Source organism: Aptenodytes patagonicus, chromosome 3, assembly GCF_965638725.1.
Source record: "Aptenodytes patagonicus chromosome 3, bAptPat1.pri.cur, whole genome shotgun sequence".
Lineage (NCBI taxonomy): Eukaryota > Metazoa > Chordata > Aves > Sphenisciformes > Spheniscidae > Aptenodytes > Aptenodytes patagonicus.
Genome location: NC_134951.1, coordinates 68,084,527 through 68,228,705, shown reverse-complemented (window position 1 = coordinate 68,228,705; position 144,179 = coordinate 68,084,527). Strand labels below are relative to the sequence as shown.

The window sequence follows — 144,179 nt, the reverse complement described above, 5'->3', positions numbered from 1 at the left end:
TTAATCTCCTGCAAAATATAGCACAAAAAGCCTCTGTCCCACAGCTTTTGAATTGTGCTGTAGTGTTAACAGGAGCTTTTTTAAAAAAAAAAAAAAAAAATTTGTACTCTTCTGTTGTATTAGCTTCACTTTTAAAATTTAATATAGCTCATTTCCAGTCCAACCCTATCTAGCTCTAGCTTCTAATAATTGGATTTCATTCAGAGTCTAGTCTAGAGAGGGGGAAAAACCCAAACACTAAAATGCCGTTTATTATCAGCTCATTCCCTTTGTAAGTACTCGAAGACTGTAGTCAGATGGCTTTTTCACATTTTTATGGTGAGACTAAACAGATCAATGGATCAGATTTCCTTTATTTTGAACGAAGGCAGCTTTTCAAGCTGGGAGAACTTGAGTGGTTCTTTCCTCAAAGCATTTGGAAGCAGGGGTGCAAACAGGCTGTTTGCAGTAATGGCTTTATGAAAAGGGACAGTAACTCCAGTGCCCCCTTCTTAGTCTACAAAAACTTTCTCTGCTTATTCTTCCAAGAATCATGGCCATTCTTTTAGCGGCAAAATCACACTGTAACCTACAGTCAACTGATTATCTACCAGGCATTTGTTACCTCTGCAATTCTTTGTCGTATTATGAAATTCTTAGTATGTGGTCATGCCTAAGAAAAAAAAAGTAAATAGGTTTTGACTTCTAACAAATAGCGTAGGGGAGACTTCTGCTTTTTTTCCTGAGGAAACGTGGGTCTGAGGCCAAAGCCATTAAAGTAATTTTAAAATACATTGAAACTATTGTGGATTAGGTATTAAACTTTTTTTTCACCAACTGTCTTTTACCACAAAAATGCATACTAAAGAACTCTCTCATATTTACTGATCATTTCTTATTAAAGAGTTTCTGGCAGTACAAGCTGTTGTCTTACCTGACCATTAAATGAGCTACATGAAACAGCAGAGCTGGAAGAAAATGTTCAGCTATTATTCTAATGCAGGCATTAAATCATCTTTAAAAAATGAAGGGATTTTCTTAAAAATGTTTGTTAATGCTTTATTATTGTGTCTTATGTCGTGCATAAAACACTTCACAGGAAAAATGAGAAAAAGCATTCTGTATTATGTTTGTGCACTATGTATACTGAGACTGACTGATACTGTTATAATAAATATTTAGAAGAGCTGAGCTTATACTGGGCAGCATTATTCATGATCAGTGAAGATCATGGATCATTTTTGCGATCCAAGTGTAAGTTTTGGGTTTAATTTGTAGGGAGCAGGCTTTCAGTCAGGTTGAAGCAGTGTTCTTTGCATCTGCGAGTTGTGCACTGTCGCGGTTGGTTGTGAGGATAGAGGGTGAGAATGCCAGTGTTTCCTACATGAGACTAGTAAAAGGTATATAAAGCCCTGATTCTCTTACCTTTGAGCTCAGTGCAACTTCCCTATGAATTTCACTGAAAGGAAGTTTGTGTTTTAAATAGTGGCCAAGGGTGGTGTATCCTTCGTGTGCTGGTGGGAGCACAGACTAGTGTTATGGTTGCCTGACACAGCCTCATACAAGGACTGGATTTCTGAGAGTCCACAGGGTGGTGAGGAGACAGAGGAGGGACTTGGTGGGTTGGATGTGGATTTGAAGCGCAGGATGAGAACCGATGTTCCTGAAGTGAAGAGCTGTGGATTCAGCAGGGGAGGGCAGAGTGGAGAAGAGAGCAGATCAGAATTGTGCACCAGTGTGGATGGAGAGCCTTGGCTTGTGAGGAGGATGCATGAGATGCAAAGCTGTAGGGAGGAAAGCCAAAAGGGAACCAGGAGTGAGGGCAGTAGGATTGGATAAGACCGATAAGTCTGAGGAACAGACAGGAGGTGGGGCTCCTTTCTCACTGCACCAGTCCCATTCCCTTTGCAGAAGAGAAAGGAAAGGGCTAGTGACAAACCAGGAGCCGGGGAAGGAAAAGATAAGCTTGACGGAAGGAATTAACAAATGGTCTTGGGTCTCAGGGAAATACTTTGCTCCAAAGCCTCAACTGGAACCCAGCAGTCTTGGGTCTTGCAAGGAAATATCTGTCAACAGAAATATGTAAAATGAATTATTGTTGGAGGGTCCAATTTGCATCTAATGGTAAGAAAATGGAAGAAGAGAAACTGTAGTATGAGCTAGCTTAGATGGCCACAGTCTGTGAAGTAGATATAAAAGGACAACCTAGATTCATTTGGGTGTCAGCGTGGTTACTGGGCTGAAAACTTTCTTTTTTTTAAAAGCTCTCCAAGAGTAACCTATAGCGTTGCTTCTAAAGTTGCAAATTCAAGCCCTCAAGACTGAATAAATGCCAGTGTTTTGGAAATCTGTGAATCCTTATTTTGATCCACAACGCACATCATTTTTAATTATGTTGTTGTGTACAAAGTGCCGACTCTAGGGTTGTGACAGATTGCTTAGGGAAGAAAACTGTAGTACCTCAGGGTAATGTGTTGCAGAATTTGTAGAGTGTAGTGACTGAGTCGGGAGACTCGGGGAAGAGAGAGGACTGTCTGATAGACAGGGATAGTGAATGTCTTTCTGGGGAGCTGTATTCCTGTCTCTGTTACTGAATGCTCTGGGGGGCCAAGACAGTTCAGCTGAGCTGTTTGTTGGGGGTTATTTGTTAGTTATATCTCACTTTGAGTGCCTGGGTTGAGATCCCTGGGTCTGGTCTGCAGAAATTCTGCATCTGCGTTGCTGTTTCTGAAGGTGGAAGAGTGGTGCCCTGAGCCTGCGAGTACTTTATTACACTAAGGGATCTGGGCAAAAATGACATAGGTAATTATGAAACAGTTCTTATCCTCTTGTACTCCCTGAAGTGGTCAGGCAGTTGGACTAGATGATTGTTGCAGGTCCCTTCCAACTCTCCTCTCCTCTCCCCTCCTCTCCTCTCCCCTCCTCTCCTCTCCCCTCCTCTCCCCTCCCCTCCCCTCCCCTCCCCTCCCCTCCCCTCCCCTCCCCTCCCCTCCTCTCCCCTCCTCTCCCCTCCTCTCCTCTCCTCTCCTCTCTTTTCTCCTCAAGATAACTACACAAGTGCCTGGTGACTATCTATTCAGTAATGTGTATAAAACAAGACATAAGAAATTTGTTGTTTGAAGAAGATGCAGTAAATAAGACCCTGGGCTGTATGCCGAGAAAGGTGGGGAGAGTAGCACATTGAATGGCTGGTAATGACGTGAATACCGCGTCCCGTGCAGCTGTGAAAGAACAGTAAGTGTGTCTTACTATGATCTGCAAAATAGTAGCATGTGAAGCGGGTAGATTAAGGATTGGGTAATATGTTTTTCTGTATGCTAACAGGTGACATTAAGGTACAGTTTTCTTCAGTCTGTGTTTCAAAGTGTCCATAGCTTTTTAAACACAGCTAACTTTAAGCCTTAGCTTTCCTATTTGGGTGAAATAATCTGTAGGCTACTTTGTGTGTTATTTGAGTTCAAATTGTTTGTAACAAGTTAATATTGCCTCACAGATGCCCAGAACCTGAAGCATAAATCACAGGCAGTTAAGTGTCCATTTTGATAGTGCCTCCTGCCAAACATTTTACATGGACTGATTTTACATTGAGATGTAGTTCAAAAAGCTGATTAACTTCTTGTAGGTATATCCAGATATATATCAAATTTATTGGGAGACAACTGAGCAGTATTAGTGTCGTGGTTTAACCCCAGCTGGCAACTGAGCACCACACAGCCACTCGCTCACCCTCTCCCCCTGCCCCAGTGGGATGGGGGAAAGAATCGGAAGAGCAAAAGTAAGAAAACTCGTGGGTTGAGATAAGAACAGTTTAATACTTGAAATAATAAAGTAAGAACACCACCACCACCACATTGTAATAGAAAGTAAAACAACGAGAGAGAGAGAGAGAGAAAGGAACAAAACCAGGAAGGGGGAAAAAAAACCCAAACCACCAAGAGGTGATGCAATTGCTCACCACCCGCCAACCGATGCCCAGTCAGTCCCTGAGCAGTGATTGCTGCCCCCCGGCCAACTCCCCCCAGCTTATATACTGAGCATGACACCATACGGTATAGAATACCCCTCTGGCCAGTTTGGGTCAGCTGTCCTGGCAGTGCCCCCTCCCAGCTTCTCGCTGGCAGGGCAGGAGAAGCTGAAAAGCTCTTGACTAGTGTAAGCACTGCTTAGCAACAACTAAAACATCGGTGGTTATCACGTTATTCTCATGCTAAATCCAAAACACAGCACTGTACCAGCTACTAGGAAGCAAATTAACTCTATCCCAGCCAAAACCAGGACAATTAGTCTCTGTTTTTCTGTTGTGATTTTGTGCTTATTTCTGGGATGAGTGGGTAAGGGGCTACTGAAGAATGTTGCAAAGATCTTGAATAAAGACTTGGAAAATCTTATAGCCATTAAAAAAAAGATTATACTACAGATAGAAATAATTTTAAGAAAATGAAACAAAGGTCACTTAGAAAAAAGTTAATACTTGCTCTGAAGTTCTAAACTAAAACTAAAGTTCTAAACTGAACTAAAACTAACTTCTAAAACCGAAGCTCTAAAACGAGAAAAGGAACCAGTGTGTACAGGTATCAGAAATAGCTGCCAGAACTGGAAAATAAAATTACCTGGAAATGAAACTGCATCTTCAGTAACTGAAATGAAAGCGTAAGCAAATAAACCAACTGCAGAACACATACAAAGTAAAATCCTCTACTGTTTAACATCTGGAAGTTTCCAAACCAAGCATATTAAGTGACTGAGGGAATTATTTGGTAGTGTTTTCTTGACTGGTTTGGTTTTGATGCTGCTGCTTCACTGGAGGTCAGCGTGCTCCGCCTGTGTCATCACAAGCAGCTATTGTGGGGTTTGTAATTGAGAAAAATAAGGCTCTGACTTCCAGCATGAAGTAAGTTACAGACACCTAAACACAGGGAAAATACCCTTTATAAAAAGAAAGGCAGAAAAGGACATGCGGGTAAAAGGGATTATGTTTCTAGAAAGTCCTCTGTTTTCCCAGAACTGATTTCTAGTAGGATGGTTTGGCCATTGCAGGCTCATGTTTATTCTCTTCCTTTCATTTATATCTTTGTAGGGACTGAAGCAGAGGGTCAGTTTTCCAAAACACTGAGCACAGACTAGAAGTAGTAGAGCCTTTCACTAGTAATCTGTCTGCCTACATTTTTTTTTTTAACATGCTGAGCATGTACAGGTGCCACCTTACAGACTACGTGACCCATATCAGTTTAGATGAGCTTTTATTCGTGCCTGCTGGTAAAGGAATGAAATGCAGAGTGCAGTCCAGTTGTGTGGCATTTCCATGATGAGTAATGGAATGGGTTTAGAATTGAACTCTTTGTATAGACAAAAGAAGCCTGGAACCTGGCTTTGAAGGGAATGACCTAATAAGGCCAAACATGAGTTTGAAGAAAGCTTTTGAGTAAGGACAGAAAAACGAAAGTTTATTTTGTTTACTGAAATTCCCATTGCAGTGATTGTTTGATTGGTGCTAGGATTTATTATGTTGTTAATGATTTGCTAGAGTACTTAGAACATTTTAAAAATAATTTTTATTAATATAGCCCATATTTATACTAATATCTTTGAAGTTGAATCAGGAAACCGATACTTCTGAAATGTTTTAAGTGAATTTGGAACAAAGTCTGCTTTGAAGTCATTAGGCTGTGGTCCACACAGAGGTGTTTTACCAGGCTCCATCCTGCTTCTTAACGCTGATTCATTATTGCTTGTAAAAAGCAAAACCATATAACTCTGGCAAATAGAAAAACATTTTGATGTGTTTTTGTATACGTTAATAATGATACATAATTTTAAAGTAAGCCTGATTTACACTGATTTTTCAAATACTTGTTAGAATGTGACTCTGGTGATGCTGTTTGTTTCTCACTGTCAGACAAAACCAGTCTCAAGGTGTGAAGACATTGCCGTTGCCATTCTAACTCTGGCAATGTTACTGGTGAGGTAGACTTTGTTAAAATTGTAGAGGCATTTAAAAACTACTTCTCCTGTTTTGACCCTCCACTCCTACCCCCTTTTATTTTACAACAGTACACTTGATATCTCAGCTAAGTAGCGTGGCCAGTTCATTTGCTAATGCTACTTGACTCAGGCATTTACTGGGGATATACATGCACCTTACATTATTATTTATGATCAGAGAAACCCTTTTGCTGTATCCCAGACAAAGCCAGAAAGGCAGGCTGTGTTTTGATCTCCAAGGGGTACTCCCCTTCCCCCATTTGCCTGCATGTGATCCTCTCTCACAGAAGTAATCAGCGCACAGCTTAGGGAACAAGAGTTCATTGCTGACTGCTACTGACTCTTAACATCTGCAGAAAGGCTTCATGGGACCAGATCCAAAGCGTAAACATGTATTTAAAAGAAAGGAAATCAAAGAATAGCAGAATGCATTATGCTTAAAAGAAATAATTAAACTTCTTTACCTGCCACTCCAGCAAGATTTTTCCATCTAATGTTTTTCTTTCCCCATAAATGTGTTTAAAACAACGGCAATAAATAAATGTTCTGACTCTATGTAATTGAGCATTACTGCTTTGATACGTCTCAGTACCCAGGTATTTACTCTGTGCTATACACCGAGGCATTACACAGACGTACACACACATGCAAAGTCAAAGGACATGCCACAGAGACGAGCAGGGGGGTACAGACCTGAAGCTCTGTTTCCAGAAGCGGCCCACCCGGTTCAGTGTTTAGCCAGTCGTAGTTTCCCCTGTCAGCGTGTCCAAATTTTCTCCAGCTGCTGCCTAAGAGCCACCTCATGCTTTCATTAACCTGGTCTTCTGTCTTCGTGCCTCCACCTTGCTTCACTGCTTGCAACTGCGTCCCCGCCTCCCAGCCTTGACCCAGCTGGGCTGGTCTCGGCTAATGATCCCTCTTAAATGATATCCCGTTTATAGTGGAAAAGAAAAAAAGAAGTTAGACACCCTCCGCCTTGTCAGGAAGCCAAGCAAATAGATCTCAGAGCCTCTCTCCCCCTCCAACTCAATCTCTCTGGATTTGCTTCGGTGGCCTACATTACCAGCAAAGCTGGCATCAGGTATCAGGGAGCCAGGGCTGATAGCGCTCTGATTGGTGCGCTCCCTGCATTAGGATTATTAAAAAGGGAATTTACATGTGAATCTGAGCCCACATGGTCATGACTCCATGTGGATAAATAACACTCTATATTTAGGTATCTAATAAACACTTTTTCCAGCAAAATAAGATAAATAAAACCCATGCTTCTATGTTGAGAGTGATGGTTCCCCCTCAGTTACGCAGCGCAAGGAGGCACAGCGATCCAGGCAGGTTTTTCGTCCCTGTTGCTGGAACATACAGTAAGTAGTGAGGGCGGTTTCTGGGTAGAGAGGCAAGGACACAAGGCTAAATGCTGTGCTGAATTATTTAGCAGGGTTAGGATGTAGATGTTAATGATAAATCCAGAGAGGGAGCTCTGCCAGGAAAGCTTTGGTCACTGAGAGTATATGATTGCTTTCAGTAATAACGAGTTGTGAGTTCAGTTAAATCAGGACTCGTTTACAGCTTTCTAGGATATGTGTTGTTAAATGGCAATTTGTTTTGAGTGAGAAGACTTTGTGCTGTTTATCCAGCAAAAAAATATGTCAGTGATGTATGTTAACCTCTGAAGGGAGGAATATTTAATCTAAGTTGAAAGCTGAATCAAGGTTTAACTCTTACTGAAACGTTGGAGGTGTCTTTTTCTGCCTTGCTGTGAGCAGAGGGAGAGGCTGGTGCTAGTATCTCATTCAACCGTGGTGTATTTTGCGTGGTTTCTCAAGGCTAACCTGTTCGAGCAAAAGTTGTGTTTGGGACTGATGATACAAAATTGGGGTCAGAATTGTGACCTCTTCTTTCTTGCTTGAACTTCCTTTCGTCAACTCTTCTTTTGAGGTCACAGCTCCCAGAAAACTGCAGGCCTAATTCGCAGCAGGCTGAACTCTTGCGGCTCTGACAACGGCGGTCAGAAGTGCCAGCACTTGATGTTTCTAACGAGAGGACTCTGGAATAGCCTGTTCCAAGGCTGGTTGTGATCCCTGCAACTGCAGCACGCAGGAAGGATTTACCCTGCAGGTAAACCTGGGCTGTGGGAAAAAAAGAGAAGATTTTACGATAAATCAATCCCATTTTGTTACCGAAGTTGCCAGCTGAGCAGTGGACGGGGAGCAGTACTATTCCATGAAGGGTTGGTCTTGGTGCTGAAGCAGCCACATCATTCATCGGAAACCGGACCTCGCTCTTGCTTCTGCTGAGATCCTACGTGAAGTAGAAAGGTCACCTCAGCAAAGTCTTTGCATGCTTATGAGAAGACTCTTCCTTTCCCTGGGCTTGTCATCTTGGAAAGCACGTTCAGAGGTGCTGCCACCAGAGTCCGGGGGAGTTACGCTGTGAATTACAAAGTCCCCTGAGAAGCTGGGTCCTAAATATGACTTAACAGGTCACACCAAGACCTCTGACTTGAGGTCTTAACACTTTGTATGGAAGCAGGAATGACAACCATCTTTCCCACACTGGTGTTAAGGAAATAAATTCCTTAAGGAGTCTTGTGACTGCGTAGCTTAAATCTGTCATCTCACGTGCAAGCAGGAAACACTCATATACTATCTTAATTAGGATCTTAATACAGCCCCTAGGATTATTAATGCTATTTTTAAAAGCTTGCTGTAAATTTGCTTTGGGACTGTGTCATGAATAATGAGGAGAAGTAAAAAATTATGTCTACTTACGGTATAAATACCCTGTTCAGCATCCTTGGGTTATAGTTAGATGAATTTTAGCCAAAATAAGGTGTGCACTTTTAAGACTCACTGACCTGATTTACCAAGCACTGCTCTGAATTCTTGACCTCTGGCAAATGTTTAAGAATGATTTAATTTTGTAGAGCTGAGGCCAAATGGGAATTTAGGGAAATGTGGTGGCCTTTGTAATGCAGGTAATTAGAATATAAAATAACAATTGTTGCTCTGGCTTTATAATTAGTGGACCCAGCAGGAAGATTATTGACAGCAGTGGAGATACCATTGTCCTGCTGCCAGTGGTCGGATGCTCATTTGACATACAGCCTTTGTAGAAAAGATCTGCTCTTGTGCAGAACTGAAACAGTACCACTCAAGACTGTATTTGTGATGACAAATCTGTTGCAGATTTCTAGCAGCTCTGTGGAGCACACATGACACTTATTTCTCCTTCTCACAAGGAGTTCATAAATACCACCATAGCTTGGGCATGCTGTAGTGTGGAAGCTGGGAGGAGGAACATCCTTGAATCCAAGCCCTGTGGCCAGATGTCAGGCTTGCCGCTTTGAAGTGTGGGGGAGGTAGACCTTCGGAGGTCTTCAGATCTTAACATGGACAAAACTTCCTCCCTCTCCCCCCACCGGCTTTGTTCTTTGAAATAGATTAATTTAACAGTTGCCCTCTCAAATAATCTGGAGAAAATAGCTGGCATGGAATGGTACCACCAAATTGATTAAAGTTTGGTAAAGGTTTGTAAAACAATGACAACATGATGTTTTTAATTATGTGGCAGCATTGCTAATATCACTTCCAATGTTCTAGCAGGGGAGCAGGGAGAGACTTTCTGGGGAAGGCACTGCAGAAAATAGGCACCTCCACTGTCCTCAGTACGAAGCTCAAACTGTCTGTCATAAATAATTCATCTTTCTGATTTGCTGAGATATTCAAGGCTAGCAGTGTAATTCTAGGCTGCATTGCCACAAATATTGGTAGGGAACAGAATATCCACACTGCCCTAGATGCCTTTCAAATTTCTTGCTGCTTTCTTCCCCCAGTTTCTTTGGCTGCTTTCCACAGGTGGTGGTGAACCTTCCCTGCTGGAATGACTGCGCTTTTGTGTGTGAACAATGTGAAACTATGAATTACAGTGGGTGAGGTGTTACCGCTGTAAATGGTACCGTGTTATCAGGTGTAGATTTATCGGATGAAGTGGAGGGAGATCCAGTCTCTTGCCCAGTACCAGCTGATAGGTGCTTCTGTGTCCTTCAGGCAGGAGTGGTGTTGGCTCCTGTCCATTCCTTTTCACTTGGGTAATTAAGCAATTCATAGTGATTTGCTCTTTTTTGGTAAATTTTTCACGATACTGAGGTTTTGGCTTCGCTTTTTTGTTAAATGTTAATTTATTTGTTTTTCAAAAAGAAAGCACCTTCTGAAGAGCAATCTCCTCCCCCATCAAACTAAAAACAGTGTCACTTCAAAGGGTAGGTACAAGTTGCCAGAGCCCCGCTGAGAACCAGTGTTCTGGAGAGCAGCGTTTGTGGACAAGCTGTGCATACTCATGGCCTGTAGAAACGGAGACAGGGAGACCCAGTTACAAAACGTGTGCACGCTGATGCTACGTACCTCGGTGTAGGAACAGCAGCGGCCATGGGAGCAGGAGGAGGTACTGCTGCGCTATTGATCCGATGCTGCAGACGAGCAGCTGAAAGCTAAAGGCTTTAGAGAGAGCGCCAGGGACAGACCTCAGGTCGCTGCCAGAGCAGGATCGCCTCCTGCAGAATATCCCTTAAAGTTTTGTGAGTATAACAACGCTTAGAAGGACTCCGGGGCCATGGCAGAGTGCTGGCGACGGACCAGCATCCATCTGACAATACTGTCTAGAGCTTTGGGGTTTTTATTATTTATTTTTTTTGTAATTTCTGTCAAGCCAGGTTTAGTCCGCTTCACTTACAGTTGGTCATCCTTACCCTGAATTCTTGTTTTCTCTTATTTAAGTCTGCCAGTGTGCACTGTATGGTATTTTGTTCCTATTTAGCCAAACTACAGAAATTCTTTCTTGTTTGTTTGTTTGTGGGGGGTTTCATGGTTGGGTTTCTTGGGTTATTTTTTTTGCTTCAGCCCAGGTTGCCTTGTGTAACCACTTAGGCATCTCGTCAATACTTTGTAAACCTTTCAGGGCGCTGGGACACCAAACAACCTGCTGTATAAGAGCACTGTCGAAAAGTGAGCTGTTTGACCTTTTGACTTGGACAGCAGCCAGCGCCTGGTAGGGAGGGTTAGGTGCTCAGTGGGATCGGCAGCTTTCCCTGAGCCATGCTGCAGGGCCTGGGGCGCCCGACGCCATGTGGTGAGGTCCCCTCGCACAGCCGGGTGCCCACAGCATCGGGGAGCCCAGCCTGTCCTGCAGCCGCTGCCCGGCTGACAGAGCCCGTCCCAGCAGCGCTGGCCAGCAAAATCCTCAGTGCCCCTTCGGGCCTGGATGTGCGGTCACCTCTGTCAGCGTGCCTCTGGAGAGCATTTCTCTCCCCAGGAGACAGGAGGGCAAAGGCTGGAAAACACAGACTTTTTTAGGGGAAGCTAACCTTGAAAAGCATGACACGTTCTTCCCTCAGTGTCCTAAACTCTGTGTGTGCGTGTGTGTGATTAAAGTGTTTGGCAACTGATTTCAGTGCTAGTTCATGTTTTGGGGAAAGGGCGTTTGGGTTGTGAGTTTTTTTTGAGGAAGTGGGAGTTAAGCGTTTGGGCATGTTTTCAGGCTGATACACACCTGTTTTATTTATTCTGTCTTCCTGATGTTGTCAGACACCCCTCCTCTTGGTGCTAACGTTGGTGGAAGTTGTGCTGCTGCCCTGGGCTCTGACTCTGCTGTCACAGTCGGTGGAAATTTCACCACTGACCCTGAGCAAAGTGGCAGATGTTAAGCTCTGTATATTGTCTTACCTCTCATAGCTAACTGGGCTGTGGGCCAGTTTCTCACTGCATTATATTACTGCTATTCAATGCAATTGAAATCAAATGAGGGGATTTTTGTTTGTTTGTTTTAGTAAAGCCTAACTCAGAAAGCGTTTACCTGGCGTAAGGAATACACTGTAAAGACAGTCACAGCGGTGCAGTTGCCCTGGTATCTGAACGCCAGTTGCTTGAACATTTATGCAGGCTAATTCATCCCAGCGCTGTAGCCTCCTGGTGACTGTGTGGCTTCCTGCCCTGGAGCCTGTGGCGTGGCTTATCGGGTGCTTTGCCTTTGGTCTTGACGAAAAAACATTCTTGACTGATTCTGCTCTCTGTGAGGGATTCTTCCTTTCAGGCTGTCACCCACAAATAAGCATCCTCTGCTTTTCCAATGTACGTAAAAGATTGTCTTTGCAACTTATGCTGACTCAAGGCTGTTACTTTCATCAAAAATTGAAACTGAACTTCGTAGCGCATCACCTAGCCAAAACAAAATCTGAATTTAAAAAAAATAGTTATATATATATGCACAAAGTATAGGAATAGAAAAGAGCCATTCAACTTATGTAATACTACTTCCACCATTTTACCATAACTTTCCTAAATGTGTTGCTGAGTTCAATTTACTTTTGAGCGATTCAGGATTACCACTGTTCTGCCTGGGAATCCTGAACTTGAACTGGAAACTGGGCAGGTTGTCCTGCGCCAGTAATAAGCAAGAGGAAGCAAAGGTTAGCTGGACATCAGGAAGGTGGATGGCCTCTTTTGATCTTTCTCAGAGTTGTAACCTCTTGGCTTCTGCATCTATTTAATTTAACCTGAGTTTCATAGGAGTGCAAGTGGCCCTCTCTCCCTCCTCTTTCCCAAAATGAGATTATGAGCAGTTTGCATCTTTTCTGAGATAATGTTACTAAAGGCTGAAATTGCACATGCATTTAAGCACCTCCGGGTGAAGCAAAGCATTTCTGAAGAGCCCAGCTGACCACGTATGCTTTTGGCAGCATATGCTTTTAGAAGCGTTGCCATAAGCTTAGTGAGAGATTAGGCGGTTTGCTGCTTTGTAAGGAGGATATTCCAAAAAGAAAAAAAATGGATTAGAAATGCTTCAGGCAAAGGGAGCGAGGAAATGGAAAGGTACTAACTAGGGATAAATATCCAATGCTGCTGGCATATCCAAGAAGGGGGCAAAAGTTCCATGGCAGCAGGTAGCTTGAAGATGGGGAGAGAGGGAAGAGGGCAGCTGTGAGGGGGTGTCTGCGTGTGTATGACTGTGAAGAAGAAGAGGCAGGTGTTGCTAGAAGGAGGAGAGCTCATTCCATATTGTGGAAAAGCTTACTTCTTGTGGTACATCAAAATAAATGAAGTCCTCTTAAGTAAAAAATAGTAATTCCTCAAATATACCTGAAAAAACACTCATTGAGATTTCCTATAGAAAATACTAATTTGTTAGCACTATAAAATCTCCTCTTTTCCATTTTTTTAATAAAGCTTTATACCATTCTAATACCAGCAATGCAACCTAATTTAAGTCAAACCATTAAAAATAAGGCTGAACTATTGCTTTCTTGCTAATAATAATAATAAAAAATAAGCTTCCATGTCTGGGAGATCTCTACTCAATAGATTGTCCAACAGCTGTAAAATTTGCCTGCGTTGAACTACCAACTATGGGCACCATTATAAATTGTAATATTTGTAGCATCTGCAATGATGGCTGTACGTCTCCTTTTACAAGGCTTCAGGAAGTAGAGCAGATGTGTGTGTTACCACTGACACCAAAGAATAGCACAGAGGTTTTTTGTATCCTTTATCCACACTTTATTTCTTTTGCTGGTTTCTTCCAGTAATGTGTGCCAATATATGGGAAAAGACTTTTAAGGAGAAAATATGAATGTCTGGCTAACCTTCAGCTGAGCTTTTAAAAGTAAACTTTTAAGATTTATCTGCATCTGACCAAACACTTTATTTTTACAGTACGGTATTGTTCATTGTATTCGATGTTGCTTACCCTGATTGTTGACCTTGTGTAATGCTGGGCAGGCCTTAGATACGGGCCTCGCAAGCAATCTGCAGAGTCTTGTGCTGCGTTTATTGACTAAGTTGGGAATTGGTGAAGTAATGTATAATAGAGGAAAAACCTAGAAAACTTAAAAGTTGCCCAAATTTCAACCTCTCTTGCAGCATGTGTGAAAGGTTAAAAAATCCCCAAACAAACAAAAACAAACAAAAAACCCCCAAAAAAACCCCTCCCCACAGCAATGCATAATCTCTGTTAGTATCATCATTGCAGAAAAAAGATTAGGAAAGGAAGGCTTCACTGATGGATTCTCTTCTCTCCCAAACATTCTTGTTTGGGGTGTGGATTAAAAGTTAATCGTCCTGTTTTGCATTGGTTTGGGGTTTTTTGTTATTTGTTTGTTTTTCCATAGTCCAGGAGCTCCAAATGTCTTTCATGAATACTAAGTTCTTGGTTTTTGCTCAGCAGCCTGTAACGACTGAGTTTCAATCCATTTAGCAATTCTTTGTCCAAAATGATACAATTTTCTGATGGAATATTGTGAATCCTTGTATCAAATCCCTTGAGACTGTATCTAAATACAGCAGTCTCAGTGTCGGTACTTGTTGCTAACAGAGTAAATTTTATACAAAAGCATGTTTATATCTTCATAGCCTGATTTGGTTAATGTCATTTGCTGCCAAAAATCTATCGACTCTAGATGCCAAAGGAATTAGTCTTTCTGATATTGTTGCTTAGAACCAGAGTGGCCAAGAGTGCTGCTGGGGAAGGAATAGCTCTTCTAGCTACTAAAACTAGCTCAGTTCTTCACCAGATTGGAAAAAAATAAATGCAAATTACTTATGTATCACACCTTTGTCATTCCTTTAAGGCCAGGTGCAGCTCCAGAGCAGAAGAACTGTAGGTATTAACATGCTCTTTTACAGGTTAATGTCTCTAATTACAGATTTAGAGAAGCCCTGATATCTTTCCTGTCATTAACAATGAATCTGTAAGTCTTTATTTGTCATTGTTAAAATGCTTGAAACATTTGAAAGCCTGAGGAAATACAGCTTTTGAAATCCATTCCTGCCCTGAAACCTATTTAGCAATAACAGTAGCAATGAGCGAGTTGAAAATTATCTGTATAAACTAAACCAACTGATGCAGTCCGTGAGCTTGTCGGCAACTGAGCTCCACGCAGCTGCTCGCTCACCCCCCCCACCCAGTGGGATGGGGGAGAGAACTGGAAGAGCACAAGTGAGAAAAACTCGTGGGTTGAGATAAAAACAGTTTAATACTTGAAATAAAATGATAATAATAAAAATATGACAATAATAATAATAATAATAATAATAATAATAATAATAATACAGAAAGCAAGTGATGCACAGCACAATTGCTCACCACCCGCCGACCGATGCCCAGCCAGTCCCCGAGCAGCGGCCCCCCCAGCCAGCTTTCCCCAGTTTATGTACTGAGCATGACGTCCCATGGTATGGAATATCCCTTTGGCCAGTTTGGCTGTGCCCCCTCCCAGCTTCTTGTGCACCTCCAGCCTTCTCAGTCGGTAGAGCATGGGAAGCTGAAAAGTCCTTGGCTAGTGTAAGCACTGCTCAGCAACAACTAAAACATCGGTGTGTTATCAACATCATTCTCATCCTAAATCCAAAACCCAGCACTGTACCAGCTACTAGGAAGGAAATTAACTCTATCCCTGCCGAAACCAGGACACCTGTATACCTGTGAGGACAAGCGGTATGACAAACTGGACACAGCAGTGGGGGGCCCTTCAGGCTCTCTAAAAGGAGGGTTAAAGGTTAGGCACTGCCGGCTCCTCAAGTGGCCTCTCGGAGAGCCGTGGGAGAAACCATAAGGAGAAAGCTGGAGTATGCTGAGGATAAGCTCAAGTAGCGGAGATTACCCAGCTCTCACTGGCTGGCCTCTAGCACGGATCAGGCAGGTTACTTGCTTCTCCTTTAACCCCAGCTCACCACTGGTTAGGTGGCTTCCCTGAAGCTGCAGACTGCATCTGCATGAGAACTGCGGCTGTAAATCGGGAGACGCCTGTTCAGTGTTGTGCTCAGTTGTCAAGGAAAGGCCAAGGAAGACCCTTGGCCTTTGTCCCTTCAGGACAAGGGAGAAAATTATTCCTGTCCGTGGACTTCTGAATCCGTATGAAACTCCCTGAATTGAAGTGTGCATTATTTAACAGAGCATCAGCTGAGAGGCTTTGGGCAATTTTGTGCTGTTTTAATTTAGGTGAACTGGAACATCCCTTTGCTTGAAATAACACACGTTTTGTGTACTGTTGCAATTCAGAGTTCATGTCCTGAAGCTGGATCTCCTGTTGTGAATCTAAAGATTTCTACTTCCAACTTATGGGGAAGATGCACAGCCTTCTGCAACCTGTAAAATAAAGTTCACTGTGGGAATGAAATACATGAAGAAAATCTTGTTTATAAAAAAGGCATCAAATCTACAGACATGGCAAGAGCTTTATTTTCTCAAGTGCACTTGTTAATGGTTCAACTTGTCAGCAAAATTGTGGTCAAGCCTAGATTCGAGGATTATGACCCTTGTTGCACAAGGACAGGTCATCTAGCCTTAAATGCACAAAGCTTTATTAGCAGAGCTGATGGCATACATTGATCGCAAAGTTACCTGAAGGGGCAGAGAAAAGGGAACACTTCTCCCCACCAGTCGGGTGGGAAGAGACGTGAGGAGTCCCAGGCAGGTGTCCTCCACCTTGGGGTGTCCTCTCGGTGCAGCAGGTGCCCCATAACACTTTGCTGAGCATGACTGCATTGTTTTCACTGGGAGCTGCTCAAATGCCCCATTGGTTGCTTTTGCTTATGATGCTGTTAGCGTCAATTGCATCACATGATGTGGTGCATGTGCTGCATGCTGATTGGTTGCTAGGCTTTGTGCATATGCGTTATTGGGTAGCGTCTGTTGGATAAATAAAGAGCCATTGCCCTAGCAGGTGCTGAAGATACCAACTAAAAACTCGAGGGGGAGGCTGAAGAGCTCTTACTATGGACCTATAGACTGGAAACTAAAATGTCAGGAGGCAGAGGAGAAAAAAGGGATGAGTTAAACACGGAAGGCAGACATTTTCCGACGTAAGGGATATAAAAATGTTTCATAATTGACCAGTGTGAGGCCATAAGGATAAGAGTGCTTGGGACAGCGGAGGTAAAGGCGCTGCCACAGTGTCCTCAGGCTGGGGAGATGAGAGCTTACAGAGGTGTGAGTGGAAAGTATGCTACGGGATTAGAAATGAAAGGCCCTTGGTATTAAAAAAGGTAAGGCACCATGCAACACCCTCAAGAGGAAACCACAGATACAAAGGCAAAAGCTTTAAGCGTGGCTTCTTAAAACGAGAGGCTTATCCAGGCAGCTGGGTGTGGCACTGAAAACAGGAGATCGTGAAAGAAACGTGTTGTCTGAGGGATGTGTGAATGATTGGAGGGGAATAATTACACGTTAGAAATACCTGGACAGTGGAGCTGCTGAGAACCATTTTTCAGTGTGGACAGCTTTATAACTAACAGGCTAGGTTTTCAGCTAGCAAATTTAAGCTGCAGCCCAAGAATGATGCTCTGATATTGAGGTGTATGGAGTTGTGCGATAGTGTCTCCTGCGGGAAGCTGACGTTGAGGTGGGGGCTTGTACAAGTAGAAGGGCCAAAACAGTAGCAAAATGTAAGGAAAATTCTGCTCTGGGGCTCGGGGAGGTTGAACGGATGATCTGAACATGTGCGCAGTCTGTCATGTCCTAAATCCAGGAGACTTTATTGTCATTTGAGAGAGTATTGAGAAAATACCCACTGCAGTGCCCCCCTCCTGGATAACAAGTGGGAAGGGGGTGCCCCGTGGTGCATTCTGGTTCAGCCTGCATGGCCTGCATTGACGCTGCTGTGCAAAATGTTGTTCCTGTGTGAAGCTCCAGCGCTGCTCTATGGGAATAGAGTTGTACAGTGGGGAAGGCTTGGGTCCAGGCTGATTATACATGGATTTTCTTTTTAAAGAACAACTAGATTTTGCTTGGGGCAGTGACGTACAAACACAATCAGCTGTGAACAGAACAGCTGAGGCAGTTATTCCATTTGATTTCTGCTGCAAGGTGGGGATCCTCTCATCCCATTCCCAGGTGTAGCCTCACACTCTCAAGGTCAAGTGACTCGGTGTGTTATGGCAGGAGGAACCAGGTGGCTGCTGTGGGGCAACGGGGCCTGCACGGGTGAGCAGTTATAATGGGCGCAGGTTGTAGGGGCAGCACTAGACCTGACTGGTTAGAGGCATTTTTGTTTTGATGTTGCTCTTCAGTTGGTTTTTTTTTCCTAACTTTATTTGACTCCAAACATTGCTTTTTGCCATGTGCAGGATGATGCCTCCGTGAAAGGGATGCTCGTCCAGGCAGCCTGGCTTGGTTTGATGGCTCAGGCTCTAGAAGAGACACTAAAAGTGACGTAGTTTGGCACTTGTGCCCTGCCCTGGGCTCTTCTTTCTCATCCTGTTTTAATTCAGCAATCACTGTGGATCTGTGCTGTTGTCTAGGATGGCATAGTTTACCCTATAGCCCCCACCACCCCTGAGGGACACTTAATGGTGGTCATGCTTCTTGTCCTACTCTCAGTACAGCTCTGCCTAAAAAAATCCATGGCAGGCTGTTACACAGCATCTCCATTCCATCCCTCTTACTGCTCTTGTTCCCCTGAAATGCTAAAGGACATTTGATTGAAAAATTGTAAGAAAAAAATATTAGCAAACTAGATTTAAACCTTCATTTTTTTCATGGTTGGCTTTGAAAACTAATAATCTTCGTTCTCTTGGGCTTGGGGCTTGTCACACGAGCCTGTGCCGAGATATTCAATTATTTAGCATCCTTTTAAAAGAAAAGGTAATGCATGCAAGAGAGATGTAAGATCTGCTCTGATGACCATCCCTGCAGCTGGGACTTTAAAAGAACATTTTTATCAGGGTGCTTGCTCTTGTGGTGCAACCATTGCAATTCTACCCAGGAGACAATTCCCATGTTTTCTCAAGGGACGATTAATTGCTTTTGCAGGTAAGCATTTCGAACCACCCAAGAGCCTTGCCACCTTCCTCTCCTTACGTGAGTTACTACAAAACCATTTTTCACTTTCTCACAATGGTTGACATTCTTGTTCCCCAAGCTTGACCTCCTGGGCATACTTACTTACAGGGATAGATTTCAATATACCATCTTACCCAGTTTTATTTTGATCTGTTCCTCTCCCCATAATCTCTGGCACAAAGGAGAACTTCATTTGAAGTACAAAGCAGTCTGCCAGGAATGTAATGTAGCATTCAAAACCATAGTAAATAATTGAGAAATGCCACACAGGAGAAGTATTTTAAATTATTTTGGTCTCAAGTAATTTTGTTTGACTGTGGTGTGGAATGAGGATGGTGAGAGAGACCTCCTTAGAAGTGGTGATGCTAACCACAGCAAACAAAAACTATTCAGCTTGGGCATATTTCCTCAGAGCTGGCAAACCAGAAGTATTGTCTCTACTTTATGGATACAGATCTCCCAGTAAATACAGTGTAGAAAAAGGTGCAATTCTCTTGTAAAAACAAAACAAAACAAAACAAACAAACCAGATTTACTACCATGGATTTCTGTCAGGAGTCAGAAAATTGCACATGCAGCCTAACTAATGTCTTGGGGTTTGGGGGTTTTTTCTTTTTTTTTTTTTTTCTTCAGTATAAGACTAGGACCTAATTGACCCATGCTTACATCTAACTTGTTTTGATTTATTTGGGATTCTGTTGGATTTTGAAATCTGGACGCTGAGTGCACTGTTCTAGGACATTGTGTCAGGCATTTGGATAAAGAGTTCAACTTGTGTTTGTTTACGGTGATATTAGATGTTAAGAGGTTTATCCTGATGCTGGCTTCTTTGCCAAAAGCTCAGAATTCGGAGATGACCCTGTGTTTCATGTGGCTCAGCGGACAGAACCCAAGCCTGGTTCTACCTGTTATTTCTACTTCCGTCACAGGCATACTCAGTGGATTAAAAAAAAGGTTTCTCTGTCTGTAAAACGTGGATCAAGAAACCTCTATCTTGGGGAGAGCATGCTTCCAGCAGGATTGCTGAAAATATTGTGCCATTGTTACCATGCTGGTACTTTCTGAGTGTTTGGGTGTACGGATGTGCCAGTGGTCTCCTATGCAACCCTATCGTGCATTAGCTGTTGCAATCAAAGCGCGTTTCCCTTCTCTTTAGTCTTGTACCTGAAGTATCTGCAGTCTTGTACCTGAAGTATCCCACAGGTCTACAGCCCTGGGATAAACAAGAGGCCGGAGCATGTGCTGTAGATACTTTGGGACCTTTTGAGGTCAAGGACAAATTTTTGACTTGCTCAATTTGTTTTCATCCCATCTGCAAAATGGTATTGGTGACACTAGGCACTCTCTTGGCACCCTGTCAAAAAATAATAATTAGGAAAGATGTCCGGCTTGGTACGAGGGGAGCTTTGTAACTTTTAGTTGACCACAGATGAATACAGTGTCGCCACATTGTGAAAAATCATCAGTTTTGAAATCCTATTTGTTATAAATAGATGTATATCATGGAGGGAGATTAGGGTAACTTGATGTCCATGCATCAATCTTTGGCGCTGCTTGTAATGGCAGAGGAAGGAAGAGCTTTCCCAAAGCTGTTGAGAGAATGTGCGGCTTCGCGTTGTTTGGTGCGTGTTGTTCCTCCTCTGAGCCTCCTAGGAGGGGGAATGTCTTTTGGTAGGCTCTAGAGGGACTCAAGAGAGCTGACCTGCCTGGATCTAAAAGTCAGCCTTTCAAAATTGAACCATGATCACTTTCTTCTTATAAATGTGTTTGGTAACAACTTCCATGGGAAGTTTTCATTACTGGTCAATTAGCAAAACTAAAAGCCATCTGTTCAATTTTGTCTACAAAGCAATGTGTTCAGTAGCTGCTGCCTTTCCTGCACCCTGTCTGGAATCTGGTGTATGAATTCAGTGACTCCACTAAAGGGGAGACGACGCTTGAGATTTAATGGTGTGGCTGTTTCTTCCTTTTTTTTTTTTTTTTTTTTTTTTAATATTTGTTGACAGCTGTTTTCTTTGGCAAGTGTTCTTAACACTTTGTTCCTCAACAAAGGAAGAAGCCCAAGTGTCTTCTATATAACTACAAAGAAAGTTCACCACTTCCACCATGTGTGGACCTCTTCCTCTCACACCGGTGGCAGCAGAAGGCGTGCTAGTCTGACCCCACCGTTAAGTGAGAAGGCGGCTGGGAATCTGTACATGTAAAGAGTTAGTGAAGCAGTGGAATAGTACTTGCTGTATTTACACAGTTGCTGTTTTACATTAATGAATGCTGTTCAGGAGGAAATGAAAATCTTTCTAATGGGATCTAAATGAGACGAGCAGCTGAAGGTAGTTTCCTGGAATGGAATTAGATCCGACTGTTGGGATTTAACACACTCCGTTTTGCCAGAAGTGCCGTAAGATTATTAAAGCGTCACAACCTCATTTAGTTGCTTTGTAATCTGCTCTAGTATGTTTCTCTTAACCTTCATGCTGATGAGATGGTTGTGTAACAGACACTGAAGGCCAGACCTTGTGTTGCTTCAGTGCATGGGAGCCCATGCCCAGAGATCCCAGCGAGCCCAGGTGGGAATGCTGGCTGCAGCATTTTCACTCTTGAGGTTATGTGGAAAGGTTGCCTTTGGGCTGCGGGTAGCATCCCTGAGCGCACAGAGATGTACCCTAAAGGTTACTGTATGCTGCTACATCTTGTCGCTGAAACACTCCTGCTTTCAGGGAGCCCCATGACAATTCTCTTGACAGGGGTACTGGTCAGCCCTTTCTTCTTCTGTACCTAAATTCTGGTTGCATATGAAAGTGTGTGTGGCTGCTGTGAAGGAGGCGTTTACTGTTTTCATTAAATGTTTCCATTAAGTTAAAGGGTTTTTTTCCTCAACAGGAGCGATCATTGATCCAACTTTGATCAAAAGAGGCATTTTGGTGACAGGGGAGAGCCCTTGCCTAGCTTTTTAGAGGGATGAAACATTGCATCATCCATGCTGCTTGCATGACCCTGTAGATGAGGAGCACTTTTTGGGTGCTAGCTAAACTGTGGCAGGGAAATATGGCTGAGGAATGTCTAGCTTAAAAACCCAACAAAAGTTTGGCCGTGACCTAGCGCTCCGAGGAGCCCTGCGATGGCTGCCTGCGTACTTGTCCCTGGTGGTGCCGACAAGCAGCGGCTGTCGTGCTGAGGGGCTGGGGGGAGAGGCTCTGTCTGGAGTTCAGTGGCGGGAAAGTGGTGCACTTCGGTGTGCGACTGGAATTTGTAGAGTTCAATCCCTAAGGTTACCTTTTAGGACAGTTTTCAAAGTTATCTATGTGATTGAAAGTAGGTGCCTTTTCTGCCATGTTTGTGTGGGGGTTTTTTTTGTTTGGTTTTGGGTTGGTTTTGGTTGGTTTTTTTTTAAATTCCATCTCCAATGAAATCAAAGCCAAAAGTATTTTTCTCATTTTAATGTTTTAATGGGGGGAGAAATGCTTCACCTGTTTAGATGCTTCAAAATTCTGCATAGTCTACTTGCACCTTTAGTTGTCTCAGTCAGTAGCTTCATCCTTGTTCTCCCCCCTCCCCCGCCCAAGCCCAAACTCCGCTTAGGCATGGTGTAGGGCTCATTTGTTAAGGTGTTTAGATCTCGGCTCCCACCGAAAAAACCCAGCAGTTCAAAGTGGCAAAATTCCCCAGGTCATCTGTGAAAACTGCAGTCCTTGCTAGCATGTACCAAGTATTTCAGGCCCCTTCTCAGTTCTGCTCCTTTGCTTCATCAGTAAGTGTAAAATAACTATCTTTAGACAAAACCAAAGCATGATTTATTTTGCATTTGCTTCTTTATTCTACAACACAAGCAACATAAATAGTTTATAATTTTTGTTTTAAAATAGTTCCATTTCAGAATTCAGTCAGAATAAAATATACACAAAATACAATTTGCAAGCCAGCTGACAGTGACTGCCCGACCACTGGACACCCAAGGACCAAACAACGCTAGCAGCACAACAGGACGCGGTGGACACGGGGAGGTGTTTTTCTAAAGAGCAGAGGGGTAGGGGGAGGAAAGATGGATGAGACCAGGGAATTGCAGCTAGGTATGAGCTCAGTAGAAGGTAAACCCAATGTAAGCACTCGCTTGGCAAGGCGATTTACAGTCTCTCTTAAAAAGTATTAGTGGCTCCTCCTGAATATACAGCTAGAGAGATGAAGTCCTGGGAATCATGTTTTGTGGTAAAATGCTTCCTATGGCAGCCATCATCATGGAAATAAAATTTGATTTTTTTTCATTTTTGAACAGGAAAGGATTAGATCTTTGGCAAAATGGAGCGTCCACTCCCTTTGGCTTGCTTTCAGTTTTCAGTTCTGGTTGAAGGGCCCATGGAAGTATGTTTGCCGTCTCACAAATAACGACAAAAAAGGGATGGGGGAGAGAAAGTGAGGGGAACTGAAAGAAGGTGCTTGCTGCTGTCATTGCATACTTTTCAATCTCTTGCTCCCATCTGCTCCAGCAAACAACGTGCAGTACAGGGCTCTGTCGCCACGGTGCTCTGCCCTTCCTGGCTGTTCTCCCTTTGGCATCAAATCCTGCTTTCCTCTGCGGAGCAGGGGACTCAGGAGCCACAGCCTGCTTGGGGAGGTGGTTATCTGTCCCTTGCTTCAACCTGTGTACCTGTGCCTCTCCGCTAGCTCAGCTCTCTCGTTTCAGCTTGCTTCTTGTTGGAAGCATAGCACTTCACTGCGGCCCAGATGAACCAAATGCATGGATAGGAAATGGGGCTTCGGTGCTCCATGGTATTTAGATGAAATGTATGGAATTACATAACTACCTTTTGAAAAGGGGGACGTTGGGGTAAAAGGATTGAACTAGATCCTGTTGCCATGTTTCTTAACAGAATTGCCCTCCATAAACTCAGTTCCCCCATTCAATGTGGCAGTGGAGACTATGCAAACCTCAACTCGCAAATTTGCCAAAAATAAAGAGGATTTGAGGGATCTGGTCCCACAGGCGAGCTCGTTATTGCATTAATCCAGGATCATACAGTGTAGCTCCACCAACAGCCACAGAATTAGGGCATTTCTTCTTCCCTCTGCTTTTAGTTCTTAGCTTGGAGACCTCTGAGCACTAAGTGGAAAGACTGATGCATACTTATGCCACATGCTTTTATATTTTTTTCTTTTTAAATAGCCAGCCCCCCATGTTTGGCCAAAGCTGTATGATATGATACAGTTAGTGTCACATATGAAGGATGTGTTCTGAGGGGGATTAGTGGAAACAACAGAAAGAGGAGCTATGACTTCTTCCTTGCAGCTGTACAACTTCCTGGAGTCCCAGATGCGTTGCTGGTGAGGGCTGCTAAGAGACCCTTACGTTGTATCCCTAGAGAAGCTCTACTCAAAAAGGGAAGTTCAGTGAAGAGGGATCTCTAGCTGCTGGATGCTGTTATCTACAGTGCATAAAATCCAACATTTGTGCTTCTGTGCTATGGTAACTTGGTCCTTTTATACTGAAAAAGAAGAGGAACTTTTTTTTTTTAATGGTATTGCATCATTTCTTCAAACAACTGTGGAATGATCAGAAAAGGAAAAAAACCTAACTGTATTTCGTGTCATATGCCATGATTAGCACTATACATAGATCTTCCCAGAAATGACTATAACCAGAGTAACAAGTAAATAGCTTGCTTAAACTTAAACTTATCACACCCCCACAAAAGCAAGGGTGAGGGAAGAAAGGACTTAACTTTTTTTTTTTGTGAATTAAAAACTATTTATCACTGAGTAATGGCATTTCTAGAATGGATTGCTAAAGGTGAAAATAGCCAAACCACATGCTCAATTTCTAAACAAGCTTCTACACAGAAGAGCTAGGTAGAAATAAATTACTTTGGCTTGCTATGGTCAGCCTCCTACATGTCAAAACTGGATCTGTGCAAAAGTGAAGGTTCTAGTTTTGGGGCGCTGGGATGTGTGGGAATACGTGCTGGTTCTTGTCGATTTTTTAAGCAGGAGGTGTATAGCGGCCAGCAGCAGAGAGGGTGACATCAGGAACTGTACAGGACTTTCCCTTTCCTGAGAACTTGTGAACCTGTATGCAGGGATTGAAGGATTCAAGGACTGAGTCCTGAGTATTAAAGATATCCAGGTCCGTAACTCACATTGATTTCAACAGCTCAGGCACTCTGAGTGTGGGCCTAAGCTGTGGAGAGAGGTACAAAGTGCAGGCAGCACACGGAGCTGGACCTCTCTACTTGCTAACTCGTTTGCCACTTGGTTTCATACTGGTGCTGCGCCAAGCTCTGCAGTGGAGATACCAACACTGAGATGCCACTGTATCAAGTGCAGATGGAGATTACATATGGTAACACAAGGTATTTAGAGGTGGGGGTTATATCTTCGGCAGGTGAGGATTTGTCAGTGAATTTTCCAGTAAGGTTTAGGTTTCAAACAAAACTTGAAGCTCAAATTGGAAGGCAAAGTACCTTACAAGTCATGGGTGTAGACTCTGCTTGGCCTTGACATGAGCCAGCTATAGTCCAGAGGACATGAATTTTTTTATCTGTGATGAGGCAAAAGCTGTGTTGCCTGTGCTTGGAGTTTTACAAGGAAAGTTTTGCCCAGGTCTATGTAAACCTTTCACTAATAAGTCTTTCTAGATGCTAAATTAAGTCAGTTATTCTCAAGTGAGTGTTTATCCCTAGGAGAGTATTAAATCTGTATCTTAATATCTTAAAGACATGAAAGCATGTTAACCAAGAGATAGGGGTGGTAATTCTATGGCTGCTGAGCGCTCAGAAGAGACTACTGTGGGGAAGTTACCGGAACAACTGTGTCCACCTTTGCTGATGTGACGCAAATATTCAGAGAGCATGATAAACATACTACTAATGTGGATATTGGTCTGTAAATATGCAGTATGCTCTGAGTATGACAGTGACTGGAGCTACAGGAATCTATACATAAACACATCAATCATCTCATATATCTGCATATATTCACCCTACAGAATAAAGTGCAAACATATGCAGTGGCCTGAAACCGTATCAATTGGGGTCAGACCCTGCTCCTGTTATACAAGAAAAGTAGCACTTCCCTGATGAGTATGTTGCTTTTTTTCAGCTTTAAATATTTGCATGGTGACGAGCTATTCCATGTGAGTAAAGGTAGTTGATGCTGGCCAACAGCAACTTTCTCTGTTAGTGGCTGCCTGCAAGATTTTAAAATGAGATGTCGTTGCCTCTGATTGCTGTGGTGGCCCTGAGGAGGGTGGTGTGAACTAGGCAAAGGCAACAGAGGTGCAGCTGTGGTACCTGAGAAGGATGCCAAACCGTCACACCCTTTTTTTTTTTTTTTTAAGCAGTTCAGTTAAATAAAAATAACTGGCCAGCAGTTCAACAAAAATCAAACCCAACTCCTACAGAATTTATGTGACAAAAAAAGTAAGTAAGTGCAAGAAAAGAGAAGAATGTGGTCATTAACCAGAGCAAAGAGAAAGAGCAAGCTCCAGCTACAATACACAGACTGGTTTTTCAAGGCTCAGATGTTCTGATTCAATAGTAAAGCTGGTAATGTGCTGCTGTTAGCTCATGCATTATGTTATGGGGCTATAAGTAAGCATTTGAATGGGTTGTGTGAGAAAGACTTACATGTGTGGATACAAGGGCTACTTTGTGCTACTGGCTGAGGTGCTTCCCCACTCACAAGTGGAAAGCAGAAAAGCTGCTGTAGCGTGGTACAGCTGGACATGATTGAGGTGTTCAGAGTTGGGGAGTCCCCTTCTGAAGCTTAGGACAGGCTGGTGGCAGTACCCGTCTCCTGGGACTGTTCTGGCAGACTCCTCCTTTGGGCTAAGAGCTTGCTTTGTGAGGCCTGAAGGTAGGACGCTGGCAGCCTTAAGCCCAAAGTATGCATGAAACAGACTGCACAGGTCTATGAAGTGGTGACTTCACATGTTTAGTGTCGTTACTTCTTTGGGGCTTGCTGATGTCTACGGCTAAACTAGCAAAAAAATAGCTGAGAATCTGATGAACCAACTCAACTTTTATTTATATATATTTTGGAGGTGCATCAGAAAGCTTCTGCATCTCAGATTAATGGTTCCTGAAGTGGCCATGGCCTGCTCTCCTCACGTGCTTACCATTTTACATACAAGGAAAAGGAAGAGCAGCATATGCTAAACTTTGCTTATGTAAAGCCTGCTGCTTCAAAGATTCCTTTACCCCCACCCCCATCCTTTTAAATTACATTTTTGGAATTACTTAAAGTTACTCATGACCTCTTATGGAGGGGTGTTAATGCACAGAGGCACTGAGGGTGACAATGGGCACTTAGTGCATAATTTGGAGGGCAAAGTTTAAAATAGGGCAACAGCAATACAGCAAATCTACTCCTAGTCATTTCCAGTACGGTATTTGTAGTGTAAAAAGTTGAAACGAAATGGTATTTTGGGTCAAGATGGTGGCTAATCAAATAACACTAGGCTATGCTGTGTTCATGGGCTTCAGGGGAGTGGTGCGGGTGGTGGTATTGTCAGTCCCAGAGCTTTTCCTTCTGTTTTACAGAAGGATTTTTCTATTGCAACCACAACACATAACCACAGTGTTTCCGAGATACTAGGCCCTCTTCTGGAGTCCTGAGTGATTCCGTTGGTACTGCTATCAATCTTACTTCTCCAGCATAATTTAGGGATTTGCTTTAGTTTTAGATTGGATCTGCATCCATTCAATGCATATATAATGAAAAACAGTAGAGTTGGGTGTTTTGCATACAGTTTATTATACTGATTTCCATTGTTGCCTAATTAATGTACTGCTTTAAAAGCAGTTCTGTATAAATGCCCAATAAAAACTTCAAAAAATATAACCATCCTTTTACTCTACCTAACGATGTGTAAGAAAGACATGGCAACAGAAATCAAACCATGCCACCACTATCCCATATACCAAGGACTAATCTCAGCTGTCCCCGAAGTATTAGAACTGTTGGGGGAAAATTGACAATTGATAAAATTGTTAAATTCCTCATTTATAAAGTCAATGTAGGTGGTAAGAAAGAGTTGTTTTTAAGGAATTTTTATGTCCTTGAAACGATTTAGCAAAGGGAAATTTTGAAAGAAAGGGAAAGGGAAACGGTGTGACTGACACTACAGAAAGTTATGGGACAAATACTCCCTGCACAAGTCTAGCAGGTGACAAATGGGAAGTGGGCAATGGAGGGAAAAGGCAGGAGGACAGTGGCAGACTCTTTGTAAACAAATCAGCTTGTGTGATGGCTGTTCAGTGGAGCCTCCTGGCTCCCTCTGTTTTCCTAGGTTTAAGATGCTAAAAGCTGTGCAAAACCCAGGCCTGATACAAAGAGATGCCATTTTGAGGATGCTTTGGAGCAGGGACTGAAGCTGTATATTTAGTTGGTGTGCACATTTTAAAAGCCTTGGGAGAACACCATTAAGGGGTCACCCAAGATTAAAATCAACTGATTTTCAAAAAATTATTTCAACTTCTAATCAACAAATTAGGTAGTATGGGAGTACGCGATGGAATGTCCCAGGGGCTGTGACATAATTTGTGCAGCAAGGTAACCCTTTGCTGTGTCTAGTGTGAATAGCATCACATATGTAGTTGACAATACAATAGTCAATCCTTCCCCTTCTCCCACCCCTTAATAATATCAGCAAATTGTAGTAGTCGCTATAGGAGTGCTGCACAGAGGGGGATGCACCTCCATGAGGATCTGCCCCCTTCTATTTACAGCAGCAGACAAGAAATGGGAGAGAAACAGGAAAGATACCTTCCTTTCAGACTGTTTTCCCTCTTGATTCAGCTCAATGTGGAGTGATAGGCTAAGTTTAACATAGGCGATAAGGGTGTTCCTGGCTACAGCAGCTCTATATAAGCGAACATGTAAGTTTCCAGTAGAAGCATAAGCTAACTTAGCTGCAGCGTTGCTTAAACTGGAACACTTTATCTCTACTCTTGTTTAGTTGAATGCTGGATATTGGCACATGCTGGTATTTGCTCTGTGGTCTGTCTTCCCCCCAGCTTCACTGGAAACAGCAAAACAAACTTCCCTGTTGCCCTTAGGGGGAATTAGACACGTGGAAAAATGATCAGCTGTAAGCATAGCTGAAGAGGCAGCCAGGGTAGTGGTGTAGAGAGGGCAGCTTGTCAGTGCCATTTCTCTTCAAGCAGTACTCCACAAAAGCAATGAAAGGATGAATAGTCTGTGCTTGGTTCACCAGTTTTAGACCTGGGATACCTTAATGGTCACTTATTAGCTACCCCAAATGTGACCAGACTTCAAAGGCTCTTCTCAGAGCAAAATAAATTTCCACTTTCTCTAGTGAGTGAGGCATATAGTTACTACAATAATCTTTATTTGCCTTTCCTCTCTCATGCTGATTTCAGAAGGGAAAAAAGTTACCCTAAACAACTGTCACCTTTTTTACTTGTCCTATAGCCCCACCTTTTTCCTGACTTTTATTTTGTTTTTTTTTTTTAAAGTTACGTAGGCTTACGGGCCTGGTTTGACATCCAGATGACAGCTGTGTTCACAGCTAATTGCAAGTGTGGAAGTTCAGCTGCAGTTTCATGCGGCTCCCACTGTTGCAAATTTGAATTAAAATGAAGGCTACTGAAATGTATCACCCCTTTAGGTACTAGCCTGATTTACTGGCAGTTTCTGGATTCTGGGGCCATTCCAGACCCCCCTGGACACACTCACGCTTTGCCTCCTTTGCTAGTGTGAGTGAGGGGGACACAGTCTCAAGCGGATAGAGGATATACATCGACAAGCTCAGTGTTTCTTAATTTATCACCAACAAACAGGCATTTAATGAACCCCAAATACTTCTCTGCTGTATACCTTGGATGTCTTCTCCCCTTTGCAACAGAGCACAGCTAGGTTTAAATGATGATATCGTAAACTCGGCCCACTCTTCCCAGCCATTCCCGTACTGCCTGGCGGACACGGATATCTGTCACGTGGCAAGTCAGCTGGCTGATACAGGGGAACACCGCTGGCTGCAGGGCTGTGAAAGTTTGGTCTGGCAGGGCCTGAATCTGGTTGAGAACTGTCAGCACCATGTTGGTCCATGCCTACAAACAAATTGGATACAAAAAAAGACTCTTTAGAAGACCTTTCTAAATAGATGAGCCCATCGATTGAGGCAGAAAATAAGATATCTGGTGGTTGCAGCCTCATGAAGAGGACTGAGTAATGCCAGCATATTCATTTAATGTTCACTGTGTCTTCCTAATTCACATTCAGTACTGTAAGTCATTGTTTGACTTTGTATTGCAGGTATCATGCTCACCTTTTATTTCATCCCACAGTGAACAAAGACTTTCAAGTTTGATGCTTTCACTGATTTGTTCACTTGGACATGCAAGCAGCATGTTTAGCAACAGAGCCCACTATTTCTGCTGTGGAACTAACAAAAAGAACCTTCTTAAGCACAAAAGCATACTGACAAGAAGCATCACATTTTCAAAAGCCCTTCAGTGGGCTAGAGGCCTTAGCAGTAACCAATGAGTTCATTGTAGGTTGTTAGTTCTTAGGACTAAGTGCAGCTTTGGCCCCAGTCACAGAAGCAGAAGCACTCTTGAAAGCTGTACTAGTATATGGCCTGATAACACTTCCACCGATTTTCTTTTGATAGGACAGAATCAGGTTTTTGTCAGTGCTAGCTGCTGAAATATTCAGTCTTCATCATGATGACTTCTTTATGTAACAAAGACATTTAATGAAGAGATTATAATCATTATAATAAAAGCCATAGAAAAAATATTTATAGGTATCTTTTAAATTATTGCTATTATTATTAGCATTCTACAAGTATGTCCTACCTGTATCTGGGCCTCAGCATCCCTAACAGATATATTCAGGGAACTGACTGTGGATCCTGAGCGTGGTCTCTTCTCTTGTCTCAGGATCTCTGGACCAGCACTGAATGAATGCCTCATTTGACCTTGATCTATAAGATGTTGTGGTCGCTGGAGTATGGGCGAGTCTGGCCCCCTTGAGCCCAGGAGCTCCCCTTTCTTTTCCACTTTGACCTCTTTGGTGAAGGATGTCATGGCCTGTTGCTGCTTTCTCTTCTTGTATTCTGTCATGAGCTTGGAGATAGTTTTGTCAGTGGCTATGGTGTAGATCTTGTTGCCAGCACTCTCCCACCATTCTTTTTTCCTGGTTTGCTCTTTTTTCTCTGGTTTAGGACTTAGAGGTGGAGGTAGCAGCAACATTTCTCCACTCCCTCCTCGCGATGTCAGGCTGTCTCCCAGTTGGTCCCTGATTTGACTCCGGTCATCTTCTGATGGTGTGTCCTTCCCAGATTGCCCTCCGGTCGATGGGGTGGAGGTTTCTGAGTGAAAGGATGGTAAAACGAAGAAAGGGTCGCCTTTGAACACTGGAGGCTCCTCTACATTATTCTCCAGGTCCAGATGCATCTGAATATAGTTGTTGCACAGTTCCATACAGAGCTTATGAAGCCGCTTGATTAGCCATCCCCAGTCCGCATTGCTGACAGGTTGTACACTCAGAGATGGTATTCGAGCCCTCCACTGTCTCTTCTCCTTCCCTCGTGGGGGACTGACCTGGGCGGTTTCTTCAAAAATGTCTTCATCTTCTGAAGAACACTGCTGTGACGAGTCTGTGCTTCTCTCATCATCTTCAAAGAGGATCTTCTTCACTTGCTCTGCAGTAATGTTCTCCTGGTTTGTCAGGATTGCACAAACCAAAGCATGGAAGTAGATGTTGAAGCTCATTGCTGACTGGCGATACAAGTTGGCAGCTCCACTAATGCCAGACACTTTTTTCAGCAAACACTTCAACCCAGGTCTGGTGTCAAACTCTCTGGCTGTTCTGTAGGAGTCCAGCAGTAAGTCAAAGATGACAGCCAGGTTTTGCATGGAGATGTACCTGAGAAAACCAGCCAACTTGTTTTCTGGTACTTGTATTGTCATTTTCTCCTCCAAGTTAGAAGGGCCTTTCACAAATTCTTCCAGTAAGATGTCATATAAATTCTGGAGCAGTACTTGGTGGGACAGCAAGCTCACCACTATCGTCCTGAAAGGAATACTTGGTAAACCAAGCATGGGAAGGAAAAAAATAAAATAAAATTAAAATGGTGCATTGTGCTTTTACTAGAAGTACAGGAATACTTCATATTTTAGAATCTAACATGAAAGATGCAAATGAAAGGCCAATTTTTCAGAGCCTGGTTACAAAAAAGTGGGGGAAGATAAAGTTGTCTAGAATGGTCTTTAACCTACTCTTTCAAATACTTTCCTAGAAGGGAAGACACTTACATTGGTTAAGAAAAATAACCGTCCACAGCAAGCACACTAACGGCACTTGTGCAGAGGTGGTATTAAAACAAAGCTCTATTATAATTTTTGTCCTTTTCTCCAGAGGTGTCTAACACTGAGGGATTAAATATTCTGAGTTTCAATTTCACGGCAGCTGCAAGTACTCTCAATATTTCAGCCTGCTATAACTGAGGAATTTGTTAACACACAAGTTATGCAGCACTTGTGCCACCGGTCCCTGACTATTTTCTATTTTTGTTGCTGAACTTTGGCTAAGTTGAAATATCCTTAAAATTCCTCCACTGGCATTTCAGCCAACCTTAACTTTGCCATGACAAATTGAGGCCAAAACTAGTTCACCACTCAGTTTCCATCTCCACTAATGCCAGGAGTACTTGTTAAAAATAAAACACAAAGAGCCAACCAACCAACCAACAAAAAAACTTCTACAGAAACATCAGCAGTGCAATGGAGCATGCAAAGAAGCTTAAGTCTTGCTGAAGGCACATTCCACTGTTTGCTCTTAAGACTTCAACTTGAACACTGAGAGCCTACCATGGAAATATCTATTCCTAACCCTGTTTCTCACATGTAATACTGGGTGATTCTTAGCTGTGCTCCTGTTAGAGAGATGCTGTGAGTTGATCTAGATCTCACTGATTTTTGATTTGCACAGGGAACCCAGGAATGGCAAATTCCCCCAGCCAAAGTTTTCAGGTCATTCACTAGTACATAAGATTGAGAGGCTCACAGGCAAGGGAGGCCTGTGGAAGAAGGGGTGGGACAGGATTGTTGTTTGGTATCTCATGGATTTAAAATTATAAACTGTGAAACCTTTCTTAAGGCATTTAAAAAAACGTCTTTGCATAAGATTACAGCGGCAATGTTTTAAATGGAGCTGGTGGTCTGGTACACATAGTAATACTTGTTTTGATTTAGGGAACTATGATGGGTCACATTTCAATTAGCACTGCTATCTAGTAAGGAAGAGATTTTTCAGTTTGCTTGCAATACTGAAGTTTTAGGTCTAAGTCAAAGTGAATCTTCATGTAACATGAGATGTTCAGTTGTAGACCTTTTATTTTTTTGTTGCAAAAATTATTCTACTTTCATTAAACAATTTTTAAAAGTGATTTCAAAATACCAAAACAAAAAGTCTGGGGTTTTTTTTGAGAAATCATATCAAAACTCAGTTTTGAGAATGCAACATTTAAAAAAAATCCAGAAAACCACGTATTTTAACTCTCAAAATCTTGCCTTATGTTAATTGACTTACTTACAAAAGCACAGAAATGGTCCTGATTAAAAAAAAAAAAAAAAAAAAAGTCCTGAGACTTTTGAGAGACTACCGTATGCTGGGCCATGTAGAAGCTATAGGTCAGACAAAACTGTGCTTCTAGGGTTAATTTACCTATGTCAGTTCACTTACCATGACACAGCTGCCAGTGCCAATACATCAGTAAAATTTAATAGTCTTCTTATCTGACAGTGCTAAAATCTTAATGATTAATACATACGTTGGAGCTCTTTATGGGGAAGTAGTTTTCCGCTGAAAAATCATTAGAGGCTCTGACTCAGAAAAGCTCTTAAGAGCATGTATAAAGTTAAATGAGTGCTTGCATTGATTTCAAGAGACTAATCCTGTTTCAAAAGCAGGATCAGAATGGAGACCTGCTTTTCCTTGTAATAGCCAAAAAGTCAATTTCCAAGGACAGTTTAAAGCACTACTCAATTCCAAAAGAAACTAGAACAGAGCTATAGGTGAAAACACACAATGCCAAAGCTGGTTAAGGATAGTATTTTCTTATTCTGCCCAAAGTTTCGAACTGAAATACATTATTACTTTTTAGGAAGAAGAAAAGCTCCCTTACCCCAGCTTCCTGTGAAACGATGCAGCATTAAGGAAACAAAAGCAAAAAGGGAGAAGAGAAACCCCACTAAGGTTAAAGTAAAACTTTTGAAAGGCCACAGTCACTAGCATGCAAGACTGGCATATTACTGCACTGCTGTAGCAAATAATATGAAAAACAGTGGCACAGTCAACTTTTGAGCCCTGTTTTGATGAAAAACGAGCATTGCTGGGGTAACAGTTGCCTATTGGCATATACGCTTTTTGCAGTTGTTTAGACAAAGCGCAGTGTGAGAGCATTCAGAGTTTGTATTAATTGCAAGCTTTATTTATTTATTTGTTTAAAGACAAGCAAGACCCACGCTACCTTTATGAACGCTGCCTGTTAGATTGCATGGCCTTATGTGCCATGAGAGGGGAGTACTCCAGTCTTTTGCTTTGCCTTCATTATAACAAGAAGAATGATCTGCAAACCTTTGGATAAAGCAGGTATTTTCCCACCACGAAGGAAGGGTTTAGACTGTGATCTCAACCTTTCTTGGTCTCTGTGCAGGGCCCTGTTCTCTGAAGGCGAGGCAACAGAGCGCCTGCTCTCGGGGGAAACTTCTGTACAGCTGTGTAAGAATAGAGACATCGTGCATGGTCTTTCCTCCTGTCCATCCAAAGAAGGACCATCATATTCTGGCTCCTTGTTGCAAGCAATAGTTTAGTTTTGAATGAGAATGCCTGAAGTGGTACAGAAGCAGGTTTGGTATCTAGTAAAAGACAATTTCATGTCATGTATTACATACCTTGCAATACAAACACAAACCCTGAATGCAGAATTCTGATTCTTGGCCCTATGGATGTTACAGCAGTTGTTTAAACAACCGAGTGCAAGCAAAAAGAAATATTCTTTGACAGGATCAGATTGTCATGCAAATGCATGAGTTTCTGAGGTGGTAACTTCCACAAAAATAAAGTCCCAAGCAAAACCAACATTCCCTAGATCAGTATGTTGACAGTTTCGCAGCTGTGGATGTGGTCTCTTCAATTTATACTGCTCCAGTTTATCCATTAACTTTTTCTACCTTCTTAATCCAGTAATACTGAATTTAAAAGACCATTAGTGAAGCAGACATTATTTAATTTGCAAATATATATCATTACAAACATAACAGTACTTCCAAAGCTTTCTTCAAACTGCTGTTTTTAACTCTACTTCTTAGAGAAAAAAATCTCAACATTGGAAAGATTTTCCTAGTATTTCCTATGAGAATTCTTTTCTTAATTTAATCTGCATTTCCTCTCCTTGAAGGTTTTGTGTAACCTTATGTATCCTTCAGGTATTTGTAACCTACCAATTTTTACTATCTATTAGAAGCATTTTCCTTATTTAGCTTTCTAAGGGCCACATTATAGACCCTGACACAGGCTTGTCTATAACTGTAACAGCTCTTGCACATGTCTGCTCAGCAGTGTATGATCATGGGAACATTTGGAGAGCAGACAGTAGTAAACTATTGTCTCCTGTGTCACAAAACCTAATTTTTATTTGATCGGTGTATTTAATTTTTTTGATGAGACCTACGGAGAGGCATGGTTTGCCAGGCTCTGTTGACATCTCTGCCAGCCTGACAATATTTTTATCTTGCTTTTAATGACACAGTATTTTCCTGAGAAGATATTTTACCTCCTCTGGGTATGCCCATTTGGTTTCTTATCTGGTGGCAGGTCAATGATGAGCACACACGACTGGGCATGTTCAAACCCTTCCTTGTTGCTAGGGGTCTTTGGGGAGCACTGAGTCTCCAGCATGAAGACCTACAAAACAACAGGTTACATAAAACAATCAGTTTAGCACTTGCACTGGGTCATTGGGGGGCCTGAGAATAGGATTTCCTGCATTGTGAAAGATCTGTTATGATGACATTTTACAGCGATGGAGAGAATGCAAGGTATTGCCCCCAGGCAGACCTTCCCTGGAGCATGCTGCTTTGGTAAAACAGCCTCAGAGCCATGGGCTACCTCCAGACACCCAGCAGAGCACAGGGCAAAGGACAGGCATCTTTTTTTTTGAACTTGTATAAGGCATAATATCAAATACTGAAACAAGCTTTCTGCTGTCTGTATACTACTGTCAGAAAATATCATGTATAGCGGAGACAAGGATCTGTTTGCATAGTTAGCCTGTTGTACCTAGAAAGGTTGGTTGTTGGAAGGGTTATTTTCAGCCATGAAGACACAACAGACACCTAACCTGCAATTCTTTGGGTGGGAAATGGGGAAATAACTCTCAGTTGCTGTAGCTTTGTTTTGTAGCTTAGTAGTTGTGTCAAATCCTCACTGAGGACTCAGGGAGTGCCACTGATAGTGTCTACAAGAAAAGTATAAATGCCACATTCTCTGTTTTCTTGAGTTCTGCGTCTTTAAAATTTAATTTAAAACATTTTTTCTATTCAAAGTCTGCCACTGCCACATTATTTGTGATCACAAATCCTGGTCTGTGCATCTCAGATTTTCAAGCAGCATCAGGGTATGATTAATCAAGTCAGAAACCGACACCAAACATCTGTTGGCTCTTTTAATCCAGCTGCTTTCCCATGCTGAAACTGTCATACAGTATTTACAGTGTTATGGTACCCTGCAGGTCATTAAGTTGTCTGCTGTATTTCAAAGAACTTGTTTCACATAACCACTTTCATAAAATGAATAACCTCCATTGTAGTCAAAAGGACCCCGAGAAGGTTGTCTCCAAGCTTGCTCTGCTGATCGAGTTAGTGGTGAGTTTTAAATCATTTGTTAAATGTCAGCATTATCCTCTAGTTCTCAGTAACTCTTTCTTCTCTGCAATCTATACCCAGGTATTTATAGAGAAAAAAATCTGCATTCCTCTTCAAACTCTGCTTTGATAGGTTGAACAAATCTTGTTTTGCTAGTTTCATATCACGGTCTCTGTTCTAGTGCATTTTTTTCCCTTTGAAATTATCATTCTTTAACAGAGTAATTAAAAATATATATGACATTCTAGATGAGAATTCATAGTGCCACTACTATTTCCTTTTCTCTATCAGAAATATTTCCACTGACGTATGCTAGGGTTGCCTTTTTTAAAGATACATTACACAATAGGCTCATCATCAGTCCTCCTCAGGTACCTATGCATCTTCCCCCACCCTAGGCATTCCTAATTCCTACTTACAGGTGCACAGTTTTAAGGTTTTTTTTCTAGTTTTTGTTATCTTTTCTCAATACTACTGTTAGACAAATAAATGCTAGCCTGGCGATGAGGAAGTCTTTGCCCGTAGGGTTTGTGAGGAAGGGGGTGGTAAAGATGTACTTTCATAAGGAAAAGCTCCAAGTTTAAAAGGTTCTCTGACTTCCCTTGAAATGTCAGTGAGTACCTGTTGTGCCATGGCTCTGATTCTCCAGTATTCAGCTTCAGCACTTGGCGAGAGGGAGGGGGCTGCCACCTTCACTTCACAGGCATCTCCACTAAAGCTTTCAGAACCACTGTGGAAATAGCCCAACAGGTTCTATAGAGAGACACAACATCAGACTTTCACTGTGTGTCAAATGAAGCCAGTGACTGTAGCGTTGTCCAGCCTGTTCATGTGTAATACAAGATTCAGAGTGATTTGTCCCATTAGCATCAGCCGGTCACCTGGCATTACAACTTCTTAGGTAGTCTGGCCTGTGATGAGGATTTTTTTGTTACAAGAAAGATAGTGAGTTGAGAAATAATCTATATGGAGCACGCGGCTACAGGATCAAGAAAGCAGCTTTGTCTTCTGTCTAGTTTTAGCCAACCCAGAGGAAGAAATAGATCAAAAGTTAAGTTTTCACCTACTAAACTCTCTGATTTCATACCGGCAAGGCAATTTAAAGTAAGTCTGGACTATTAGTGACTAGTGTTGTCTGCACATGTTTAGAAAAACTGATTTCAATCTCCATTGTTGATCCAACACCTTTCATTGTGAGTGAATTGACAAAATAACAAAAGCTACCACATAATCCTTATGCTTCTTTTCTTGGCTCTGTACCCAAAAACTTTTCAGAAAAAGGAAAAGCGACCTGTCAAAAGTTAGTGAGTCTATAACTAGTGTGATTACATTTTGACTGTCAGCAAAAAGGCAGTTTACCTTTACCGGCTCCAGCGTGGCAGAGAACGCATCCTGCAGGGCACAACACGCAAGCCTCCACATCTCTTCAGTAAAAACAGGCCCTGCGGTCACTAACACATACCTGCAAGGACACAGGAAAATGTTACCATGTTCAAGAAGGAACTAGACAATTCTTGCTTCTAATGGGAGAAGGTTGAAAACAGAACAAAAGGCCTACTCAGTAGCTAGCTAATGATATCGAATCTCCTCAGCTATTACCCTGACCTATTTTGTAATTACACTGTAGTTTTGACTTTTTTTTTCCTTTGCTTTTCCTCTTTAAGTAGTCATCGTGCCAGGATAAGAACCACACGTCTAAGTATATAATGTAGTGCTTATTTTGATTATTTGACTGTAATAACCTGAAGACTGTGAAAGGTATTAATTACCTCTGAAGACCTGTGAATTCCAACAGAAAGACCCTTGATTATTTTTCCTAAGGACTAATTATTGACTAACTGCATATAAGTAATGTACAAGTGCTTTTTATGGGAATGATACACATAGCAATGCCTAAAATCACAGGTTCTGAAGCAGACAGAAAACAGCAAGAAAAGGTTAGTAAGTCTAAAATTCATTATTCAAATAACAAGAGATAGATAGATTGTAGACTTCTTTTGAGATGTTAGCTAACTTAATCAGTCCACAAGTTCTTCAAAGATATAAAGACATCTTTTTTTAGAATATGCTAACAGAGTAAATAGACTGTGTTACCTGATACAAGAGCAGCCAACTCTGGAAATAATTTCTGTTGGTTCTGCTACACAGGCTACCAGCAACTTGAAAAGATCTTTCAGCATAGTATTGATCATATTTTCATAACCAATATCTATAAGAAAAAGACACAGACTTGTTTTAACATCATTGCCTTTTCATTCTAATTAGAGATAAACAGTCTTGCTACACTTACTGCTATTCAGAGACTTTGCAAAACCAAATCTTTTTATGCAGGTATCACCAGAGTTCAATTTTGAAACATGCATCATGTCAAACTGAAGTAAGAACAGTCCTTTTGATGTCAACAATATAAAATGTCTGGGCTTAAGTGGTACTGGAGAAATTCTATTAGATCCTGTTTCTGAATATTCTAGTTCTTTATGATTAAAGTCTTAGTATCTTCTTTTGGAAAGTATAATATAGACTGTGACGATTTAATTTTGAAGATAGCCCTGCTCTGAGCAGAGGCTGGACTAAATAACTTCCCTAGGTCCCTTACAAGTTAATTTTTTCCATAATTCTAAACCCTATAAAGAAAGAAAAACAAACCCAAACAAAGAGAAATTTTCAACCCTCTTCCTCTTATTTTATGCTTGAGTAACCAAAAAACAATGAAACCATCTCCCAAGTAGCTATTCGGTAACATGCCACTGATGACTGTCAGTAGATGTGACAGCGCAATGACATACCTGAGTGTATGAAATTTTGAATGTGCTCCACTACGAGTTCACAGGAAAGGCCAATGGCATGCTTGAAATTAGCAGATGCCACATCCCAGTAAGAATGGTCACCATGGCTGCGATGGAGCCAAAGAGACATCGTGGGAAGAAGAAGATGTACAACTGCATAAATGCCAAATCCTGGGCCTTAAAATAAACACAATGATGGTTGTATATTTTTGCTTACAAAGCCTACATGCACAGTAAATTTGCTAAGTTGTTCCAAGCTTGACGCCAGGGGCAGTGCTAAAGAAAGCAGGTTCTGAAACGTTTTTTGTTTTGTGGGATGAGAGGGGTAAGCAGTTTTGGATCTAGTTGTGAGGTAGTATACGAACATTTAGCCAACTGTTTACCTGCTGTTTTTCCCAGCAGGTCTACAGGACGATATAATTTTCTTTTTCCATTTCCTGGACACCAGGCAAACGTTTTCTGTGGCTAGGACGTGAATAGAGTACTGCACCTCTTTCTTTGTGCACTAAATGTAAAAGTGTAACATACTCTTACAAGATGCCTTTTGTCAACATAGAACAATGCACTAACTGGAACAACAGATCATGCTCTGAGAAAATCCCTTTCTACTTGAGAATGCCTCTGTGCAGCTCTAGCGTGAGTAACACACTTTACAGAAGTGGTTTAGGATTCTAAGAATTTCAGGTCAGGGCTCTACTAGCTCATGTTTTATCAAGCCCTTTCATTACCAGGTGTCTTGGCAACATCCCTCAGCAATTCAAAGAGCAGATCCAAAGTAGGAGGCTGGTGCTGACGGGGACAGTTGGATATGGCAGTTGTTAATTCTTCCAGCAGAATAATCCAGACATTGATAAGGCCTACAAGTAAGGAAACAAAGATTAAAAGCCATGAGTGAGATACTGCATTGACCACAGGTGGAACTTGCCCTCAGAAAGTGATGGAGGCTAAGAAATTAATTAACTTAAAGATCATGTGTTCTTGCACGTTCACTGTTGCTGTGTAATGGTTGTGGGCAGTATCAATTTTTGAAATGATGGTCTCCTTTTCTTTCCCTTTTTATTAAGTTTGTATTTTGTCCCATCCTTCCTCCTCCACGTACATTTTGTTCTGGTCTTCTTTCTTAGTTTACTACTCTCACTAGTCCAGTCTCTTTAACCTTGGGGGTTTTTAAATTTTTTTAATGGGACATTTTACATATCTCACTACCGTTGCAAATGCTGCCCAGAATGGTTTGTACCCATTTAGGTTATGCTTTTAGGTAAGGATCCTCAGGTGACTAGCCATAATTTAAGTGTCTTTATTTGGTACCCAGAACTGAACAGTAATAATGCCTCATGAAGTATCATCAGGCTGTCTCACATGTCATCTTCAGAAATTAGGAGGTCACAGATAGGAGAGTATTAAATGTGGATATGGCAGAGCTGGACAACTACCAGAACAGCAGTTAGGATACAGGTAGTACTGTGAGTTCATATCTACATTAGCAAACATGTATCCCTAAAAGATTATGGGATACAACTAGTTTTCAATACAATTTTGAAGATGGTTAGGAATTGCTGCCCTTTGATTTTTCACAGATCACTTAAGTACTTGCCCATGATATTATGAATGACTAGAAGGATCCTGCATATTACACTCACAATGCTCTTGCAATGTATAGCGTTATTCTTGAGTTAAGTCTCCTTAAAAGGCTATGGGTGTATTAGGCTAAAATGGATTTTACTTTGGTTCACTAATAAGCCCTTCTCTGCCACTGGTAGCCATGCTGATGTAGTCTGTGACTGCATGATGCTTGCTGGCTAATTATGTTCCAAAAGCAATAAAAAAAGCTGCAAGGGAACTTTGTTTAAGATGCACTGAGTTTGCTGACTGCAGAAGTCTTCCTGAGAATCAAGGAAAACACAGTGAAATCATTACTTATTAACTGGGTTGATTATTTATTCACACCACTTCCACAGGGCAGTACATATGGTAACACTGTTTGGAGTCATATAGACTTTAATGATGTTTCTAGATAAGGAAACAGCGCAAATCACTCAGCACGAAATCTGGGTATCTTCAAATCTGGAAGAACTGAGTATCTTTTAGAAACACCCTCTTGAAGAGTTTGGCATGAAATCAAATACGCTATGAAAATACACTGCACCACCATATGGCAAAGTAGGCTAAAACATTTTGCCCCATCTTGATACTGACTTTCAGCACTAAAGTGCCAGGTGAAGCACTGTCTTCTCTCTTTGTAAAGTCATTTGCCTAGCAATGTTCTAATACCGTTACCAGCTAAATAAAAATTGGGTGAAAGTTTCAGTGCTTAGCTCTGACAAGAACCAGATCAGAAGGTTTCTTTGCTGCAGGGTGGCATTTCTATTTACAGCAAGCAAGACATTGATAGGCAGAGCCACTTCAGAACAGTAGGCAAGTGGTGCTCACCTGAGGTGGGGAGACCCTAGGTCAAGTCCCAAGCCTGACTCAAAGCAGAGACTTCAGTGACTTGGGTCTCCCACATCTCAGGTGAACATCCTAAAGTTTCCAGAGAGAAAAAAAAAAACCAAACATAGAAAGAAGAAAGTAAAAGCTTTGGCTTTTTTTTTTTTTTTTTTTTTTTAAACCAGGACTTGTGGTTTGCTTTTTTCAGAGAGCAGCTTTTCTCTCCTTTATCCAGGGTAGCAGTGGAACAGGACAATACATGTGGTGGAAGAGCCTAAATAAAAGTAGGTACCAAGAGTCATTCTGGTAAGGCATATGAATGAAATGCATTGGAGTCAGCCTGCTTTCTGCCTGGTTGGAGCTGGCTCTTCACAGAGGCAGGCATGTTGCAACAGCTCAGTAGTTCAGATATTCAGAAGCGACTGTACTGCTTCAAAGGGCCATCATGAGTCCAGAAGCAGTAGGGCTGCATTCCTCTACCGCTTGGCTCCACACAGATCTAGTTCATCAAACACCTGATTAATCCACAACCCATATAAGCCACATAAATAATCAGGAGACAAATGCTGCTTGTTTTTCTGGAGGTCGTGGTGCTTTTTATGGACTTCAGAAATACACCATTTAGTTCAACACACCACAGTACATAAGTTTGGAAACATATTTAAACAAGTATTCTTTATCTTTCTAAACTCTAAACTTTCTAAACTCTAAACTCTAACTCAACACCAGTATTTTTTCTGTTAAAGGCAGGCCTGCCAATACCAACCTTACAAGGTTTTCACTCCTTTACTTCAGCTGTGGTCTAGAAAGTATTTTTGTGTTAGCTCTCAGAAATATATACTGGTATATATTTCTGGTATATTACTGGTATATATATATTCTGGTTATATATATAATATATATATAATATAATATTAATATATATAATATTAATATAATAATATCAATATATAATATAATATATATATATATTCTGGTTATATATATTACTGGTATATATATATTCTGGTATATTACTGGTATATATACTGGTATATATTTCTGCTTTCAATGCACTTACCAGTGTCGTCATCACAGTCAGAAAGGATGCACTCAATACCGTCCTCACTGCTGGCTGACTGTTCCTGCACTCTTCGAGGCAAGTTAACCAGCCGGCCACTGAGGAAGATGGGTTTCAAGGGCATTTTATAGATTTTGGCTAACAACTGGGCGGGGGGGAGGAGAGAGAGAGAGAAAGAAAAAGAGAAGAAAAGATAAATATATATGGGAAAGTTTGTAAAAGCTATCACATACAACACAGGTATGTAAAATAAAATAAAAGCTATGAAAGCAGCATAATGTCAGCATCTGTTCTGTTCATCCAGCAATAGTGTAAACGAAAAACACAACTAGAGGCCAGAAGTCTTCTGTTCATTGACAAGTAAGGGGTCGGGGGGAGAAAGACAGGGAGAAAAGCAATTTAAATAACACATTTTTGGGAAGGGAGCGTGCTCCCTCCTCATTTGTGAAAGACAAATGTTACTACTTACTGATTGCACCTATGACCTAAGAAGCTCCAATAGCTGTACACAGAGCATTTTGGAGCTCTGAAGGACTAAGTAAATACTGATAAAAGGACCTGTACAGGTTTACTTCAGGGCTTCATTGCCTGGGTTGTGCATTACACAACAAATACAAACTTTGCAGAATTGTGCTATAGCTGGGATGCTACCAGTATTTTACCAGGCCTTTCTAAAGTAAACCATGTATTTGCAATATACAGACAGGATTTCTTTTTAGTCATTCCTGTTTTTCTTCTACTGGGAAGTTAAAAGCTACAACAAGATAAAAATGGCTGCTTCTTTTGAAGAGGAGAAAATATTTCTGCCTCACTGTGGACTGGGGTTTGTAAGGATGAGGAAGAGTGATGTGATGCACATAGTGTATAGATAGAACATACAGTAGATATACACATAGATATTCACTAATTTTTTTTAGGTGAAGAAGATAGCAAGTACGATTTGATATGTCAGCTGTTTATTATTCTGAGCTGTCTTATTCCTTCCTTTTCCTCTCAGTCTGTGTACTGAATCCACCCGTTATCTCTGAATCTAGATATTAAGTCCTTTCAGCTATGGTAATATCCTTTGTTATGCATTTGTATTGTACCCAGAAAAAACATGGCCTGGGTCCAACAAAAAGACCTGCTGGTACTACAGAAATACAAACAACATTATAAAATCAGACAAAAACCATCCTAATAACCCTGGATAATAATCTGTGCTGTGTGCAAGGAGATTACAGGAAACATACCAACATTCTAATTTGTTAGAGATTTGCCCTGAGCTTCAGATACGTTTTCATGGTACAGATAAGCTGCTGCTGCATTCTAGAGGGTGTAACCTGTTGCTGCTCTTAAGATCTGAGAATTCTCAAGGGTTTTGGTTTTTTTTTTTCCTCTTTCATTCCCAACACTGTTTACAGTAACTGTTTAAATAAGAATGAATGTAGCTTTGAATATGTTACAACTAGGTTTTGAACATTCACATTTTCCCACATGCTCCTTGGGTCTGAGTGTTTTTATCTCCTTAGTTTTCCCACCATTAGTTGGCCTAGAAGGTATAAGAGTCCTTCAGATCACCACTCTCCATCTGGCAGTGCAGGTTATTACCATCAGGCTTACCACAGATTCTGTTGTGTTCATGCAAACCATCTAATCATTGATGCAAAGCCTGGAGGTTAGAACAGTTCCTAGGCCAGGTTAGTACCTGTATAAGATTGTTCATCGTACCTGAGAACATCTCCTGAGGTAATCAAGCGCGGGAAGGCACAAGTCTGTAGATGCAGATCCTGATCCTGGCACACAGTCACCCATCTCCTTGCAATCTATTTCCCCTGGGGACAGGAAAGGCAGCATTGGGAAGGACAGAAGAAGAGAAACAAATGTAGCATTAGTTTTCCTTTTTCATTCAGTTGTGCCCTAATGTCTAAATAGAATCCAGAAAACATCCTTTGTTTGATCTTACTATATGACAACCAAATGACTCTCATACAAACAATACAGTAATATTGGTCACAGTTTATACATGCCTATTTAATAACTCTTTAGTAGAGCCTTTGGGAGTTCTTATAATCATACCTTATAGTCATCTGTCATATTGACTCCATTTCACTTTTTTCCATGGGTATATGAATTACTTGTTCATATTCAACCTTTGCTCAATTAATATACTCATTTTTTTCTATTCATTTGCACCCCAGTGCCCTCGAAAATTCTTCTACCACAAGTTCTTCCTTTTAGTTTATTTACTCTTTAAATACACCATTTTATATTTTGTGCTACAATATTTCCTTCTGCTGTCTAATTCAGGTGTCAAGGTCTCACAGTTTGAACTGTATGATATCCTCAGGCTCTAGTGTCTCAATATCACAGGTATTACTAACTCTGTGGCATCAGCAGACTCCTACTTTTAGGTCACCTTCACTAAGTGTATTAAATAAGCAGATCAGTTCCAAGGCATCCTGTTGCAGAGCTCCTCTCTGCATAACTCCATTCACTCTAGCATTTTCCCTGTCTGCACAGTCTGTTTTCCTCTCCTCTCAGCCAATGTTCTGCCCACCCTAGAATACTTGGCTCATAACCATTTTTCCAGTTTAGCCAAATACTTCCCATTCAGTGCCAAATCTGAAGCTTTACTAAATGCCTATATATATTAACATTTTATTGCCTTAAACCTATTCCTCTCATAAAAACCACAATATAAGTATTAAATCCTTTTATTAAGTCCTACTGTATTCTCCTTTCACTACATTTATTTGCTTTTTCTATGACCTTAACTATTCCCTCCATAATGTATTTTAAGTCTTGTCTACTATTGAGATCAGCCAAGTCAGCCAGCGAAGTTTGAATCCTTTAGTTTTATGTTAAAACGCACATAAATGGTAGCATATTTGCTATTGCTCAGTACTGAAGTATCCCATAGTCCTACTACCTTTAATACAAAAAAAGATATTGCTTTTTGACATGTAACCATAAAGGGGACTTATCTCATGAAAGTAAGAAACCTAAAGAAATGTAAGACAGGCTTTTAAGTTCTCCAGAAGGAACACGAGTTCCCTCTACTGGTACTGGACGTGCAAGTTTGTTTCTCTTTTGTAGTAATAATTACAATTCCGGTCTGTCATCACAAGCTGAATTCTGTCCCCATTCAAATCGATGGTGAAATAGCTTAATAAGACAAGAGTAACATTAAAGACTAGATCTGCTGCAGTTAGGTGCTTCATTTAAAACAAAGGGAGGCACTTACAGACCTAGATACCTCTGTGAATTAATATACATATAAAAAAAAAAAAGCCCCATTTTACCACTCATTAGAATTTTTGCAATTTACATAAGGGGGGGGAGGGGGAATCATTGCAACAGTGTCATGGTTTAGCCCCAGCTGGCAACTAAGCACCACACAGCCGGTGGGATGGAGGAGAGAATCAGAAGAGTAAAAGTGAGAAAAATTGTGGGTTGAGATAAAGACACTTTAATAGGTAAAGCAAAAGCCGCGCACACAAGCAAAGCAAAACAAGGAATTCATTCACTGCTTCCCATCGGCAGGCAGGTGTTCAGCCATCTCCAGGAAAGCAGGGCTCCATCATGCCTAACGGTTACTTGGGAAGACAAACGCCATCACTCTGAACGTCCCCCCTTCCTTCTTTCCCCAGCTTTATATGCTGAGCATGACGTCATATCACCATATGACGAATATGGAATATCCCTTTGGTCAGTTGGGGTCAGCTGTCCCGGCTGCATCCCCTCCCAACTTCTTGTGCACCCCCAGCCTACTCGCTGGTGGGGTGGGGTGAGAAGCAGAAAAGGCCTTGACTCTGTGTAAGCACTGCTCAGCAATAATGAAAACATCCCTGTGTTATCAACACTGTTTCCAGCACAAATGCAAAACATAGCCCCATACTAGCTACTATGAAGAAAATTAACTCCATCCCAGCCAAAACCAGCACACACAGTTCAATGAAAAGTGTCAAATTCTAATGATCAAGGCAAGCCAGGGAACACGAACATGGGGGGAGAATGACCACCAAACTTCAGAACACAGGCAAATGGTGTTGGAAGCACCACAAGTAATCTACAGGGTCACCTTGACTTGACATGCCTGGTCTCCGCTGCCCTCAGTAACACAACAAAAAAAATAACCGTGGGGACAGAGTGTTGTTAGTTGCAATGCTCACGATCTCACTGAAGGTTCAGCAGGTTTTCAGCACTGCATATGCCAAACTACTGCTGCTGAGGTGGGCAGGGGTAGAAAGGAGCCATGTGGCTTTGACCACTGAACATAAAACATGCCCTGTTCTGTTGCAGAAAAATCCATGCTGTCACTGCACAATGCCAGGCCATTTCTGCAATACTCTGTTTTTTGTTTTGATGGGTTTTTTTTATTAAATGAATGTAAGCAAGTCCTGATGCAAATTAAGATCAAATGAAGCAGACATTTAATAGTGAGATGCATCTTTGCTGCTATAACAACATGAAGAATTGATAGCATTAAAAATGTTTCTGAAATAATCCCTTGGTCTTGATTTTATTTTATTTTTTTAAAGCATTCTGGACTCGATTTCTTCACTGCCTCTCTCTTCCCTACCATACTATGTATTACATAACTGAATTCTCCTCTTCTGCAGGATCAAGTTTGACATATCACGACTTAATAGGATAAAAGGAAAATAAAAATATTTACCCAGTCCTTTGACAAACTTCATAAGGCACATAATATAACTGGTGGCGGCATTGGCAAAGACCTGGATGCTGTCTGTGTTTAGAAATGCTTCAAAGACATCAAACACCGGAGCCTGGCGTTTCCCTGTGGAAATAACAAGATGAGAACTCTTCCCCATCCCCCATAAAGGTGATTTTCCAACAGTTTTTCAACAATTTAATTGAATCTGTAGAATCTCTTCTATTGTGGGCAGACAGAAATTATCTTAGAAGTAAAACCTTCTCTTGCTCCTGAGGCAACTCATGTAGCCCTTCACAGGAAGTAATACAGACTCCCTCCTTTGCCTTATCTATGAAAAATATCAGCTTATGCCTGCCCAAATGGTAAGAGCAGGTTTGAGCTCTTGAACTCAGCTCAGTAGCTAACACTTCTGTTTGGTGGATGTTTCTGGTTTAGTTCTTGATAACTGCCAAGATGACAGCAGTCACACGGAAAACTATTCAGACTATACAGTAAGAAAATAGCCTTGCTTTCCCAAGTAGATTATCAGCCTTCAAAAGCTGTATACGCTTCCATTTTGCCATCGATCATAACAGATCTGAAAGACAAAATTTAGGAGGAAAACCATATCCCTTACACATGACTTGTAACATTTAAAAATACCTTCTAATGGAGCAAAAGAACAGATTAAAGTGATTTTCCCATATTATCCAGTTTCCATACAAGCAAACATCTCTGGGAGGGATGCAGAATCATTCTTACAGCAAACATGGTTTGTAATAGCGCTAGCAATTTGAAGCCTTGTGATTAAGTGCCTGGACAAGCGCTTGCCTAGATTATCACACTAACTTACCCTGATGTATAAGAGCATTAGGTTTCACATAGTAAGAAAGACAGTCTACATGAGACGTGGTGGTTGTATACAGTATGCTTTCCTTTCTCTAGCAGGACAGTGACAAGGGCCCAGCCAAGCTCAGTACTCCTGCTCTACTCGTTTGCTAAAAAATATTCAAGTAGGTTTGAAACATTTGTTTTTCATTCTACTCATCTGCCAGAATCTAGAAGATAAAAAGTCAGAACAATACCTCTAATACCCCAACTAATAAACCAGATACTTCAGTACAGTCCTGGAGTATTGGAGTGCCACTGCTAAGTGCCACTGTTCAGGTAGGGCATTTAAATATATTGAGTTAGTTATTGTGTCCCCAAGGAATAAGACAGGGAAACAAAAGCACATATGAAACAGTCAGTGCAGTAAGTCCTTACCCACAGAGTATTCTCCTACAAGGTACTCTTTAACCTCTGACTTGCTGCTGCTGTGCACTGTTTCCAGGGCACTGAACAGGGGTCTCCATCCTGACTGGATCTGGGTAGAACACATTTCCACCAACTCTCCTATAGAGGTGACCACCTGCAGACAGTGTAGGCGAGGTTAAAAGAACAAAACCAAAAAACAGATCTGATACATAGATGGACCTTCAGAAGGAATGAGGATGGCTTTAAACACATTCCTAGATTTCACTGTGTCAGTCTAGACTCATTTATTATCTTTTTTTTTAGAAAAAGTTTAAATAAAATAGAAATTTATATAAATAAATTTTAGAAAAAGTTTAAATAAAATAGAAATTTATTAAATAAATAAAACAGAAAAGTTTTGTTTAATTGCTTTAAAGTCAGGTGTACTGTCTCTGTGCTCTACCACAATGCTGGCTTAGGTAGGCAGAGCCCTTCTGATTCCCTGAAGATGATTAAGGGGCACCATTCGAAGGGAATTTGGGAAACACTCAAGTGGATCAAATGCGCTCTGGAGACCATCCTTCTTATGGGCGTGGTAGGCCAGATACAGACACCCTGATCAGGGCTGACTTGCCTGGTCTTGGACATCCTCATCACACAGCTCTAGCTGCATAATACGCTCAAAGGGGCGGAAAAGTGCCTCATTAAAGTGAAAATGAGAAGGCTCATTCCAGTCTGTCAGCACTTCAGTGAGGATGTCATGGATGAAGGAGACAGCTTTCCGAGACACGTGTCTCTCCTTATGACAGGCAGCCTGCAGGGAAAGAAGGAGTATTAGAGTTTGTCCAAGCAAAAAATTTGCTTTTAGTGAGACACTTTTAAGGGAGGTAAGCACCTCATGCTGCTGAACCCTAAAAACAGCTTCACCACTAACGTGACTAGGAACCCCACTGCAATGAAAATGGGAGAGTACTGCCATGGAAACAGGTGACAGACTCTGAGCTGCTTGGTGTTCCACAGATGCATGAAGGTTTGCTGACAATTCAAAAAGCACAGAGCTAAAAATAAATAAATTAAATAATAAAACCCACAGAACAGAACTCATGTGAAATGCAGTCGTCTGTTTCTACTGTGTGACCATCTTTCCCTTCAAAAGGTAGTTTCTGCATATATTCACCATACCTATCTATGCATGATGAAATGTCACTTTTTATTTGGTTATTTATGAAACTTAAAGTAAGAAGGTTCTCATCACTTTTGGAAGAGCTATTAAAAAATTAAACACCAATGAATCTGGATATAAAGTTACTGTTTTGAGCAACTATGCAGGTTATACTAAATTCTGTCCTATCCCTGATGTTGCTCCTTCCCAGTAATGCCCTCATCTGCACTGAAATCAACCAAAAAGACTGACCAGCCCTGCATTCTAAAAACATGGAAGGTACCTGAGTTTAAACTGGCTTGGGATCTTAAAAGACTTAAAAGCGTTCAAAACATGAGAAGTATTTAAAGTGGTCTCAGGCTGGCATCCAAAGGCAAGTGAGACACTAGTTTTCAAGATAAAGGGCTGTTAAAGCATACAACAAAACTATTCTTTGCTATTTCCACTTCACTTAGAGGGATTCCACTGAGACTCCCCAATGTCTGAACTCTGCTGTAAGATAGTCCACACATTTTCTTGAGTCAATGAAATGAAGTGCTATGACAATTTACTAACAGCTCATCTTAAAACTTGAGAGGCATGCTCCCAATAGACCTGGGCTGATGATACCACATACCTCACCAACAGAAAGAAAGGAAGTATTGCACGTTTATTCATACCAACGATACAAATCAAAAACCTCTGAGAAGTCAAGACACCAGCATTTCACCAGGCAAGACTGAAAGTTTGGTTGAGGAAAGGTAGTTTGTTATTACTGAAATCCATTATGTGGCCACTACTGGCATACCACTGACCAGGGCTCACAAGGAAGGAGAAGGAAAGGGAAAAATATCACCATCTTCCCAGCTGAGCTGGCTTTACGTGGGAGAAGAAAGCCTGCATCCTTTTACGGGAAGACTTGCAAGGATGCAGACCTTGACTGGGAAAATAGGTAGACGGAGGAGTTACTTGTAACCTCTTAGGGTGGTTTCAGTTCTTTCACCACAGACACACAGGAAGTGTCATATTGCAAAAATCCAACACACTGTCCCTGGACCTGCCCATTTCAGTTATTTAAAAGTGCACTCCTCAGTGGCAGTATCACAATATATGTCACAGTATATACAATACCCCAACAGGAGTGTAACCAGATTTGGCAATGTTGAGGGTCTATCAAGCCTTCTCCAGCTTTTTCAGCTTTGCCACCTCTTGCACAGATTCCCATTTTCTCCCCCACTCCTACCTCTACAAGGTGAGGTGCCACCAGGCTCCAGCAGCGCATGAGGTGGAGCAACGGGCGAGATTTACTCCTTACAATTCTGAGCATGGCATCACCAAGCCGGAACAAGTGAAGTGCGCTTCTCCTGTCCTGGGTAGATTTTACTTCACCTACAAGAAAGTATAAGAAAATAAATGGAAGCTAAGCAGCTCCTCAATCTCTAGATGTCTAAATTGGAATTTAAATCAGGTTAGAAATTACTACTATTCAGTTTGGGGGGAGGGTGGTAGAGGCAAAAAAAGAAAAAAAGAAAAAAAAAATCAATGTAAAACAGCCTATGTAAGTAAAAGAACAGGAGATGGACCCAAGTTTTAAGAACAACTTATTAAAACACACTTTATTTTAAGTGATCTTTTTTTTTGGCAAATATTTTAAAGACAAAGGCTTGGAGAAGTAGTGCAGAAAAGTTAAGCAAGGAGTTAAATAATTGATATTAAGACCCAAAATAGTAGTTGCAAAAACCTTTGGTGACATCTACAGGAAAGAATATAAACTGCAAATTATTTAGTTTTGGTTTGTCCTTTTGTATTTCTTATCAAGCAAAGGATACGAAGCAGAGAATGTGAGAAAATACTTGTCTGTTCCCTAGCCAGTAATACTCGTTATTTCCTATTTGAAAGGGATTCATCTTCCGTTGTCCTTAAAACATTTGGAAAGACACTTCATTCTCTCATTTAAAATACGCTGGTGCTTTTATCTCTAACAAAAGACGTAATCAGGGGGCATACCACTTTTCACATGAAAAAATAAAAAAGGCAATTAATTGCTCTATCCTAATTTTAATTCATTATTACTAACTACTGTTGATTGACTACTACATACGTGATAAGAGGATCGCTATTTATTAAAAATAAAGTGATGAATGTTGAGGCCTGGAGACAAGCAAGAGCAAAAACCAAACAACCTGAAGTGTCACATTGACAAAATGACAAGTAGCACTTCAGGGAGAGGGGAAACCAATTAAATTGGAGACATATACCAGATAAAATCCACGTCTGCCACAGGACAGAACAAAGCCCATATGACTAATGTAACTTCTAAAGGCACAGTACAAATCTAAGTGAAATATCTTCCTTTGGGTCCAATCCTTCTGCCCTATTTGAGACAGTGATGGAAATGACAATTTACAGGCTTTATAGTGTAAGGTATATGCTCCACTCTGCTAGGGAAGAGCAAGCAGGAAAAATCCCACTGCTGTATTTAACATTATTCAGTTGTGTGCTTTGTTTGCTATCACCCATTTTCCAAACGCTTCTGAGGTTATCCCACTGTCAAATGTCTAACCTAAATCCACTGTCTTAGGTCTATGTTCACCTGTGTTTCCTTATTGGATCGGACTCCAAAATGGAGCTGTGATTAAATATCTGTGGATAATTAACACCCCCAAAGTCCAAGAACCAAATGAATGTCCTCTGAAGTGTTTCATAGCAGGTGTGGATGTGGTCCCTGTCCAAAAAAAGCGCTCAACCTTTTCTAAAGACTTTGAATTGCTCCTACAGAAAGATCTTATCAGACTAAACACTGTGTTTTATTTATACCTTGACATTTCAATTGGAAAAATTAAAACTGTAAGAATACAAAGCAAGTCCTGTAAGCAGTACAGTTGTATATGAAACACAGAACTCTGTAAGGGATCTTCAGGCTATTTACCTGGCATTGCTAGGGAGTAATCAACTGTATCTGTGACTGAATGGAAAAGCTGGGCCTGAGAAGCCTTCTTGAGCTGGTAAAGGAAGCCTGCTAATGCCATCAAGTTTAACTTGTCAGCAGCATCTTCAAAGAGCCTGTGAGTAAAAGAACAGAATCTAATTGAAAAATTCAGGAAATGCAGACTTGAATGTGTATGTAAGAGGAAAACCCTTATCTGTACATGGCTGCCATGTGCTGCCTTTGGTGACACATTGGGTTATCGAGGACTTTTTCACTTACACAGTGCTACAGAAAGACTTTGATCCAGAAGCTATATTAATTGGTGGGTGGAAAGTAGAGTGCTGTAGGACCAACCAGAGACCTTCCAAGATTCAACTGCAGTACTAAAACAAAAAGTCACTTTTTTAAGGAATCGACGCTTCCCCTTTACTGTACCTTAATGCTATAAGCAGTTCATGAACCAGTAATCAAAAAACCAGTGAGAATATGCCCAGTCCTCACGACACAGATCATGACAGCTTCACTGACTTTAGAGTTACACCAGTTTGCTTCATCTGAAGTTACAACCCCTTACATGAAAAACAAATTAATTCAAGTCTTAGACCTAAAGTTGCTGTACCTGATTTGCTATTTAGGAATATAAACAAGAGTTGTTATTTTCAGCTGCAATGAGCTCTTAAGATTTAAGAGTTAAAATTTGTACCCTTAAAGCAGTAAATTTATGCTTACATAGGAGGTGGGTTCCACAGAGATCATAGTGAAGCCACAAGTTGACACAAATATGATTTTCTGACATTGCTTTTCATAAGAAACTTTCTATAGTCCTGGGAAACTGGTGATTGAGTCCTAATAACGTCCGCACTGAAGTAACAGTGCAAAAATCAAACCTGCATCATTAAAATTACAGTACTTCTACTCTCTAATCCTCGGAACCACGCTGTATTGTGATCCCCCTGAATAAAAGGTACTTTCCATGCACAGAGTCAAACTCCTACAAGCAGTGTCAGTATGCATACTTCTTCCTCTGAATTTACAAATAATGCCCTCCTATGGGCAGAGATCAAGAATGCAAAATGTCAGCTGGAGAAAAAAAGGTATTAGAAGCATGCAAACCCAGGAAATTTTCAGCTCTAGCCTGGGCTGCCAAAAGAATAGCAGAAATAGCAAAAAAATCTGACGTATCAGCCTGCAGACTGTGTTGTAGGGACATGTAAGCTAGCCATTCTGTGACAATGCTTGGTGGCCCTTCCTCCTCCGGACATACTGGGGCAGGCTGACAAGCTGTCCACACAGTCCTGACAGAAGCAGCTGCTTTCTAACTGACACTGGTCTTGTCACTCAGTCCTTCCTGTCAGGACAAGACACCCACTTGTTTTGTCTGCTTTAATGAACATAACAGATTAACTTACATGCAAGCAATAAATCCACCACTCTCAGGATGCATTTGATTTACTTGGCATATTCACTATTGTGCACATACTCAGCCCAGTACCCGCAGGGCAGGTACTGCAGAGATGCAGAAAACCAGGTCTTTTAGGAACTGCTGGTTGTGACACACACGCAGCTCTTTTGTGAAACTCCACTGAAGCAAGTGGCTGCAACAGACAAAGATCAAGCCCCACTGCACCACAGAAAGTTCCCCTTTGGTCCTGTTTTGGGAACAGAGATTCTGGTTCCTGACAGCGCTGCTTTTACCTGTCAGCTTGCGTGGAGAGTGTGAGAACAGCCTTAGCAGCACTGGTCCCACAGAGCAGGCTGCCTCCACGGAAGTCAAAAGCTCTGCCCTTACTGCTCTCTTTGATGAGTTCCTGGATAGAAACCGGCTGAATGACAGGATTGCCGCTGAGGGTGGTCTCTTGCTCTGGGGTCAGTGTCTGGGGAGACTCCCCAGGCTCAGAGTCTGGGTGCAGCCCTCCAGGTGCCTGCTGTGACTGGGTGATGGTAAGGGAGGGCTGGGAAGCACCATCACTGAAGTGGGTGTGCTCCAGTGTGCTGATGTACTCACACACCCTGAGAACAAACAGGAGAAGCAAAAGATGAATAAAACCCTCAAAACAACTCCTCCCCCCACTAATCACCAGGCTTACTGAAGAAACGCTTGGGTCCGTACTCCAGAGGTGAGTCAGAAGGATAGTGCAAGTACAGCTCTCGGCTGCCTCACAGCCCCATCACTGTGAGAAGCTTGCTTACATGGAAACCCTCTGCCAATTCACAGGCACTGATTTCTACATCTGAACCAGATATGATGCACAGGACATTTCCCTCAAACCGTAAACAGATGATCTCTAACTCTCAGACTACACATAGATAACCTGTCTTCTTACATCTTTTGGCCTCCCGTGTGCCTAGATAGCAAATAGTTTAGTGGTGGTGCCTGAAAAGCCCATTTAGGTTCCTGGGTCTGCCACAGTATTCTGGTAACTTCGAAGTTTCTAAGTGTTGATTTTGTCTCTGAACAGTGGTGGAAAACAGCACCGTCTTTTCTCTTACAGATACTGGCAGTTAATTCACTCTGACACAGTTAATACAGAATGCTCCCAGAGCATGTAAAGTCCTTTTTCTCCGTCCGTTACTTTCAGGCAACATGGTATAAATTCTGTTTCTTTTGGGAAAGCCAGTGAGTACCTGAACACATGAGGCCAACAGTCCTGATTGTGGCTTCCCATCTCCAGGCCCACGTTAAGGACTGCATCCATACACAAAACATGAGCAGTGTGCAGGCAGACTCCCTGCACTTTCCCCATCTGCTCCAGTTTCTGCTCCACTTTCTGTTTCACTGCAGCATGAAAAATAAATAAAACCATTAGCTTCTCCAGCTTTTAAACAAACACTGGTTTGTACATAGGGTGATGGCAAAGGTATACAGTCTGAAAACTATAAAAGAACATGGATTTTAGACAAAAAACAGATCAGAGAAACCCATTTCTTCCTAAAAACATAAGGCAGTTTAAAAATCAAAATCCCTTTGGATCGGTCTTATATGCATGAAAAGAATCAATGCCAGATTAACACCCTCCACCCCCAAATTCACATCTTGCGGCCCACAGAACAGATGCAGGTTGCCAGTGATATTACATGTTTCTCTTTGGAGCTGGCTGGCTTGCTATTTGTTTATTTTTACCGAAATCTCCTTTGCTAGGGAAAAAAAAAAAAGAGTTTGCCGTTTTCACATCTATTTCCATGCAAAAGTTTCACCAAAGAGCTTTTGTTAATGCATACTCTTGTCAAAGCAAAACTAATCCTGAGCTGAACTACAAGCATTTGGATCTCATTCTTTTTCCTGAGAATCTCTGAAAAGCTTAGTTTTCATGCTGCATTGGAAGGGAAACAAATTTTGAAGCTTTGCAAGCTTTCATAGAACAGATCTGTTGGCCTCTGGCCACCGCTACTGCCTCCTCTTTGCTTCAGCATGGCCTGGCCAACTCGCTTCGGTCATATCTAGCAGAGTGGTCAAAAGCTAGTTTGTGCTCAGGCCTATTCAGTTTTGTTTTCTCTACTGAGACACCAAGTTTCAGTGCCAAGCAGGGTCATTTGTGCAATGCTGTGTTTTGTTATGGGCTTCTTGCCATTAGAAATTAGATGTCATCAGACACATTTTATGCGCTTCTCCAAAGAGCCACTGGAAACAACAATTGACTTTACTGACTTCCACTGTGTTTGAAGTAGTGGTATAGCGATGCAGAACTTTTTACATGTTATACATATATCATTTTTTTATTCCAGCTTCATTTAACATGATTCAGAAACAGTTTTAAATATCTGATGATGACAAAAGACAACCAAGGATGTACACACAAGACAGAGGGAGGGACGCAAACTCAGCTTATATTACTACCCAACACATTAAAAAACCATATTCTTTCTCTGATGCCCTCTGTGGTACTAGTATCACAAGGCTTAAAAAGTGCCCATTTCAAAAATGCTGTTGGCTTACCTATTGTGACATAACTTTAAGAACCTAGGACAGCAGGACATGTACTGAAGCCTCTAGACATACATCCCACATGCCTACAAGCGAGTGGTGCACAGTACTGGCATTCCCCTCTGTCCTTCTTCTATGTGTAGCAAAGTACTTTCCAGTTGCGTCTTTGCAGGCAATATGAGATAAGGTAGGTAATTTAATCACATAGTTACCTTGAGCTATAGTATCACTGGGCTCTTGGATTTCTTTTTCCTCTTTCTCTTCTTGGACACAGGAGGCAGCAGCCATTTGGGCAAGAGCAGATGCACAGTTAGCAGCAACTCCTGCAAAGCAACAGCACAATTACTGTTTAACCGGCATTTCCTCCCCAATCCCATGCAACCTCAACAACAGGTTGTGTCAAGGAAAGTTGGTTGGATATGTCTATGCTGTAGGGCAGGTGGGCTCTATGGGTAGTCCTACAGTCCAGGTTCCCATCCAAGACTGGAACAGGATGCTGCTTTTCTCTCTCCCAAATTCCTTCAAGGAAAGTTACCATCCTATTTTATGAGTCTGCCATGACATCCCACATGCAGCAGTACCTAGAGCACAGCTCAGCCGGGCTGCCCTCCTCAGTCCATCCAGGCTCACACAGATGGAGTCCTTCTCCTTTTGGTTCTGCTCCTTGGCTCCTTCTGCTCCCAAGATGAAGGCCAGCCCCTTGGAGCTGCCTGCCATGCGGCCAGTCAGTGGTGTGGACAAAGTATCAATCAAGTTCTTCCAACAGCCGATTAAAAGGTATCGGGCAAAAGCAACTCCTGGAGTGATAAATACATTACTACTACTACTGGAAAATGACACAACAGCAGCTTTATCATCAGTGGTAAAAAATCAAGTCCTCTTCATGCTGGACTACCAATTCACGTGTAGGATGTACTGACATATTTCCCTCAACCCTTAAATTGTTCTTCTAAAATACAATCTATCTGAATATGCTTATGGTGTGTAATAACCCACTCGTGCTTATGATACAGTCTTAATACCTGCAACAACAGAATCATCTGTCTTCCGGTTTTGGGAAAGAGGAGATTGAGCTGAAGCAGATGCCATCAATTGGCCACCAATTGCACTGCTTCCCAAGCCATCGATGTCTGCCAGGACATTAAAAAACAACAGATTACTATTTGACACACAGATGGTATAAGGAAAGCATCTCCTGCTGGCTCTTTGTTCAAATAAGTACTAGTGTTCCTGACTTCTCAGGTATGCTTTTTAGTTGCTCTTTTCTGGCAGCCTTCTGAAACCTTGGCATAAACATGAGCTGCAGCATCTTATGATCTGCCCCATATAACCAACGTTTTCTTGAAGATGGGAAATATCCCACCCTCAAAAGCTGCACGCCCCGCCCTCGAAGTTATACAGTCAACAGAACTCTCAGCAAAGATTTCATGGTATTTCTTACAGTTCAGAACTTCCCACACGCTTAAATCTACACGTTTCTTAGTATAACCTTTCAAATCTTGCTAAATCCTATATCTAGATTTTCCCAGACCTCAGTCTGAGTCCTCAATTTGCACCGGGATCCTATGTCCTAAATGCGATTTTTAGTAGACCTATGTAGGTTCAATCTCAACAAAAGAAATACAACCTTTTCTCCAACACAACAAAAGACCAGCTTCTCACAGAGAGTTTAATGTTAGGGACATCAGGTTGATTTCCTTTCTAGCAGCCCCTGTCTGTCTGTCTCTTCTCCACATACTTCATGGCTATTGTTTTTCCAAAATGTTTCTTTCAGCTTCCCAGCTCAATAGCTAAAAGCAACACTGAGCTCAATACAATCAGCAAAAAACTTTCAGAGCAGTGCCCTTTGATTACCAGTTAATGGCTCAGCTGAAGCCAGTGTTCTCCCGGCATACACTTTTAATTACCTCTGTGTAATCATACAGTATACACATTCAAGCAGACAGCGCATTTTATATCAAAACAATATCATAGACATCCTGCTGCCTTTCAGCTGATACCATTTGATTTTTTCCTCAAATGAAGCTAAGGACTGTTTTGAAGAATTTGTTAGAGGGGCTCCAGGTTTTCAGCTTCTCTCTAGCGCCATTTGGCATATCCCTGGCATAGCACAAATCTGAACCAAGGGGAGCCCAATCTGTGGAAGGCTTCCAGGATCAGATGCCACTATTTATATTTGTACTGCACCACAGGCACACTGAATGGCTTTGCTATGACATCAAGAAAACGGCAGCCTTACCACTTATCATTAACAGGTACCAAGTCTACCAGAACTGAAGATGACAGAGTTAAGAGATGTTTTGGTTCAGTGAACAAATTTACTCTCCCTGTCTCCCAGGGACGGTTTGTTTTTAAACCCATGCTTCAAAAGCTTTCTTGTCTGATCCAAAACAAACACTTAAGTACCTGCCACAGTTAAATCTGATTCCTTCTCTACCAGTAATTTTGTGAAACACCACATGTTGCATGATGACATGCTGTTCTGTATGTAATGCAATGAAGCAGCATGTTAATGTAGCTTGTTTCAGACACGTGTTTGGAAGTTAGCCTTGCCACCATAATGTAGTACTGACCGGTCAGCATGGTGATAAGTGGAAGGCTGTGCTCTTCAGGGCTTCCCCAGTATCCAGCTTCCCCCAGCATGTTCCTTTCTAGTACCTGGTGGTACAGTTCTTCAACCCAGGCCTGGGAAAATACCATCAACACTCCACTGGACTGGACCTGCTTCATGAACTCCTTCTGCAGAGAACCATAAAAGCCAGATGTAAGACAACAGTAAGCTCTACAGCATGAGCCTCAGCCCCTAGATCTACTCCTGAGCGTAAGGGAATGCAGGAGTAGAAATGAAGTTATGCAAAAATAAGAATTAACCAAGGATCGCAATGTGTGTCTATGGTGGAGAATGACACGAACAAGGAGCTTTCCCTTCTCTTATTGCAGTTCATGCAAGACGCAAATCATAATGACAGTTCTTGCACAGTGACAATGGGACATGCTGATCTCTCACTATTTCTACAAGGTAGGGGTAGGATCTCAATTCCAATAAAATAAGTTGTGGCACCTAATGCTGCCTGTCCAACAATCAGGCCCTTCTGCGTTGAACAGTCACCACAGGTGAACTGGGGTCCAATTAGATATCTTAACTATTTTCAACAATACTTAGGCCATGCTCAGGCCTGTTGTGCACAGTGCTGCCCCTACAGAAGGTCCTGAGTCACAGACTTGGTCTCGCAGCTGCTGAAGAACATACCAGAACTGATGATGATGATGTTAAAACCCACTTGTTTCTGAGATCTTCTAGAATATAAATTCTCTTACATGGGAAGCTCAGCAATAATGGTACATTTTGACAGAATTTTTTTGTTTTTCATTTTTTTGTTCCATATATCACCGATTATTTTATTTTTAGGAAAACTGTGAAATGACTTCTCTTGGGTAACTTATTTGAAAAACATAGATTAATGTTTTATAAGTCCTGCAGCCTTCAAAACAGTTTTAAAAAGCCCAAGAAGTTGAGGAATCCCAGGTGCCACAAAAATCATCAGTTCATATTACTAAAACCTAACTATTTTTCACTCTAACTTCTCATGTCTTCATCTGCATAAATACAAATCACGTGTTAAGCAAGAAATTTGTCATTATGCTCAAAAGTAGTTGCAAGATGAAGGTATGTCCCCTGATAACGTGCACGAACAATACTTGCTGCATCACATGATGCTGATGAAGCTCTGTTCTGAAGATAAGAGTATCCATCAAAATGACTGCTACTTTAATGATAATCAGTAAGCAGCATTCATTCCTCCCCAAATTACAGAGAAGCTGTGTAATTCAGATGCATGACATTTATTGTGCAAGATTCATAAGCAGCTTGGAGAAAGCTTCATTTGCAATTATTATTTCTCCACTTAGCAAGCAGCCTGAAGGCTTTACATGTGGGCTGTTTTATGTGAAAGGAAGCAAAACAAATTTTATTTTTTTAACAGTTTTCCTATATTCCCCAACTCACCAGCAACACAGGGGCTTGGGCAGGCTTCTTCCTGTAGTAATCCGAGTTGGCCAATTTTAGGTTGAGCAGCAGAGTGTAATGTGAGACCATGTAGAGACTATCTGCATTCATCAGAGTCTGGAAGCTGAAATTTAGGCTTCCCTCAAATCCTGGTGAGTGCATCATACCTAACAAAAACACCATGTGAGCTCTCACATTTTACACAGATTTTGCCTGGAAAAAAAAAAATCAGAAACTAACCCTAGCATTTCAGCAGCAACAGATTGCTAGAATAGTTAATGAATCATCAGTAGAAATTACTCTACTAAATGTACCAGAATAGGGAATAGAAAAATAAGTAGTCCATCTAGAATGCAGTGCTGCAAGTCAAACTGAACACTCCAGTCACAGTCCAGCAAAACAACATGCTAAATTTGAAATACACAAGGAGCACCGGCATTCATTGGGATGACTGCCAGGTACCAAAAAAAAGGCAGGATACATCTGCAATGCTAACTGGAAAGGTGAGGTGGGAAGGGGCAGAGGCAAAGCCTGCATACTTAACTGAGCATACATTGCACCAAATGGTGCTAATGAGGGTGACAGCCCTTTTAACCCCCCAGTAAATCTGTCCTGGCTAAGTGAGTTGTTGGATGGGGACTGGAGGGTTCAGCGCCTTGTAGGATCAGGCTGTAATCATCATTCTCTCCATGGCCTAGAGGTATGTGGACAAATACTTCGGGCCAAGCTGGCTGGAACTCGTTACAACTCCAAGCCCTGTTTAGTTCATACAAGACCTGCTTTCTAGATAGCTGAGCACTTGTAGGTTTGTCAGACCCATAAGCCACCTGTAAGCGCTCAGTACTACTGAAAATGCTATTTGTATGAAACGACAGCCTACAACCATGCCCAGTGGCACAATCCCTTCTTCCCAGGTAGGATGGACGGCACATACGTTTTCCTCTGAGTTAGCTGACCTACTGGTAGAAAAACATAAATCAAGTATGAGCAATACCTAATTGAATCCCCATGATCTGTAGTTTGAGCCATGAAAAAACCAGAATATTAGACCCCCCCACATGACCCACAATATTTCATGGTTTTCACATCAACTGTGAAATCCATTCATATAATGTCAATTAGGTAAGATTAAGGAGTAAGCTTTATCCTAGAGGAATGTTTGAAATGAAACAAAAAACCAGCTTCCAAGGTTAGTTACATGATGAAGTAAGCTGTGTCATTTGTTAACTGCTGCAGTGGTTTACTGTGAATATATTCCTCCCACCATAAAGCTCATGCCTCTTCTTAGACAAAATACAACAAACCATTAACATTAAAAAAAAAAATCCACACACAGAAAAGAAGCAAATGTTTTTCTTGCCTCGTGAGGGTTTGAAAGCTCTGTGCTGCTGCCTTCTCGGACTTTCCACTGTCGTCACTTTGGGGGCGTGGATAAGGTGAGTAACTGTTTGAGGGCGGATTTAGAAAGAGAGTAACTGTTCCAGGGTGGGTCTAAAAAATGAATAGCTGTTCAAGGGAGCAACCTTTGTGGAAGAGGGGTGATAGGGCTGGCCACAAACTATACGCACACGGGTTGGCGTGGGCCTGGGTTAGATTTCTCGTGGTGAACGTTAACAGAGAATCTTTACCTAGCACCAAAACTGCAACCACGTGCTTGAAAGTAGCCTGTGAGTAGCTCCAGTGACTCCTTCATCACTGAAGGCAAAGATGCATCTTAACACTTTGTTGGATGGAGTATCATGATATTGATGTAGCTAGAATACATTGATTTGATGCCTTATCTCTCTTAACTATGTACCTCAGGGACTAGAATCTCCTAGAGTAATAAAAACCTCAAGGCAGAGAGGTACATAAAAGAAAAAAAAAAAGCCCACTATATCTTTTGCATTAAAATATTTAAAAAACTGTGCAGCCTCCTATACAAGACTACAATTAAAAAGGAAGGTGTATAACTGCACATAAAAGTGGCTACTACATAGTGGGTATGTATTTGAGCACCCAAAAGTGTTTGGGAAAAATATGGTCCCTAATTTCCTCTAAAATATGGGAAAATAAACAACTGCATTTGAGAGGTGCTGAGATCTCAAAAGCAGATTAGCTGATGCATAAACTTGCAATGATGCTTAACAACATAAAAACCTTGCCACTAAAAGCTACGGAATCAAAACTGAAAATGTTTGCTATGATTATTCACACAATGGCACACTATTTTTAGAATTAATGCCTTGACACTGCAGTTCATAAGAATAGTTATATCCAAATTAAGAGTTATGTCCAAATTAAGAGAATACCAATAATCAACTTTAATTATAAAAATCTGCCAGCTATAATAAACAATGAGGTTAGCACACTGTCTTAGCAGAGACAACAGCTTATTTAAATTGGCCAGGTAAAAGGAGGTCCTGAAAAAATGCAAACTTAAAGTTTTGTGCAAGTCAAGATAATGTTGAGAATTTTTAGATAATTCAGTATTTTTTAAGATAGACATCACACTCCAGTGTCGCTAAGGAATTTTTTGGCATTGGTTTTATCTAGCAACAAGGAGGAACTTTCTGAGGAAAGATGAAAACTGTAGACTAGGAAGGCTTTTAACCAACTGACTTCCAAATCTTAATTTCACCATAACTCTGCTTAGCTGACTTCACTTTTTCCATGCTTATACTCTCATGCCAGTGCCTCAAATTCCTACCTCCTTTCATTGCTTTTCAATCCTACAAAAACATAATAGTATTACAACACTATTTAAGGACCTAGCCTGTAGGAAAGACTACTAAATTGTAGCTAATGTATTTTTCCCCTAAAGCGTAAGAAAAATTGAAGAATGAAACAAAGCAGTTAAATAAGGTCTCTCAGAAACACAAAAATACTGCTTCTGTACTGGCTGGTCTCAGAACTGCACCTGTCTCTTTTCTCAACTCAAATCTTAACAAATACTCAAATTTCCTAATGTATTCTTCAGGAATTATACATTAATAGATGCTATACATACAATGAATAGGACCAGTTCCTCTAACTTCATCATCTAATTTGTGCGTTGTTGGTGCTAACGAAGGAGTCCTAAAGTAAGGACTCAAATGTTGCCTATAGAGGCAGATCAGACTGGTGTCTCGGAAGCTCTCCAGGGGAGTTCCTACGCCAGACGTGTTTCAACTTTAGTAAGTCTCTCTCTATACAGGTCTTCAAACTCACGCCTCTCTCACCTACACAGGAACACAAGTCCTCACCTCAGGAGGACTGATGGACTTTTGCTTAAGATCTGAGGTACAAGTTAAGAGACTGTTTCAGCTGGATTGAGTCTCACACCAGGTGTCCAACTGAAACATGATCTGCACAGATCTTGTGAGAGCATAAATTACACCTCTAACAGCCACAGCTCTATGAAAACACCAGAATACCTCTTCCAAGCTATATTAATACAGTAACTTGCTACTATATTTTTCCATGATCCCTTACTGAGTGGCATCTTCTAAGAATACTTCATGAAATCAGACTGGAAACATGATATACGTTTTTGAGTACAGATTTAGCCATGGGGGTGGCTTTCTTAGAAAAGTGAAAGGTCTTCCTCAAGTCCAAGACTAGGTATCTTTTTAAGAGATGTACAACCCAGAAATTAAGGACTTAATGCAAAAATCGAGTTATATTCTTCCATTTTTCTCACTGTATTAGTCATACTGAATGACAACAAAAGCCACGTTTAGCCTTAAAATCTAGAAGTCTGTCAGGTCTACCTCTTCCAACACATGTTCTAAAGGGATTTGACAGGCACAAGAGAAAAGAAGTGGTATACTCATGCACGAGGGAACAGGTGCACAAGAGTTTGAGCTAGAGTTCTAGTCCTGGTCTTTTGGCATAACCTCACTCTTTTTCAGGAAAAAGAAATCCCTTGTGACAGAAAGGATGCTTTTGAGCACCTCAATTAGGAATGTAATTAACATTAATGTCCCCTTTAAGGTATCTCCATTCTGTGATCTAACATGGCCAATGTTTCTTAAGAATGTCATCTACCATCTTCCTGAGTTAGGGCTTATTTGAACGGCATTTAAATAGGATATCAGGAGTATCAGCTTATTCACCCAGCTTCATATCTAAATTATGTTGTATGATGATGGGAGGCATCCCTTCTGACTCTGTGTGAGTTTAATGTGTGTAAGAGAGCACAAATGAATGAAGCAATGATTAGGAGAGGAGCAATAGGAAAGGCAATTGTGGTGAATTAAGTTAAAGAAACAGAGAAATATATTATAACAAACATTTCCACTTTGGCCACTGTCAGGAAAAAGAAACCCTTCTAAAAATATATATATTTATACACATTTTAAATATACTATCAACAGGACAAACTAGCCTTTGCATGTTTTTTTGTTTGATTGACCAAGTCAAGATCCCAAAGGTTCTAACCCTGAAAGAACTGCAGGTATTTAATCTCTTAAAAGGTAAGATCTTTAACTATTTTTCACTTGGTCTGGGCTTTGAGCTTTGCATTTCCTGTAATGATAGATAGCAGTATTAAGAAAAACAAAAGAGTGAAGAAGAGAGTTGCTCCTCTTTTCTTATCCTTTCAAGAGCTTACTGCTGTGCAATTTTTACCACCTTTGCAAGGCTGGCATTACTAATACTAATGCAGTGATGTACTAAGCTACTTAAATCTCTTTCAAAACAGGTGATGGTCCTCCCCACACCCCTTTCATGCTAAGGGGCAACCCCAGCCTCTCTTTAATGACAGCATGTGCAAATCTTCTCAACAGATCTCCACAAACCTGTGAAGAGGTATCTTACTACAGAAAATTCGATTTCTCTGTTGACTGAGGATGTAATCCAGAGCTTGTTAAGAGTTAATGGATTGACCTCCCTTTGAATCAGTGCCTGTATATTCAATTTGCTTTGCCCTAAATGAAGTGTGCTGCTGTAGAGGAATGTGCTTTGTAAAGCACAACCCTCCTCATTCTGGATATGTTCTCTGAAGATGAAATCCTACAAAAGAATCTGTGTACAGTGCTGTCACAGTGTGCGTGCTGGTTAGACAGTAAATATTTGCTTGCAAACCTGAGCAGAAGGTTGAAGAGAAGCTCTGCAGTGCTCCATCCACCTCCTCTATGCTGGGAAGAGCTATAAGCCGAGGAAGAAGAGCTTCAAGTGACTGGATGAACAGCCGTGCACTGTGCTGGTCTGCTTCTTGGTTTTTCAGCAATTTCAGAGAGAGAGCAGCAGTACGTAAGGACCTGTGACCTGGACAATCCCGTGGCATCTGCTCCTCGTCAGCCAGGGAGCAATTGTCAGAGCCTATGTCTGAGACATCTGACCTGCCTGAGTCCTTCTCTGCTGCCATGGAATACTGATCACATGAATCAAACTCAGTCCTAGAAAGATCCTGGTCATCTACACTGAAGTTACTTTCACTGTATCTGGATCCATAGGACCGGGTCTTGCAATCAACTGATAAGAAGTTAGTTATATCTGGATAGACTATGGTGTGGCTTCTCTGAACAACATCTGGCTGGTCGATGGTTTCGGACTCTGGTTCTCTGTAACGTATCTCTTTGCTTTCGTGTCCAGCTGGAGATGGCAGTGAGTTTTTTTGACTTTCTGGGTTATCCTCTGGAGTTGTCTGTCCCATATCCCCTTCCAAAGTGGTCTGACCAGTGTCTGTGGTAACGCTAATGCTAATATCAGGACTCTTCTCATTTCCTGATTCCCAGGCAGGATTTTCTGAGGACAGGATGCGCCTCTGCCACCTAAAGTCGGCATCATTGATCTCCATGGAGTCCCTGCTCGTCTCGGTCCCATCCTTCAATTCTTCTAAGCGCCGGAGCAGCAGCTGGATCTGCTCTTCACTAAGGCCCCTCCCTTGGCTCAGCTCATCTAATGCTCCAAGCAGGGCAAAGACACAGGACACTGAAGCATAACATGCTTCAATACCACCTTTGATGCACGCTTCTGTCATCCCGTCCATGATACTAAAATTAAAACAGTTTATTTAAGTGATGCAGCACATACAGTGAGCACGTCACTATTATCCAACACCATTCCTCCATAACCAGTAAAAAAAGAAGTGAAATTATCCTGTAAGACTACTCCTGAGAAAGACAACTAGTATCAGAACAAATTATTATGTCTCCCATGTGGACACGGACATTCTGTGAAGGGAGTGCCAACCAGGGAAACAGTTACTGTGCCTTTGTAGCAGCATGCACGGCATGTTTTCCCTTACAGACAAGCACTTACACTGAAAAAAACCTCAACACCCAACTGAAGCTACATTTAAAGCCATCTGTGTCCTGAAAATTATCTTATCTACAAGATATGATCTTTATAAGAACTGAGAATCCTTCCTGCTCAATCTGACAATGTTTAAATTTTTTATTACCTCCTTTGACTTCATCTTGGAAATGTACCTCTAAATAAGCACACAGTTATTTCAGTGCAAGGTTAGGGACCCAAACACAAGAATTTCCAGCTGTAAACCAACATATTTGGGTATTTTGGCAAACTCCACAAGGTAGTTTTCTATGCCTTTACAAACAGGCCCAGACTGATGACAAACCAGTAAGAGCTTTTACCCCTCTTCCATTTTCACAGCTTATTTAACCAGGGAGATACCCTGGCTCATATTTGGGTATGCTTCTGAAGGTACAACTGTTTAAGTGTCCTGTGTGCACAGGTTTAAGAGAGAAGAGGCTACAGGAGGAAACAAAGCGTACAGCTTGAGAAGATCCAGATGGGACTTCCTTTTAGAAATAGACCTCTTCCTGGATTCTGACTCAGAAGAGCAGGGCCCTGCCAAATCACAAAGCCGCCGAGGACTGCCAAGTATCTGAAAGGAAAGGAAACAGAAGTTACTAGAGGATTATCTAAGCATTATTTAAATACAATAAATGAGTCATAGTTCTATCAAGCCCTGGAACCCGAGGTAGCAGTACTGTAATTTCTCACAGCAAAGGAAAACAGCACACTGATGTTTTACTTACTAAAGCTACCTTTCCTCTTTTTAAGGGCAGAAAAGCAGATAAAGAAGAGCAGAATATTCAACAAGAATCACATATAGAATGTTCTCCAGTGCTTTACACTTTTGACTGAAAATGTTTCAACTGATACCGCACACAAGACAATCTTTATGCCTAAATATAGAGCAAGTATCTTGCATTATATTATATACACCAAAGGGAGCCTTTCTCTTCAGTCACCCAGTTACAAAGTGATAGAGTCATGCAAAGATAAGCAAAGTGATTCCTTCTGACTCAACCTGCCGGGTGACATCCTGTTAATGTCCACCAGGAAATACAAGGAGAAGGCTTTACAAACAAGCCCATATTAATAAGCAGAAAGAGGCAACAGATATGTCCTGCAGGAAACAACATTAGACTGAGCTTTTCCTAAAACTTCAATTGTCATCTTGCTATTGTTTAAAATTAGAGGAAGACAAGTGCCAGGGTGACTACCAGTTCAGACAACAACCCAGTGGGTGGCTGTGTGGTGGTAGGAGAGATCTTCAGACACAGAACAGCCTAGGTACATGCAAGCTAGAACAAAAATCCTCTGACAGAGATCACTGTTCCTACAAATCACGTAAGTTGCTTTGTGTTCCACATGAGAAGAAAGCTGCACATGTGAAATGGAAAAGCCCATGATTTCAGCTGCTGCTCAAAGAAGTCTCAAAATGTTCCAGTTCTAGTGCTGTCAGAGGCACTGGCCAAGAGGCCAGAATGGAGTGGTCTTGACATGGCCACTTACGACATTGGCAGCTTTCTTGTGGCTATTCTAATAAAGCTCAAGGAAACTGTATTTCAAAAACCTGGCACGTAATCAAAGCACATATTCACCTTAATGCCTGGAATACTACAGTGTGAAGATGAATGTCTCCTTCTAGCAAGAGCAGAGAGTGGGGAAAGATGCCAAAGAAGTTGAGAACTGGATCACTATACTGTATCTCACCCAAAAGAGCAGTCATGACTCAGTGATAAGATCTGCTCTACACAGTACCACAGCATGAACACTGACGGAGTTGTCATAGCAGCTTGTGTTATGGAGACAAATATAACTATTACGACTTTGTAAAACTAAAAATATTTATCAGAGTGGCTTTGATGTAAACAGCTGTGCTCAGAAAGGGTGATTTCAACATCCCTAGTGCTAAGGTATGGAATGGACTGGGATGCACCTATCAGCAACATTTACTGTTAAATAAACATTTTGCTTTACATGCCTGGATTTGCACATGCGATTACCCTACCTCTTTCATAATTTTGATGGCTTCTACTCGGTGCTGAGGTGGTGGGTAAAGCAGTATGCGGTGATAGAGAGACTGCAGCACAGGCTTCATGGATTCCACTGACCCCACCAGTCGAACCAGTTCTGCTGCAATATAATATATGGTCCGTGCAACTGGCCCACTAAGGGCAGGTGCTGTGGAGGAACAACCTGAACCCCGGCCATGATCAGAGATCCCTGAGGAAGGTGAATCAGCCTCAAGGCAGATGCTGCTGTGGGCAGAGGTGATAGTTTTGTCATGGATTGGATTTCCCAGAATTACTACTAGGGCTGGACACAGTTGCTTCCTGAGAAAAAGAGAAAAGCAGCAGATGGTAACTGAAAAAAAAAAATCTCACAGGAACAGATTGAAAATAGCCCATGGTTAAATGAGATACACACTCTGGTTTTAATGATCAGTCAACAGCAGTGGCTAGATAGAACAACAAATTACGCCACGCATTTTTCATCTCCCAAGCATCAGCATGTTAGTACATATGGAAATACTTTTGGGTGCTTTATAAACATGGTACTGATTTTGCAAGTTCATGTTGCTGCACAGTGCTGCCCTTTACATGATAGCGTGGCTGCCTCTTTCATTGGCTGCAACCTATCACAAGGTAGAAATTCTAGGTTTCTCCTGCCAAGTGTTTCTTCTTCAGTCCAACTTGGGACCTTTAAAAAACCTGACCAAACAAAAACCAATCTATGTTAACTAGGAGGCCTGATGTTTCATCACTGAACTGCACATGCCTGTATTTTAGAAAGCACCCTTAGTTGTGAGCCTCTGTTCTGCTGGCTTTTGAGAACGTAATTAAAGCCCTCTACAGTAACTCAGTGTGCATTGTAACTCTTCATATGCCACTATACTCTAAAAACACCATCCTTTCTTCACTGTCTTTCTGCATGAATACTCAAGTTAAGTGATTCCACACCAGCAGATCACTCTTCTGTGGAACCAGAGCCAAACCCAACTCAGCACTTTGCTCCATTAGCTGTTATTTCAGCTTTGCACTCATGCACTTGATGTTTTACTTCAGTCTGCAAGACCCTAATTTAAAAAACCAAGTGCTGCATGAGAATGCAGTCCCAGACCTGATTTTCACCCACATGCCTCAGAGGTTCAAGCTGGGGCCTACAGCAAGCACCCAATGACGAGTAATGATTCACCATAAAAAGTAACACATTCTTATAGGTAAGTACATCTTATTTTCTCAAGATTTTAATGCAGCCCAGAACTTTCATTGCTTCTCTTAATGTGCCTGCTAAAACAGCTCGTTTTCCTGAAGTCACAGAAAGAAAAACAGCTTTTAATCAGACATCAGACAATGACTTTGAGTCTGCTTATTCCATTTCTTTCTCCAATCAGGTACACTTCAAAACACATCAATTCACTGCTTAAGAAACGTGCCTGTCTCGAAGCAGGCGTAATCACAGGTTGCAACAGCAACATATTCCCCACACATCTTAGTCCCATCAAAGTGCTTCTGTATCAAACTACGGAGAACACTGTCAGAAGAACACAGAGCTAAATCTTCTGTCTCCTCCCTTCTTTATCTTCTGTTGAGAACTGACTACAAAGTGCCAGCCAGAGAGAAAGTTGTGTGCATGTAGGCAACAGCTCCTTAAAGAACACAGACAACTATCAGTTTGGTACGCAACTTCACTAGACAGCTAATGGATTAGTGTGTACTTATGCTGCAATATATTCAAAATGATGTTTGCAGTTTAAACTGTTTCATGTCTTCCTAGTGGCAGTTTTGTTTTGGTTTTCCCCCCTCCCACACTTCATCTTAAGCATGTAGCTGGAGGATGAATATTCCCTGGCAGCAATGCAGGTTAAGAAATCCTGCCCCTGATGGCTTGCCCTCATGATACACAGTTACAAATACAAACACCTGTAGATTTGCAGCGTAAACTGGATCATGAAAATGATGTAAATTTAAAATAAAACAGGAAGCATTTTCTTTTAACCGAGATCATTTCAGTGACCTTGCTTATAGGATGGCCCCACAGTCAGTCACATAAGCATAAACAAAGGGTTGGGTGAAATTCAAGGGCAGAAACTTCTGAAATGGGTTTGCCATGAAAGAGAGAATTCTGCTCTTACGTTAGAGCTCCCAGAGGCCTCAGCACAGGGTCTCTATGCAACACTGCCAAGTGTTATCAACCTGAAGACCCTCCAGTCCAGCAGCCACTGATTTTCCTGGGACAGCAAGGGAAATTATGGGTGCCTCTGCATGTTGCATCCTTAGAATTGGGCCCAAGTCAAACACTTCCATTTCAAAAATTACAGGGTAAAAGCACAAGAAACACATCTGTCATTAACAGTCACATATATCTTTTCTTAACACAATCATCCGCCAAGGTCACAGGATGGGCAGGGACTGCAAGGAACTGCATATTAGTTACATTCTTGCTTTATTACTATGACTCAGTTATCCATATGCTATAAAAAAAGCACTATTGCAAACAAAATGAGGGAAAAGGATTATTTCAGGTGCTCCAAGGTGATGATATCAAACAATTTAGAGGTAGATACGAACACTAAAGACATCATGCCTTTCTGGTGAAGCGTATTAAAAAGAGGATTTCTTGATAAAGTGGAAGCACCACAAAGGCCATTTAGCCTCAGCCCTTATACAATGCAGGTCATAAGCATTTCTGGTCACCAGCACACCATCTGACATTAATTCTGCTTATCTTCCTGTAGTACTGCATCAGAGCAGTAAGAATCTCTACAGCACCCTCCTAGGGTAAGCAGAATATTTGTGTGTTTAATGCCACACACAAATCCGAACAATTGCAGAAAGCGTAAGAGATTTTCTGTTCTGGCTAAATAAATTAGACTTCATTACAGTGATAATTCACTACAGGGATTTAGTGTGCTAGCTGAGCATGAGGTCCTAACCAATCTTATATGAGGCACGGAATGAACTGATAGTAGGTTAACAGCGAGCTCTGCTCACATCTGGAGATTTATTACAGGTTTGGTTGCATGGCTGGGGGGAGAAGGTCTTTTTATACTTACAAACTGAATAGTTGCATTAGTCTTCAGATGTACTCACCATATTAGATCAGTGAATCCTTTGTGCTGGTGCATGCTCGGAGAGGAGCTGTTTAACATGGAGAGGATGCACTCCAAGTAAAGAAGCTGAAGTTGCCGATTGTCACTGGCAAAGAGAAAAGATGCCATTCACGTCACAAAGATTATTTAATTTTCTAAAATAACTACATTAGTTCACTTGAAAAAATATACCGCAGTTTACAGCAGTGATTTATTTTGATTCTTCCTATGGATTTACAATGGTGTGATCACTTTTATCATCCCATTTATTTTGTACTGACCACATGCAGCTATCTGCTACTTTTTGTAAGTAATAGTTTAATTAATCAAACTTCAGAGTGAGGAATTAAAAAAAAATCTATGTGAAAAAAAGAGGAAGAAGAAAACAGAAATAATTATTCAAATTCAGTCTAAAAACTTGAGGAGGAAGCAGCCCTTAAACAGAGGAAAAGGAGACAACCAGAAGATTTTGGACTATTGGATAGTTTCTTCAGGCAATCTGAAGGGCATTTAGGCTGCTCTCATCTGGTTATATTTTCTCTTTTCTTGGTGACAGCCACAATGGTCAAAAGTCAATGTCTACAGGCAGAAAGTCACATGATGACATGGCTACCTTTCAGGGCCTTGCCGGTTACTCTGTCAAAACCATAAACACAAAGTGAGCTTCATGAGAAAGAATGTGAAAGATCCTGTGGACACCTGGAATTGATGCACTTGTAACATACAATGTGCTTGTACCTACTCTCAGAATTAGCTGCAGGATTCAGGAGACAAGCAAGGCTGAGGTCTGCCTTATGAAAGGAGTTCCCCATGCCAATTGCACTCACATTCTGGTTTTCATTCCTAAGACGACTAGGATTTAATCATTCTTTTTTGGCCCAACATGAGAGCTGGATGAATGTATTTTCTGATGTATTATGGTAGGTAAAGGAAGCTGTAAAGAATGGATTTATCTTAACTGAAATTAAGGAATGAGTGGTTAAACATTGGAATAGGCTTCCCAGGGAAGTGGTTGAGTCCCCATCCCTGGAAATATTTAAAAGACGTGTGGATGCGGCACTTAGGGACATGGTTTAGTGGGCATGGTGGTGTTGGGTCGACGGTTGGACTCGATGATCCTAGAGGTCTTTTCCAACCTTAATGATTCTATGATTCTAATGAGAAATGTCTGCTCTTCCGTCACTGCCTGAATTCCTTTTGTTCACATAAATGAATTTTCATCCAAGTAGAACAGTACCTGTTTCACATGCCATGCAGAAAATAAGGAATCCCGAGGCTTGAAGCTAGGTTTCTAACTCTGTGCTATGGAGGGTTTAAAACTGCTGGCTGGTTATATATTTTAGAGGTGATAGCCTTTTCCTCACAACAGTCCACACCCATCTGGAAAGATACACACATTCCAGATACAATTGCCTTCTTTCCTGACAGCTTTTCTTACAATGCATCTTAATGCAGATCATCAACATCTTGCAGTTGACACTTGCATGGGCATGCACAGGGCATCCCTGCACTCTTGATTGCTCTGATGCCTCTTACTACCAAATTGTTTTCCTGTGGTAAGGAATGAACATTGCAGTCCTGCACACCTCAGCGTAGCTGAGTGTGTTCGTATCACTGCTGCCACAAATTCCAGAGTCACCAAAGTCACCAGTGGCCCCGAGAAAAAAATTCTCCTCCCTGAACTCTTCCTCATCACTCATAGCTGTGCCTCCCTCAAAACCAAATTCTAAAAAGCTTGACATTTAGGAGGACTTAAAGTAATCTTCAGACTAAGGAATCAGAACAGGCAGTATAGCATACTAAAACCTCACTTCACTGACCTGGAGGTTAGAAAGTTAAGTTGCTGCCAACAAAGTGTTTTGAAGGAGATACCAAAATTGGCCTTGAAAGAAATAAAGGCTTTTCATTCATGGAGTTAGTTCTTTAACAAGCCATCCTAATTAAATTTATTTTCCTCAGATTCAACCAGATTCCTTTACTATGCTTTGTACATAATTAGAGATCCTAACAGTCTAGGTACATAATTACAAGCATGAAGTAAATCATGGCTCAGCAAGTATTTTTAAGTCCTCTGAATTTCTTATTGTACTTTATCTACAGCATGCCTCAACCTGTTCTAATTCAGTACAGTTTTATGGGGAGCTGGGATTGTAGATCTTTTTTTAAAAGACTTTAGTGATTTTGAGAGATCCTGTCAGGTAGTTTAGTTTTGATATTTCATAACCAGTAATTCAAAGTGATTATCATTTGGTGGACAATACTTATCAGATGATAGCTGTTTATAGCTTCACATGTGGGCAAAATTTGATACAAAGAATTAATCTTTCAGCTGGTTTTGCCACTTGCTATTGTTAGAGACACACTTTGAAAATCTTTTCTTATTGTCCTGTAACTATGCACACAGCTAAGAAAAAAAGTTCCTTTAGAAGATTCAGAAACATGCTTTTGTTTTCCCAAATGCTGTCACTGATTAAATAATGCTAAGTAAGGCACTCTTCCCATTCAAATCTTGCTGTAATTAGAGACACTCATGGGAGGAAAGTCTATAGAAGAACTGCACACAAAGATGTCTGTGCTGTCTTCGGCTCTGGTAGCTCCTAAGCCATAGACTTTCTGAAAATGGTAGAGCACATAAAAGGAAGTACCGACGCATGCTTGTTTTGTATTTCTCCCATTTCCCCGAGTTCATCACAGGCTACTTTCAGAGACATACAGTCCAACCAAAGAGACAACGTTATGCTACATTTAAAATAGTTTCAGATTGGCTTTTTTGCTACCACTCAGGTGATTTGCAACTGGCACTAGTAGCAAGTTAAATCTTATTTTACTGATATAGAAACAATGTCGTCAAGAACGAACTTGTTTTTCCCTTAAAACTTTCAAAGTATTTCCAGCTTGCTCTATTTCTAGCTTTTAAATAATTGCTGTATAATGTTTGCATTGCTTTTAGCCAGTTTGTCACCTCTAACACTTCAGGCTTTTTTTGGCTCATTTCTTAATAGACCATTAGTTGAGCCATGCTAGAATGCCACAGGAAGTAACTTTTAACTCATGAGTAAGTATTTACTGATACAGTACTGGCCAACAAGAGACTCTAGTATTTTAATGCAGTGTAACACCCTACGACTGCCCATAATAACGGCACTTTAAAAGTCAGGCTCATGCATTTCCAAGTAGGTAGAGTGTATGATATTCCTAAATTTAAGGAATGCTTTGGTAATGCAAATTATTTCAATTAGATAAATGCTGCCTTTCTAAGAAGGACATACTAATTCATTCTGCATATTAAATGTTTCTGTTTTTAAATTTTCTGTTATTAAATGTTTTCTGGTTTTTCCCTGTCTCTTGTAATTGTTGTTCTCTCTACAATGGTTGCTTTCAAGCCAGAAAAGAGAACTTCTCCTTTGACAAGTATTTTGCTGCTCTGTGGGAGTTACTTATAGATTAGATTTCCTGGAAGCTCTTTAAAGCTGAACAGTGCACAGAGAAGGCAAATCAGCTTCTCATCTCAAGTGATGATTAAGTTAATGCATCATGAACAATACTTCCTCTAATAAACACTTCATTTCAGCACAGCTTTGCTCCATAATCCCAGAACTACAACAGTACAAACACATGTATCAGTGACACTCTGAATCTCCAGGTAATAAATTCAAATTATAAACTGAAATAACTCACTTTATGACAGCCTGGAGCTTCTCACAGAGCACAGTGAGGACAGATACAACATCATCACAAAGCGACTCAGCTGAAGTACCTCCAAAAAGGACAAAGATCAAAGGCATTACATATGTGCAGCTGGATTACAACCTCAGTTCACTGCATAGACTTTCAGAGTTGGTTGGAGCTTCTAAACAATGAGCAGGGCTGCCAAAATTCATAGAGAAGATGCAGTAGGAAAAGTCCTAGACTGGAAAGTGATCTCCACACAATGAAAAAGCAGTAGTGTTAAATCCGGAGAGAGCATTGATTGCTTACACACATTTACAGAAGATCAGCTGAAATCCAATTCAGATAATAAAATAAGTATATAAATAAATAATAAAAAAGGGACTGGCTCCAGTACTTCTACATGGCAGCTAAAATTTCTGTATCTCTCCCTGTAGTTTGTCTCTGCTACACAGCTTCTGATGTCTGACCAGGTCCTGAACTTAACAGGGGACGCTTGTGCACTTCAAAGATTTTAGCCTCCATCCACACAAGTTCTCCTGCAGAAATCCAATGAGAAGATCAAAAGCAGGGATTATTTTTACCTATCAGGGAAGATGGTGGAAGTTAACCCAGAATAGGAGTAGGAAGAATTCTCTTGTAAAATAATAATTTGGCAAGCGTGAACACACCTTTGCTAGTGATGTGCTTTCAAAAGCTGCCGTTATAACCGCATCTCTGGCCTGAAATACAGTAACACAAGCATTTCCAGATTCCACATCCTACTCTATGAATCTGTTTCAATTTAGGAAGTAAAGCCACTTACTAAAACTTTCTCCAGAGCACTGAAACTCCTTAATTACAGAAGTTAGCACCTTGAAACAATCATTTATTACTATGTTGAGTGCAATGCTGTTACCATGGTCCAAATGAAGACACAACTGAAAATACCAGGAACTAACAGGGCTGTCTCAGTTCTTGCCACAGGTAACATCAAGCTATGTAGAAGGTAAGAAATCCTGAAGATGTAATTCCTGTGACATCAAACAGTACTGTGCTGATGAAAGGAAAGTGAAGAATAAAAAAGCTGGATTGGAAGGAGTCACTAAAAAAGTGGTACAAATACCTTGAGTCTTGAATTTCTGCAAGGCGTCATGGTTTTCAATTGTCTGTTGAGGAAAGACAACAGTGGTGTAATCAGTGAAAGCAGTAGAAAAACACTGTAAAAGCAGTACTTTAACAGCAGAGCTTTCTTAACAAATCCATGTCCTCTATCTGTTTTGAGTTTTTTGTTTGTTAGGTTTTTTTAAGTGAAGCTTTTGCATAACATTTTCAAAAATTCCTTAAGATCTGTTTTAACAGTCATTTAGATTTAAGGAACTCACATCTCATTGAGCTGAACTAGGATTTGTAAGTCCGTAAGGGATGTCCTACACCTAAAAAACCTCAGTAATAACTAGGCATGTAGGTCTCACTGAAAATAACTGAGGAAAGCATAGTCTGGATTTCACAAAGTACTTAGAAACCAAAATCAATTGAGTATTAGAGCGTTTATCACATTGTCATCGTTAATGTTACAGTGCCAACACAATTAATGGCAGTCAGGAAATGGAAATGACCTCTTACATCATTTGGTTCAGCTGCGGTATAGGATTCTTCCTATCAGTGCACTAAGGGTCAAGCCAAATTCTCCTCTCAAGCACCACCAACAAACTACCAGGAACTAAATGCAGCTCTCATACTTTCACCTACTCCTCAGCTAAGAACAGAACTAACAAAATTCAACTTTCAGACCCAAACTGAAATATCAAAACTACTGGTTTTGGCTTGTTTTGGGTTTTTTTTGTTTTTTGGGTTCTTTTTGTAAATGTTTTGGCTAGTAAAATTAATCTACTTAGCACAGACAGAAGATAGGTTTAAGTAAATTGATTAATTCTGTTCTGCAGTTGCTCATTAGGATAAAAGTAATCTAGTCTAATAGTCCAAAATAGAATTGATCATTTTAACCCAAAACAGATGTAAGGAAAATAATCTGTACAACTACAGTCCTTAAAATTTCCTAATAAACAGAAACTGACTTTTACAAATAGTACGTTTTTGATAATACGATAATATACAAAGCAGCACGGACGAATGTAAGAAGCCAATGTAATATCACATGTACCCAGAACATTTACAGTTTTGCTGACAATGTGCTGGGATTTCATCCAAACAGCTCTCATGGATTTTAATAATGCAATAAATAGAATATATTTTTTTGCTAACAGCCAAAGACTTTAATAAACTTAAATTATCTTCTACAAAAAAGTAGAAGAAAAACCTCAATTACACTTTCCTTAGTTGAGCATTTGTTTTGATTATTTGTCATGCAAAAACTTTTGGCAAGTGGATTTCAGTGAACCTCAGGAAAACACGCAAACAAAATAAAGAATGGAAAAGGAAAAGGCCAAGGCAGCCTGACATCAGAACAAAGCCTCTTTTGTTTAATGGAAGGAGAAAAAAAATAATCAGCCAAGTAGAGCTGACAACGTGAGAGCTGCGTTTCCAACAGACTGCTCTGAGGCAGGCGCGGAGTCAGAGCCCAAAAAAGCTTTTTAACAGGATTAATTGTGGAAGTGTCAAATAAAAGCCATAAGGCACAACAAGCCAGTACAAGACACTGCAGCCATGGACGTGGAACCATTTGTTGATGCCAGAAGGCTCACCATATTTTCTTGCTTTTGTCGTAACTGTAAAGTCAAGTCACTCAACATTTGGCTGAGGGTTGCCCGCACAGCGGTGTTAATGCTCCGCTGGTGACAGCTAGATACATATGTCTCAATGCAAACCTGATGAGGAAACAAGATAGCAGTACATAGATATGAACTGTAACTTACCAGTAACACATTTTAGGAGGATACCAAGGTCTCTCGCATGCAGATAGTCAGCCTTCCTTACTATTTCATATTGCTTTATTAGCACATAAAAAGTTTTCAGCAACATGGAAAACCGAGTAAGTAGCATCTAGAAGCAGCATGCAATTCATCAGTTAGTCTCACAGCTGCAGGAATGGTAAGGCAAAATTGGCAAAGTCTTCCTTCCCCTTCTGTCAAACCCAAGTGATTTTGGCACTTGCCTTGCTCTGTAGATAGTTCCTTCCCTAAATGCTGCCTCGATTGTTCATTTCTAGATACTTATTTGTAACTATCACTCTGCAAGTCTGTATCTGCAATGTACATACCCTCCAATTCTTTAAGGTTGTTGCTTCTGTTGTATAGGTATTTTTCAGTTTTTCTATAACTAATTGTTACATACTGCAGCACATCTGAAAGCCTAATACAGAAAATACAATGTGTTTTACCATAAATAACACAAATAATTGCCTTTTAATAACTGGCAATCAACCCGAGGGCTCCTCAGCTCAGAGATCCCACAGGAGCCAAGGTAGCAATGAAGAACACTGATGGATCATCCAGTTCCCAGCTCCATGCCCAGCTGCTCGCAGTTTTTTGACACTGTGCTGTGACCAGAGTCGTGCTTGACTTTTGCCCCCAGATGCTGTTACACAAATAGTCACCAAAGCATAATGCAGCTAGGATCCTGGGGACAGCACACTGCAAAATGCAGTTTCTATCCCTGATCAGCTTTTCTGTGGGAGGTGTTGGTCTCTGGAAGAGCTGCTATAACTGTAATAACCACTGTAACTACTGCACAGTAACTACTAAGTGGCTAACAGTCTTGATGGAGCTGAGTGGGTTCGCGACAGCAATACAATCTTCTCAGACTGTGACCCGAAGAAGCAGTTTTGGTCCTTTGACCTACACTGAGTTTTATCATTAACAATGACCGTAAAAGAAAAGTAAATGACTGTTCACATACTTTCCAGTCTTTGTGGTTTTATTTTGCCATCATTCGGATATATAGCTAGTGAGAAGAACCATGAATACAGATTAAACTAGCTGTGGGGAAAAAAGTAATTAAAAAAAAATAGTGTAAATTATATGCATGAAGAGTATACATAAATGCATCTGGTGTATGTTTTCGAATGAGAAGGATATTACACAATGTAAAGCCAATTTTATAGTTCCCTAACAAGGATGAGTTTTTAAGAGGGGAAAAATAGAAGTGATCTGATTATATAGGCTAATCAGTACTGACACAGGCACATGGACAAGACTTGATAGTTTCTAACTCGTACTGAAATGAAACCAAGCTATTCCATTGACTAAGAAAGAAAGGCTGTAGGCTCGAGGCTATAAAGTTTACGATGAACATGTTGCTGGCGCATTTCTGCATTTGTTAAGAGTGGAAAACAACATAGGTATGTTCCTAAGACCTTTTTGACCTCCTCACTTTGGGTGACCTCACATCTCAGCATTTCAATAAAGCCATGAGTACAAGAAAGCATGACTGAGTTTCTGGGATACAAACTGTATCTTAAGTGAGTGATCTAAGACGTCACACATGGAAGCCACTTTATTATGGCTCTTGCCTTATTTGCCTTATTTTCTCTTATTTCCCAACTACACTGAGAGATAGCATTCCAAAGCTTTTCAAGTGTATGTATATCTCTCATTATCTCATGCTAGAAACACTATGCAAATGACATGAAGTGAGCCTGATTATCTCCTTTGACAATACACTAGAACAGGTTACAGTTGAATGCATTTGCAGGATGTAAGGGACCGAATCAACAACGTATCTCTTTCTTGTTGCCCTTTTTCAAGATTCCAAGATCCCCCAAATAATAACCCCCCAAAATAAGGGATTTTATTTAGCTTGAGATCAATCAGTCGGTGATGAAGATGGTCTTGTAAGTTAAAAGAAGGCCTGGACCAGCTCTGCCCATCATTCAGCTATCACCTGAACTCCAGTGGACAAAAATCCCTAAAGCCTGTTAACCATGTACAGCCCTTTGCAGAGGCCAAACCATTCCAGTGCTGCTGAGATCATTCTCTTGAGCTGTAAGTCTTTTTCTAGAGTACCTGAATTAATTGATGAAATACCATTCTTAGAGGTAGGCTGACTTTCTGGAAAGAGCATGGTTGATCCCTCCTTTTTCTCTCCCCTCCCCATGCTGGCTAATGACCAACAGTACTATCCACTTGAGCTCCGATCTTACAGAAGGCCTGTGTTCTAAAATGGCTGGGCAAGGTACCTTTTGAAAAGCCATTGATGAAGAAGCACCAGTAAAAATGCAAGAGCTCAGGGCCCCGAGGAGGTGTGCAATGGACATTTTGATCATTTCATGCATTCGGGGACTTCCAGCTCTATGGCATGCAAAACACAACTAAGAGCAAAACACAGAAGGGTTAGCCAATGAAACACAACAGAGTCAAACAAAACAAACCTCCAAAAGGTAGATGGGAGTAACAAAACACATATAAAACCAAGCAACAGTCAGAGCATAAACTAAATTTTCTTGCAGGGGTTTAGGCAAGCATGGGAAGGTGCACACAGCAAGATTTAGTCTGTTTTCAATACTTAAGCCACAAAATATAGTACTCCTCATGTTGGATGCTTCTGTAATTTGAAGCTGATAATATTCAGAAAGATTTGGAGTGCCATTATTTTTTACAAATGAATTGAGAACAATCAGGCAGAGCAAAACAGCCAGACTGTATCCTTGTTTGTCAGAGAGTCCTCAGAGAGTTCTACCAGTAACACAAGCAGCACCTTTTCAATTCTGCAGTGACTCCACTTTGCTACAGAGGGTGGGTTTGGAAAACTAAGGGACTGACTTGGAAAGATATGCCAAATAGCAGAGCAGAAAGCTCCTCTCCGCCACCTTTCCCTTAGAGCAAGTCAGAACAATAAATGCTGAGGCTAAGGAAATGCTGAACTCAGAAATAACTTTCTGTTTCCTGCTGTTACAGAATTCAGATACAAAGGCATATTGAGTCCAGCTGTTATAGCCTTTGCCTTACCTAAAACCTGGCCAGGAAGAACCTGAGGAAGCATGTATGTGCCTGGCGGGACTTGCTAATTAGAAAGACCTAGGCATTCACCGAGGCAGTATTTTCTCGACTTGCATGGGGAAAATAGCTGTAACTCCAAACACACCAAATACAAACACACATGCTCTGTATTACAGCTTGTTCCAATTCCCTGAAGGAAATGAAAGTTTTGTTTGCTTTCTGGCACACCTCATCAGCCTGCATCAGGGCTTCTGTTCATTTTAAAAAAAAAAGACAAACTATCATTGTGCTAACGTGTACCACTACACTAGCAAAGGTTTTTAAGAGCCAGGCTAGCCGTTTGGGAATGAAAGTGAAGTGCAACTACCAAGAACAGCAGGGTTTAACTCCACTCTATGAAAGAAAACTGCCATTTTTCAGGATGCTTTAAATGAATAACAGGCCTATTGTTATCCAAATTTACAGAGAGAACAGAAAGTATGATTTCTGATACAGCTTATAGCACACAGACCATGACCGATGGACCATTTTCCCACAGTCTTAGGCAGTGCTCTTAAAGACTGAAATCTGAAGGGTTTAGAGCCATTAAATGCTTTTCCCAGTTAGTATGTTGTCTAAGCTAGAGCTCTTTAACTACAGCAAAGAGATGCACTAAGCTGAATTCATCAGCTTTTGCCTTCCATGTTAGAAAACCTGCTAGGAAAGACTGCAGCAGGGGAAACTATCTGTATTTTCTTCAGTTTGGGACACTGACCTAAAGAAGGTTTAGTAAAACTTAAAAAGTTGTGGCTTGCTCTAAATACCAATTCAGTTCATCCTTGCTGCAGCATCTACAGGTGGGGCTTACAAAAACTTCCAAATATAGCCATACCTTATGGATTTGGAAGTCTCGCATAGCACAAGAGAAACCAAAGTCTAAGCTGTGCATGACAACTGGAATGAATACTACTTTTTTTTATCCTATACATGTTATACACACAAACTGTTTATGTTGTATCCCTGCCTTTTAAAGCCCTTTTGTTACAAACTGGCAGCTGTTTTCTTTGGTTCCCTGTTATCCCATTCTCAGCTTCCAAGGGACAATGCAAGGTCAATTTTATTCCTAAACTTAGAAAATACAGTGGTAAAGTTAGCTTATTTTTACATGGGGCTTTTCTTTTTTACAAAATACCAAAACCTGAGAAGGAACACATCTCTAAATGTCTACATACACTTGCAGTATAGGACATGTATATAACCTTTACATTGCTCCATGGACATTAGGTCTCCCCATACCACATTAACAATATAATTTTATAACATATCGTGCACACAACAGCGCATGCTGCACAGGAGGATTAAGTGTTCCTGTGCATCTTCTCTAAACTGAGCAAACAGCCTCATGGCTTGCTACACGCTGTACTAAAAATATCACCCATCTACAAAGGCTCACTTAATAGACCTGCAGGTATGTTTTTCTACAGCCAAAGCTCCTTTGCAATTTAATTCAGACTAAAATCTAATGGAGTAAAGGGAGAAGAGTGACTAATAGCACCAGGACAACACCATATATTTAGAAGTGTAATAAATTTTTTACTTGGATGTATTAGGAAAGAGATACACACAAGGCTAACAAGGCACATCGTGGCACTTGTGCTAACATGGCACGTTATAGCCTACACACCTCTCTTGAGGAAACTTCATTAGTTTTAGACTTGCACCAGGTAAGGAATCAGCACAATGCCGTGTTATAAAGAACTCAAGGGAATTTTTTTATTGCAAAAGGCAAAGCAAAGTAAATATGAGGAGTAGTAAATACGCAACATGGTAGTATACAATTGTCAGTCAGTTTCCAAAAGTGCCTTCCCATGCAAGCCCAACAGCTCTGCCCAACTTGCAGCTATTTCTTCACACTAGATGTAAGGTAATACCAGTCCTTAAGATGGTAATTGTGATTTGAACTCGTTCAGTTTCAGGGTATGTATGGAAGACACACTCTAGGTAGCGGGGGAACATTAAGTGACACAAGCAATAGTACAACAGAAGCACTTACCTCAGCAATCTTCAACACTGAACTCCCATTCAGCTCAAATGTGGAGGTATATGTTATACAGAGCAAGACCTTGAATCAAGAAAGGGAGGAAGGAAAAAAATTAAGGTTCATCTGTTACTGCCTCCCTTCCCCACCCATGTGCTTTTAGCCACAGCTCCTTCCATTTTTAAAGCAGACATCAGAAGCTTCTTAGTACCACGTGTTACTGGGATAAAGGAGATAGCACAATCAAGTCGCACAATCAAGTTGCTTCCTCCTGAGAAGTTGCAACTGTTGGCCCCAGAGGTACAGCTCAATGGACAATTTATTACTGTCTCCTACGTCTGACCACGGAACAAAAGACAATCCAGTGATCAACTCTGGCCTTGGACTCAACAGCCAGAATCCATTCATATTTTATCCACAAGCTTTGCATGATTTATAATCAGTCCTTCCGTTCATTTCTATCAGTATAACAAAGGAGGAAGGAAAAAATGCATACAAGTTATTACTTAGGTGACACAGATACATATGTATTATGTGAAACAAGCCATTAATTACTGTTTGACATGAGGACTTCCCAGCCTAGGATATTCCCAATAAGTGTATTGTAGTCACCTGATAACGAGCAGCTAAAAAACAATTCATAAGCCCCAATTCATGAGGGAAGGCTTGTCCTGTCTTGAACTCAGCAGGAGGAATAAGAACTAAAAACCCCGTCCAACACCTTACTTTGAAGAGAAGGGGAGTGGGAATGTGATGTGATGTGATGTGATCTACCAGGGGGTAGTGTGGTGGGCGAGTGGGGAAATGTGGTGAGAGGTGCTGTGGTGTAATGCCTTTAGTGTCTGGATATGTCCTCCCTCCCTCCCCATCTCCCTTTCCAATCCCTCCAGCCCCATGGAAGACTGAGAGAGTCTGAGCTACTTACTGTCCTCTCTCCTTCAAAGCATAAAATCCCTCCAGTGCCGGAATTTATGCTTTGCTTGGTCTGAAATAGTCTGAGTTTTTTGGGATAAGTGTACCAGGAAAATATCAATCACACTAACACTAATGTATTGGTTCCTATAACTTCCTCAGCACCTAAAAACTACTGTTCTCTGCTTCACAAGGCAATTTGGGGCATCAGGTAAATTAGCATTACTGACTGTTAACCATTTCTTTTATTTATTACATGCTTCTCAGTGGTACTAGGTTTTTGTTTTATGGACAGGTTCTGTGCCAGCTACCAACACACAACACCCTGGGGTAATCTCCTTAGCCTAGAAAGCAAAACAACCAACCAACTTTGCTACAGTGTGTCTGATCAGAGCTTTCAAATAAACAAACAAAAAAAGGAGGCAAAGGGATTCATGTTTGGGAAGATTATTGACCTTAGGTCCCTGTAAAAGCGTCATTTTTCTAACCTTTTATTGCGTTGTGCAGTTTCCACATTACAGTGGAACAGTAGAAAATTGTAATGTAACAACTTGAAGCAGCAAACTAGATCACCTCTCAGGTGCAAGCTGTATCATCTCTCTAGGTAGTGAAGATCTCTAGAACCATCTCAGAGCCTTCATAAAGAACAAAAAAAATGCTGATCTGCGGGTTAAGAGAAGCAGACAATTCTAATATAACACCACTTAGCATGCTGCAGCCACTGAACACCCATCATTACTATTGAATCTCTGCTTGGGAGAATACTCCTCTTTGCAGTTATTTTGCACCAGGGAGGGGGAAAAAAATCCATTACTGGAAAGCAGGCATTTAATAACTGTAGGGGAATTTGAACTCTCCGTACAAGAGAAGCTTTGAGCATTAGTTACTTCTCTTACAGGTACAGACGGAAGAGTCTGTCCATGGATGAGTGTGCCATTTTTCTGGAGAAGGACATTATGGTTCTATGACATAAATAATCCCCTTCGCATTTTGACAGTCAGACTGAAAAGCTTCTATGCACTGAAATGCACTGCATCTTCACAAATGCTTTTCTCAGCATAAAAACTGTATTTCACTACAGGTTGTCACACCTTACTCCAAGGTTGTTTTTGTTTGCTTCTTTGTTTTGTAAATAAAATACCAGTCAGGAGCTTGATCCTATTCTTATGGGAAATGTTTCTACTATAAAAAGTGTCACAAGAAAACCATTACATAATGGCAATTTTACATTTGTCTTTATATGTTATTTTGCCCTGACTCTCACTCAGTCCTTCATAAATGGAAGCTGAGTAATTTGGATAAATACTAGAGAGAACAGAAAAGGGTGTGCTACTCTTCTGAAGTACAATAGTCCTAGACTATAATCTCTTTTTCAGATATTTAGTATTTAGCTTTAGAGCAAAGCAAAGTTTCTGAAACAATTTTCTTCTTCATAGCTTCCCTTTTCTATGAAATCAGCAAAATGGATATTTTCATCTTAAAAGTGTTACATAGCCTACCTCGGTATTACAAGGAGAGATACAAGCTATAGAGCACTAACACTTGAACTTGACAGAGAAGGAAATCCGTTCCTAATTACAAATTATTAAGAATGCTGCACTTCATATTTCTTGATATGAACTCTGCAAACTTCTCTGCAATCTGCTGCATTTGCTGGCACGTGGACAGGTGCCAGTGAGGAGGAACAGTGATACCTTTTTTTTCCTGTCCACAGAACAAATCCTACAGAATAGCTGAAAAGTAAACAGTCAATTATAAAACCCCTCAATAATCTCATTTGGTTAATAAGTACATAAGTTATGAGGGTTGTTATTTCCATCTGCTGCTCAGCCTACACCTGCAGAATTTAAAACTTCAAAACTGAACAATTCTGTTCGGCACGAAGTGAATTCTAGACTATTGGTCAGCCTCGCATCCAGCCATTGGGCCCCACCTTGTCAGCTAGTAACTACCCTGAAATTTTATTGACAATTCTAATAGTTGTAAGAGCTCAGCAGCTGGCTAAAAAAATATAGTCAGTATTTAAGGAAAAACTGTGATTTGTACTCTCCATACACTGCTGTGTAAAACACAGGTGTAGCACACAGTTCATAAACCCAGAGACAGAAAACTGTCACCTCCCACCGACAAATCTCTCCTTACCGTGCTAAGAGCCAAGATGGACAACCAGGCCCATGACTAATCTTATTCAGCAGTTTGTGTGTCCTGATTTTCCCTACTTGTAAAACCTCATTTGCTTTATGTGATTTTCTGCTCTCTTGTACCATCTTGGCTTTGTACAGTTTGTTAATACCTAACGCTTTCCACAGATCAAAACCTGGAAGCCATATACTACACAATACATGGAAGTACACACCAGTTCAGGCATTCTTCTAAGCCCTTGCTATTCAAAATCTCTTCTCCCCCTCCTTTTTTTTTTTTTTTTTTTTAAAATTTCCTACCTTTATAGAGCTGAACTGTGAAAAGTTAGCACATATATGCCTAATCCTTTCTGTCACAAGTGCCAACAACCTGCTTGTAACAGGTGAATGATAGAAAAGTCAGATACCAAGCGCAGTAAGGAAGTGATGATCAAAAACCTTGCTATGAAGCAATAGGGAATTTCAGCAAAAAGACTGCTAAGTTTTGACTGCTACTTTTTGTATAAAATGAGATGCAGGAACCTACTAGCTAGAGAAAGGGCATATGATCTGATGTGATCAAATGACAGAATAATAACAAGTTATCAGCCAGCATACGCTTGGCTTACTCCACTTGCTACTGTCTTCCCTCACAAATCATTTGTGAGATCTGAAAGATGGTCTCTGACCAATGCACAAGACTGCTCTCAGCTATGATTTCCATCAGCGCTGCTGCAGGGCTCATTTACAGTCTTGGCGATGCTCCAGACACTCAACTCGTGTGTCTTCCCATTTATGTGGAACAAACTGGAAGACAGCAGGCTTCTCTTTTAGATTACTGGATGAAAAATGGGATTAAAAACAAACAAAACCAAACTTAATCATTCAGATCCACTAAAAACACTGTCTCCAGACAGTATATCCCATAGGCTGCTTAACTACTCATGACACTAACTCAAGCAGTCTGTATTAAAAAAAAATAAAGAAAAGAAAGATAGGTTTTCTTGGGCAATGACATTTTGTTTTTGCAACCACTGGTAGTGGAAGCAGAAACAAAACTACAAAGCAATTCCTAGTAACATCTTCAGTACAAAACAAAATTGAAAACCAGCTTTTACTGTGTGTTACTGTGATGAGATCTTAATTGGTATGGACTCTAAAACACATTTTTTTTTCTTTTTTTTTTTTTTTTCAAGAAGGACCTTACATGACTGTAGAGATAAGTTTCAAAGTCACGCAACCTCCAGGATGTTTTAATTGGCTTGCATTATCTTGCAAATGCCTGGAGGAGATCACATTTCCACAAACATCTTATCCATAATGAAAGTATTCATTTTAATTACTGTTGAAGCTTTGTCATGGAACAAGAAATACAGTTCCTATTCCCTGGAGTCCGAGGGTACCAACTGTAGTATAAGAGCACATGCACAGATAGTTTTCAAAATAAGTAGAAACAAACAAACAAAACAAAACAAAAAGGTGATTCTGATGATATAATGAAGGTCAACTGACACAAAATGTACAGGATTTGAATTGCAATGTAATTAAACTGACATTACAATGTCTATCCCATATTTTAAGAGAAGTCTCTTAAAGAGGGAAAAAGAGGGAACATTTTTAGATTGTAAGACTGCTAAGTGTTGCTAGCCAAGTTCCCCAAGTGCTTAGCACATATTTGTATTAAAAGGCAATTCTCACATTGAAGAGCTTATGGTGGAGTCACATCAAATAAACAAGGTGTGTAAGAAACCAAGTAATATCCCCCAAGATGGAGAAAGAGGGAAAGGTACAAAGCTTTAAAGCAACTATAACCTGTCATCACCTGAGGATGCTTCAGCACTTCACTGCATTTAAGTGCCAAGTCCAACATCCATATGCTACTGCTATCCTTTTTCTATTTCAGCACTCAAAGTCCCATTGGCAAAATCCTCTGAACATTCATGTTTCTCCTAGTTGGGATGGACATAGACACTTTAGTCCTTAGAGTGCTGAATTTTGCAGCCACCTCTAATCCCTTTGTGGGATTCATAAAGGAAGCCTTTCCTGACTTGCTTTATTTGCAGGCTTGTAAACTTGGATGCAACATATGCTCAGATGATTCTCAAATCCTCCCCCCAGGAGGAAAAACCCAGCCAGAAGACAAGGCAGGACAACCCTTTATCTCGTTCAGTAATTTGACATTTAAAGCAGTCATCCAGTATTTCTGCAAAATAGTTTGGACAGGAGGTGTCCTCCTATTTGGCAGAATAACTAGTAACCTGCTCATGTCTCATTCTTCGGCCTTGAAGGAAAACCAAGGGCAAGAGAAATGAAGTGCATTAATGAACTCATGTACATTGTGTCACTGCGTATCACTGTACAAAACAGCAGATTTTAATTATGGAGGGAAAGAAGACAGCATCTCCCATCAATCAGTAAACCCATAAAATGCCTTGCTATCACAGCAGCAACTGGTGCTCAGCATTATGAATGCACCAGGGCTTCAAACAAAAGGACTGTATCTGGTATAGATACATTATCAGTGGTGACATGCTGAATGCTCCCAGAAGGCGATGCCCATTAGTTCACTAGACTAAAACAGAAATACTGCTGAACACTATTTATGGTGCTATGAAACCAAGTGAAACTTCTGCTTATGTAGTACAGTTGTAGAAGGGAAAGAAATTATTTAAAGCAATTGCTTAATAGATATTTAAGAGGTTTTCTTAACAGCTCTGACAAGGGCTTTTATCTTTAGAATTGTAACAGTCAAAGACAGGGAAGATTAAAAAAAAAGGCTGACTAGCAGCACTGCTAGGATGGCATTTCCCCCTTCACGGATTACAGCCTATTTAGGTATACTGCATTACTTTATGAATTAGAAGATATGTATGTCCTAGTTTCAGCAGGGGTAGAGTTAATTTCCTTCCTAGTAGCTGGTACAGTGCTGTGTTTTGGATTTAGGATGAGAACAAATTGATAACGCACCGATGTTTTAGTTGTTGCTAGGTAATGCTTACAGTAGCCAAGGACTTTTTAGTTTCCCATGCTCTACCGACTGAGAAGGCTGGAGGTGCACAAGAAGCTGGGAGGGAGCACAGCCAAACTGGCCAAAGGGACATTCCGTACCACGTGACGTCATGCTCAGTACATAAACTGGGGAAAGCTGGCCGGGGGGGCCGCTGCTCGGGGACTGGCTGGGCATCGGTCGGCAGGTGGTGAGCAATTGTACTGTGCATCACTTGCTTTGTGTATTATTATTATTATTATTATTATTACTATTATTATTATTTTATTTCAAGTATTAAACTGTTTTTATCTCAGCCCACGAGTTTTTCTCACTTGTGCTCTTCCAATTCTCTCCCCCATCCCACCAGGGGAGGGGGGGAGTGAGCGAGCGGCTGTGTGGTGCTCAGTTGCCGACTGAGGTTAAACCATGACAATGTATCAGAGTAAAACAAAACTGAAAAAGGACAGATACCAAACTGAAAAATACCAACAAAAAGTTTAAAGAGTTCTCAAATAAAAATGAAGTTACATGCATTGACTACCAAAATGCTCAGAAAGGATGCCAACACATGGGTGTAAGTAAACCCAGAGCTGTCAAGGAAAAAAGAACCAGTATATCCCCTGGATGGAAAATTCTGACATTTATTCTTGACAACAAGGGAATTTTTTGGACAGGGGAGGGGGAAGACAACTCCTTTACCCTCAGATACATGCAGGGTTGCACCGAAACTACATCAGGGGAACTTTCTGTGTGGCAATGTGCTTTACAATAGCTAATTTAAAATTACTGTTTCAAGTCATGAGATTAATTGGCAAGAAGATAGCCTGAAGACAACCTAAGGAGTGGCGTCCCACAGGCTGTCTGGCCTGTCAGAGGATTTTACCCTATCCCAGACCATCTCCTGACCTGCATTCAGGAAAGAGATACTAAAAAGCCAGATGAGCTGGTTTCATCAACCACTATGCCACATGAAGCTTCCATATCTTTTTCCTCTCTCACAAGAGATACACGTGAGGAGCTCTAGGGAAGAGGACCCCCAGGAGATGGCTGGCAGTGTCAGAACAGCTTACTGGGATACAAGTTCTCTCCTCAGCTGCCCCCAGGACCAAACGGTGTTAACAGTTATGGTGGCAGCAGGCCCCATCACGGGAAGCTCATAAGTAGAGAAGCTCTACTTATGAGAGAGAGCTGGGTGCATGTCGTCTGTGGCACATCTGGAGTATGTGTATAATTGCATGTAAAAGTTATGGCAAGTGACCCTTCCATGCCACTGTTATGTGGCCAACTTGGCTGGCAGAACTTGGCACTGTCACCTCCAGTAAGCAATAACGTCTGGCAGCAGGGAAAAGATTAAATGGCAATATATGAAAGTTAAAGGGTTTCTATATTTGGGTTTGTGATTACACAATGTCTTTCCAGTTCACTTTCTTAATGGTTAAGCAATCTCCAGGTTCTCGGTATATGTCTAAGACTAAAGAAAGTCTGTAAGAACTTTTACTTCCCCTCCACGCAGGACAGGTGTTAAATTACACTTCCCAGGACTAGGGACTTGCTACTTTCCACGTAGCACTGGAAAACCTGCAGGTATGATCCAATGACTCATTGCTTGCATATGCTGCACAGCACAGAACAGCTCAGTGATAAACTCCGGCACTGCTCGAGTTTCTTCATTTCTGCAAAATCCACGCTGGTGCAAAAAAGAATGCCAGTCACAAGTACTCCAGAATAACAAAACCCCCTACGTGAACAGCAAAATCTGTGCAGTATTAATTCTACTTCTGAGCATGTATACTGTAATACAGTATTTGATCACAGTGTATCACAGGTAATAATTCCCCCCACCCCCACACAGTCATTCATCAGGTAACCCAGAAAGAAACCCACTGCTGAGTTAACCTGGAGTAAAGAACCCTTCTTCCATCCATCCATGATTGCAGGAGGAATGACCACAGAAGATGGAAGACGGGAATCCTGCCTTCTTACCCTTCCCATGATTGACTCAGCCCCAGGGTTGAGCATTCCTCTAATTCCTGCTTTTTGTGCCTGACCCCAATTATTCTGATTATGCAACACCAAGTGGGACAGTTCCAACATGACAGAACGCACACGTTCTCTGTCCGAAAACACTTCAATAACCTCACAGCTAAGGGAGTGCTGAGAAAGTTAAAATTTTTACGTTAGAATTTCTTCAGGCAAGAAACTAAGCCTACTTTTCTACTCCTGCAAACCTTTCAAGAGACAGGACCAATGCTCTACTTAGATTTTTAAAGCCTCATGGCTGCCCGGATCCACAGAGGTTGTACATGGACTATGAATTCAAGCACAGAAAGGTACTGAGGAAAAGCCACAGATCCTGGAAAGAGGCTGCATTTTTGAGATACCGCATTCACTACTGACTGGTTTAGGCAACTCCCATCCAGTATTCATTCGGCCATATCCAGGCTGTTACCATTCTCATTCTTTTGTATCCATTAAGGAGAAAGCTCAGGTATTTAATTCAAGACTGTGAATTCTGCTACGACAGCCAGGCACCTAAGAACTAGGGGAGTTCTTTAATCACAATCTTAATTATGAGTACTAGGCATTTACCATAGTTCTAATTAATTTGGGAAAGGATAAGCTTACCTTGAAACATGCAAGGTAGGTCACTCAATCCATTGGAATTAACCTGGTTACTTATAACTAAGCGCACACATAAAATGACTTAAAAAAGTAACCGGGGGAGGGGAGGGGGAGAAAAGTAAACCCAAGAGAGTCTGGATTTGTAGTTGGCCTACATTACAACAATTTAGCTTATGAAAAGGCTAAGCGGAGGAAGCGCTAAGAACTCTAGCTAGCATTCCTGGGCAGGACTGATCTTAGAAGAGAGTCTTATTTGCATGACATTGTGCAAGTCTTTACAGACTCCCCTCTTTGACAGTGCAGACTGCTAACACATCTCTGAATTATGGACTGGACAAAAATCAGTTATTGCCTATGACAGCTCATATCAGGCACCACCGTTACAAGAACTAATGAACACATTCAAGTGAAACCTTCTTCTACAAATTTTCAGCATTTTATTAATTTTTTCTTATTAATATAAATTTTAAACCAGTTCTGGATTAAAGCATGCAAATAAAGTTGAATAATGGTTGTGCAGAACCTAAAACACATCAACTATGATTGTTAAAAAAATAAGAACAAACAAAAAATTGTCCCCAAGCTTTCTACTACTCCTTGTAGATCTTCAGTAGTGACCTTCTCAAGTGCTGACTAATTTGACACCATAACTGAGGCCCTATCAATTGAATTAGTTATTACAGAAAAAAATTAATAAGGACTAGGAGACGGCTCTTAGTACTCGAAGAATCACTTTGCAACTTTAAAGCATTATGGTAGCAATCTTGGAAAGAACGATTACAAATACCCAACCTCAACACAGCGTTTCAGAGGCAGAGCTATTTGCTCCATTCTGCCTGTCCTTACACAAGCTGTTATACCGCAGAACTCTAATTCAGATTTCAGTTCTGAATATATCCAAAATGAAAACCGAAATCACAAAAAGAGCTGTCTAGTAGTATTACCGGAGAGTTCCTAAATGCTGTATTAATGGATCAGTGAAGAGACAAAGAGAAAAGATTGCCTTAACACAGCAGATTTAGCAAGGGTTCATTAAACCTCATTCAATGATTAAAAAGACCTCTGGCTGACTCCTCACTGAAAGCCTACAGAAGAAAACCATAAAAATTTTGCCCATCAGCAAGCAGTGCACCTAATCCACTAACAAATGCACATTGGAGTCACTGGGAATAAACCAACCTTTCCTAAATGAAACAGCTGTTTACCATGGACAATAGGTAAATAATGGGAATTAGAAGAATCTTCTCTCTCTCAAGCCACTTTGGAAGAATATTTTTTGGTTCCAGAAAATCCTCAAGTCTATTTCAAAAAACACCAAAAGTAGAGTGCCACAAATACTGTGTGAAGACTTTCCAGAGGTACTAAGCAACAAAGCTTGGAAGCTCCACTGACAGAAACGTAATATATATTCGTAACATGTCCAGCATATCGTGACAGCATTAATTAGAATAGTGAAATAAAGACCAAATATTTAAAAAGACATCAAATCAGAAAACTGAGTTTCCTTCATAAAAGGTTATTATTCTCATTCTTGCTTGAAAATGTTTGTCTTGCTAGCTGTAAATTTCTTGGGAAATCTGGGCACAGACTGAACTGACATGCACTGGATTACATGACACAGCTTTATCTGTGACCGAAGAAAACAAAAGGAGGCAGTAGAAAGGGAAATTTTAAATGATCAGTCATACCTTTCTTTTAAAAACAACTTGTTTACTGTCAGTACCCATTACATCATAGTGTATCCAGTTTATCTGGAGAGCTTATTTCTGGGTGAGGACTCATCCACTGATTTGCAACTATTCATTAAACTTTTTTTTTTTGTTATTTGAGAATAATGTTATCACAGTTAGTTAGAGAGAGAGAGGGGTACTGCATTATTAAGAAGGTTGTCAACTTATAAATGAAAGTCACCATAACATTAGTGAGAAGGAAAAAAAAAGAAAAGAAAAAAAGTCCTTGCCATTTTCGATTCTTTCCACCCTACCCACTTCCTTCATATTTGGTTTCACCTGCTTCGACGCCACAGTAATGTTCAAAGCTGAATTCTAGTTCTTCCAAGAGCCTTTCCTGGAGGAACTGGATTTTAGGGTCAGGGTTACAGGTGAAAAATTACCAAAAAAACCCAAAGAGAGAAAGTAAAAATCAGAGAATCGTTGAGGCTGGAAGGGACCTCAATCCAGAGGCTCAGCTATAGATTAGTTTCCTTTTCCACTGCTGATCTGACCATATCTGACAGTGCTTTTGTCAATACTATATGTGTTCCTGCAAGCAAAGGTCTAATTGCATGAAGCAGAAGTACTTCAGCCATTTTAAAAACATCTGAAGCCAGAATTTAAAAGCATCAAACCAGGAAAGAAATCAGGATCCCCCCCACTCCACAAGCAAACCCAAACCCATGATACTCATCTTCAATCCAGAACATGTCCAGTACCCCCTTCTGCTGCAGACTATCTATTTGCTTGCTAGTCTAGTGCTTAAGGTCAACAAAATGTCCCTACTCCTCAACACAAGATACACCCTTGCATTTCACTCAATTATAACATGGCCCCATGTCACACAACAAAATTCTTCCCGCTTCTGGGCCAGCCACATTGCATGACCACATTCACCTAAGGTAAGTGTTGAATTACTGCCCCCCCCTATTTTTTCTATACATCTGCAAATGTATAAATAAAGCAGTGAGTCACTTTGGTGCCTCACTGATAAAACACTGAATTTGATTAGTGATCAATATATCACTTCCTTCCCAAATCACATGAATATGGTAAAGAAAATATACAAGTAAAAATATTTAGATTATTCCATTTGAAGCTGCAATTAAGCTATTGAATTATTACAAGAAGCTTGACAACAAGGCACTATATGATTGTGTGATTTTCCATTCCCTTGATCCAGTCAGCTGAGCACAGTAAAAACACAAACTGATATCACATATATTAGAGGGCTTCTCAGTGTGATAGCAAAGTATCATGGCAACAGCAAAGGTGAATGCTAAAGCGGCCTTCTGTCAGATACACTGCTCCCTCTGGTCACACTTCCTGGATTACCTGGTTTCTCAGTATCTTTTAATATGATTTAAAGTACCTAAATAACCTCAGTTTAATCCCCAGTGTGAAAATACTAATAAATCTCTGTCATAAAATGTATCAGAGGTACAGAGAATACACAGACAGCACAGTCATTGAGATACTCTAAAGAAATACTAGGGCTCAGCAGTTAAATAACATGCAAGTCTGAATGCAAAATTTATACACCCCAGACAGCTTGCTTTACAATGTGGGAAATCAAATGCAGTTAGTACACCTGTGTTTGTTATAGGTGCCCATTCACATCACAGAGAAATCACAGTCTTTTCCCCTTCCTCACTGAGAAGACCACTGCCTTCTTTTGGGCACAAAACTGCTGTTGACATAAGAATTACCCAGTGCTTGGTAATAATAAGAGTGTCCTGCAAAAAGATAAACAAGGATTTCAGAGTATCACTTCTACTCTGGAAATCCAAGGGGGGATTTCCCCACATAATCACTCTATATGAAACATCTAAGATCAATCCACAACTGGTATTCAGAAGAAATAGAGATACTGGCAGCAATCCCTAACCTGGAGTTTAGTTTAATATTTGCTTATTACAAAAAGTAAAATTCCACTTTAAATCAAAGTTTATAAAAAGGATAAGAGGTACCTCCTCTAGCACAGAGGAGAAAGGTATTGTGAGAGATGAAGGCTTTGAGTTCATCTTGACAGCTGCATTTGGGCAGTATAAATCTTCCCTGGCTGCCCAGGATGCACTCCAGCACAGTCCCCAGCCCTGGCCCTTAAGCCTGATCACTGTCAGCATGCTGTTTTTGTGATCCTCCAATCTGGGAATCTGTAGAGCATGCCATGACACTCACACTTAAAAATAAGGAGGATTTGGTACCTAGCCATAAATTAGTGAGCACCGTTCCACTTTTACAACAGTGGCCCCAACTGCTTGTTTTTTTCAGTGCCGGAAGAGGTCCAGCTAGCACTCCTCTCCATTTATTTACAGCAACCATTACAGTTACTCTATTCCATTCCTGTCTGATGCTGCCCCTTTACAATAGTATTTGACAGGTTGCAAAAGCGTATCAAGCAAGGCAACTAACTGCACTTATGCCTCTTCTCCTGTGTTCTTCCTTTCACTGCCAATTCCAACTTGCAGTCACCTGAATGTAAAAAGCTTTACAGAATGCTCTCCTCAGCTAATCAAGTCCCTTCACACTCGCATCTGCAATACAGGTGGGTGACAACAAACCATTAAAATAAATATTCAAAACATTTGCTTTGGATAATATGTGAAGTGTGAATTTCTGGTGTACACTTATTGGGAACAACAGGAGATATTTTGGATAGGATTTAAAAAAAAAAACCAAAACATTTAAGGGATTTAGGAGCTTACATGCCAGCGATCTACAGTGAAGTCTGTACTCCTGCACCTCTTATTTTCACATCTATTTTGCATGACTAAAAGCTTTTGTGGAATCTTTGACGGTTGCATTCTTAATACCTACAAGACTGGTGCAACTGTGCAGCAAGTCACGAAGAACCAGGCCAGTATCACTGCTGGCCCAGTTTCACATAAACCTGCTCACGCTCAGGAGTGCCTAATATCTGCTCTGGATAAAGATGTATTTAATCTCCTCTGTATGGAATAACACGGTCTAATGTACAATCATATGCTGCCTTGAGGACACATTTTAGCAGATCCAGGGATATAAACGCATTGCTGAGACCAGCTGCTTGAAAAACCCCTGAAGGCTTTAGCCATTTCGTCAGACCTGGGTTAGCTACAACATTTTCAAGTGTTGCAATGGCATCTGTAACCTTCAGGTTACAACGTAAAAAGATCTCTACTTGATTTGACTTGTAGGCAGGCCTCAGATTTAATGCCTTGGAGTTTTAACTGCCCTGATTACAACATGGTTTGGCCCTCTGGTCTCTTGAAATATTTAAATCAAAAGAGAAGTTTTGCTTTGTTCTCAGGACGTAAAGATGTAGCTTGATTTTTACCATACATGCATTCTGCTGTGCTTTTAGCCAGAAAAGGATTTGTACATTAAAATTTCACCCAAGTGGAATGAAGACAATGCTCCCCTTTCTCTTTTGCACTTAAACTGGAACTGAACATGTTTTTGTTTTTGTTTTTGTTTTTTTTTTAAACAAAAAGCGTACATAAATAAAATCTTAGGTTTTGGCTTGAGTTTTATGTGGTTTGGTGTTTTGGGGTTGTTGGGGTTTTTTTGCTTCTCACATATCAAGACAACTTGAGAAGATATTCACTCATAACTGTAGTAAAATACAGTGCTCACATTCTTCTCAGTGTGGAGGCAGTGTGTCACAGATGCATGTCATGGTTTTCAAAGAACAGTGCGCATGCAGATTCTGAATCTGCAACACTCAAGAAGGTAAAAAAGTGACTTGCAAAAAACTACCGCATACCAAGAGAGACCTGCTGGTTCAGTAGTGCTACTTCTTAACTCTTCCCCTTTCCCACTGTAGAGACAAAAGAGGCAGGAAAGAGGCATGCTGGGTTAGGGATTCAGATCTGGGTGTCATCAGTTAAGCCTGTACGTGGGCAGAAGTCTGCTCCCATAAAACGGGTAACAGTCCATACAAATACTCCTCCCTTTTTTCTGCTGCTAGGCTCACCCTTCTGCATGTTCTGACACTAAGCGCATATTGCACCCAGGTAGTCATCTTCAGTGGCAAAGAGTACAGCTAGTACTGAGCAGTTTCAGAGTGGATAACATATATTCATTAGAACAAGGATGTCACACGTAAGAAATACATGTAAGAAATAAAGTAAGTAATCGATGCACTTAGAAGCAAAGGACAGTCAAGTAAGTAGATCCAAACATATCAACCAGTACCAGGTATAGTGAACATGCAAAAAGGACCACCAGGTTTGTTCCAAAATGGTTTCGACCAGTGATCAGCTATAGCACAACAAACCCTGTAGTACAAAGTTTACACCCAAACATCTGAGAACTATCCACCACTGTATTGCTTTACACAAATAATACAGGTATTGGAAGTCACTTTTTTATGGCAGTACTAGCAAGTCATACAACCAACCCAATGACAGGGCAAGGAAATCTGACAGCACCTTCCCTTCAAAACAGTAACTCCTGGCAGCTGAGCTTCTTAACACACACAGGAGAACGCTAAAGCATTTCTAGAAATGGAAGCTTTCACTGAGTATACAAAACAGTAATTTCCCTTAAGCACTAGTCGAGGGACATTTTGGTGCCTAAACAAATCATGCTGCATCATTAGCATTTTACAAAGAGAATATAGAGCTAACAAACTAGAAAGCACCTACGCACACACAACTCAAAAATACAAACCTGCACAGCCCACCTCATGAGCACTAAAGCTCAATACCAAACACAAACTTCCAAATCTACAAGTCATTTATCTGTGAACTCCCATAGAGTGAATTGATGGTCCTGTTTCAGTTTGCTAAAACTGGGACCACCAGCGCACTGACTTTTAATATAAACTATCTCCTACTTAACCCAGGGAAACAAACAGTAGAAATGGAAACAACTGACATCTGCTAGCAGGAAGGAGGGAATCAAATACCGTCCTAAGGTGAAGATTTCCAAGGCAACAGCTAATTTGTTTGCTAACCCCAGCATTCAGTCAGGCAGCCTCTGTTGCAAGCACTGACGTGTGTGAAACACTAACCTTCATCACTTCAACCTGCAGGTCTTCATTGAGCGAAGGAGTCACTTTGACGGCATTCAGCATCTGATTAAGCAACTGTTTCTCATCTGAGTCTGTTTCCATGGATACAAACCTCTCATCAGACAGCAGCTTCTGCAGAGAGAAAATGGCAATGTACAGGTTGAGTCAAAACTACCTCTGCCCAATTCTGCTGTAAACTACTACACCTAAACCTATTAGTGGTGGCTAGGTTTTCTACGGACAAATTTCAAATTGATCCAATAATATAAAATACGAAAGTATAGCAAAAACTGGGAGATCTGTGCCACGATAAGGGGATAGTTAACATCTTTTGAATCAGCCACCATTCCAGTATCATCTTTCCCCATCCCACTTCTCCAGTGACCAGAAGAAAGCAGACATCAGTAATTGACATGAGAGATCACAAAACACTCCAAGTAACACCCTCAGCAAAACCTCTCAACATTTTAGAAGTGCGGAGGGTGTGGAACCCTCACACCCCCCCAAACCCAAAAAACAACAACAAAAAAACCCCACTCAGGCTAGTATCCTGGCCTCAAACTAGTGCCAGCAGATACCCTGCCCAACAGGAGACAGAGTCAGCTATTATCCCGCTCACTCCAATAGGGCACAGAGCACAAGCACCATGGAGGTGGCACTTCTGATCACTGACAAGATGTGCTTTATGTCATTCAGAAGTTAACTAATCATGGATGTGATCAAGTCCTCAGGAGGAAGGACTTGCCAGTCCTTGTTGGCAAGTGACTGGCACAAGGACCACAAATATATGTAGGAGTGCATTCAGTACAGATTGACTGAACTTCAGACTATTTTAGACCAATCAGATTTCCTTTGCCTAGAAAAAGCCAGTATCTGAGCCAGTATCTCCCAACATGGCCAGTGGCACTATTTCCTCAGAGTTCTACTAGAAATGCCTCTTCCATTTAGTCTATAACCACCTTCATGAGTGCCTCTTATTAGTGGCAGGCATCCTGCAATAGATGTACCCACTCAAGTCTTTTCCCTGCTCCAGTCTTCTTAGAAGCTCCCATGACAGAGCAAAACTACCTTGTCTTAGTTGCCAGGAACACAACCTTGCTCTGCCCCAGTGCAGACTTTGAGCAGCCCACTTCACCCTGTACATTCTGCACCATTTCTGTACTGATGCTCCTTCCCAGCTTCAACTCTGTAGCACATTTATTTTCTACGCTTGTAACGGTTTTGGCTGGGACAGAGTTAATTTTCTTCATAGGAGCTCACAGAGTGCTGTGTTTTGGATGTGTCACCAAAACAGTGTTGATAACGCACCTATGTTTTGGCTATTGCTGAGCAGTGCTTACACAGCATCAAGGCCTTCTCTGTTTCTCACGCTGGTCCCCCAGCAATTAGGTTGGGGGTGCACAAGATGTTGGGAGGGGACACTGCTGGGACAGCTGACCCCAACTGACCAAAGGGATATCCCACACCATATGACACCATGCTCAGCAACAAAAGCTGGGGAAAGAAGGAGGAAGGGGGAGATAGGGACACTCAGAGCTAAGGCATTTGTCTTCTGAAGTAACTGTTACACATGATGCAGCCCTGCTTTCCTGGAGATGGCTGAACACCTGCCTGCCACTGGGAAGTAGTGAATTAACTCCTTATATTGTTTTGCTTGCACACGCAGCTTTGCTTTCCCTATTAAACTTTGGCTTAGCCCACAAGTTTTCTCACTTTTACCAGGCATACCTGCTCCAGTACAAGAGCAGGCAATGTTCAAGTCCCAATAGTCTACTATTGCTTTCACTTTAAAAGCAACCCCTTCTCCGTATATCTGCAACACAGGGCACAGAATCTCAGAGTGGGACCAGAGTACTACGCTGCAAGAAGGTGATACATGCCTTCTGACAGAGTCCAATAATTACAGGAACCCTTTACAAAGTACCTTTTTCCCTTAGCTAGAGCCTCCTACAACCATGTTGTGCCCCAATATGGGGCACTCTCTAACCAAATGCCTGACACCTCATGTGCTGAATTAAGTGAATTTGAATGATCCACTTACATCCTTATACTCCCAAAACAACTTCATGCTTGGCCTTTGAGGGAGAAATCTCTTTTTGGAAAATGGTGGCATGTATTTCACGCCCCAGCAGTGTACCAGCCTCTTCTACAACTAGCATCCCCCTAGTGATAAGTATTTACTGATATGTACTCATTTGTCCAATTAAAAGAAAGGTAAACTGCTTTAGTTTTTATACTGTCAAACCCGAGGGAGGCTTTTTGTTGCTTGTGCTGCACTGCTGTTTTCTTCTGCAATTTCATAAACTTGCAAATCAGATGCCATTCCTACTGTTTTCAGTGTACAAAAAACCCTGGAAAGTGCCCACACATAGAGAATGCAGCTCCCAGATCCTTTATTAACCTCTCCATCTTTCAAGCACTGCAGTCCTCTCTTCTAATCAAAGAAAACAGAAAGACTTGACTCAGTTTAGTTTCTAAGATGTTTAGCAGTGGCAAAGCTTATTGAGAATAGCACAGGGCCACACAAGGAAGAGTATACCTCCATTTCAACATTGAAAGCCAGGAACTCCCACCTATCTGCAGAACATTTTTAGCTTCTGCAGAATCACCAGCCTTTACTTGCATCCTAACTTCTGAACACTGTTACAGAAACATGAACATTATTGTTAGGTCCACCTGAGGATAGACACTTTTTCTATAGTATTTTTCAAAAGAAAAGCCTAGATTTCCTTGACACCCATTGCCTACTAACACACTCCCACTCTAAAGCCATACCTGCATCCCTGCTAGAGCCTGTTGGGCCAGCTTCATGCTCTTCGATTCCAGAGCCAATTGGAGAGGAAGGAGACACTTCTCCCTGACAAAAAGAAAAAAATAAAAGTGAGAGGGAACAATGGAACTAAAATTGGTATTCAAAGGAGTTATGTTCCAGAAGGGCTGTATCGCTTTCAGTAAGATAACACTTGCACACAGTAATCAAGGAGAATTTCACAACTCTGTGAAGCACTTTTACCCTCTAAAGAAAGCTGGCATATTTCTTCACATACTGTTAAGAATGGCCTTTTAATTGAAATTTCACAAAATACTTCCCAACTGTTAGCCGTTTGTGTGCATACATGAATGTGCAAAGCATAAAGAAGGGATTCGCAGATCACTAGTGGTCCTTCAACTCAGCGTGATAAGCATTACATTTCAGTCACTTACCTTCTGTTTAATATTCAAGTTGCCAGAAAAGCAGTTTCATAATCCACTTTCTATTAGTCAAGCTTTGGTTTATGGCCTCCTCTACAGTACAGTGTGCCCTGTCATGGTAGCTCCCTCCAACTATAAATGGTGTAGACAAAAGCAAATGTACATTAACGAGTTCGGTTTACACCTGAATTAGCATGTGCTAGAACTATGACTAAGCTGTACTTTGACTACTGAATAACACCATTTTTTGAACATTAAAATAAATCACTAATTAGGATAGTATTTTAGATGCTTTTGACTCAGTGCTCAGATACTGAATTTTTTTTTATTTGGTGACCAAACCAAACAGTGCCTAGAGCTGTGACTTCTCTCTTTACTCCTTGTTCCTTATCAGAAAAGGGCTGCAGCATCTGAGGAACACCTAGTAACCACAAGCCCTTTAGGCAAATCCTGCTAGTTGGCAGGAAACTCATTCTTGATCAGACTCAGCCCATATCCAACTGCAGTCTCCCTGAAGGTTTGCAACACTTCATTAGGTCACATATTGTAAGAGGCACTTATCTGTACATACAGTCTATGTTCACATTTGTATAGACATACTTGCTTATGGCAAACCATTCTGTGCCAGCCCTTAAGAGTCTTAGTTCTCCAACTGTCTGCACTGCACCCTAAGGGGCCCTTTTGGAATCACACTAATTTCCTCCCCATGGAGACAAGTGTGTGCAAGGTAAGAAGGAACAGAAAACAACTAGTTGAGTCTTTTCTTACCCAACCGGAAATCAAAAATCCCTGAATTGTTCCATTTGAATTATTCTTCTTTGTCAAGTCTCAATGCATTCAAACACACACCCCAAAACCCTGTCTTTTCAAAGCAGAGTCAAAGATGTTTAATTTCTAAAAATACCAAAATGAAGAGTTTTTCCTCTTTTGCTCCTGTGCGCTGCCTTTGACCTGAATTCGCTTAGTTTCAGTTGACCCAATGATAGTTTGTTTGCCCAAAAGTATATAAACATAAAAGTATTGACTAACTCTCCTACAACTCTAAAGGTTCGAGTTCTGACACGAAAGAAACACATGCAGTAGACTAGCATGCATATTCCGCTCCTCTCGCAAATCCTCCCTTCATAACTAGCTAAGGAGAAGCCCTAGGTTAGAGCAACAGTGACTACCAGAGTTTCAGACATACTGTCAAAGCTACCTAAAGTCATGCTTTGCCACAGTCTGCCCATAACCTACCAACCTCCCTCCAAATGTGGTGGTCTACAACCTGAACTTGCCTTTTAAAACTTAAATGGAGATTACCAAACACTGGCTGTCTCAGCTTTGGGGAACCTAGCTCGTAACTACTTCAGCGATCCTGCTTGCAGAGGGAACTGAATGTCCACTCTGAAAAGTCAACTCTATTTTGGCTGTGTTCAGTTGGTATTCCTTTCTCTCCACCTTTCCACAAAAAGCACAAATCACAAGCTACCCCAAGGGGCACAAACTTGCTATTTGCTCTTTGAAATGCAACCCCTTCCCTCAATGATAAATTAAAGACTTGAGAGTCACAAGCATGGCTCAGTTAAGCAATCTAGCAAGCTTCTGTACTTGGCAAAGACCTCTTGAGAATCTGCAGGTCTTTTCATATTTGTACCTTCTTCTCAGGTTATGGGAATTTGTAAAAGGCCATTTGGCATAACACCACAAGAAGCTTTTTAGAAATCTGTGTAATTCACGTTTCTTTTAAAGAAGTTGAAGCAGACTACATGTGTACCTTAAAATAGGTTTCTAACTAAAAGCTAACCATTTGCTTAATTTAGGATATTCTGAGAAACAGGCAGGCACAAAGCTTAATTTTCTCAGAAGCTCCTTTCTTGAACATTTCTGGAATCAATTTAACTAGAAGGACTCTTAAAACATGCAAGTTTAGCATCCAAAACAGCTTGAACTACAGAACATCTAAGAAATATTTCCTCAGTGTCGTATCATCCAGATCTACAGAAACTGCCAAAACATCTACTCCAGGGTTCAGACAGTAATTCTCTAGCCAGTACAGAGCTGGCTACTGCGTATGTATCTACTGCCAGCTTTGCCTGGACCTGGGAACATATGTAGCATGCAGGTAAATTGTGATAGGACTTCCTAGTTTTGAGAGGTGCCACAGCAATACATCTCTAACCCACAAAGCACCTTTAAGTGCTAACTTCTACATCGTGACTTCAACATACTCTCTCTTTTAAAAGTATCACCCTCTGGGGGAGAACTCACGTTTGAAATTAGTAGATCGACAGGTGCCAAAACAAGGTACCTGTGCATTAACTGGTGCTCAATCAGCCAGACGCACACAGAAAAAAACCCAAACACAATAGCCTATAGTACTAACTGCAGGGATGCTAAAGACTGATGATTATTTAGACCTGCGCCTCTTCAGGGCAGAACACCACATTTCTTTTAGATTTTTTTACAGTTCACTGCAACAGCAATTAAACATTTGGGGCATTATTAATAGACAACAAACTTATTCTCACATTAAAGTGGATGGAGACTGGGAGGAAAGGGGAAAGGGAAGGCAGTCATAAGTCACTGGAGTGGATCCAGTTCAGTTTCATTATAATGAAGACAGGTGGGAGCTCCTATGGCTTACGTGTAGCTACCCTGCACATCAGCATGTTGCCTACCATCTGTCATCGCATGCTGCAATGAGCAGAGAACAATGAGAGCTATTTCTTGAGATATCTCCCAAAATGAAAAGCAAAAAATGACAAACGGGAGGATGGAAATTAGAACAGATTCAATTAGCTGAACTTCCCATCCTTGCTAAAAATGTTTAACTGAAAATCTAATTAAGGTTGCTGCAGCCTGTGTTCCCACTGTATTCTCAGAGAAAATGAATTGCCATTGTGCCATTTCCTGTTCTTGTTACACACTCAGTCAATTAAATCTTTAGCATTTCCATGCTACAGCTATAAAACACCTGCAGAGATACCTCACAATGTGTGATTAGCTTGAGCATCTTCCATACTTCAGTTTGACCTGCCATTTAAATGCATCATCTGCTAGTATAAGAATACAGAAGGACACAGCAGATAATCCTCAGACAGAATGGGAGAGGATGACGTAAATTAACAGTCAGTCCCTACTAAGGTCTACCACTTAAGAACTGGGTTCAATAAGGCTGCACAAGAGAGAATACAGACCAGAATTTCGTCTCAGAGTGCAATGAAGAAAGGGATTGAGGTTTCCTCTTATACCTTACAGCCCTTTTATAATTTCACCCTGTTTTGAGTGGTCCCACGCCATGGGATCTCATTGCTTACTCCACTCTCTGCAGTTCTATACTGTCAATTGACAATTCATTCAGGTTTTGTAGTGCTACACGTGTAAGACATTTTACATACGTGAAGTTCTCAGAATAAGCTGGTGCACTTCAATATACTTCAAAACACGTTTAAGAATGTTTTCCATTTATGTTACTGTACAGAAACTAGTTTCACACTGGAACGCCTAGTTTCCATACTGATGCATGCACATGTGGACATATATACACATACAGTTTTTAGGCACAAATACCAACTTAACCCTGAATGAGACGAGTCAAGTACAACAGAGAGAGGGCATGAAAGGAAGGAAGCACCTTGACTTGGAGGAGGGGAAGCTACCAAAAGCTTCAAGATAAGGTATCCTGGGCATCAACAGATGAAACAAAGCAATGAAAACAGAAGCTAGAGGGAAGAAAGAAGTTGAGACGGTGTAAAGAAGGAATGATAGTGAAGAAAAGGGATGTGCTCAGATATGTGGTGTACTATGCTGCATTGTTCGCATGTGTCCACACAGCAGTGCTCTCAAAAGACAGCTCAATTTAAAAAACAAAACAAAACAAACAATCCCCCCTCCCTGAAAAAAAAAGAAGGGGGGGGGGGGGGGGGGAAGAGAGGCACCAATAAGAGAGGCCCGGGTCAGAGACATTACTAGGAAACTCCCTGGTCTGGGTACAGCCTTCTGACTACTATCCACTATTGGTTATACAGGCTGGCAGTGATGAGGTTGCAGAGAGAAGTCCTGCAGTGATCAAAAGGGACTTCAGGGCACTGGGGCGACTGATTGAAGGATCGGGAGCACAGGTAGTGTTTTCCTCTATCCCTACAGTGGCAGGGAAGGATACTGAAAGGAGCAGGAAAACACACCTGATCAACACGTGGCTCAGGGGCTGGTGCCATCGGAGGAATTTTGGCTTTTTTGATCATGGGGAGGTTTACACGGCACTGGGCCTGCTGGTGACAGATGGAGTTCAGCTGTCTCACAGGGGGAAAAGGATTCTCGCTCATGAATTGGCGGGGCTCATCAAGAGGGCTTTAAACTAGGTTCGAAGGGGGAAGGGGATAAAACCAGGCTCACTAGAGATGAGCCTAGGTAGGGGTGGCATGCCAATGCTGGGGGCGAAATCAATAGCCCAGCTCAAGTGCATCTACACCAATGCACGCAGCATGGGAGGCAAACAGGAGGAGCTGGAAGCCATTGTGCAGCGGGACAGATACGACTTAGTTGCCATCACGGAAACATGGTGGGGTGACTCTCATGATTGGAGTGCTGCAATGGATGGCTATAAACTCTTCAGAAGGGACAGGCGAGGAAGGAGAGGCAGTGGGGTGGCCCTGTATGTTAGGGAGTGTTTCGAATGCCTAGAGCTCAACGATTGTGATGATGATACGGTCAAGTGTTTATGGGTAAGGATGAGGGGGAAGGCCAACGAGGCAGATATCCTGCTGGGAGTCTGTTACAGACCACCCAACCAGGATGAAGAGGCGGATGAAGCGTTCTACAAGCAGCTGGCAGAAGTCTCTCAATCGCTAGCCCTTGTTCTCGTGGGGGACTTCAACTTCCCGGACATCTGCTGGAAATACAACACCGCAGAGAGGAAGCAGTCTAGGAGGTTCCTGGAGTGTGTGGAAGACAACTTCCTGACACAGCTGGTAAGTGAGCCTACCAGGGGAGGTGCCTCGCTCGACCTGCTGTTTACAAACAGAGAAGGACTGGTGGGAGATGTGGTGCTCGGAGGCCGTCTTGGGCTTAGCAACCATGAAATGGTAGAATTCTCGATTCTTGGTGAAGTAAGGAGGGGGGCCAGCAAAACCACAACCATGGACTTCCGGAGGGCAGACTTTGGCCTGTTCAGGACACTGGTTGAGAGAGTCCCTTGGGAGACAGTCCTGAAGGGCAAAGGGGTCCAGGAAGGCTGGACGATCTTCAAGAAGGAAGTCTTAAAGGCGCAGGAGCAGACTGTCCCTGTACGCCGTAAGAAGAACGGGCAGGGAAGACGACTGGCCTGGCTGAACGGGGAGCTCTTGCTGGGACTCAGGAAAAAAAGGAGAGTTTACCACTTGTGGAAGAAGGGGCAGGCGACTCAAGAAGAGTACAGGGATCTTGTTAGGCCATGCAGAGAGGAAATGAGAAAGGCAAAAGCCCGGCTAGAACGCAATCTGGCCGCTGTCGTTAGAGACAACAAAAAATGTTTTTACAACTATATTAATGACAAGAAGAGAGCCAAGAAGAATCTCCATCCTTTATTGGATGCGGGGGGGAACATTGTCACCGAGGATGAGGAAAAGGCTGAGGTACTTAATGCCGCCTTTGCCTCAGTCTTTAACAGTCAGACCAGTTATCCTCAGGGTACTCGGCCCCCTGAGCTGGAAGACAGGGACGGCAAGCAAGATAAACCCCCCATAATCCAAGAGGAAGCAGGTAACGACCTGCTACACCACCTGGATGCTCTATGGGGCCGGATGGGATCCACCTGAGAGTGCTGAGGGAGCTGGTGGAGGAGCTTGCCAAGCCACTCTCCATCATTTATCAGCAGTCCTGGTTAACGGGGGAGGTCCTGGACGACTGGAGGCTTGCCAATGTGGCGCCCATCCACAAGAAGGGCCGGAAGGAGGATCCGGGGAACTACAGGCCTGTCAGCCTGACCTCGGTGCCGGGGAAGATGATGGAGCGGTTCATCTTGAGGGCGCTCACAATGCATGTGCGGGACAACCAGGGGATCAGGCCCAGCCAGCATGGGTTCATGAGAGGCAGGTCCTGCTTGACCAACCTGATCTCCTTCTATGACCAGGTGACTTGCCTAGTGGATGAGGGAAAGGCTGTGGATGTGGTCTACCTGGACTTCAGTAAGGCCTTTGACGCTGTCTCCCACAGCATTCTCCTCGAGAAGCTGGCGGCTCACGGCTTAGACAGGTGTATTCTGCGCTGGGTAAAAAACTGGCTGGACGGCCGGGCCCAGAGAGTTGTGGTGAATGGAGTTACATCCAGTTGGCGGCCGGTCACGAGCGGTGTTCCCCAGGGCTCAGTACTGGGGCCGGTCTTGTTTAATATCTTTATCGATGATCTGGATGAGGGGATTGAGTGCACCCTCAGTAAGTTTGCAGACGACACCAAGTTGGGCAGGAGTGTTGATCTGCTCCAGGGCAGGAAGGCTCTGCAGAGGGACCTGGACAGGCTGGATCGATGGGCCCAGGCCACCTGTATGAGATTCAACAAGGCCAAGTGCCGGGTCCTGCACTTCGGCCACAACAACCCCATGCAGCGCTACAGGCTTGGGGAAGAGTGGCTGGAAAGCTGCCCAGCAGAAAAGGACCTGGGGGTGTTGGTCGACAGCCGGCTGAACATGAGCCGGCAGTGTGCCCAGGCGGCCAAGAAGGCCAATGGCATCCTGGCCTGTATCAGAAATAGTGTGGCCAGCAGGAGTAGGGAAGTGATCGTGCCCCTGTACTCGGCACTGGTGAGGCCGCACCTCGAATACTGTGTTCAGTTTTGGGCCCCTCACTACAAGAAGGACGTTGAGGTGCTGGAGCGTGTCCAGAGAAGGGCAACGAGGCTAGTGAGGGGTCTGGAGAACAAGTCTTCTGAGGAGCGGCTGAGGGAACTGGGGTTGTTTAGCCTGGAGAAAAGGAGGCTGAGGGGAGACCTCATCGCTCTCTACAACTACCTGAAAGGAGGTTGTAGCGAGGTGGGTGTCGGTCTCTTCTCCCAAGTAACTAGCGATAGGACGAGAGGAAATGGCCTCAAGTTGCACCAGGGGAGGTTTAGATTGGACATGAGGAAAAATTTCTTTACTGAAAGAGTGGTTAAACATTGGAAAAGGCTGCCCAGGGAAGTGGTTGAGTCCCCATCCCTGGAGGTATTTAAAAGACGTGTAGATGAGGCACTTAGGGACATGGTTTAGTGGGCATGGTGGTGTTGGGTCGACGGTTGGACTCGATGAGTGCCAACCACCCTCCTGTCCTGACCCAGAAGACCAATTAAAAAAAAAAAAAAATATATATATTCTAAGGTCACTAGAAACCAGTAGCCATTTGCACTAACAGACTCTCCATTAGAGAGAGAAAAACAGCATTTGGTAAGTGTGGACCTTGTTACATGCAAAACAGAGTAAGCAGAGAGTGCTAAGGACAAAGACTCAGTCCTGTTCCTCCTGAGGCTACCTGGAGTTTCGTCACTAGACCTCCATGGTATCTGGACTGCATCCCAACTGACCTGCCCAGGATCAAGCAAAAAGGTCAGAGACAGAACGAAGTGTGTAATCCAGGACCAGTATCTCCAGGAGCACAGGTTGTCCTTCCTGAGCTACCCCACTCCATGACTGTCAGCTTTGTAAACTGCAGAATGAGTCATGAGTATGTAAATAGCCTTTATATTCAGCACGCTGGGTTACAACGACCTTTCTAGTCGTCCAAGTTTACCATGGCTCATCAACCTACCTCTTTCCCTGCAGGTCTGTCACAAGGGATGCTGTGACAGGCCAGTCAAAACAGACTGCCAAAAAGGTCAGAGCAAGACAGATTACTATTGTAAGTAAGAGATCATAAAAATCTTTCTGTCCTCACTGTAGTGGAAAAAGCCTTTAGTGAGAAGAGAATAATGGCTCATTAATTCACTCTCATGATGAAAATTGTAATGAAGACAGGAAATGGCCCAATCTTAACTCTTTCTTGTTAGTGCCTGGAACACAGTCTCATGGCCCACCTTCACCTCCACGATACTGACTTAGGGAAGGGGGCACTATAAATGAGGTATTTGTCACTGCTGTAAGAGTTATTTCCCTTCATGCAAATGGTGATAACCATATTAATTTTCAGAAACAGGATTAAAAATAAAGAGAGATTAAAAGTAAGACATCTCCCTGTATTATCTTCCCCCTGAATATTACCTAGGAGAAGCAAAATTCAGAACCTCAGGGCCTTATCAGCATGTAATTTGCATTCCATAGCATAATTCACAGCCCAGTCAAAGAACAGATAAGAATTTGATTCACAGCTGTTGCCATTTTCTGTTACGCTGTTTGTTAGGCCAGGTAACAGTCATAGCCAGAGTCTGACATTTTTCAGTCAGAGTAACATGGACAGTTCAGAAGAGCTTCTCAGTCTTGGCTGCTTAAAATGAACAAAGTATCACCGCGTGTAACTCCATTAGCCTCACTTACTCAAGCAGAAAAGTTGGCCCACCGTGAGAAAATAAATGGTAAAGACGAATTCTCAAACTTCTGGAGGTACTCCCAGCTGTTATCCTTAAATAAACCAAACAGAAGCAAATACAGTCCCTACACAAAAGGGGACGATTTAATTTGTGTAAAACAAATTCCAGCAGTGTATATATGAACACATGTACATATAAAAGTAGAAATATCCATAACTCTTCTTTTCCTGTGCTAGCTTAGAGAACGTTGATAGAAGACTCCACCAACAACTTTATGGTTCATAATGGAAGTACTTAAAAACCTGGAGGAGGAACAGGAAATAAATACATCCTTTTTCAAGCAACAGCTCTTTAAGAAGAAAGGAGATTTTAAGTCCTTGCTCGCATTCTAGAGAAATTATTAATTTTATCTACAGCAGAAATATGACCATCCCACTTACGAAGAGTAATACAGTCGAGCTCGGACAGAAGTTTGAAGCTTGCAGCATACAAATATAGGGCAAGTTCTCGTGCCTCCACAATGCAGGAAGTCGAACCAGGTGACTACAACAGACACCTCCAGCACTAAAATTTGTACCTCTATGCAAATACAAGTTTGTTGATAGTACTTAGAGACTTCTTAGAGCAACAGCATAAAAGACAGAATCTGAAGCCTTCCAGTTAGAATCCTCCTTTTCAAGGAAAGAAACAACAATAAATTATCTTTATGATGCTGTACTACTACAAGATGATCATGCACTGTTAGACAACTTTGGTGTTACAGCACTACATAAGAATGAACAAGCAGTCGGTGTTGCAGCTTACAGGTCCTGAAGAAAAAACCAAACGGTTGAGAGACTGCTGTCGTACTATGTTGATATAAATTCTGACGTGCTTCAGCGGGGCCAGGATTTTACTCCAGTTACTCACAAGCATAGAAACACTTGTGTGCATGTTTCCCATGTCAAGAGATCTGCCTCTCACATAACCAGGTGAGGTTCCACCTTTACTAATAACTTTATAATTTCTGGCTGAAAGCCAGTTCAGGTTGGACGGGGCTCTGAGCAACCTGATCTAGTTGAAGATGTCCCTGCTGACTGCAGGGGAGTTGGACCAGATGACCTTTAAAGGTCCCTTCCAACCTAAACTATTCTATGATTTTATGATTTTCATTTTTCTTCCTCACCACTTGCAGCTTCTTTTAAAAAAAAAATCTCATTCTTTTTCTCCCCACACAGTACAAAACTCTTCACTTTTATCCAGTTACAACGGAAAGGCTTCTTTTCATATGACTTGAGGTTTAACTCTCCTTTTCTTTCCGTATCTGATTCTCTCTCACCTCAGCTGCTGACATCAGCTCTCTCTTGGAGTTCCCTCTGGGTCTCCCCTCCAGCTCAGTATTTCCTTTTTCCATCCTCTTTGCTTTATGTATTCCCCTCTTCCCTTGACTCCTTTTGCTTTTCAAACCAAGACACAAAGTAATCACTTCACCCAGCACTAAAATGAACCTGCCTCTGGAGGGAAGCATATGAGTTGCTTATCAGAGGACACTTAATGACATAGGGAAAAGGAAGTGAGGAATTGTGGTGGGTTGACCCTGACTGGACGCCAGGTGCCCACCAAAGCCGCTGTATCACTCCCCCTCCTCAGCTGGACAGGGGAGAGAAAATATAATGAAAGGCTCGTGGGTCGATATAAGGACAGGGAGAGATCACTCACCAATTACTGTCACAGGCAAAACAGACTCGACTCGGGGAAATTAGTTTAATTTATTACCAATCAAATCAGAGTAGGATAATGAGAAATAAAAACTAAATCTTAAAACACCTTCCCCCCACCCCTCCCTTCTTCCCGGGTTCAACTTCACTCCCAAATTCTCTACCTCCTCCCCCTGAGTGGTTCAGGGGGACAGGGAATGGGGGTTGCAGTCAGTTCATCATGTTGTCTCTGCCGCTCCTTCCTCCTCAGGGGGAGGACTCCTCACACTCTTCCCCTGCTCCAGCATGGAGGCCCTCCCATGGGAGACAGTTCTCCATAAACTTCTCCAACAGGAGTCCTTCCCACAGGCTACAGTTCTTCACGAACTGCTCCAGAGCGGGTCCCCCATGGGGTCACAAGTCCTGCCAGCAAACCTGCTCCAGCGTGGGCTCCTCTCTCTCCATGGATCCACAGGTCCTGCCAGGAGCCTGCTCCAGTGCAAGCTTCCCACGGAGTCACAGCCTCCTTCAGGCACATCCACCTGCTCCAGCGTGGGGTCCTCCATGGGCTGCAGGTGGATATCTGCTCCACCGTTAACCTCCACGGTCTTCACCACAGGCTGCAGGGGAATCTCTGCTCTGGCGCCTGGAGCACCTCCTCCCCTTCCTTCTTCACTGACCTTGGTGTCTGCAGAGTTGTTTCTCTCGCATATTCTCACCCCTCTCTCCAGCTGCAGTTGCTGTTACGCAGGGGTTTTTTTCCCCTTCTTAAATATGTTATCACAGAGGCGCTACTGCGCTACTGCTACAGCAACCACCGTTGCTGATGGGCTTGGCCTTGGCCAGCAGCAAGTCCCTCTTGGAGCTGGCTGGCATTGGCTCTATCAGACATAGGGGAAGCTTCTAGCAGCTTCTCACAAGAAGCCACCCCTGTAGCCCCCTCCCCCCCCCCCCCAGCTACCAAAACCTTGCCACACAAACCCAATACAGGAATAATGCCTAAATATAACTTCATGCAGTTTGTTAGCTAGAACTTTAACAATTTTTCAACCTGGAATGTTGAATGAGATTGCAATTTAATACTGCTTGGTATTAAAAACGTGACACAGTGGTGTTTCTAATTTTTGTTATTTACATACTTTCCAAGAGAAATGTATTTGCTATAACAGCAGAAGTATAGCTCTACTCCTGGGAAAGGCAAACATTAGCAATTTAATCTTCCATCCAGCCTAATGCAGCCGAGACCACAGAATTCATACAATCATAATTAAATAGCTCAGCACAGTCACTCAGCTGGAGAGCGCTTCTAAGGTAATTTGCTTCTTTGCTATACTCACTAATAACACCTTGATTTCAACACAAACACAAAGTTCCTAGATAGGAGCCTGACACTGTTGTCACGATGAAACCGAAACAGAACAAAACAAAAAACAACATAAGCACACGATGTACCTTTGCTTGAGAGGAGAGGAAGAGAGACAACAAAAGATTCTACACAATGTTAAAGTGGACAAGGACAAAATAATAATCAGGATGCTTCCAGTCTCCAAGGCTATAGTGTAATCTCTCTGCGATACGTTATCGTCACTCTTACTAGAACATCCACCCCAGTAGATTTTTGCCCTTTGTGCACAAGGTACGACAGCCACTTACTAACTCTGCTTTTAAGGAATTTGATGACACATGTAAACCACACAAGGTCTTCATTATAAAGCAATCTGTATCCTTTAGGTGATTTTATTGATTATCATTTGAAGCACAGCATGAAGATGAGGTGAGAAGCAGAGCATCCATCCTTAGTGTACACCTCCTGGCCTGAGGTAGAGCGCACACTGGACTTGCTCGGCCTATAATTCTGAAAGCTTGTCAACCTCTCTTCCCTATATTTGGTAAGCCTGGAAGGGAAGCTGAGGGTTTTTCCAGTTAAAACGTTTTTGTTTCAAAACTTCAGTACACTGAAAACAACAAATAAAGCATCTTATGAGAATTAAACTTCCATCAGGGGAAGTTTTACAATGCTGGGACAGAGTAGGATTGAGGGGACAGAAGAGAGACACAGAGGTACTATAGCACAGACACCTTGCAAATGAACTTGTTTTCTCCATTACAGCTGAATGGCCTAGAGTTAGGTACAAAACAGTATGATGAAGAAATGGGAGGATGAGGTGTGTTTCTGGTCATTACTAGTTACATTTTGAAGGTTAACGCTGCAATCTGCAATTCCATTCAACTTTCACAGCAGTGCAATGCTAAATCTTGACAGACCTAAGGGATGGTTGTTAAAAATATCCCCAAATTTGCAATGCATTATGTAATTTTATACTCACTGCACCTTAGCACATTCAATTTCTTAAGCAAACATTCAAGGAAACCAAAGGCAGTGTATTTCCTGCAGCTTTGTTACTTTTCATGGAATGTAAATAAAAACTGTGAGAAGAGACTTTTATTATTCCTACTCACCCCTTCATTTTCAAAACAAAAAAAAGCCATGACTTGCACAGCATCACACAAAGGCCACAGCAGAGTCACGCCTCATTTAGTAGAAAAACAGTCCTCTCCATTTCAGTGCCACTTCTCTTCTTCCATCCCCTGGTTTCCCCTCCCAACCATAATTCATTCTCTAAGGCAATTATCAACAGACTCCTGACATTCTCACTTTCTTCTCCTTTGCAAGCACTAAGAGTGACCAGATGTTTAAAACAAACAAACACACTGCTATCCCATTATCATCCTTAGACCCGTAGGGCAGTATTTCTGTTGCATTTGTTGTTAGAAATTAGACAAACACTCAAAACTATGGCTGCTCTCATCTTTTATTGGTGCTATTCCTGTACTGAATGAATTATGTACATCCCACAGTAACTGTATGTTGGGGGTTAACCCCAATAGGCAGCTCAGCCCCACCCAGCTGCTCTGCACTCCCACCCTACCAGCTCCTATGAAGAAAATCAACTCTAGCCCAGCCAAAACTAGTACACTGTGGGCTTTTGTCACAAATCTAGAATGGACTTTCAGAAGAATCCATAAAAGGAACAAAGACCCAAAGCAGTGGTGAATATTAAGGTCCACTACTACAAAGAATATCAGGAAGGGCAGCAAGTTAGTTTCAAAACCAGCAAGCACTGTGCTTTTAAAAAAACAAACCAACCACAAACAAAAAACAAACCACCACACAAAAAACCACAAACCCACAAATAAGAGCAACATAAATAATCTTTCGGAAACCATGCACCTTTTCCCATGACAATACCAAACCTTTTTTGATACCTTCAAGAGCCATAACCCCAGCTGACAGGTTTTTAGGGACTCCTAGATCTAGAGGCCTTCCAACACTTTTGGAATCTTGTCTTGACAGCAAGAGTTCAGACATGCATGATGGTAACTGACCCTATACGCGCCTTTCCTCTCCGACACTGCTGTCTTTTGGGGTCCCAGAACAGATGCAAAGTTCTGCTGAGATAAAAATACCTGCCCATCAGACAAGAAATAGGGCCAGTTACATATCCCAGATTAAACATGCAGATTGATCGAAATACTGTATCAGACAGTGCCACACTGCCTTTCTAAACACTAATCTCCTCCTCCCACCCACCCCCCAACAACAGAACTAGGAATGCAACATTTTAAATTAAGACCCAAGCATATACACCATTCAAAACACCAAATGGGCTGCATAAATGCCCCCAAAAGTCTGGATCCAGCCTGTAAACTGCCAACACAGGAGATGCAGCTCGGCAATCCACACTGCCACTAGAATCTCTTCTTGGCCAGATGCCTGCCAGGGAACTCATCATTCACTTGCTGAATGCCAGACAGCAACTGTGTAATGGTTGAGCAGCATGAGTCACATATCCAGCAGTCAGGTTCAGGAGGAAAGCACAGGAGCACTTAATGCCAGGTGGTTGTGGCAGCAAGAGCAGGAAGCAAAGTGTTTTAAAAATGAGAAAGAGTAAAATAGAGAGAGGTATGCTAAAAACACCCGCAAAAAACCCCTCAGAGATAGACATTCCTCCCTCCCCACTCCTTTCTTCTGGTCAGGGGATCAGAGAGAGAGAGAGAGAGAGAGAGAGAGATCAGCTTCCCTACCCACTCTCTCCCAGTAGAAAGAAACTAACAGAAATGATGAACAAAATAGAGCAGATGGGAGAAGAATGAAATAATGAAATCGCAAATATTTCTTCACAATGGAAAAGCCAAAACTCATCCCAAGCCTCAAGATTCTTTAAGTGGATGAATTATCTGCAAAGCTAAGTGGATTGGAAGGCTCTATGGCATTGGATGTTTGGTGACGATCACACCACACTTACTGCTTTTATTATTTGTTGAGCACATGTAAGCTAAAATGAGTGAGCATGTTGTTTTATTTAAGAGTCTGTAAGCTGCAGCTACATCTCAAGAAGTATGTCAGACGCAAAGCTAGAGATGCAAAAATAAATGGCAGAGTAGAACTACCAATTTCATCCCCAAATTCCCATGACTATAGAAAAAAAAAATGCAAGGAGTATAGATATTTCAGAGTTCAGCTAAGTTTAAGGCTTACTTCTGTTCCTGACTGCTCTTCATTGCACTGGCTTCCCAAAGTTCACAAATTGCTCTCAAAAACTAGCACCAAGATGAATAGGACTGGGACACAAACAGGAGAGACAGAACTGGACATAAGTTGGTTATTACAGAGGACCCTGCCCACCACTGACTTCTGACTTTCCAGCTGTGATCTCCAGAAATACTGGCTATTTTTGAAAGGCCAATGTGAAACACCAGAGGAATGCAAGCTTTTGCAGTAATGAACATAGGAACTACTACCAACACAAACAAGACTTGGAAATGCTCAGCACCTCTGAAAGCCAGGACCTGTATCTCTCCGATTAGGCACCCAGAATTGGTGCCCTGAAGGCTTGAGCCTGTACCTCCATTCGATTTCAATTACTTTCTGCAGCTTTTAGATACAGAGACGTGCAGTATACAGATATGCTGAAGAAATAAGTAAGCATTTGGAACCTTTCTGGTTCTTCTTTGAAGGAATGCAAATTACATCAGTTACTATGCCAGCATGCCTCACACATCAACATGTCTCATGGCCATTGCTTTAAAGTCCACAGGGGAAACTTTAAACTAGCATGAACAGCAATTTATACTATTGAGAGTCTTGCCTATGCATCTTCTTCTGCACTCAGCCATATTTCTGAGAGTAAAGAGACAACAGCCACACAAGTTCCACAGAACAGCTCAAATTCAAGTCTGCAGTGATGCTTCTGCTACACTGACAAAAGGGCAAAAAATATATATTTTGCTATTGTTCTGGTCAGAAGAAAAGAAAAGTAATGACAGGATAGTAGTAAGACCTGGAAATTACAGGAAATATCTTAGAAATACGAGAAAAATCTCTTTAGGATAATAAAAAAAAATTCCTAATGAAGAATGGCAGGGATGTGGTAAGAAATTTTGTATGTAAGATTCCAGGTTCTAATGAGGACAGCAACACCAAAACACACCGGCTAAACTACCCACCAAGCCACAGCCTCCCTCAGAAGTCCCAACCAACCTCCTCTTTGCAGCGCCAAGTCTGTGCTGATAGAAAGCCAGTAAGTTTTACATAGCCTATAAGGCATGACTTAACTACATAAAGCATTCCAAGAAACTCTGGTAAACCCAAGTTTTTCCAAAGCAGTATGTGACCGGCAAGCACTGTCTAGCCTCTTACTTTATTCTCTGGTATGTAGATAATCCTTATGAGCATTAAACTGCTCTGATCAAACATTCTCTTTCAAGGCTCATTTTCTTGTGTCTGTTCAGTTACCTTTCATGGATCATATTTCAGCCTCTAAAATCACAATGGAGAAACTAGCCAAGAATTAGCCAAGAACAGAGACTTGCTCAGTGTAGGTGGTTGGCCTTTAGGGCAGAATTTGTCATCTTGAAAATACTGAAGTGAATGCAGCTCAACTTAGTAGCAAACAATTGTTTCCTGGCGGACATTAAGCTCTCTTAAGCTATTTTCTATGTGATCAATTCACCAATTAAAACACCAGCACATCAATTCCTTTTATCTAACTCATTATTTATAAGTCATCCATCCAGCCTCCTTAACCACTTAGTAGATATACAATCTTCACAACACCTGTTCATCAGAGACAAACATCATCATACTAGGCAGGCAACACAGACCAGTTACCAACGGGTTACGTGACTCTCCCTTCACAGGACATCTATGGCAAAGCCTTGAACTGACTTAAGGTCATTTCCCTCCTGGTCCACTTTAATCTTCTTTACTATTTCATACCCTTGCTCAATACTCTGATCACAAGTTAAAGGACTGAAAAAGCACACAAATATTCCTATCTCAAGGCAGAGCTGACAGGACTCTGTGGGAAACTCCATATTTGTTGGAGATTTGTATTTCTTTAGGAAGTGAAACATTTACATAATGCCCCTCACTGGAATTAATATGCAAGGTCATTAACTGGGATTTGGATTCATAAGTCCAATTAACATCAAAGGAAGCTGAACAGCAAAATAGTCTCATTTAGCTCCCTGAATATATACCCAACAGATCTCTATCAAACTAATTAAAGAATGACATTCCAGGCTGAATGTCCAGTCACTGCACTCCCTTGGGGCAAAAGTACCCCAGGTGCCCCCAAACAGAGCAGGCACATGATATCTAAACTGCTACCAGACAAGTGCTGGAAACCGCTCCCATACAAATGCTACAGCTGAACCCCCCTAACTAATTGCATGGACTTCAGGAAACTATAATGTGGCCTGCCCGCTGTTCAGTTACAGAAGCCCAACACAAGAGAGGAAGCTATGGAAAAGTCAGGAGCAAGCCAGAACATAGAAGTAATCTACCCCAATGGTACGGTGGAGATAAGTATGTAGCTGATGTAACACATGTAAGAAACCCTGAACTCATCTAGTCATAATCTGAGGAAATGCAGAGAGATAACTTGTCTTCCCCATTCTCATGCTAGGATCATGGTCTTAACAGAAAACATTATGAAGAACCTCTACTCATCTAGAACTGTGGTTTCAAAACCAGCAAATGGCCTTTTACTTTTTAAGGGGGGAAGAAAAAGGGAGTATGCAGTTTACACCTTCTTCTCGTGAGCAGACTTCATTCTTCAGTTACAGAAAGAAAAGAAGGACTTAAGCAAGGGCATGGCCATCCTGTTAAACAGCAGTAACACCAGCACAACTTGTTAGTGGAAGCCAGATGCTGCTTTGTGGAGAAACAGAAACAATACTGATTGGGGTACTTACTAAATTCACTATTTCTGAAACTGAGCCAGTATCTGTCTCAACTGGACATGGCAGATCATGAATCTCTGTCCCCTATTCTTATGCAGTATAGATGTGCCTTAGATCATTAACTTCCCCAAATATACTCTAAAGAAGTGCTGATACACTTTCCTTGTATTCAGTATATTCTAAGGACACACCAAACTTTCCTACTAAACAAGCTGGAACATTTTCCCTGCCATGCAGTACTCGAAATACTCATTCCACTGCTGCTCCTGGAAGAGACCTCACAAATATGTATTTTTCTCCTGAACTATTTGGCACACTGCCTTTAACGCTTTCAGTATATTACTACTATGGATCTCGGATCAGAGTTGTGGACTAGGGTCACTTGGTGGAAAGATGATACATACCTTCACTCTAACTCTAGTATCACAGAATACTCCAGACCATATCCCCAGGCTCCGCTACTACACCCAAAAATATTACAGCAGAAAAGGTGAATGGCAGATTCAAAGTCGATGAGCAGCCAGGGGCTGATCTGTGTTACAGCAGATGATGCAATCTGCACCTGATCAAGATGCAAGCAGGAAAAGGGCATGGTCAGGATTCTCCATCCTGCACCCATCTTGGCTGTATTTCTGGTCATTGCCATTGCTCTATTTTCAAGGCTATTCTTTTACAGTGTTAGGAACCAAGTTGTCACGGTGCTGTTCTTTAACAAATACCAAGCAAAGATGAACTTTTATCTAATTTGCACATCATGCAGGTGAACTCCAGCCCAAGATGTAGCCCAGTGTGCTGATCTGGAGTCTGGCAGTAGCTTGTTAGTAGAAAATGAAGAGTAAGCTCAGAGTGCTGGTGACAGCAACATCTCCCACACTGTCTGAGGTCGTGTGGCAGAACCATACCAAGGACCGCACAACCAAAGCTTTTATTCAAATTCTCTAGTGCACCCTTCATTTTGTAAAACATCCAGAAATATTGAGTGCATTGTTACTGACAAGTCTAACGTTACCAGCTTACTTCATCATAGCTACACCTGTGAAGGTATTAGCTTTATTTAAAAAGATTGGGATTTACAGTGGGGAAAAAAACCCAGCTAAACAAATACAACATTAAGAACACTGGAGGAAGAAGATAAAAAGGTAGGCATATCTGTAAAGAGGCAGTAGGCAAGTGGAAAAGGAAGAAATGTGGTAACGACTAGCTAACTAATTCATAGGGAATGAGAATAGTACTTAAAAACAGAGACCATACACTGTATTACAGATGAAAGGTGATAAATGGGAAGATAAAGAGCCAAGTTTTCTCCAACCACAGTGCCAAGTAAACATAATCTAATTCTAATGGAGCTACTGGGAATTACTCATCCAGCTGTTCTCAGCTGCCCAACCTGTGTTGGAAATGCATGTGTCTGGCACTGGTCATGCCAGACCTATGCTTCATCCATTCCCCATTGACTTGAAGCCCCTTGTGGACTGCAGCTGACAGGAATTTAGAGCAGCAAAAGACTGCTCTTATTCCTTCCCTATTTGGTGACTGCTCTGCAATAACTAGCTCTTCAATCCCTAATTTTCCTTGCACAACGCTGCACCAAGCATATCTGAAAGGAGCAGGGGGGAGTAATAAGATGGCAAAAATACTCTGAGAAGAGTAGTATTGTGGTAAAAAAGTGTCTCCTCTGTCAGTAGCTACTAGTGGATACCCAGGAAGACTACAGGACAGGCCAAATTCATAGCAACACTCCTCCATACTCTTTTATAAACTCTATCATCTCTGACTAAAGTACTTCTGAATAAGAAGGGGTACCTTTGCATTTGATAGATCTCAATCAATTTCTTGCATGGATTTGTTGAGGTGCTTTTTGAACCCATGCAAACTTTTAGCATCCATTACATTCTCTAACAAGGCAAGTCTAAGCATTTTACATCTTAACTATGAGCTGTGTGAAGTAGTATCCTCCTGTTTTGAACACTGTACTTGCTAGTTTGTTTTGACGCTTCCTAGCGGTTCTGTCAGAAGGGACAGTGAAAAATTTTGCCTATTTACTTTCTCCACAGCTATCAGAATTTCCAAAATGAGATCTTAAATAGCTCTACAAATGGGGGCAGTGCCACCTCCCCCATTTTACAGGTGTACAAATGGAGGCAGGAAGAAGGGAGAAGGCTTACTCAAGATAACCTAGCAGGCTAAAGGAAGAAGTAGGCATAGAAACTGTATTATTTTAGTTCCTACCTACTGTCCTAGCTCTATGGTGATATAACCTTTCAGTTTCTGGAATATTTATTTTCAGTAAACAAACACTGATCTAGATTTAAAAGAAAACAAACACACTGAGAAGCATCATCACTTATACTGAAGGCTGTAATTTAGAAGAAAAACCCTTTAGACCATAAGACAGCCCTCCTTTCTAACCAAGTATCACCATTATACATACTCCTGCCCATTTTTACACGTTTCCTTACATTTCATTCATGGCTAGAGGCCAAGGGCTCATCAGCAAATTATCCCCTACTACCAGCCTAGATACGTATATTTACAAACTAAAGAAATCACATAGATTCAGCCCCTTCCTCTGTCTACCTCACTTTTAATTCAAATTTTTACTTCAATTTTACAAATACTCACAGCTCCACAGGATTCAACATTAAATGTTCTTACCTTAGCTGATATGGAGGTATCTTGATAGCAGCATCAGGAGAATCCAAGGTTTCTGTATAACCAAAGGAAACAATAGGGCTTTTAAAAGAAACTTTTGATTTCAACCATAGTAATACATCTGGCTACAATCTCTGACCCAACGATCCTAAAGTTTATACCTACTCCAGCTGACAGAACAACATTCACTGCTGCTCCAAGTATCCAAAGATTTGCATGAATCTATCAGGACACTGGGTGCCCAATGAGAAGGCACTGAGTACCATCTTTTCCTCAGTGAACTCCTTTTCACGTTATCAGCACTTCAGCAGCACGTATACTAAAACTGGAACAGCATAGAGGATATTAGCATGGCTGCTGTGTAAGGATAACACACAATTAATGAAGCAACCCGTGGAACGTCAAGCTGAAAGGTCAGTAATAAGACAGCAACAGGTATGAACTACCACTGATTGCTGTAACTACGGATGAAAAATAAAAATTTAAAGCAATTTTCAGTATCGCAGTTATGCTGATGTAAGTTAAGGGTCTTGCTGACTAGTGCTCCAGGTAGTTAGCATCAAAAGCACTTCAAGTCACAGCCAATCCCTGAAAATGGGTGGATGCTGAAATTTACCTAAGCTCATATTCCCTTAAAAGAAGAACTTGGTTTATTGATCATTATTTCCATTATAGAGCAAGGATAAAAAAGCTCATGGAATCCAGTCAAAAAAATCCAGCTTTTAAAATAGATGCCCAAACGTAAGCCAGCAGCGAAAACTGTACTGGAGATTTTTTTATGATGGAAAGGGGTGGTGAGAGGAAGAAGCTTTTAAAGGAAAGACACACACACACACGCCCAACATACACAGAAACTGGTAGCTACTGATACCCACATCTGCCTCGCAAGAAGAGAAGCAGACCCAAGAGGTGGGGGTGGCGAGGTACACGGATGCTCCCCGGGACCGCCAGCAGGTGCAACAGCCCCCTCCAGCAGCGCGGTGCTCCCGGGCATTTTGAACCGCCTGAGGCGCTCCGGTCCCTCCCCACCCGCTGGAAGCTCAGCGGCCAGCGCCGAACAAGTTTGTTGAGGTCTCCCAGCCCCCGCCGTTACAAAACCTCCCCATCGGAGGCTCCTGCCCCACACCACTACGGGCAGGGCCGGGTCCCACTCCGCTCCGCTCCCCCGCGGGCAGCCCGGCCACGGCGGGGTCAGCCCGGCGCCGCTGCCCGCACCCCCCGCCCCTTACCGATGGCCGAGGTGCAGCTCTCCTTGATGGCCCTGTGCTTGCTCCCCGACGCCTCCTTCTGCAGCTTTCGCAGGATTTCTTCCATCTTGCCTCCCCCGGGATCCTCGCGTGGCCGCGGGGGCAGAGGAGCAGGCGGCGAAGAGGAGGGCGGTGCGGGCGGCAGAGCGGTGCCGGGGCTGCCCCCGCCGCGGCCGTGCCTACACGGGGACGGTGCGCGGCACCCCGCTGCCGCCCCGCCGCCGCTGATGAATCACGCCGAGCTCCATGGCGGGGACACGTCAGTTGTTGCCGCTGCGGAGTCCCTCCTCCTCTCCCACCCCGGGCAGGCCCCGGTAGCGCTGCCGGGCTGGGGCCGAGCCTGGCCCCGCCCGCCGCGGGCACAGCCCGGCAGCTGCGGCCTCCCCCCGCCCCGGGAGCGCAGGGAGTCTCTTCCCGGCGCCGGGGGGAGAGGCGGCGGCTGCCGCCGACCGTGGGGGGCCCGGGGAGCGGAGCGGGGGACGGCGCCGCCGGACCCGAACCCCGCGGCGGCAGCCGCCCTCGGGGCAGGAACGCGGCGCGGGCGGGCTGCGGCCTGGCCGGTTGCCATGGCGACCGGCGGCCTGGCCGGCGGGCAGGGGCCGCCGGCAGCCCTTGCCTCCCTGCCCGCCCCCGGAAAGCGGGAGGGGTGGGCTTCGTGTCTGCCTGCGGTTTAGGCTCAGCGGTTCCAGCCGGGCGACTCACGGCGTCGGGCGGCGTGCCCGCGTCCGGTGCTGGGAGACGCTTTCTGGGCTTTGCAGGGCTGAGGCGGGGGCCTGCTCCTGGGCCCATCCGGCCTCCCCGCCGCCCCGCTGCTACGCACGGACTGGGCCTGCAGGGCTGGATTCCTCATCCTCAGCCACGCCAGCCCGGCGCATCTCTCGCTGCAGTCCTGCTGCAGGGCAGCCCCTCTCTCCCGCCTGCGGGGCCACGCGGGGCGGGATGCAAGAAGTCGGGCCTGCACACCGGCACCTGCGCAGGGGCTGGTCATCCTCTGAAATTAGTGGGATCAAATAAATGGCAGCGTGCCCCACAGGAGCTACACCTTTCTTCCTAGCTGGCATGTGCTGAAGGTCACGATTCAACCTACTCGCCTGTGCCCTGAGAAGCATGCGTACCCCTATGTCCCCCTAATAAGCCATCCCCCAGGAGAGAGAACAGCCACTCTGCTAGCTCAGACCTTCCTCCTCACGCCCAGAATGCTTTCTATCCAGCAAAACTCCTGCCTGCCTTCTTCAGTTTGTTGTTTCCTTGTCTTATCTCTAGGGTAGGCTACTTGCCCTTTTTGTGACTGCATCGGTTTATGTTAATTGAGTGTTTTAATGTCATCTTGTTGCAGAATAGCTCTCAAAAGATACAAGAGGACAAACAGGATAGGAAAAGAAAAAGACAGTAGATAAGAAAGGCAGTCCAGGTAGCAGCTGGCGGTATTAGCGGTTATGTCTCCTACTGCTAATTGGAAGAATACCAATTGTGAATTACCAGACAGAATATTGGCACCTGGTGAATCAGCCATAGCATTTCCCATAGGATATTGGGCTTTCAGAGGCTGTCCCTTATCCAAATACTTACAAGGGCTGATCCTGCTTGTGTTCGCAAGTATAATGAATGCATAATCCATAGTTGCATTTTAAGGCCAGAGTGTAAAACTCCTGTCTGAAGAAAAGGGTTTAGAATGATGCCAGAAAGGTTTGGAGATGGATAGGGAATGCCTAGAGCTACAATACTAAGGATTAAAAAAAAAAAAAAAAAAGCTCTAAAAGACCGTTAAGCTTCAGATTCCAGGGAGTAAACCAACCTCTAAGAAACTAGAAGTAGTTTCCCAACGTTTCTTATCTCTGACCATGATCCGCCACCTTCGTTGGAATGAACAACCAGTAATAGCTAGTGGCCAGGGTTGTCAGTGAACCATGATGCTGTAAGTCACGGCTCAAATTGAAGTGATGATGAATTCTTCCCAACGATGTGCTTCCTCTTTATTCTGTGATGTGCTTAGTGGAAATGAGCATGGGGGTCAGCTTCTGTCTTTTCAAGTCTTTGATTTTTTTTTTTCCTGGGGGGAAAACAACAAAAAAGGGCTGTGATGGTGTTTGAGCTATTTTCAATGTAGAAACGATGTACCAGAGATCATTTGGACCTGTGGAATGCTAGAAGATAAATATGTATCTATTCATAGTAAATAATTAATTGCTTATTTTCAGGAAGCCACTGATGAAACAGTTATTTTTGAGTTTTAGATTATTTTCCAGCTATCTGCATCATCAACTCACTAGTTAATTTCTCTGTGGTCTCTACAGGAAGCCAATTGCAGCTGAAATCTTCACCAGGGCTACAGTGTTTTCATAGATGTTGATGTCACTGAATCAAGATTTGCATTTATTTATGCTTAACTCACTGTCCAATGTCTTCAAGCAAAATGGATTCCATGCTGCTAAACACCTTTTCCCACTAGTTATGTCAGCAGAGCGAGAGAAACAAAGGTCATGTTCAGGCTCTCTTGAGCATCTTAAGGTCTGCCTATAAGACCATGCAGATGGAAAAACAAGTAAGCCATGATGAATCTTCCCCTGCAAATGTATGTCAGAGTACCATGAGTCAGCATGCTGACACTTTTCATATAAGGCCCTCCATCTCCAAATGAACAGGAGTCCATCAATCCTTGTCTCTGTTGTCTATAGTAAGCACATAAGTCAGTCACTGAATGCGCTTTGCGCAGGGAGGAGGTCACATTTAGTCATGTGCTTTGGGCTCCCCTTCAAGGCAAGTGGCCTAGAATGTCACAAGATCTGGAAGTCCAGGTACAAGAGTAGGGATGATGGCGAAGAAACCTCCTATCTTCTGCCATGAAGAGGCAACTAAGCTTTCTATGGTCACGCTTACAGGTCGTAAGCCCTCCTTGCCATGTCCTGGCTGTTGGAAGTCAGCAGCTTTCTACAGTGTTAGAGGCTACCTAGGACTTGGCTCTGATGATCCCCTGCACAGCTCAAGCCTTGTCCAGCTGGAACTCAGGAGGATCCTATGCAGATCTGATATCTTTAGGATGCAGTGGTTAAATATCACTAAGATGCAATGGCAGATATGCAGCGTGCTTTTGGGACTCTCACCTGGCAGTGCTACTGATCTTTTGCATTACGTGAATGCAGATTATATCCCAGGATATATCCACAGCTCTGAACACAGCCAAGAAGCGTGTAAGCAAAGTCAAGCTACTCAAGATACCCAGAGTAATAGAGTTGTATTAGTACAATTCTCTGTCTAGGCTAGTAAGCAGAGTTAAGGAGTAGTTTATGCTTGCCTTCAGGGATCTCCACTCTGCTATGGCTCTGCTCCTCCCAGTAGCCAAGGAAGGCAATGTGGTGCTAGTTTAAATCTCTTCCCATAGCATATAGCCATATTGCCCATGCACACACCTGCCCTGTCACTCTAGTCTTTGAGATCCTAAAAAAGAACCAAATGTACCGTGGAAAAGTATGAGACAAAGGCATGTTAGACTGTGAGGTAATCACATATATTTGCTATTAGTCATTATCACTCATGTATTACCTGTGCTTTGGCCATTTTAACAATATGCTTGGTCACGATCTCATTGTACACTGCAGACGCTGGTCAGTGTGGACCAAAGACATGAGCTGTGTCCCTGAGAACTTCCAGTTTAATATTTCTTCAAAATACTAAGAAATACCCTGTAATGACAGGAAAGACACCTGGTTCCATGGTTCAAAACTGGTGCTTAGCCAGATTTTTCAAAATTACTCTTTTTCTCAGAAGCACCTCCATGACTGGACTGACCAGACTTGCAAAAGAAGCTTGGGCTCGGTTTCCCTTAGGAAGCTCTGTACCTGTGACTCCCCTTATGTAGGACAAACTGCTCAAAAAACTTGAAGTGAAGGGGGCTGTAGCTAGGACATGGACTCACCAGCACCTTCGGGACACCTGATACCAGAGGAAGGTACCCTTCCTTCCCTTTCCCAGAGGGCAGCAAGACTCGGACAAGCAAGACCCTTGTCGGGGGTTTTTTCAGTTTTGGTTGTCTAGACTGTAACCACACCATTGATGATAGGGTGGCAGCTGTCATTGTTTGCCTGATTACACAGTGAGTTACCAGAGGCTAGCCGAGTGCTCAGTGAAGTCGTTCCTGAGCAGGTGCTGCTTTCTGCACCCTCCACAGCATGACCTTGCTGAACAAAGGCAAAGCACTGCAAAGCACAATGGCGACGGGTGCTGCGGTGCGCAGGGATTACAGAGTTAGGGAGAAAAACCCTCTGGAGTGGGAGCTGTGAATAAAGCTAGCATATATTCAGGACTGTCTGTTCAACATAGCCTTACATCGTTTATTCTGTAAAGAACAGTTGAAGCAAAAGTAAAGTCTTGAGATCAATGGCAGGATAGAAATAAGAGACAAGGCTCTCTGGCCCTGTTGAGACATACTTTCTGCAAAGACAGAGGAAAAGCAAAAGTCCCCTTAACTGCCTTCAATCTACCATAATCTTCTCATCTCCCTGTGGAATTGCAAAGGCAGTCGAAGAGGGTACCAGGAACACAGAACAGCTATTCTGGGTCAGATCAAGGTCCTTTTTACCCAGTAGCTTATTTCTGACAAAAGTTAGTTGGGGATTCTTAAAGAAAGTGTAGAAAGAGTATAGTGCCCCTTCCTCTGGTAAACTCTGATGGTTTCTATTAATTTGCAGACTAGGTACTTCCTGAGACAGTGGTTTTATCTTTATGTATTCAGTAATACCTGACAGATTTTTCTTCTGTGAATGTATCTAATTCCTTTTGAACCTTTTTATGCTTTTGACTTTCACAGCCATCCTGTGGCAGCAAGTTCCACAGCTGAGTTGCACACAAACAAAAGAAAAATATGTTTTTCGTACAGTTTTAGCTTCTTTTTGCTTAGGTTTTTGATGCTATCTAGCTTTTGTACTGTGAGAAACACTGCATAAGCTTTCCCTATTCACGTTCTCCCCACCATTCATGATTCCTTGTGCACTGAGTGTGTCCTCCCTCAGCTGTTTTTATCCCAGTCTACAGTGGACTATTCTATTTAATCTTCATATATGATCTTTGGTCATACTGATTGCCCTTCTCTGTACCATTTCCAGTTCTGCTCTACCCTGAAATATGAGAGTTTGGAAAGAAGAGTGAATACACGGGAAAAGGCAGCATGAAGATTTGAACTATAAAAGTTCCCTTTCTTCCATCAGACTCTACTGAAGAGGCTTCAAGGGGAAAGGAAATTACAAGTAACTGTGGAGTTAAACTTGATATCACAAGAGTTCCAAGTTGGCCAGACAGCTAAACTTTAGAGGGCTCATCGTGTCCCACCTTTCTTTCTGTAATCCAGAGGATTCCCATAGACTTAATCTATGGAAAGAGCTTGAAAGTGTAACAGCAGTACATTCAAAGGCTTGAATACTAAAGTCAGGATTGTACCATCTAGCCATCATATATTTGGAATATACAAAATGGGCAAAACCAAACTCTCTGAAGCTGTGTCTAGAAAGAAACTGAACTGACAACTTGTCATATAGCTGTATGAAATGTAGGTCACTCAGTTACAAATGCATTATACATATTTGGGGCCATAAACTGCTTTGAAACCTGTTGTGGCCTTTGACTGAGAAAAAGATGTCTCTCATTATGAGGAAACAAGGACACCATGGCATCTACAGCTGTCAGATGATTGTGATGCAAAGCCAAGAAAGGTCGGCAAGACCTAACTACATCTCTGCCAGCCAGGAAATGGATTGTGATTTGCATACCCTGTTTGGTGTTAAGCATGTAAATAAATGGGTTGAAGTACTTAGAAATATTCCTAGAAAAGCTGAAATTGTGTAAGTTTTCAACCTAATATGCTCTTTATAAAATAGATAAATAGATTTTCATGCCACTATTTCAAATCTTAATATATGGCTCCCCTGTGACAGATCCCTAAATTTGTTAAGTATAGTGCAAAGTAAAGAGAAGCACAAAGGGACAGGTTAAATACAAGTTTGTTTAATAGTGCTGATTTGCAGATTCTGTTCTGCCACAGATAGATCAATCTGAAATGAATTCTCTGGTTTCAGGGGAATGTTGTCAGTTTTACAATGCAATAGTGGCAAAATTCAAGTCAGAGCCGCCTTTTTATGTATTCATATAATATTCACATATAAAGACTAAACATGAGAAAATTTCTCCCTTTTCTTCTCCATGCTGCCCCTGAACTCTCTGAGATGTGGTTTGACTCTGTTAGTCAATGGTGCTTATTTTGCCAACTTTAAAAGACCAACTTAGAAGATTCAAAAGATAAAATGTTCTGAATTAAGAGAGCAAGTTAGCTCCAGGACATAGTTTGGTTCCTATTTAGTACGCTTTTTTCTGCACAATAATAAGTAGGAACTTACTTCAAGGAAGGTAAACCCTGGACCCCAAAAGCTCTTCCAAAGGATGTAAAGATCTGTTACTCCACATAAGCTCTTGTCCCTGCAGACACTACTCATCATCTCACAGGTAGAGCATGTTCAATACTTGAACTCCAACATGAATTAGGAGACTATCAATTACTTACACATCTCTCTCTGCCATCTGACTGCACAGGACCAAGTTCCTGGATTTGACACTTCAACTGCAAATTAACAGTAAAGTCGACCTGTAAGTAGACCTGTGGTATAGTCACATGCTTGGAGGTTCTTCTTGGGATGTTCTTCAAGAGAGCAGTTTGCTATAAGCTGACCAATGAACTTGCATATTGAGTGATGCCCTTTTATATTTCACTACTAGTATTAATCAATGTGAAATCAATGCTCAGATTGTTATTGGCATATACTTTCTGGAGAAATAATCAGAGGGAATATAGCATTCAGCTTCCAACTTGCTAAGAGTAGACAGTAATTGCCTCTAAGTCATGATCTGAAAATCCAATGCTAAGTGGATATTGAACCACACAAAAACTCTTATTACAGCAATAGGCACACAAGCACACAGCCTTGTAGGCTTGAGGGAGAGCACTGTTATCCAAATGTATGTTTTTTAAGGCTTTTGGAAATTGCTCTTACATTAAATGGAAAATCTAGCAGAAAGACGCGGTGTTTCCCAACATGTATTTTGAAAAGTGATTTCAAAGAATGGCATTGCAGAGTTTTGTCTTTGGATTTCAGTAGCTTCCCGATCAAATATACTCAGTCTACAAATGAAAAATCTTGGGGAAAAAGGGATCTAATAACCAAGGCTACAGATTCATCTGGTTTCTATTAGATTGGATTCCTTGCTATCTACAGTATACTATAGGGTAAGCAGAAAGAAAAAAGATGAAAATGTTTGGGAGATGATTAGAATGATCGTCCTTTAAAGAACAATGACTATTTATAGGAATACAGTCCGAATGTATTTAGTTGGCTTGATCTTAAACATACCTAGCAGAAGCCTTGCTTTCAGCACTACTATAAGCCTCACTGATTTCAGTGGCACATGATTGGACCTATGGAACTCTTTTCCCTCACGTTATGTTGCCACAATTGCAACCAGCAGAACTGTCTGACTTCAAATCTCACTGATACGAAAAGAGAGGGGCTTTTCCACCATAGCCCTTTACTTTTGCAATGTGCTCTCTCTCTCTCCTTTGATCTGTAAGAGCTTGGATTGCTGCACAGTAGCTGCACTGGTTTGCCCTTTTTTTTTTTCCTTCTGGGCCTGTAAGGAACAGGGAGATAGGAATAATGAGAAGCCAGACCACTGGAGTGAAGAAGATTGCTCTTTTATTGGAGGATAAGGTACTTGCCTCTTCAGGTACTTAATTTCTCAGAATAATTTTGTGTATGTGACATATTTTACAAAAAGATATTAGTTTTTAACACAGAAGTTCTTCTGTGTAAAATTTAAACACCAATGAATGTTCAGTTGTCTACAATAATATTTGACGTTTAGCTTGAATTAAAGATGTTCTGCATTAATATTGCTATGATTTCCTGACAGCTAGTTTACAAGAGGTGATGACTCTGTCCTCTTTTCTTTTTCATGTGTCTTTGCTAGTCTGTCTGGTATATTCTCACGTTTAGTTAGAATGTACACATAAAAGCACAATTATTAAAAGAACATTGAGATGCAGCTTGTGCATTGTGATGAAGTGTAGATGCTGATCCAGCTTCATGACTCCTCACAGTCCCAGCCTCCTTGTCAACTCTGCCCAGTTCTGCCCTAGCTCCTCTGTGCTTCATCACATCTCTCTTTCTGCAGGTGCTTTCAGCTATTCTCACCGCGTTCCCGTCCCACACTTCTTCCCAGGCCAGTCATAATTCGCCTTGTACAAGCAGCAGCCTACCTTGCCCCTTGCCAATGTCTCCCCTCAGTCAGCCCTTCTGTGCATGTCTTTATTTTAAAAAAAAAAAGAAATCTACCCCTTTGTAGATCTTAAGAGTTAGATGACATATTCCTGTATGTGGGACAGTTCTGAATTAGGTTAGAGTAACTTGGACTGAGCTATGTGTTACTGCAGTGCTCTCCGTTTTGGACATGAGTAACCAATTTATGTTTAGGTTGGGCACTGCTAAGTTACACGGACACCTTTACGGTACAAGATAAGCAAGCCTGCTTGCTCTCAGCTCCTGCATCATGTGCTAATGACCGCCTACAGGTGTGCAGGTTTACAAATACAGGAAAACTTTTGTTTAGTCCCTTACAGTGTAGAGTATTAGCATGTAACTATAAAAAGACTCTTCAGAGATTTTAGCTGACAAAATCTAGTGGTCTTGCTGAACGTGTGTAGACTGATTTTCTGAGATTTGGAGAGATTTGGACAAGTTTTCAAAAATGCAGCAAAAAGCATAACCCTGATACATAAGTCACTCATACATGTTGTTTTAATTCTTCATGACAACAAACAGGGACAGTACATCTTCTCAAAGAAAGGTTATCAGATTGTATTAACATTGGCAAAACATTATCTTCTCTCTTTTGTCTAGAAACAGTGAAACTAATCTGATCGAAATGCAAAGCAATCACCCCTGCTCCCACCCAGATGGAAGATTTCAGCCCTAGTTAGTATTTGGCAAAGTGAGTGAAAATGAGATTGTACTGTGGCAGTTGCCAGGTAACCTTAAGGTAGTCCCACCTGTAATGCCAGCCAACTTTATAAATTATACATATGTATTACAGATACAATATTTATTTCATACAGTCACGTTACTAGTAATGAGAATATTGTTCATTTAATTTACTGTGCCTTTTCTGATCTGTGTGGAAGATGAAAACATTATTTTCTCAAATACCAAGTGTCTAACTTGAATAATTTCTTCATTCAGGAACAAATTAGTCCAATAGTTGCTCATGTCAAGAGTAAGCTGATCTTTATGGTGTAGAAGAGCAGAGCATCACCGACTCATTAACGAATAGCAGTGCAGATAGCAGAATAAGAGGATTTATTTGTGTTACCTAAGGATATATAAATACAAAGTATATGAAAAATAAATAATTGTCTCTTTTTTTTTTAAATTAAGCTCTCAGGTTCCATTTGTTTCCGTTCAGCCTTGTGCAAATTGTTGTAAACTAATTTACTCTTACTGGCCACTGAATGAAAACACACCTTCCTGCAGCAGTCTGCAGCAGGGTGCAGAAAGCAAGTCCTGTAGCTACCACAGTCCTTCCCAATAACACAAGTTAGCGTACCTCACATATTTCTTGCAGTTGCCAGACGCTTCAGTGTATGTGCAGGCACTCTACCCTCTGAGGAGGGCAGCAGCAATTCCTGTGTTCTCAGAGGCTGTTGCTGTAAATAGAGGTTAGCCACTGTAGGTATTTGCAAGACTGTGAGCTGACACAGGTCCTCCAAAGTCACAGAAGATGGTCCAGTAGAGTTACACCATAGAATCATAGAATCATTAAGGTTGGAAAAGACCTCTAAGATCATCGAGTCCAACCGTCAACCCAACACCACCATGCCCACTAAATCATGTCCCTAAGCGCCTCATCTACATGTCTTTTAAATACTTCCAGGGATGGGGACTCAACCACTTCCCTGGGCAGCCTGTTCCAATGTTCAACCACTCTTTCAGTAAAGACATTTTTCCTCACGCCCAATCTAAACCTCCCCTGGTGCAACTTGAGGCCGTTTCCTCTTGTCCTATCGCTTGTTACTTGGGAGAAGAGACCGACCCCCACCTCACTACAACCTCCTTTCAGGTAGTTGTAGAGAGCGATGAGGTCTCCCCTCAGCCTCCTTTTCTCCAGGCTAAACAACCCCAGTTCCCTCAGCCGCTCCTCATCAGACTTGTTCTCCAGACCCCTCACCAGCCTCGTTGCCCTTCTCTGGACATGCTCCAGCACCTCAACGTCCTTCTTGTAGTGAGGGGCCCAAAACTGAACACAGTATTCGAGGTGCGGCCTCACCAGTGCCGAGTACAGGGGCACGATCACTTCCCTACTCCTGCTGGCCACACTATTTCTGATACAGGCCAGGATGCCATTGGCCTTCTTGGCCGCCTGGGCACACTGCCGGCTCGTGTTCAGCCGGCTGTCAACCAGCACCCCCAGGTCCTTTTCCAACAGGCAGCTTTCCAGCCACTCTTCCCCAAGCCTGTAGTGCTGCATGGGGTTGTTGTGGCAGAAGAGGTAGGCCTATATTTTTTATGCTGAAGCATATATACACCACAATTTAAAGTCTCTAGTTTCATAATCCTAAGAGAAAATCAAATGTCTGGATGCTAATTAAATTTTATTAACTTAATTAACTTAAAGAGAAATTCAAGGAATAGATATACTACTTGTTAATCTTTTCATTAATGATCTTTCCCCATTATGCTCACAATGAATCCAGTTCTACAGGAATTTGTATTCCACAGATGAATACAACACATTAGATTATAATTTCATTTCTTAAGGGAAAACCCTTAAATGGGCATTGCAGTGATTTATGTTACGCTGTATGGATGGTTCATGTCTTTTGTCTTTGTGCTTAACAATTCAGCAAGGATACCATATAACAAGCTGCATGTCAATATGAAGATTTATCACTGAGTGCAAAATGTCAGCTTCCCACGGATGATGCATCTTTATTGACACCTGTGTGTGCTGAATCTCATCACTTTCCCCCCCTTCCTAATTATTTGCCCCATTAATCTATTGACCTCAATGCTTTCTGATAGTTTTTCTCTAGCAAACTAGCTGCATAGATTTCCCAAATTCTCACATGGCCAGAAAACCACAATCTTCACAGTTGTGTTTGTTTAACCTTTTCCTTGTTGAGTGTGGCACTGGGACATATTTTCAATGAATGCCTTCTGTGCTTCTCAGATATCTCACAGCCTTGCTGTGGTGTTCAGTTACCTACAAAAGCCATTTATGGCCTCACGCATTCCTCCACCATGGGCATTATCCCTTAAATAATTCACCCCCCATTGTGCCTTACTGTCTGAGCTGCAAACAATATAAAAAATATTTAAGGACAGTCTTTACATAAAGCTCACATAATTTCATGTAAGTACAGTTGAACCCTCTTGTGGAGTCAGGTTTGCTTCGAGAAAACTCCAGCTCAGCAGGAAATTTACTGTGTCGTGTGTGAACTGTTTTCCTCATGATTTGTGTCTGAATCATGAGAAAGAACATCTTCAGTGCAAGCTGCATTGTTGGCAGAGCATATACAGGCAGTTAAATCGGTTTTATTTCCTTGATGCTCTTGTGATTTGTTCTTTTTGTTTGGTTGGGTTTTTTTCCATTTACAACTGGGGGCAGAGCAGATGGCAAAGGCTTAGCTTGATGTAACATGTCCATAAAATAAGCAAAGCTGTCAGTGAGCCTCCTCTCCAGCAGGCCTATTTCACTTTCAGGAGGATTTTTCTTCCATGGGAATGAACCTCAAAAAACCATGACTTTAGGAAGAAATGAGTAGCTCTATGAGCAGCAAAAGTTAACGGTTCTGCGGTTCTCTGTGAGGTCACTGTAGAGCTTCTCCCTTAGGGGAGGAAGGCGATACTCTGGGATTCTCTCCTCCACAAGGCAATGTGTTTTGACGAAACTTGCAGGAATTCCTCAGTTTTGCTGCTTCTGCTCTTCTGTCATTAAAAGGTGTTTTGGGGAAGTAGGGAGTGGCAGGAAGCTGGCAAAGTCAGAGACACCAGCACTGCATGTGTTCATGGCTTGATAGAGCCAATCACATCAGTAAGTGCAGTCTCATTAAGTTCTTCTCATCAAGTTCCGAAAGAAAAAAACAAACAGATTTTTGCTCCCATAGGATTTGAGCTAATTCCTAAATATCTTCTGAAGTTCTAACTTCAGAAGCTATTTCTGCTGTTATTTCTGCTGCTGGGAGTGCCCAGCGTGTGCCAACATATACAGCCCTGTACAGATAGACAGTAAAGACAGGCTTTACCCCAAAAGACTATCTAAACAGAAAACACAGGTAAAACAAACTTTAATTTTGCTGATTTCTTAGCTAAAGAAATGATGGCAGGGACTGCTTAAACGATTTGCCCAAGGCCACACACAAAGTCTGAGGAAGAGCTATGTCTGAGGCAGAGCTGCGAATAGAAAATGTCTCCTAAGCCACAGTTCAGTCCATGAAGCACAGTTCACCCTTCCTTTTCAGAGTACTATCATGTAGTAACATATTATTCAAAGTTGCTGACAAGTCTGAATAGCTGTTTTTCTAACAAATGAAGGAGTGGCAGTTGGCAAAAGGTAATAATAGCACTGGGCAGCAAAGATTATAACTGCCTGTGGCATGCATTGTATTATACGTTTTATCTTTAAATGCTCCCTTAGAGAAGCACAAACAAGAATACAAAGGAAGCTGAAATCTGACACCTGCCTATAATTTATAATACTCATTATATTTTTGGGACAGCCATCGCTTGGCAAGGTAAGTTCTTTTATTTATAGGCAGGGGCCGCTCATGATTTGCATGCTAATGCATTCACATCTGCAAAGCCTATAAATTAGCCTCCAGCTCATTATGGCAATGCCATTGTCCTACTTGCCAGTATGTAGCCTGATCCCAAATGTTTCAGATGTCCACAAAATAAAACCAGCCTGAGGGAAGAGCTTCACTGTTGCAGTATTAGCACACCAAAAAATATTCCCCCCCCCCAAAAAAAAAAAAATAACATAAAATGACTGGAGGAGAGGAAACTGCTAAGTGTTTCAGAAAGATGAGCCCAAAAGCCTAACACTCAAGAAACTGGAAAGCTGTTGCTATGTTTTGAGGTGCTTATGCCATTTCAGCCAAAAGAATGAATTTATAGAAGCTTTTTAATGGGCTCCCAATAAAAGTATCTTCATAGAAGATTAAGTCATTTGGCTGTGCATCCTGATTATATCCTAATGTGTCATACCTGAACACTCTTGTTATTATTACTGTTTACATTCTGGTTGTGACTAGCTATCTGAAACAGACACTGAGGTCCTTTTTTTTGGCGAGCCCTATGTTGTGGTTTAACCTCAGTCGGCAACTGAGCACCACGCAGCTGCTCGCTCACTCCCCCCACCCGGTGGGATGGGGGAGAGAATTGGAAGAGCACAAGTGAGAAAAACTCGTGGGTTGAGATAAAAACAGTTTAATACTTGAAATAAAATGATAATAATAATAATATGATAATAATAATAATATGATAATAATAATAATACACAAAGCAAGTGATGCACAGTGCAATTGCTCACCACCCGCCGACCGATGCCCAGCCAGTCCCCGAGCAGCGGCCCCCCCGGCCAGCTTTCCCCAGTTTATGTACTGAGCATGACGTCACATGGTATGGAATGTCCCTTTGGCCAGTTGGGGTCAGCTGTCCTGGCCGTGTCCCCTCCCAGCTTCTTGTGCACCTCCAGCCTTCTCAGTCGGTAGAGCATGGGAAGCTGAAAAGTCCTTGGCTACTGTGAGCATTACCTAGCAACAACTAAAACATCAGTGCGTTATCAATTTGTTCTCATCCTAAATCCAAAACACAGCACTGTACCAGCTACTAGGAAGGAAATTAACTCTATCCCTGCCGAAACCAGGACACCTTATAAAGGCCATCCCTACTTTCAGGTAGTCAGGAGTTTACAATTATGTCAAGACTTTGCCCCTTTGTTAAGCTGGCAAAAAGATGAAACGCAGCATAGGCAAAGCAGGCTCGTAGAGAACATATATCCTCTCCCATCCAGATGTGCAGATGCCTCCTATGTTAATTCACTTTGTCAAAGTTAACTAGATGGTACAAGACCGCTGGCCCCACAAGTAAACGTTCAGCTTCTGAAATCTCTGCAGGCTCAGCTGTGCTACTGGAGGTAGGGTGAAGGGTACTCTTCACCAACCTCAGATAAACTCTGGCTCACTCTTGTAACTTCCATGTGGTTACCTTTAACTGTGCTGAGACACATAGACATGCCCATCCTTAAAAAAGGGAAAAGTGAAACCCTTACAAATAAACCCCAAACCCTACCTACATTGTTGGAAAGGTCTTAAACAGGGTGACAGAGCTGCTCTCAGCAAGCTCTCACCCACTGCCCAGACTTGCTTCTGCATTACCCTACTGCTTGCATCCTCTGGCCTTTTCATCTCTTCCTCCCAACCTCTCCACCTACTCTTCCCTGGCTGAAGAGTCCTCAGAAACCTCCCTTCTTCACTGGCCTACTGCTATAGGTAAATGACAGTAAATGAGAAGGCGGCCTGAAACAGGAGAGCTTCGACTGAGGCTTCAGAGTGGGAGGGGGCAAGGCACAGGTCATTGCACAAGTGTGATGTTGGATTCAGAATCCAGATGTACCTGCATGCAGGAGATGTAGCAGTACCTTTATTAAATTTCCTTATTGAATTCTGGTTGATAATAATAGCGGGTTATTTATTTATTTATCTGTAACTCTCTTGTTTGTCAGAGTAGGTGGGAGAGGAGCAGAAAAGCAGGGCTCTGCATGAGTCATAACCCAGAAAAAGCTCTGCTGAGAATACAGCTCACACCGCTCTGCAGTGTAGCCTGGGTGATAAGCATCAGTGTTGCTGTTGTCTCCATGTTGTCGGTCTCATATTACCATGAATGACAAGATTCACTATGATGTATTCACATGGGGCTGTAGGTAGGGGTAGGTAGGGACTTCTCCATTTCATTTTCTTACATTTGTCTTTTCCATACTACCATAAGAAAGGGGAATTGCAGCATAAAGAAAAATAACTACTTGTTTAGAACAAACATAGAAATATAGAAAAAAAAGTGCTACTTCTAAATCCAGAGTTTTGACCTCAGTTCTGTTCAACTGTACTTTTGATCTTGCAAAGAATTGCACAAGGCTAGATCCAGCTATGGGGCCCAGGGAGGGTTTATACATCTCTGCTGCTTATCCCACTACATGAGTGGGCAGTGGCCATGTGTGAGCCACTGTCACCCTCTGTCACCCCTGCAACTGGCAGATGGCTAGCAGGTCTTTTCTTTAAATATAGGACAGTCCCAGTGAACTCTGTGGGACCTTCCTAGCTAAGAGCTGGGCACAGAGTGAGGGAACAAGAGGGCCTGGCGTTCTCACTGAAATCTGCGGTTCAAGCACATGTTTAAAGGCAGCCTTCCTGCCCACGTTAGGAGCCGGGCTGCTCGCTGCTGAGTCTGTGATGAACTTCTCACAGACGGGCCCTGGAGCAGTCACTGCTGGATGAGGACCACTGGCTGCATCCAAGCTGCTTTGAACATGCCAAGCTGGGGATGGCAGTGAGCACTGATCTGGGTACCTCTCCTCTGCACATCTGCCTCACCCAGAAGCTGAAAACCATTTGGGGCTGCTGAGGTGCCGGACATATGAGGTCCTGCGTGTCCCACAGAGGGCAAGCGAGCTCTGGCTGTGCCTGGAGCTGCCCTTGTAGGATGGATCTCTGCACGGGCACCGCATCTCGCCCGCTGGGCTCCTCTGGCCCTGCAGCAGACTGTGCCGACAGATTCGAGTAGTTGCAAGAGATTCCAGTATTTGAGTAGTTTATCGATGGCTCCCATGTTTATTGTGTTTCTTCTTTTCCCAGCAGAATGGAGGATGGAATACACTGGATGTTGCTGTTTAGATACTGCACTGAACAGTGTCAGTGCCTAGACAGAACTGATTGACATCCCATTTCTAATTGCATTCACTTTCTAAACATGGCATAATCTCCTTTGCAATAACATGTGTGGGAAAAAAAATCTCGGTAGCATTTTTGTTCAGATCACCTGTGATAAAGCCTCATTTTCTCTTTCCTCTGCCTATTGTGCTTTTCTTTAAACTTTTGCTGAACCTATATTTTGGACCTAGTTCCTTCATGCTTTGTACTACAGAGATCCAAGGAATTATTTCTTCACAAATGGTAGCAAAAAAAAAGCATGCAAAGGCTAGAAACAGGCGTGCTGTAAAGACGGTTTAAAAACATGCATTTTCCTCTGTGTGTATTTAACAGTTTCCATCTTTGCCATATGTTCTTTCCCTCATCAATTTGCCTTTTAGATTGTTCTTTAACACTTGCCTATTTTCTTGCTTCTGCAACAGAAGGGAAGTTGATCTTTCATTTGTTCTGCAAATATTCCTTATTGTCCCAGGTTTTATTACCCCATCTGTTATTGTGTGATCAATTGAAATCTCTTGTGGTCCCACTTTTCCATCTGATCACACTATACCACAGGTTATATTTTGATTTAATTGCTATCTACTGTATGATGTGTAAACTAGAAAGAGGGGAGCAAAAAGATGAGGATATTTTTCCCCTGTCTACCATTCCTCTCTTTCTGTGTAAGCGCATATCTTCAGTGCTTACTTGTTATCAGTGACAGTGTTTAAACTAAATCCCTCATCTCCACTCTTTTCTATGCAAATCCGATGCTTCCGTCTCAGTGTTTACTACTTTAAAGCACAAAAGTATTTAGAGAACATGCTCACCAACACTTGAGAGAAAAGGGTAGATACTTCATGAGGTGAAGCAACACTTCCCTGCAGTACCCTTGCCAAAATGGAAACTTCTCCCTCCAAGCACAGTGTTTCCCCGTTCTCCCCCCTCCACCTCTCAGCCCTCTCCTGCTCCCAAACACTTGGTCATGCATGGTTGTGTTAACTGCGTGTGTGTATATTTTTAAAATTACTTTTTCTCCCATATTTTTAGGCATTTATAGACACTATCGTCTGCAAAATCCTTTTTCATCTTCCTGCACTCAGCTCCGTCTATCACAGCAAGGTATTCAAGGTCTGCTTTTAAAATCAGAGGTACAGTACTGTTTCTGGAAGGGGAAGCTAACCCTGTAAGTGTGATCAAGCTGATTCAAAGAAGGTGAGTCCTTTGCAGCAGGACAAACAGATGGAAATTTCTCCTATCTGTCTAGTGCTACGGGAGAAGAGACTCAGCATTGTAACTATTTATAACTATTGCTTTTCATAATAATAGAGCAAAATGGGTCAATGCCAGGGAGGAACACGGAGGCAGCTCCTGCTGTAACAAGGCTTGGGAGAGATTGCATAAGAAACAGCACCCCCGATTTGCCCCCAAAAATAATGACTCAAAGTACTGACGTTCATGCATGCTGCATGAATCCAGTGTCACGTCCACATGTGCTGCTAATTTGGTGTTGCGATCCCTCATTTGAATATGTACTTAAAGACCAGACTGTCTCTTAGAAATCAGGCCTCGGTGGACTGAGCTATTGGGTGAGTCATTTATAAAAGCTAAACAGGGTCTTTAACGTGGAGCTGTGCAATGAAATGTACCCTGTCTGCTTCTGGATGTGCACATGGAGATTAAATTTATCCCAAAGGCTCCTGATGCCGCTGCTGGGAACCAAGACATCATTTTACAAGAGCTGCCTGTGCTGAGGCTGGAAAGAACAAAAAATATGACAAGTCTTCTACAGTGCTGTGTGGGCAGGTTTGAGATGTGCATGGCTTTACAGAGGGGAAGGAGGAACTGAGACAGGAAATATGGATTAATGCAAGGAAATGCTAATATTGGTGGAAAGGAAAGCTGCTGTGAATCTATCAAGCCAAGTATCTTTTCCTCAAGATATTTGAATGGAAAACTCTTTCTAGATTTGACTGTTTCCTCAAAAATATTGAGTTTTTTAAATATATATATAAAAATCTTCGTGCTAAGAATGGTCAGCAGGACAGCAGCTTCTGGCTCCCTAAGTGAACTCAAACCCACAAATGGAAGGCAGCGCCCAACTCCCGCTGGAAGGCATGAAGGCGTTAGGCTCTACCTTATGCACGTCTGTGATGTGGGTGCATGGACAGGAGGAACCCTGCAGGCCGGCTAGCTCTCCGTCGTCAGTGGGGAGGCAACCAGACACTGCTCTCCACTTCAGCCTCAATCTAAAATAGCTGAGCGAGAGGAATCCCACTTTGGGCTCCCGGCCTGCGGTTCCAGGGGGAGTTAAGCGCCCAATATCTCGTTGCTACGGGAGCAGGAATAAGGACAGCTGACTTTGCGCCCACGAAAGGGCCCCGCCGACCCTGGCCAGGCTGCTCGGGAGGCTCCGCGGTGCCAGCCTGAGGCTCCCGGGACACGATAAGCCCCTTCGCGGGGAGGGGATTTTGGCGGGAGGTCGCCGCCGCCCTCCCGGGTCGCACCCCAGCTGTTTTGGCGGTGTTTCCTGCCCCCTGGTGGTAAGGGCTCGCCGCCGGCCCCGGCCCTGCCCCGCGGGCGGCAGCCGCCCCCCACCCCCCCCGCTGCACCCGGAAACCTGCGGCATGGCCCCCCCATTCCGCCAGGCTACCTGCCGTGCAAGCAGCAAATACGGAAGTGAGTGTCTATGCCTCACATGCTCTTTTAAAAATAGCGTAATCGCAGGAGAAATCTCCTCAGGTCTCCCTTAAGCGGAGTCTCAAATCTGACGCCCGCGCTTAGAATGGCGTGAAAAACTAACAGTATCCCTGCCGATCAGGGTTGCAAGAATTGGCGTTTCCAGCTTTGTATCTGGTATTGCACAAATATGATATCTTCCACAACACATCTTCTCTCAACTTATTTGATGTGAATACACAATTCAGAATAAATACAAGCATGCTGCTAAGCAAGAATTAGCAAGTCTTCCCTGTACTTCTGAGTAAATAGAAGTTTATGTTAAAAGAAAACAAAGCCAAAAACCAGCGAAAACCTCCAGACCCTCATGCATAAGTATACGCTACACCTTGGGTTTTCTTGGAGGGGTGGTTCAAAAAGAAGTATTAGCAACTCTAGGAAATAATGTTCCCATGCTGCACCAAGCTCCCATTCCTGTGGGAATAGCGCCAGTGCTAGCTGGGCAATTCCTAGCACTTTGTTACCACCCTGTAACATCATGCACAAAGATGGGCAGCTTGCAGCCTTGGAAAAGGACTTACGGACAAAACCAAAATTAATATGGAGGTCAAGGATGACACAATTCTTTATCTGATGCTTTCCTTTTTTTATGGTTTGAAAATGCAAATGAGGTAAAAGAAGAAAAGTTGCAGCGGCGAGTCTGTAGACCTTAATTGTCTGAAGACCCTGGATATTGTGTGGGCACAATCCAAGTGAGCCTGAGGCCTCTAGAGAGCTCTGGGGTAAAATCCCAGCCACCAGGGATTCTGCCATTTCCTTTAATAGAGGTGGGATTTCATCCAGTGCAACTCCAGGACAATACAGAGGCCTCTGCACAACCTAAGTGTAGAAAACTGGAGTTAGTGAGCTCACATGCACCGTTACAACTATCTGTATGGCAATCATAGGCAGAGCATGCACAGAAGGAAGAAGGCTCTTTACCATCCTTTCATTTCTAAGATTTTAGGTCATCTCAGGCCAATGGAGTCACATAAGGTGTCTCTCGCTGGAATGAGAAAGGGTTAGTCACACCTTTGCGGGCCACGCTGATGGGAAGTGATTGTCCCCCTGTACTCGGCACTGGTGAGGCCGCACCTCGAATACTGTGTTCAGTTTTGGGCCCCTCACTACAAGAAGGACATTGAGGTGCTGGAGCGTGTCCAGAGAAGGGCAACGAGGCTGGTGAGGGGTCTGGAGAACAAGTCTTATGAGGAGCGGCTGAGGGAACTGGGGTTGTTTAGCCTGGAGACAAGGAGGCTGAGGGGAGACCTCGTCGCTCTATACAACTACCTGAAAGGAGGTTGTAGTGAGGTGGGTGTCGGTCTCTTCTCCCAAGTAACTAGCGATAGGACGAGAGGAAATGGCCTCAAGTTGCGCCAGGGGAGGTTTAGATTGGGCGTGAGGAAAAATGTCTTTACTGAAAGAGTGGTTGAACATTGGAACAGGCTGCCCAGGGAAGTGGTTGAGTCCCCATCCCTGGAGGTATTTAAAAGACGTGTAGACGTGGCGCTTAGGGACATGGTTTAGTGGGCATGGTGGTGTTGGGTCGACGGTTGGACTCGATGATCTTAGAGATCTCTTCCAACCTCAATGATTCTATGATTCTATGATGTCCTAGAATTCTCACAAGGCTTTTGAAGCAGACTCAACAGCACATCAATTGCACAGAGCCAGCTTATTTCAGCTGTGCCAGCCCCAGATGAGTCTCTAATGTAAGCTAAGTTCAACCCAAAGCTACTGACAAGAGCTGGTCAGAAAAATTGCTTTCTTTTAAATTCAGATAATGGCCGCTTCTCAGTACACATGAGGAAATTGAAGTTTGATCTGGAAATACTGCTGGAGTGGTTGTTGCAGGTTACACCAAGTACCTCCCATCCCTATCCTGTTTTATGGGTTGAATGACTACCTTGTTTTGGTGATGCTAATTAGGTATTATGACTGTGATGCC

General features: G+C 42.1%; 2 protein-coding genes across 8 annotated transcripts in view; both read right to left on the bottom strand.

Moving 5' to 3' along the window:
* The window catches only part of SMIM28 (small integral membrane protein 28), a 7,892-nt gene extending 1,124 nt beyond the window's left edge, over window positions 1-6,768 (bottom strand). The window contains exon 1 of the mRNA XM_076335511.1: window positions 6,655-6,768. Coding sequence (XP_076191626.1) covers window positions 6,655-6,765 — 111 coding nt within the window. The 5' untranslated portion in view covers window positions 6,766-6,768. The remainder of the gene's footprint in view (window positions 1-6,654) is intronic.
* A 22,788-nt stretch (window positions 6,769-29,556) lies between these two features.
* ARFGEF3 (ARFGEF family member 3) lies at window positions 29,557-123,683 on the bottom strand. Of its 7 annotated transcripts, XM_076333696.1 has the most exons (36): window positions 123,499-123,683; window positions 122,273-122,324; window positions 101,826-101,907; window positions 99,051-99,182; window positions 83,712-83,780; window positions 80,920-81,051; window positions 78,488-78,610; window positions 76,909-76,951; window positions 75,813-75,891; window positions 72,136-72,240; window positions 69,051-69,375; window positions 67,522-67,634; window positions 65,867-66,777; window positions 62,181-62,264; window positions 60,821-60,987; window positions 59,388-59,553; window positions 57,837-57,944; window positions 57,396-57,611; window positions 57,027-57,137; window positions 55,518-55,668; window positions 54,588-54,902; window positions 52,893-53,026; window positions 51,207-51,352; window positions 49,457-49,636; window positions 48,853-48,997; window positions 47,608-47,730; window positions 44,658-44,761; window positions 42,948-43,092; window positions 40,189-40,317; window positions 39,461-39,637; window positions 38,769-38,883; window positions 38,034-38,136; window positions 37,296-37,427; window positions 35,585-35,715; window positions 30,603-31,833; window positions 29,557-29,852 (listed from the first exon to the last, which is right to left on the bottom strand). In XM_076333696.1, the coding sequence occupies exons 1-36, from the start codon at window positions 123,581-123,583 to the stop codon at window positions 29,661-29,663; spliced, it is 6,756 nt and encodes a 2,251-aa protein (XP_076189811.1). In that variant the 5' UTR covers window positions 123,584-123,683; the 3' UTR covers window positions 29,557-29,660. The 7 variants fall into 7 exon arrangements, with proteins under 7 accessions (XP_076189811.1, XP_076189812.1, XP_076189813.1 ...); XM_076333697.1 differs by lacking the exon at window positions 62,181-62,264; XM_076333698.1 differs by lacking the exon at window positions 78,488-78,610.
* Window positions 123,684-144,179: the final 20,496 nt, after the last annotated feature.

Excerpts from the sequence above, each read along its gene's own strand:
- ARFGEF3 (XM_076333696.1), bottom strand. The coding sequence starts at position 123,583 with ATGGAAGAAATCCTGCGAAAGCTGCAGAAGGAGGCGTCGGGGAGCAAG. Across the intron at positions 72,241-75,812 it reads AAGCTCCAGGCTGTCATAAA|TGACAATCGGCAACTTCAGC; the intron begins GTGAGTTATTTC and ends TCTCTTTGCCAG. Across the intron at positions 48,998-49,456 it reads ATGAGGATGTCCAAGACCAG|GTGGTCACCTCTATAGGAGA; the intron begins GCAAGTCAGCCC and ends CACTGTCTGCAG.